At 48.6% G+C, this 144,179-nt stretch overlaps 2 protein-coding genes across 5 annotated transcripts; one reads left to right on the top strand and one right to left on the bottom strand.

Moving 5' to 3' along the window:
- Positions 1 to 34,896: 34,896 nt before the first annotated feature.
- PITRM1 (pitrilysin metallopeptidase 1) lies at positions 34,897 to 66,679 on the top strand. Of its 3 annotated transcripts, none has more exons than XM_033102163.1 (27): positions 34,897 to 35,018; positions 37,593 to 37,695; positions 39,464 to 39,570; positions 39,846 to 39,997; positions 40,578 to 40,692; positions 40,771 to 40,867; positions 42,015 to 42,175; positions 44,317 to 44,443; positions 46,592 to 46,680; positions 47,403 to 47,531; positions 48,153 to 48,266; positions 50,420 to 50,516; positions 51,014 to 51,148; positions 52,206 to 52,344; positions 56,020 to 56,136; positions 57,458 to 57,590; positions 58,574 to 58,694; positions 58,801 to 58,877; positions 59,105 to 59,270; positions 59,551 to 59,651; positions 61,907 to 62,027; positions 62,733 to 62,804; positions 63,320 to 63,432; positions 64,505 to 64,630; positions 65,534 to 65,679; positions 66,038 to 66,140; positions 66,221 to 66,679. In XM_033102163.1, the coding sequence occupies exons 1-27, from the start codon at positions 34,966 to 34,968 to the stop codon at positions 66,312 to 66,314; spliced, it is 3,108 nt and encodes a 1,035-aa protein (XP_032958054.1). In that variant the 5' UTR covers positions 34,897 to 34,965; the 3' UTR covers positions 66,315 to 66,679. The 3 variants fall into 3 exon arrangements, with proteins under 3 accessions (XP_032958054.1, XP_032958057.1, XP_032958056.1); XM_033102165.1 differs by having other exon boundaries at positions 34,992 to 35,014; positions 66,221 to 66,314; XM_033102166.1 differs by lacking the exon at positions 37,593 to 37,695 and having other exon boundaries at positions 34,912 to 35,018; positions 66,221 to 66,314.
- A 1,242-nt stretch (positions 66,680 to 67,921) lies between these two features.
- Positions 67,922 to 134,350, bottom strand: PFKP (phosphofructokinase, platelet). 2 transcript variants are annotated; one of them, XM_033102151.1, is made up of 23 exons: positions 134,149 to 134,350; positions 122,496 to 122,569; positions 98,463 to 98,540; positions 94,556 to 94,745; positions 93,473 to 93,638; positions 92,407 to 92,451; positions 92,118 to 92,226; positions 89,775 to 89,870; positions 88,529 to 88,621; positions 87,942 to 88,067; positions 87,059 to 87,123; positions 86,525 to 86,594; positions 86,222 to 86,368; positions 84,683 to 84,753; positions 83,471 to 83,558; positions 82,711 to 82,863; positions 78,906 to 79,058; positions 75,531 to 75,695; positions 73,869 to 73,930; positions 73,418 to 73,529; positions 72,366 to 72,465; positions 68,608 to 68,710; positions 67,922 to 68,323 (listed from the first exon to the last, which is right to left on the bottom strand). In XM_033102151.1, exons 1-23 carry the CDS (start codon positions 134,261 to 134,263, stop codon positions 68,176 to 68,178), a joined length of 2,529 nt encoding a protein of 842 aa, XP_032958042.1. In that variant the 5' UTR covers positions 134,264 to 134,350; the 3' UTR covers positions 67,922 to 68,175. The 2 variants fall into 2 exon arrangements, with proteins under 2 accessions (XP_032958042.1, XP_032958043.1); XM_033102152.1 differs by lacking the exon at positions 78,906 to 79,058 and having other exon boundaries at positions 68,176 to 68,323; positions 134,149 to 134,245.
- Positions 134,351 to 144,179: the final 9,829 nt, after the last annotated feature.

Raw genomic sequence — 144,179 nt, 5'->3', positions numbered from 1 at the left:
AGACCCTGGCCCTATCCTAATAAAACCTGTGGTGCCACCTGCCGCTCAGAGCTGCGTCCATGAAGAAATGGAGACTGGAGGAGAGCTCTTAGGGGAGCAGGTGTGCCCCCGCACATGACGCAGGCCCTCCCTTGCAGGGCCAGCTGTGAGCAGGGTGAGGCAAGTCAGGCACAAAAATCTGTCATCAAGGTAACAACATGTTAAGGCAACACGTTAAACAAATCAAAATTAATGCAAAACCCAAGCCAAAAAAAAATCAACATTTTAAATAAAGACAGGGTCACTAGTCCTGATTTTTTTTCCTTACCTCCAGCTCTCATATGGCTCACCAGCACTGTCTTTATGTCAAATGTTGATATCTTGTTCATGACTTTTTTGCGCTAATTTTGATGTTTTAACGTGTTGCATCGGGATAGCATTTATCTTGTTTCCTCGGGGGTTTTGGTCTGTTTGGTGCCTCCTTGTGCCTCACTCCTGACGTGGACTGCTCGCCCCCTGCTCAGGCTGCACCCCATCTCCAACCAGGAGATCTGAGGGCCATTTTGCTCGTTTCTCTTTTTTTCCTGAGCACTTGCATTTTGCCAGTTTTCATAAAATCTTGAATACTACAATATTAGGAAATGTTTAGTCCCTCTGCTTTCACCTTGCTCCAGCCTTGTGTTTGCACCCGCAGGTTATCTGTACCCAGCTGGATGTCCCGGGTAGCTCAAGGTCATCATGCCCAAACCGAATTCATTCATGGCCTCTCCTTGAAAACAGGCTTCTCTTCTTGCACTCCGCAAGCCCGTTCGCTGTGAATTTGCATGTACCTAGGCCCTTGGGGTTTTACCTCCAATACTCCCCTCCACACATACAAGGTGTGTGTAAGATGGTCTTTCTGACAGCCCAGACCCCGCACCCCTCCCCATAGAATGGCAGCCCTGTGGGCCCAGAGACCTGCTGGTCTTGTTTCCTGCTGTGCCTGTGACACAGTAGATGTTCAGTAGACGTCTGTGGCGTGATTATAGAGCACCAAGGTGAGCCCAGGGTTTGATAAATAAAACCTCATCCGCACTCCTACCCAGGCAGGAAGCTCTTTGTAAAAAACATGGCATATGTCACGCCCTCTGCAGGACATAAATTGGTACCTCTCTCCCTACACCTGTAAGCCAAACCCCATAACTCTCACAAGAGATAGTTTTAAACTTAGTGAAAGAATGACAGATCTTTACTTTCTGGAAACAATGTGCTGTTTTGAAAAACCACCCCGCACTATAAATCTCAAGATTCTCGAGCATCTCTGTGGAAGATGAGCCAGTGTCACCATGATGGTCACCGTGGTTTGAGGGGAGCTGGGGACTCTAAACCAGCAACACAAGTCATTTCATGAGGTGATTTGCTTGTGCCTTCTTGGGCAAAGGGCACATCTCTGGGATTTGCTTTTAAGTAATCCCACTGGACAGAGAGAGGAAAGGATATGTGCAGCATGGGTGACAGAAAATCATCCTTGAGCTGACGGTTCAGAGACCCAGCTGATAAGTTCCTGGAGCTTGTAATTCTGTCTGCATGTGCATATGTCTGAAATTTTCCATACAAAAGTTTGGTTTTTTTAATTCACATCTGTCTTTGGAGTAGTGCCAGCAACTCCCATCCTATGGCAGCAACAGATGGCATCTGTCCTGCTCACGACATTTCAGAGCCAACTTCAGGGCTGCTGTACGCCATCCAAATTCCAGAAGTACTCAAGGCACTACCTCGCAAGCACTGTACCTGAGATAGCTAGAAAGTGACATCTGTATCATGTGACCAAGATCATTAAAGAATTCAGAAAGCAAGCCAAAACAGAACATTTCTTTTTCCTTTTTCTAAAGTTAGCTGTATGTCGTTTATCCCAAATCCATGCTATTTTTATAAATGAACTTTCTGAAACTCATGATATTATATCCCATAGAAGAATGTCTTTTCTTAACCCAATGAAGAGAAGAAGAGAGGAAGCAGGATGGTTAGAAAGGAGAGGAGTGAGTCAAGAGGATTTTTCTGGTAGAATGACTTCTGAGCTACTCAGTAGCCTGACTCAGGCAGCCATCACGGCAGTGCTAAGAGTTAGAAAAGCCAAGCTTGCCGTAGGCTCCCAGAGAGATGGACTCACAGCTCCTCCCAGAGTCCTCCTGCCAGTGGGGTCGCTTGGACATGTTTAACAGATCCCTGTACCTACACAGACATCAGAACCACAAATCAATGCCACTGCCTTTGCAGGAAAAGAAATAAATGGTGAGGCAGAATGTGGCTCCGGGGAGATGAGGTGTGATGTGTTACATAACAGCATTTGCAGATGAAAGGGAGATGGGAACAAAACGTTTTGAGCAGGAATCATGCTGCTTCCAGCTTGTTCCTTTCTCTGCCTTTATTCTGGCACCAAATTTAGGTTTCATCCAGGTATTATTCACTTAGTCTTTGTCTTTTGCAAGAAGAGTTTAAAGATGCTTGTAAAAATACATGGACTTTTAAAAGAATGAAGCGAATGATGAAATCAGAGCTAGGGGAGAAGAAGCTGCAGCAGCAATGTCTTTAGCTCACAGAATGCACACAAAAGATCCTGCATACCCCTTAGAGAGGAGCTGCAGGTTGGGCTCTGAGCTGTCCACAGACACTCCAAAGAAGAAAGATACCAGTGACGGGCCATGAAGGCACACAACATAAATCTGACTGACCTTACTTCCTGGGAGACACATGGGTATTCCTGGGACAAGATCAAAGAGAAATGTCTCTTGAGAGTCTGTTCTCAGAGAGAGGACGAGGCCTTCCCATCTTCCAAGGAATGTGCTTCACAGTAGGAGGAGAGGGTATGAGAAGGCAGAGTTAATGACACAAAAGTACAAAATGCAAAGCAACTTTAAGTGATTAAAACTATTTTTTTGGAGAGTGGTGTTTACAAACAGTAGCACGTATAGGTAATCATTGAATCTGCCTTCCTTAGCAAACAAATCCATGTGCTAATCTTTAGACTCCTCTGGAATAAATGCCTTTGATGTGTGTGTGGGCACTGGCCTTCTCTGCTCCTGGGTGAGGTTCTGTGAAATGGCCTAGGCCAAAGGGCCTAGTATCAAGCCATCACCAGTGCCATCAATATCACCCACACCATCAATAATACCATCGCCAACACCATCACTGGCACTACCACCAACACAATCAATAGTAGTATCACCAACACCAACACCATCACCAACACCAACACCATCACCAACACCAACACCATCACCAACACCAACACCATCACCGTCACCAACACCATCACCAATACCACCACCATCTCCAATACCATCACCATCTCCAACACCAACACCATCACCAACACCAACACCAACACCATCACCAACACCATCACCAATACCATCACCATCACCAACACCATCACCAACACCAACACCATCACCATCACCAACACCAACACCATCACCAATACCATCACCATCACCAACACCATCACCATCACCAACACCAACACCAACACCATCACCAATACCATCACCATCACCAACACCAACACCATCACCAACACCATCACCATCACCAACACCAACATCATCACCAACACCAACACCATCACCAATACCATCACCGTCACCAATACCATCACCGTCACCAACACCATCACCAATACCAACACCATCACCAATACCACCACCATCACCAACACCAACACCATCACCAATACCATCATCAACACCATCATCAACACCATCACCAACACCATCAATAATACCATCGCCAACACCAACACTATTGTCACTGCCATTGATAGAATTGAGGTGGGGACTAAATATCTAAATAATCAAACATGAGAAGGAGTCAGGCATGAGCTTTGATTCTGTGACCCAAAATTCCACAGTACTTCATATGAAGACTACAATTGGAAAACATTAGTATTTTACTGGAAATTATGGTTTTTAATGTAAACTTTTAACTTTTTCTTAAAAAGATATTGAAGCAAGCAATGGAGTGAAAATAGAGATGCTGCCTCAGGGGAAGAGAAAACAACCAGTAAAGGCCAGGGGGAGTGGGACCAACAGGCAGACAGCTTGGAACTCAGGTAACGGGAGTGCAGTACCCAAGACAACCCATGCGTCTTATAATTGACAGACACCAAGTCTGCCCAGATCTTGCTTTTCTGAAGGTGAGTAAAAACAGAACAAATGACACAAGACCTAAAACAAAGGTTTTGTGTGCATGTGTGTGCACGTGTGTGCATTTGTGTACACACACACGTGTGCGGATATGTGGCGGGTGGGAGTGTGCATGGGTATGCACGTGTGTGTGTGTGTGTGTGTGTGTGTGTGTGTGTGACAAAATGATGGAGGGGAAGGAACTTGGAAGAGGAGTGAGGCCAGTCTGGCCATGAAGACCCAGCAGCAGTAGCTCCGTTGAGCGAAGGGGGCCCATTTGGCCAGCTGTGGAGACCAGTCTTACTGTTTTGACAAGCTCCTGTCTACCCTTTTATATTGAATAGCGGCCTCCCCCACACAGTGAGCCAGAGAGCATTTTCCAATCTTGTCTCCAAAGAGCAGGGTTTGTTAGCAGCGTCTGGCTTTGTTCAGAGTAAAAATGCCCAATGCAATTACAGTAGCACGAGAACTGACCCATTTTAAAGTTGATTTAATTTAAGTGATCTATTTTCTCCCAAATTATTGGTAGCTTAGCAAGAAATTTAGAAATAATAAACACTTCTGAAGCTACATTAAAAAGCTGAAAGAGAAACCATAATCTTGGCCCCAATTTCTAGACTCGGGGTTTACCTCAGTGATGACAACATCTGTGGGCTGAGAATAAGGGCAACATAAGGATGAGGAATAGCATGGACTGCCAAAAGCCCCAAGACAATGAATAAGGGAGAAATTTGCTCTCCAAATGGAGGACACATGACAACTTCAAGAATTTCATATTGTTCAAAACCAACCCAACTCTAAGTGACAAGAGGCCAGCATATCCCTCTTGGTGATTAAAGCAAAAGTTGTCCCAGGAGTGTGACATCTCTCTGGGGAGAGGAGGCATTTTCCTCAGCACAGTGGATGGTCAGGGCCATGGAGACAGAATGGGGGGAGCGGAAGCCCAGTGTCCCTTAGATTCAGGTGACAGGTTGCTGACCAGTCCCTGCCGTACGTACATGCTCCATGTGGCGCCAGAGTCAGGGGTCCCTGAGAAAATCACACTCCCCTTCTCTCTGCCTCTGGGCTCATCAGATGGAGAGCCCCCATTCTCACTGACACACTCAATAAGCTTTTCTGAATATCTTGGTCCAAGCGCTGTTTGAGGTGCTAAAGCCACAAGGGTATTCACCTGTGCACTTACCTCACTCCTGTCCTTCTCAACTCACACTGGCTGACGACAGAGTTCCACATGCAAGAAAACATGGCCAATAAAATGTCCCCAAGAGCCCCAGGGGACATTGTGCAAGTGTTGGCCTAAGTGACAGATGTCCCACACGTTTTTGCGCTTCCCTCGGCCTCCGGCTGCCGCAGCAGGGGCCTAACCAGCATGCCTGGCACCACCGAAGCTCTGGGTGGCACCTCCATGGGTGTATCTGTTAGTTATGCTCTTCCAAACACCCAGTTCATTGCTGGATCTTCTCAGGCACTTCTTTTACTCTCCAGGGGTATGAAGGGTACGTCCACGACAACCCCCAAGAACATAGACTCTTTCTTTTCCTTGTTTCTGAGAGATGCTGTCCTAGCTTGGGCTGCCAGACAGAACACAACAGACCAGGAACTTATAAACCACAGGATTCATTTCTCAGAGTCTGGAGGCTGGACATCCAAGATCAAGGCCCCGGCAGGTTCAGTGATGAGGACCTGCTTCCTGTTCACAGACGGTGTCTTCTCTCTGTGACCTCACATGGCAGAAGAGGTGAAGGAGCTCTCCTTTATAAGGACACTCATCCCATCATGGGGGCTCCACCCTCATGACCTCGTTAGCTCCCAGAAGTGCCATCTCCTACCAACATCACACTGGGGGTGGGGTGTCAGGGTATGAATTTGGGGACATAAATGTTCAGTACGTAGCAGATGCATGTTTAGGCTGCAGGGTCTCGAGTTCACGTGTCTTAATAGATGCTTCAACAAAATAGGTGATTAAGCAGTATTTTCTCTAATTCAACTGCTGATAAAATTCCAGCCCAATTGAGTCTCTCTTCAGCCACCACCCCTGAGGAGGCCCAAAGACCACACATGGCTGGGACGTCACCCTTCCCCGCCTGGGGTAACTCGAACGTCACTCCACCCCTCCTGGGAGAACCCGCTGGGCTCCTAAGAGGTGAGTGTGGGTCCAGTGCACTGTGAGACTGCGTGTGCCTCCCACACCTGCAGCTTACCTAACAGAGAGGGAGGTTCCAGGGAGACCAGCTGAGGCAGTGTCACAATTGTTCTGTCCTCCTTCAATGCAGGCATGCTGTGCTCAGCCATCGCCGTGTGACTTACTAACTACAGGGGAGAGGAAATGGCACAGGGTCACTATGGGCAGAAGTTTGAGGAGCCCTTTGGGGTTTACCCCATTCTTTGCTGCTGTCATCATGGCAACATGGGTTGAGACAGGTCAGTGGACGTGTGTTCACCAAGGACAGCACCACCATGCCAACTCCTGAGCACTGGCCATACACATGCGAAACACAGCAGGCTTCTTGTCCCACAGCAAAGCCCAGCCCACACTGTCGGGCACACCAGCTCACAGGCATGTGCTCTGTGTGGTAACACACAACTCCTGAAACTCCACACCCAGGAAAACCAGTGCAGTCATCTCTGCGTGTGGTCTACAGGGTCAGTACACATTCAGTACCACATAAAACAGTCAGCTGAAAAGGGGCAAGTCGGTAGCTTGCACAGAGAAAGCAAGCTAATGAAGTACGTCTGGCTAGGGAAGTGCGGTGTACTGCAATCCGCCAATGCATGCTGGATTTGCACAGGTGGGAGCTGCGCTTCAGGCCGGTGGTAACCTCATGTGCCCGTCTCACAGAAATCACACATTGGACGGAATACGATTTCTCCTTCCTTTGCTTTCATCTTTGGAGAGAGCCGCGTGGGGCACACGCTGTGTCCTCTCCACTCCGCCCCTCCCTATGTCCCCCAGTTAGGACCATCTCAGAGTCAGCTGCCTACACGGGGGCTCTCTCTGCTCAGGCATGGCTGGCCCACCCAGGTCCTCTCAGACATGAAACCCAGGGCCTGGAAGCCACCTCTTCTTTTGGCCTGTCCCTAGTCTCATTGCTGCACCGTCTTTGAAGCCCTTTATCTCACGTGCACTAAGTGTCTTTTCCCAGTCCTTCATCTCCACCCTTTTGGAGGAGGGCTCCCCTCACTGAGTGCAAGCGGGGAGGCCAGCTGGAAGCAGGTGCGGCCCTCGGCCGGACTCTCTCCTCGCTCGTACAGTGTCAGGGTGTGTGATGGCACTTACTGCTGAGGTCTGGACATGAGGCTCGCCTCTCTGGGAGGGGTAGTGGTGGCCCTGTCCTCCAGCAGATTCCTTGGAGGGCTCAGCATCCAGGGGTCGAGCCTGCACCCCTCCTGGCCAGACATGGCTTATCCTGAAGTCACAGCCCAATGGGCATGGGGGCACTGAGAGGGGGTCTTCTCTCTGAACTGCTGACCCTCCTTTTCTCTCTGCACGTCACCATCTATGTCCGTATTGCGCTGCATTTCTCTCCGATGGGTCAGCCTACAGTGGCCGTGACTGGGATGAGCGCCTCGAGGTCCCATGGTCAAAGGCAGCATGTCGCACCCCCTCAAGAAGCTCACACCTCCTACTGAGACTGAGCTACGTGACACTCAGTGTCTGAGTTGGAATCCATTAGTGACATTCCCAGAAGCGACTTGGCAGAGGAAGTTCCTCAACTCACCATTAAGTTCACTTCTTATCGTTTGCACTTCATTTCATGTGTCATTATTAATGGATGATGGAGTGTTAATGTGTTTGCAATCTGAATTCATGTCTTTTAATAATTTATTATTTTCATAAATCCAAGACAATAGGGTCCCACAGATGGACCTCGTGCCCTTGAACCAATGGAATTCAAAATGGAAAACCTGTTTTGTCACAACAGTAACTTTCCTTGGTGGTGACAGGTAGGCGCATTTTCTCGCTGCAGTCCAGGAAGCCCCGTTTTCATAAACCTGGACTATTGCAAGATGGTGCACGCAATTCAGAGGGCTGGTGAGGCTGTACTGGTCTCAGATTCGATTCAGACGTGTGAACCTCCCTGGCTCACGGCACCAGCAGACCCTCAGCTGACCACTGCAGCTCCCTGCCTACTTCTGCTGTGTAAATAGCACTGTGTGTGGTGTGTGGGGTCACTGCTGTTTGCTGTTGCTGGTCAATGAAGCATCTGTGTTGTTTTTCATTGTACACAGAGGGATGCACAAAAAGTGGAATTTGAATAGTCATCCTGGGTGAGTTGAATGGAGTTCGATGATCACTTCAGTAACACAGCGAGCACTGAAACATCCACATAAATTTCTTGAGTCCCACAAGCTGAAGTTAGTACATGAGCAGCTTTTTAAAATGTATAATATTTGGTTAAATGCCCCTTGTGTTTGGTACATATATTCTGCCAGTAAGCTATAGCTATTACCACAGCTATGGTCAAAATTCTTGGTAAAAATTCAGATGCTGTCTGATGTTTTTAATCTGCATTAACAGAAAAGAATAGGGACCAGCCAGAAGGACGGGTGGGCGGAACACTGAGGATTTGGGGAGCAGTGAAACTGCTCTGTGTGACACTAGAATGGTGGGTACGTGTCATTCCACATTTATCCACACCCACAGAATGGACACCAGCAGGAGTGACCCTCATGTCAGCTGTGGACTCTGGGGGAGAATGATGTGTCAGTGTGGGTTCATCCATTGTCACAAATGTACCATCTGGTGGGGGCATTAACCAGGGGAGAGGCTGTGTAGAGGGTGGCGGGGGCTGTACAGGAAATCTCTGTACGTTCTTCTCAATCTTGCTATAAACCTGAAGCTGCTCGGAGAGAGAGAGAGAGTGAGAGAGAGAGAGAGAGACTTTTAAAATCAAAATCGCTATGATATGGAATGAGAACCTAGAATGTCTCACTTTTGAGGATGGCATGGTTAAAATGTGCAAAGGGAAAAGCTGAAAATATTCTGTATAGCTCTGAATGATCTACAGATATCTATAAAATTACGCAGTCAGTGTTTCTTTCCTATAGAAAAAAAAAAAAGAAATAGGGTAGAACTCTTTAGTTGGAAAGAATTGCTTCAACCAACTTTCTTCAAAGCCAATCAGAACCTCTTACTAAAGTCCATCTTCCAAAATAGTGCCTTCCTTTCCTCCAGATGACTTGTGCTTTTGCAAGATGACTCTGCGTGACCACGGGCTGTGTCCAGCAGCAGGCTGCACTGTGATACGCAAGGCCCATGCCGCAGAGGTCGTACCATAAAAATGCTTACGTCCGTGTTATCCTAGGCACCCACGGACCACAAGGGCGGTGTACTGCTAATCCTGTCACAGCCGCTGTTTTTAATTGAGCGTCATCTGTGAGTCTGTTGACAATGAGAAAATTGGTGGAGTGAGCATATACTACTAGGTGGTTAATAAAACTGATTAATTAATTAATCACTTCATGTTAATTATGAGGATGATTCTGTACAGTTTCCATGATGTGGAGCTCTTGCTTTTCTGTATAGCCTTTTAAACAGATTATTTTGTCAAGTTCATTGGGCCATGGGCCCATTTCTATTTACTCCATGGCCTGCAGAGTTTTGTCTTTTCTTCTTCTTCTTCCTTTCCTCCTTTTCTCTTATATTACCTTTAATAGATCCCGTGATTGTTCCTTTCTTATTAAATCCATTTTTTAATAGAGTCTTTTCTGGACCAGCTATTTACACAAGATATAGATGGGGTCAGGTCACAGCTTCCCCTGGTTAAAAATGAAGGTCCTTATGACTCAAGGCTGGGCATGTAAGTGTGTGTGTCTGCATGTGTGCACACATGTGTATGTCTATGTGTGTGCATACTTATGTGTACATTGCGTACATGTGTGCATGTATGTGAATGTATGTGAATGTGTGTGAGTATATGTGCACGTGGATGTGTGTACATATGTATGCATCCGTGCATTGTGTACATGTGTGCATATGTACATGTAGGTGTGCACACATATGTGTTTGTGCACATGTGAATATGTGTACATTTGTGTGCGTATGTATGTATTTGCATGTGTCTGTGCATGCATGTGTGTTTGTGCATGTGTGTGTGCGTGCATGTGCTTATGCATGTGTGCATGTATGCATGTGTGTGTGTATGTGTATGTACACACATGTATATGTGTATGCGTGTGTGTGCATTATTTTAGTAGTCACTTCTCCCCAGCTAATAGAAAAATGAGGGTTGTGGCTGCTCCGTCTGGAGTATCTCTCCCTCAGACCACACTGCAGAGCTCACTTGTTAAAGTCCCACCCAAAGGACCTCGCATAATGCCTGACACATGGTGGCGTCTCCAAAGAGTGCAGTGATCACTTCTTGTCTTTGTGCAGCACCCTTGCTCCTCTGTGGCCCCAGGGGAATTTCTGCTGCTCGCTCACATCAGAGCCCGTTCTTCTGAGCAGGGGCCATCCTCTCTGCCATGAGGCAGCAGCATCACGTGGGAGAACTTGGGGGCCTGCTGGCTGTCTGGGACCTGGATAGAGGCCCTGCCTCTCAGGATCGTTCAGGTCCCCACGTGGTCTTTTCTGCATTTGGTGCCCTTGCACGTGCTCTGTGGTTCACGGTTATGATGTAAGCTCCATGAAAGACAGAGTTTGCTTCCTCAATTTTGTTCTTCTTATTCTCTGGGACAATAAGAAAATAGAGATGTCTGTACTCTGCTGTCTTAAATGGGACTCATTACTTTGTTTTTTGTTCTTAAGAAATTTTAAAAAGACCAGCTCTTACAGGACATTAATTGATTCATATATCAAGAAACAAAGTTGATTTGGTGTTTGTGTTGGTAACTTTGGTCAGTGTTAAGCATACAAAAATTAATAAGACCCCAAAGAAGCCAAAGCAGGGCCTTGAACAGATATTTGCACACCCGTGTCCACAGCAGCATAGTCTCAATCATCAAAAGGTGGAAGCAACCCAGGTGCCCATCCACAGCTGAGTGGATACACAAGTGTATAAACACACAATGGAATATAAGTCAGCCTTAAAAAGAAAGGAAATTGTAGGGGCGGCCAGATGCCTCAGTTGGCTAGAGCACGAGCTCTCAATAAGGTTGCTGGTTCGATTCCCGCATGGGATGGTGGGCTGTGCCCCCTGCAACTAAGATTGAAAACGGTGACTGGACTTGGAGCTGAGCTGCGCCCTCCACAACTAGATTGAAGGACAACGACTTGACTTGGAGCTGATGGACCCTGGAGAAACATACTATTCCCCAATTAAAAAAAAAGAAAAAGAAAAAGAAGAAAGGAAATTGTAACACACGCTACAACATGGATGGACCTGGAAGACGTTATGCTGAGTGAGATAAGCCCGTCATGACCTAACGGAGAAACACTGTGTGACTGTACTTCCATGAGGTCCCTAGAGCAGTCACATTCATAGCAAGGAAGTGTGGGTGCCAGGGCTGAGGGTTGGGGAGCATGAGGCGTTGTAATGGGTGCAGAGTTCCAGTATGAGATGATGGGAGAGTGGGTGGACAGTGGTGATGTTTGCACCACAGCGTGAATCTGCTCAACTGTACACTTCACGATGATTGAGAGGGTCAATTTTATGCTAAGTGGATTTTACCACCATTAGGAATAAGTAAGCACAAATAAGTAAGTCAGACACAGCCCAGTTCTCTGGGAGGAGACCCTCGCTCTCCAACCGACTTAAGCAGTTGGGGGACGTCATTTATGCCATCGGAGCCCCAGCTCCTCCGTCACTGAAACAAAGGACGGGACTGCACCCCAGCTTCTCCGATATTCTGTGATGTTATGACCGTCCTTATCGTGCACCCCTAGAGAGCCCATAAATATAGCGAGGTCGTTACCACGAAACTCAGCGTTTCTCACACGTAGTTCCCTGCCAGCGTGACGGCTCTGTGAATATGGATGCAGACTGAGGGGAGGAGGGAAGGGGGCTGGAAATCGACACGGGGAGCAGTCCCGAGGGGCCTGCTGTGCTTCACGGCCTGGCTGCCCCGTGACCGGCCAGCCGGCAGCCTTCACCTCGGCCATCAGGGCCGCCCCCGCCCCGCCGGCGACATCTCAAACAAGGGGCCGCCCGTGTTCAGGCTCTGGGAAGGCCTCAGCGCACAGCAGAGAGGGTTACATTGGTGTCGCTCCATTTTCAGAGGAATCCAGCCCTTGGCTGTGCTGTGAGGACAGCCGGGCAGGGCTTTAAAATACCCCAAAGGACAGCGCCCCGGGAGCACATAAACATGTCAGACGGAGACAGCCGCAACCCTGCTTTATGGCGCTGGAACCACAGCCTGGAGCTGGAATGAAGGATGAGTCTGGGAGTTGCTTTAAAATGACCAAACCCAGCCTAATTTACATCACTTTTTGGCCCATGCACTTGGCTCTTCATTAGATTTTAATTCTGTTCCACTTATCCATCCCCAAAAGGCTCTTTTCTCTGATCATAGATAGGTTTTTTTTCCTAGCATTTTTGAGAAGCAAAAAGAGGAGAGGAGAGGGGTCAGGTGGCCCACGTCAGTTTGGCTCTGCTCGAGGGAGCCATGACTCACTGAAATTTAAAATGGATGGTTAATCATTAGGAAAGTGAAGAAAATGAAAAACGCAGCACTAACTCAGTATCTCTTAGACAGCGACTCGGGTGCCGGCATACTCTGGGGAACCCTCCATAGCACGAAAGCTGTGATGTGCAGGACTGGAAGCCAGGCGATAGAGGACACCCCAGCCCAGCCTCCCACCCCCCAAGGGTGAGGCCTGCCAGCACGCAGACTCCCCTGTCTGTCTCCTACAGCTGAGGGAACACAAGGAACCGAACCTGTCTCATGGCCTCGGTTTGCCCCGTTGTAAAGTGGGGTCATTCACAGATATTCTGTGTATTGGTGTTTTGTGCAGGTTAAATGCAATAACACCTGAGAGAACCTAGAAAGACTAAAATGTCACACCTGACAAGACATGTGACAGGCGCCAGCACTTTTCATTGGGTAAAAGCATTGTTGTCACCTGGGAGCAACATTTTCCCAGAATTCCTGTGTCAAACTCCTCAACTGGCCTTAGGACTTAGATTCTAGCCTGAACTTACATTCTCGACCTCTTTGACTACCTTGGCCATCCCAGAATATTCTCTGACCACCCCCTCAGGGACCTGTGCCTTTCCGTGCTGTCCCAAAGCCTAGAATCCCCTCCCTCTGACTTTCCGATGTCCTTCTGACACATCAGGCCCTGAACATTTATTTTCAATTTCTGCAAAGCAAATCACCACAAACTTAATGACTTAAAAGAGACCCTTGATTCGCACCTGTCCTCCCAGCCAGAAGGCCAGGTGGGCTCGGCTGCTTCTCTGCTTAGGGTTTCACATGGCCAAAATCAGGGTTCTCCAGGCTGTGGGGAGATTCCACCCTCAAGCACAGTGGTTGTGGGCTTGACAGTTAAATTCATGTGGGAATTTGGCCAGGCCACAGTGTTCAGGCATCTGGCCAAACATTATTCTGGAGTGTCTGTGAGGCTGTTTTTAACATTTAAATTGGTGGATTCCGAATAAAGCAGATTGCTCTCCCTAACATGGGTGGGCCTCATCCAATCAGTTGAAGGCCTGAAGAAAACAGAGACTGACCTCCCCAAGCAAGAGAGAACCCTCCAGCAGATGCCTACAGACTTGAAATGCACCTTCACTCCTCTAGGTCTCCAGCTTGCCAGCCCACCCTGCAGATTGTACACTTGCCAGACTCCATAATTGCATGATCCAATCCTTTATCCCAAATCTCTTTCTATATGCACATATGAGGTATGACAATTAAGTTAGTGAACTCATCCTAGAATACTTCATTGCTGAGTATCAGTATTCCCCTTGGAAAGCTATACACCAATGCCAGTACCTAGTCCACCCTTCAAAGAAATTTTGGAACTCTTCTTTCTGCATGGGCCATTAGAGTTGTTGTCATAGTACCTTTGATGTCCTGAGTGTCATCTAAATGTCTTCATTTCAATATTTCCTTTATCTTTGGGTAAAAAAAAGAAGTCATTGGGGGGCCAGATCAGGTGAGTAGGGAGGGTGTTATAATATAGTTATTTGTTTTCTGGCTAAAAACTCCCTCACAGACAGTGCCATGTGAGCTGGTGCATTGTCGTGATGCAAGAGACATGAATTGTTGGCAAAAAGTTCAGGTCGTTTTCATCTAACTTTTTCATGCAGCCTTTTCAGCACTTCCAAATAGTGAACTTGGTTAACTGTTTGTCCGGTTGGTGAAAATTCATAATGAATAATCCTTCTGATATCAAAAAAGTTTAGCAACATTGTTTTGACTCTTGTTTTTCACTTATGGAACTTTTTTATTGTGGAGAATTGGCTGTCTTCCATTGTTGTGCACTTTGATGCTTTGTTTCAGGGTTGTATTGGTACATCCATGTTTCATCACCACTGATAACATGGCCCAAAACACCATCCTGCATCTCCAAAAGGTCTTGGCAAGCTTCATTCTCCTTTGCTTCTGTTCATCAGTGAGCTCCTTCAGGACCATTTTTATACACACCTTTCTCATGCCAAAATTTTCAGTTAAGATTTTCCTGTTTCTCTATTGATGTTTTCTTGCTCTGCTCTGCTTCTCACAGTCGGCCGATGATTTTGATGTGCAATATGATGAATTTTTGTAATGTTTTCATCAGTTCTGCTCATTACTGGACGCCCTGACCTCTCTTTATCAGTGAGGCGTTCTCTCCCCTCAGGAAAACATTTAATTCATTTGTACACTGCCGTTTTCTTCATGGCATCATCGCCATAAATTTGGACTAACGTGTCCCTGATTTCACTTCCACTCTTTTCAAGTTTAACAAGAAATTTAATGTTTGTTCATTGCTGTAATTCAAGCTCAGACATTCTAGTGATGGCACACAAAAACATGCAACAACAATAATGAACGCCACTCAGCCAGACACCACCACATGTCGACATGGACACAGCTGTGAGACACTGATATACCAAGGTTATGAAACCTTACCGAGCTGCTTGTACAGCGCTGCTAATGTAAGCGCACGGTGGTAAGTTCTCCAACTTAATTGTCAGACATCGTACACACCCTATTGGCTGTTCCTATGGAGACATAGCGAGAAGACGCCATCTATGAACCAGGAAGTGGCACCTTGATCTTGGACTTCTGGCCTCTAGAACTGAGAGAAATAAATGCTTGTTGTTGATAAGCCCCCCAGTCTGAGAAGTTCTGTTTAACAGCCCAAACAGACTAAGACACAGGATGTACACGTATTAAAGAGCCGTAAATGAGAGTGTGGTGAATTCACAACGAAAGCAGTGGGAGGTCTGCTTGCAACAGTCCTGCAAATGTGTGGCGCTAACAGACACTTCATTGGTGGCACTGGGTCACAAATAGGCATTTAAACGTTTATTAAGTATTTCACCGTATTGAAACAGTGGTGTTCTCAATTTTATTCTCACATACAAGACTTATATCTGAGTGTTTTCAGAGCATGGCACAGGTGGTCTGAAGTATGTTTTCATAATGATGCAACCACTGCACACATTTGTGGGGCTGGGATGTTTACCCCTCTTCATAAGCAAAGCTGAGGGTATTTCTTCCTAGTGCTTGCTTGAGGCAAGCTTGAAATACAAGGTAATGGGACCGAAGATGTGTCTATTTTATATTATTAAAGGTAATCTTCTTTCAAGAACAAACGAAACCCACGGTCAGCAGAAGAAAGGAAATAACATAAATCAGAGCAGAGCTAAATGAAATAGAGAACAAAAAGACAATAGAAAAAATTAATGTGACAAAGAACAGGTTCTTTGAAAAGATTAATAAAATTGACAAACCCTTGGCTAAAAAGAGAAAAGACACTAATATACAAAATCAGAAATGGAAGAGAAGTTATCACGGATGCCACATAAATACAAAGGATCATCCAAGAATACTATGAAGGACTATATGCCACCAAATTCAATAACCTAGAAGAAACTGTCAAGTTCTTAGAAACATACAGCCTTCCTAGGCTGAATCAAAAAGAACTGGAAAATTTAAATAGACTGATCACCAGTAAGGAAATTGAATCAGTCATCCGAAACCTTCCCAAAAGTCTGGGAACAGATAGCTTCACAAGTGAACTCTACCGAATCTTCAAAGAGGATCTAATACCTGTCCTACTCAAACTTCCAAAAAATTGAAGAAGAGACAGTACTCCCTGACTCATTTTATGAGGCCAACATTACCCTGATACCAAAACCTGGTAAGGACAACACAAAAAAAGAAAACTACAGACCAATATCTTGATGAATACAGATGCAAAAATCCTAAACAAAATTCTAGCAAATTGAATGCAACAATACATTAAAAAGATTACTCGTCATGACCAAGTGGGGTTCATCACAGGGGCACAAGGATGGTTCAACATATACAAATCCATCAATGTGACACATCACATAAACAAAATAAAGGACAAAAATCATATAATTATATCAATTGATGCCGAAAAAGCGTTTGACAAGATACAACATCCATTTATGATTAAAACACTTAATAAAATAGGTATAGAAGAAAAATACCTTAACATAATAAAGACCATATATGACAAGCCCTCAGCTAATCTCATAATTAATGGTGAAAAACCGAAGCCTTTGCTCTACGTTCAGGAACATGACAGGGCTGTCCCCTATCACCTCTTCTTTTCAACATAGTGTTGGAAGTCCTCGCCAGAGCAATCAGGCTAGAGAAATAAATAAAAGGCATCCAAATTGGGAATGAAGAAGTTAAATTGTCACTCTTTGCAGATGACATGATGCTATACATAGAAAACCCTAAAGACTCCACCAAAAAGCTATTAGAAACAATAAACAAGTACAGTAAAGTTGCCGGCTACTAAATCAATGTAGAAAAGTCTACTGCATTCCTATATACTAGCAATGAAATCTCAGAAAAAGAAATTTAAAAAAAAGAATTCCTTTTGCAATTGCAACAAAAAGAATAAAATACCTAGGAATAAACTTAACCAAGGATGTGAAAGACCTATATGCTGAAAACTATAGACATTTTTAAAAGAAATTGAAGAAGACACAAAGAAATGGAAAGACATTCCATGCTCATGAATTGGAAGAATCAACATAGTTAAAATGGCCATATTACCCAAAGCAATATACAGATTTAATGCAATCCCCATCAAAATCCCAATGGCATTTTTTAAATAGAACAAAAAATCATCAGATTTGTATAGAACCACAAAAGACCTCAAATAGCCAAAGCAATCTTAAGAAAAAAAGAACAATGCTGGAGATATCACACTCCCTGACTTTAGCTTGTACTACAGGGCAACAATAATCAAAACAACATGGTATTGGCAGGAAAACAGACACATAGACCAATGGAATAGAATTGAGAACTCAGAAATAAACCCACATAAATATGGACAGATAATTTTTGACAAAGAAGCAAAAACCGTACAATGGAGAAAAGACAGCCTCTTCAATAAATGGTGCTGGGAGAATTGGAAAGCCACGTGCAAAACAATGAAACTGGACTGCTGTCTGTCACCATGTACCAAAATTAATTCAAAATGGATCAAAGACCTAAGCGTACAACCTGAAACAATAAACTGCATAGAAGAAAACACAGGTACTAAACTTATGGACCTTGGGTTCAAAGAGCATTTTATGAATTTGACTCCAAAGGCAAGGGAAGTAAAAGCTAAAATAAATGAACGGGACTATATCAAACTTAAAAGCTTCTACACAGCAAAAGAAACCATCGACAAAATAAAGAGGCAACCAACTGAATGGGAGAAGATTTTTGCAAACAATGCCTCCGATAAGGGCCTAATATCCAAAATATACAAGGAACTTTTACAACTCAACAACGAAAAAACAAACAACCCAATTGAAAAACGGACAGAGGACCTGAAGAGACATTTCTGCAAAGAGGACATACAAATGGCAAATAGACGTATGAAAAAATGTTCAACATCACTAATCATCAGAGAAATGCAAATAAAAACCACAATGAGGTATCACCTCACCCCAGTCAGAATGGCTATCATCAACAAGACAAATAGTAAAAAGTGTTGGAGAGGCTGTGGAGAAAAAGGGACCCTCAACACTGTTGGTGGGAATGCAGACTGGTGCAGCGTTGTGGAAGGCAGTGTGGAGGTTCCTCAAAAAATTAAGAATAGAATTACCATATGACCCAGCAATCCCTCTCCTGGGTATGTACCCAAAAAATCTGAAAACATTTATCCATAAAGACACATGTGCTCCAATGTTCATTGCAGCTTTATTTACAGTGGCCAAGACATGGAAACAATCAAAATGTCCTTCGACAGATGAATGGATAAAGAAGTTGTGGTATATATACACAATGGAATACTATTCGGCAGTAAGAAAAGATGAAATAGTACCATTTGTGACAGCATGGATGGATCTTGAGATTATAATACTAAGTGAAATAAGTCAGACAGAAAAAGCAGAGAACCATAGGATTTCACTGATATGTGGTATATAAAACTGAACACAATAAAAGAACAAGACAAACAAATGAAACAACAAAAACTCATAGGCACAGACAATAGTTTAGGGGTTACCAGAGGGTAAGGGGGGAAGGAGGCTCTATAAGAGGGAAAACGGGGTCTAGTATACGTTACAGAAGGAGAACTGACTCTGGGTAGTGAACACACAATGTGAGATACAGATAATGTATTACAGAATTGTACACCTGAAATCTATGTAACTTTACTAACAATTGTCACCCTGATAAACCTTAATTAAAAAAGGTAATCTTCTTTAATTAACATAATCAGAGGAAAATAATGTACTTTGGAGGCCAAAAAGTGACACATCTGAGATCAAAGTTTTTTCCTCAATACTGTGTTTATCTTTTAAAAACATGCATCGTAGGGGTTTCTAGAATGCAGTCATTTGATTCTCAAGTTTATTTACCTGTATAACACTTGTTCTGACTTTTAAATCATCAGACAATGGAGGTATCTTTGTATAATGTTTATAACGTTGGTAAACCAGAGGACGGAACTCTATGTAGACTGTATATTTGCTCAATGTTTTATGAACAGCAATATTTGTGAAAGCGTCTTTACGTTTTACAAGCAGCTCATTGGGAAGACAGCCCCCACCCCCATGGTGTTCACCTATGTGTGCTTTGAAGACAGGAGACCCAGACATCGTTGTCAGGTGGCACGTCACACAGAAGGTCTGCTGGTGCGGCCCCTGCATTGTCTCCACCAGCCTTTCAGAGAACCTGACCTGCTCATCACTCCTGCCAGTGCAGTGGGTGCAAAGAAGGTCCTTGTAAATGAAAATCATGACGCACACCAAGAGCTTGGTGTGGGCCCGCCTTCAAGCACCCCGTAGGTCACCAAGATCACACCTGAACTAAGGCTCATGTTTCCATGGATGGATGTCTCAGAGGAGCCATCTGCCATCCACAAAAGAGCAGAGCTTGGGCAAAAGTAAGACAGGTGGGTTGAGAAGTGTTTGTGGGTTTGGGCATGGCTGAACAGATTGGGACTTATGGGACTTGTAAGGGTGGGGTTGCCTAGAAGACAAGCTTACTGATTAGTAAGTTCGCCGAGGCTGCCCCATATCCTGCAAGCCATCAGAGCAGGATATGGGGCAGCCAGTTACTTCTAAAAGATAAAGGTCAAGACCTGGAGGAAGCTTTTGGGTTTGGCCTCATCCTCAACCAGTCGACAGTGCAGGGGTCTCATTCACCATTCCTTGTGTGTTTTGTTGACTGACCTGGCCCCATGAGACTATACGGAAGGTTTTGTTAGGACATAGAAACCTGACCTGACTTGAGAATTCAGTCCTGTTACCTGGGGCACTGTGAACACTGAGAAGGTAAACACTGATTCAAGGAAGGGCATATTTTATACTAAAACACTAGACATCCCCATGTGCATTTACAGGACACCACTTGGGGTCAACTTGGGCACCACCAGTTGTCCATGGACACTTCACAATACTAGTGTTTCTCAATGCACCCTTAGAGAACTCATGAAAAGAGCAAGGTTTGGGCAAAATTATAATGGGGGAGGGAGGGGCATCTTGGCTTCTAAAGCCATGCCTGACCTGGACCATACATAGAGTTTGGTAGTGTTTTCTGCTGCGGGCTGAACTACAAGCTGCATTCTGCGATGACCCCTGGAGCTGGACGGTCCTTCCATAATAAACAAAGTCAACGATGTGACAGACTTAAAGCCTCAGGAAGCAGAAGTGACGACTGAGCATTACACGGTCTTGCTGTCCTGTGAGGACCAAGTGTGCTGCTGTTTGGAGGATTCCAGGTGACCCTGTGCACCCCGTCCCAGGACAAGTGGGGCAGACCTGCAGGAGCCAAGCTGTCCAAAGGAGAGGGGGAATTCCACACCAGTCTGGAAAGGAAACTGTTGGGAAAGCATTTGAATGAAAGCTCGGACTTGACCAGAGTGCAAACTTGGTGAAGAAAGGAATTTCAGATTTAAAAGGACGTTGGAAGAGTACCTTCCTATGTCATCAAAAATGGTGAAATTCATCATCCAGCTACATCACAAGCTAAAACTCCCAGTGTTCTGGAAGCGTGTTTGTGTAAGACAGTGAAACATGGGTCTACAACAGACTGCTATGATAAGAAGTGGGACTTGGGAATGGAAGAAGAGAAGCCTGACGAACACTGGGCTGGACGCTTGGTGGCCGGTTGCCATGACGTTGCTCACACTCCTTCAGAACACAGGGGAAAGCGGACCAGTTTGACTAGAGCTGTGTATTTAATGTCACAATTAGAGGTAGCCGAGTGTTCACAGCACAGCGCAGGATGTGACCTGCATACTCCCACGTGCAGTACGGGATGTAAAGTACCAGTTTCTAAGCCATGTCTGATGCACAGGGCAGTCGCACAGATGTGGTTTCGTGATGGATTTGGAATTTATGAAACGTTTCTTCTTCCAGTATCATTAATCTTTGGCTTGGACATGCCTGTTTTCTTTAAGAGGACTTCTAATACTCCCTCTCCCGTTTTCATCATATTTTCAGTAAACAAGAAAGCAGTAAAGAGCCAATCAACGTGTGTCTTGGGGCAGAATGACAGGACCTCCCTGCACTGGGATTGCCAATAGAAGTTCCACTTGGAGAAAATGCTTACCCTCTCAAACCATGGAAGTGCCTGGGGCCTCAGAACAGCTTTTCACTGGCCTCTCCAGCAAGGCAGCGAGGGTTCCAGGACAGTGGAATAGTGCTAACAAAACTCTTGTAATGCTCTCCTGGGACTTTAGCACCCAGGGGCTAACACCACTCAGCTGAGCTATTCTCGTCGTCTCCACCAGGGTTTGGATGGATGAGTTGCAATCTCCTTTGTCAGAAACTTAATTTTCCTATCACTGTCTGGAATTCACAACCAAGTTCCCTGTCTGCTGTTGGCTACACACCCTGGTGAGTCCTTAGAGCACTAATTTTTGATAACAGTGTGATTTAAGCTATTTGACCCTCTTCTTAGAAAAATGTGGATGTAGACACGTGGAAAAAAATATGCAGCTAATTTTGATTTTCACATTCTCAGATAAATATTTGACTGTACACACACACACACACACACACACACACACACACAGTGGGAACTGTATACCTAATATCGTTGGGGAAAGGTGACAACTGGTGACAACTTCGTGAGGTCCTTTGCCAGCCCCTGAGCAGATGGACAACACAGCCCTGATAGACTTGGGCTTTGCCCCAGTCACAGTGGCAGGGGAAGAGTGCCTTCTTTTCACCAGTGACACCAGACACAGACCTTCGTCCCTGATAAGCCTTATGAGTCATCATGACTCAACTCCAAGAAATCCCCAAGCAGGCAAATGCCTCTTAAATCACCTGGCTTTGGGGAAATTTCCAAGGGAGAGTGTGGGCATGTCCCCTCCAGCTGCTGCATGCAGGATTAATGACGGACTAACCTTCATCCTGAAGGAGGACCCAGCACAAGCTGCTCTTGTGGGACCGCAGATGTCCCACCTGTGATGTTCCCAGCAGGTCCCTGCAGTCATCATGGCCGGCAGCCCACTACCTGGGCCTCTGCTGCCACCTCGTGTCCCTTTGCTGGAAGGCCCCAAGACACCTGTCGGCTCCTGGACTCGGGACCACAGGCAGGGGTGTTGCCAGGAGGTCTGGGATGAAAGCAAGCCACTGTGCCCCCGACCTCTGGCTCTCCATTCTCCCACACTTCTCTTTCTTGGTGAAACCCAGATGAAATGAACAAGAAAAACAGAGAAAGGGGACAGGACATAGGGTGGAGCTATGTCCACGTTGGTTAGGGTTGCATTGCAGGCCAGTAAATGCTTGGTTGTCTGGGGAAGATTGTTCTGGGCAAGGGTGACAACAAGCAAAAAGCCCTGTGGTGGGCGCTTGGCATGATTTGAGCTACCTCTAAAGTTATTTTGAGGACCCTTGGCCATCACCAAGAAGTCAGAATGCAGATGGCGGCTTTCAGGTGCCAGTCAGATGACAAAATTGCAGGGTTAACGAGATAAGGACATGAGACTGAAGAAAGCAAGCTCCTCCAGATGCAGAGAACGTGTCCTCGGCTTCCCTACTCCCAGCTGTCTTGACTTCCCTCCACGTTTCATGGGATGTGGACTTCTCAGGGTGCTGACAGGGCAAGGCACAGACACACCTGAGTCAGACCCCACCCTGCAGATGGACACACTCAGCTGAGATGCTGGCCAAGCCACTGCGGTGACTGTACTATGAAATTGCCATCAGGACAAGTGGCTGTTCCCGTCCTGTTCCTCAGGACACACCAGGGGCCCAGAAGACACAAGGTGCATGGAGGTGAGCCGACAAGGGTTGACGTTTCCAACAATGGCAACAACACAAAGCCATTTGTTCCAAATATAGCGAGAAAGCAGTCAGAAAGTCAACACACAGATTGCGACTTTGTATCTGCAGGAGTCGGGGATGCCTGTGAAAGAAGACATTTGGCTTCAAATGGTAAAATTGCACAAAACCATGAGCAGAAGAAGCCCAGGCCTGGCTAACTGAGGGGTGCAAGGAACGCCAGGGGGGCTTCCCCAGGGGCCTCAGTGTGCCCTCTTCACCCAAGTGAAGACTGAAGTATCTTTCCTGAGAGTCCGCCAAAACAGTTTCAGAAAAATGAGTTTCTGCGGACTTGGCTCGAGACGTCTGTTGGTCTTAACCAGTTCTCTGGCCGGCCAGGCCCAGGGTGTGGGGAGACATTCATCGAACTACGGCATCATCAAACACGGGTTCTACGAGTTCGTTTATTACTGGAAAGGATCAAACAGCCAAGCCCAACACAAGTTCCCAGCGTTTTCAAGCTCCCTGTCACTTTTCATTTGTTCACAGGGACAATTGCTTTGTTTCACTCACCCTTTTTAAATGCCAGCCAAGCAGCAAGAAGTGGTTGTAAGTTTGAATAACTGTCATGAAAGCAATTTCAGTAAAAATAAATACACCACATAAAGGACATATTTACTCAAAAAGCAAGATCCTTGCCAAAGATGTCAAGGAAGTTACAGGGAAGGGCACCATCTAGTGGCTCATCCGCTCACATTGCTGCGGGAAATCAACCTACCGTAATTTGCAGTGTATAATGTGCACTTTTTTGCCCAAATCTGTGAGGGAAAAATAAGGATGTGCATTATACATTGGTAGTACTAATTCCGTATCTATATGTTTTTAATTCTTTTATTTATACTTCTGAGTTAAAAGTGTAACTCTAGAAATCAATAACGATATCTGCTTGCAAAATAATACCTTGGGAATACCATAATCGGTTTTGTTGAATTTATGAGGAACTTGCAATGACGAAGAGTTCTTGGCCTTCTGTGATGTGTAAATATCGTAAATTTGTTACCAGTCCATAAAATTTCTTGTACCTTGTATCTGTTCTTGTGTTTTGTAATTATTTGTTACATAAAATTTCTTGTATGTTAAAAAATGTTAAAAAATAAACGCTAAAATTCCTTTATAATACAAAACCAAGTACCTAAATGTAAACAAATAAATGTAAACAATAAACTTTGAATTAAACAACTAAAACGAAATATTTACAGATTAAAACTTGCCTCTGGCTTACTATGGGAGGATGAAATTTCCAATATATGACTGTAAAGGTCTCCAACTACGGTATTTCACTGATTCTAACAGGTGGGTTCCTCATTCACATTCATCTGACCCAATAAGGCCACTCCTGGTTGGATTTTGCCAGTCAACAACGTGAATACAAACGTGTAAGTCTTAGTAATGTAATAGTCAGCGCAAAGAACAAGTCCCCAAATTCATCTACCATGTGATATCATTTCATAAGGTTCAAATTGACTCAAATGAGAGAAACTTACGCTTTAGGACGGCATACAGATATAATAAAATTAAGTGAAAAGTAAAACAAGTACATCATTTTCTTAGGTCAGGGATACAGGGGATATTATCAGGAACAGAATTGTTATTGTCAGGATTTTAAAGTAACACGGAATACACAAACGTGCAAAATACATTTGTGCCATAGAGGTCTGTACATCAAGTTTGTTTCTTGAATTTGTGCTGTGTCTGATGTTAGACCAGGTTTGAGCTGCTTCAAGACAGACTCTGGGGCACAGAGGGACATAGGACCCTTTTCTGCTCAAGGTTGCAAAGGAAAGAGTGTGCATGTTTATCACTGGGGTTGTCCCCCAGCCCAACCAGGGCTGCCCAGCGAGTTCCTAGAGTAACAGAATGTTAGAACAGAGAGGGAGGGACCTTAGAGGCCTGCGTGAGCCCCTTTATTTTTTTAGGGAACTAAGTGGAATTGATGATGCAACAACAGTATTTTTCCCTATTAAGTTACAATATTTCTACTTACAGACCTGTTGGTGTTAGATGGCCTATATTAAATTTTGATATAAACTATTGCCTATCAACTATTCCATAATATGTTTAAATAGTCATCACTGAAACGTAACAAAAATATCTATCATGATAAATACTGGTGGAAAATAAAATGATATTGAATGTAAGGAGCCAGGTAATATAAGCTCTCTATCAATACAAACCTGCCATGTACATTTTTACAGAACATTAGGCTAAGCACTTTGTTCTTAAAAGCAGGCAAAGATTTCATAAAGGGGAAAGCATTCATGGTTTGCATTGCCTTTATTTTGAAAAACCTGCAACTTTTCATTCAAAACCAGGCTGACCTAAGCTCCTTGGCCCTAGACTGACTCAGCACTGACCTCTGCTAATGGGCTCAATTTGCTGATGTTGATCTCAAGGAATAGAGTCACTCGCGTTGGATCAAGGACGGAGGGTCCCCCGTGAGCGTGTGTGAGAGGGAATAAAGAAAGTGAGTCTCAGAGACAACTTTTTAAAACCATCTGAGGGCCAGCCTGTATGGACGTCAACTGTATTGTTAATCCAAGGCAGCTCCCAGGCCCCACAAGGAGGGACCCTGGTCCCCCACTCCACATTCACAGATTTCAGCTCCTCTGTCTGTTCTGACACACTTTTCCTCACTTCCTGCTGGCTTGGCCTCCCTGTGGTTTCCAGTATAATAATTAGGAGAGGGCTTCTGCTAGGCTCAGCTCATAACTGTCAATTAACAACATTTGGGTGGATCCTTTGACATCCAATCATATCACAGACCTGAGGCCAGCCTGTGAAGGGACGGTCATTGGTGCAGGAACCTGTTTCTAAATCAGAGGCCAGGCTTATTAAATGAAAATAAATCAAACTTTTGAAACCCAGTCTCATTCGAATAGTCAGAATGCCTCCTAAAATACACGATCTGTGTTTAAATAGTTTATATGTAATTTATGTGGAAGGAGACAAAGACCTAAGTGAGACATCAATTCCATGGGCAGGTTATCTGCCACAAATAAGTAAACAAAGGCACAACCATGAGCACGGTGAATCACTTAGTGGACATCAGTGGAGAGCATTCCTTGGGCTGCATATTTATTCCTAGTGGGAAACAGTGTATTGAATCTGGATAATTTTCTAAATCTACCCTTGCGTGTGTTAACATCATAACTAAATTGCCCTGGACACAGGCACTCTGGAGCGGACGCCTCTGCGGAAGCTAAAACACTAGAAGGAAGGGTGAATACAACAGTCTCTGACACAGCTTCACTCTTCTTATTGGGGTAACAAATGAAATACTAGTACTAGAGCTATTCCGGGGGCCCTTGGTTTGTCCTTCAGATACCTTCTCTCCTGAAATTCTGCAAAACCGATGAGGTGAATTCTATGGTGGTTGCAGAGGAGAGCAATTCCAGGTAAGGGAGGTTAAAGTGCTAAGCAAATTTCCTGAGAAGACTGTAGTAATCTATTCCTTTGGGTCAATTGAAACTACCTCTAAAATATCAAGTCCAAATTTATATCTTGCCAAAAGAAGAAAACTTTTTATCGTTTATCAAAATTGTGAAGAAACAACAGATTAGAAACTGCTTTGTTCCATTTATACGTATTTTAAAGTGACTTCTTTTCCAAGGAGTAGAGGCTGTAAGAAGTCTGTTTGGAGTAAGATTGTTACAATGATGACTGTCATCATAATGACAGCAGTTGGTAATATCAGCTTGAAAGTTTTCAAAGTACCATTTATTTGGTTCTTACTACATAAAAGACACTGTGCTAAATACTTCATATTTTCTATCAGTATCATGGAAAAAGGAGTAAGCTTAATGATTAGTATGTTGAGAGGTTGTTGAAATGAGCCTACTTTATGACGATATGTCCTCTGAATTTAGAAACAATGGATTGAGAAGTAACAAAACAGGTTTTCCTCCTTTGAGCTTCGTGCAGTATAAATACGCTGTTGCTTCTGTCTTGTTTCCACCATAAAGACATTTCATAATGAATATTTATTTCACTGCCACAAACAATAACACATTAAATGCTGTTTAAATGCTATCTTGGGCATTTCTTCCTTATTCTGTCCTCAGACCTGTACCCATGTATTCTTTCTCTAACTGACAGGTATTTGTTTTGTTCCAAAGGCTCCAAAAAGTGATGTCTGAACATTCAATTAATTTTTATTTCCTTCTGTTTCTGGCATGTTAAAATTCTTCCTTCATACACTTAAACTAGAATATTGTAGAATGTTATGCTGAAAAGACAAACAATTGGCAATAAAACTTCTCAATTATTCTGTGAAATAATGATTTTGACCAGTAAATAAAACTCAGGAAAGCAGCTCAGGGAAAAACACATATATGTCGTTATATATAACATATATAATGATATATGTAATATATATGCATAACAATAGGCTACCTATTTTTAGGAATAAAAATCTGACAGTTTTATGCTGTAATATCAACAACAGAGAAATGAGACATTAATTTTAATAAGTAAATATCTTACTTTCAAAGACCTTTGTGGCATGTCATAATACAGGAAGGAGATTTACTTTAACACTGGTAAACAGCACAGTAACCCCCAGATATGTTCATGTCTTAATTAATCCCTGGAACATGTGACTTTGTAAAGACGATGCAAGGCAAGGAGGAGGTAACGTTTTCACTGCGTTAACTGATTTCAAGTTTGTTCTCCAAAATGTGTCAAAAATCCACAGAAAATCATAACAGTATTTATATTTTTAAGTAAATACAGTTAAGGCGCTACATTTTATTAAAATAAATGATTACTTTAAAGTATAAAATTTTCCTATTGTCATTCATTCTTGAAAAATACAAAAATATAGAAAAGTGTACATCTGCTTTCCTAAACGTCTTTTCTGGAACACTGAGCTTGTGTGGGAAAGTTGAACGCCGTAGTCAGCAGCATGGAAACCTCATTCGACTGTAGACGAACTAGACGGAAGTCGCAGCAAAAATGTTAAAGTAGCAGGTGGAATTAAGCTTGCCTATCAGATGTCCTTGAAACGAAGAGATCATCTTGGGCTCCCTGGGTGGGCTTTTGTAAGCACCAGTGTCCTTCAGTAGAGAAGCAGAAGAAACACTGAAAAAAAGATGGAGGAAGGGCCAGGAGCCGAGGAACGTGCGTGTGTGGCCTCTCGAAGCAGGAAAAGGCAAGAAAACGAATTCTTCTTAGAGCTTTCTGGAGAAGCACATCCCAGCCCCGTGAGACCCCTGTCAGAGTTCTGACCTCCAGAACTGTAAGATAAGGAACTGTGTTGTTTTAAGCCACAAAATGTGTGGCGATTTGTTATAGCATCAACAGGAAACGAACACAGACACAGCAGACACTTACTAACTCACCATGTGGGAAGTCTCATTGTCTCCTGCTCCAGGACCGCTCCTCCCATCCATCATTTTGTGATGGAATCTGCCTTTGCCCTCCCTGAGCACACCGCCTTACGTGGCCCAGTAACTTCCCTTTTACTTTCCTGTAATCTATGCTAGACTACTGGTTCGGTGAACGTCAGGACCATGTCCTTCATCTCTGCCTGAAGAGCTCATTTCTAACTTTTTATCCAAAACTCAGCAGCGGCAAAAAATGTAGCTAGTCCTGGGATCTCAGCACTTATTTATCCAACCAAAGAGTGGTTCTGAGCACATTGCGCTCTCACCCTGGAAACCAATGACAAAAGTATTATAAAGTGTTACAAGTGTTATAAAATAACTTGTCAGTGAATCCCTGGCCACAGAGCAGATACAAGGTCAAACACAGTAGGTCTGTGTTGTAACCAACTGTGTGAAGGTGGATTAGTTACACCAGCTATCAACTCATTCACAAGGAAAAAGTAGCGTTTGAATTGCTGTTAAAAAGTCTGAACCACACAAAATTTGAGAAGGGGCTAGCCTTGGAAAAGAAATATTTGAAGCAAATAAATGTCTTTGGAAGTTTCCAGGTTTTATTTTTCTCTCTTCGTTTTATCCCTGATACTTATCTCTTTTCCCTGTCAATAATTTTCCTTACACCGTTATTCAATAAAACTCATTTGCTTTCAATGTGAATTTAAGAAAATGGATATTTGCAATTCAAGTGTTTCGCTCAGACACAATTCTGTCTCCTGCTAGAGTATTTTAGGCATCAGCGAATACCTGCTAAGGATGATGTGTGGATGCAGGTCCTTTCTCTGCCTCAACTCCAACCCTAAAACTGCACCATAAATTGGGGGTGCAACCTAGCGACTGATTCTGAGGTCATTTTAATCCTGAGGGCTTTTCTATTACAGGAAGCAGAAACAAAATTCCAACCATGTGTATTAAAAGCATAAGTGAGGAGAGTAAAACTTTCAGGCCCTTAGAAAGAAATATAGGCCTTGGGGTAGGTGCCGAAGTACGTAGCCATTTGAAGTAGCGATTCAATTATTTTCCCATAAAAATGACAAGATTTATTGTATCTGCCCTCCAGTGACCTACTTCTAGGTTTCTATTCCTGGCTTTCTCTGTATTCCTTCCGCCTCTTTGCCTCTCTCTCAATCTGAGTAGTACACACTGTCTTATTTGCTGTAGTTTTAAGACTTAATAAGTCTGAAAGTCCTTAATAATATGATTTGTCTTAATTTCTGCTAAAATAAGTTTCCCACACTGCCCTTCTTCAAAATTGTTTTGCCTGTTCTTGACTCTTTTCTTCTTCAGCTGTATTGTAGGATCCCTTTGTGATCCTACTGTGTTTCCCCGAAAATAAGTCCTATCCGGACCATCAGCTCTAATGTGTCTTTTGGAGCAAAAATTAACATAAGACCCGGTCTTATTTTACTATACTATAAGAGGGATATAATATAATATAATATAATGCCGGGTCATATCTAGAGAGAGAGAGAGAGAAAGAAAGAGAGCTAAAAAAATGAAACATTTTAAGAAAAGAAAAAAACTGTATTAAAATTGTAATACTCAATATATACTGATAACAAAAGATGAATACAAGTCATGTGTATACATTTTTTTTGGCACCCTGTATATAGACCAATATTTCACCACCCCAAAATGTTCCTTTTAAGATCTGATTTTAAGCTGGTTATTAAGAAACAAAAGACTCAGAACGAGCCTTTGCCCCTCCCCCTTCCTGCCTAAGAGATTCAGATGGAAGGACCTGCTTTAGCCTTTTGAATTGGGTATGGTGAGCAGGAAGGTCCTAGGCAGGGGTCGCTCAGGGATTGCCAGTGTCCCATTGTTTCTGGGTGGCTTAGCAGGAATTGTTTGCCGCGTCTCCCTTTGAAATCCCGTGTCCCTGCCCCCTTCTCCTTTGTCCAAAATGGCAAAATCTCTGGAGATTGATACAATGCTCCAGAGAATGGCAGTTTTGTAGCGTATTTTATACATTAGAATCAAAGAAGGAAGTGTAAGCGGGGTCATGTGAAATCCATTGCTGGTACATTAAGGGAGCAGGAGAAAGAAAAGTGGGGGGAGAATCGCTGGGGTAGGATAAAAAATAAAATGGAGACACACATAGTTCTTTTACACAGGTGGATATGGGATAGTGAGAAATTAACATTACAGCACGTAGAGATAGTACGCAGGGAACAAGATAACAATGAGGGGTTCTGTGGCTGTGCCCTGAGGAGTCCTACAAAAGGGATTACGCTGACATTCCAAGGGCATGTTATCTTAGATGCAAAAGGACAATAGACAGGCTCACTTCAGGTAAAGACCTTGGTCAAGGAAGCTACAGGGCCAGGATGTGACTGCCTGCTGTGACCAGCTTTTAGTTAAGAATTTTTTTGTTCCGACCACCCCATGTGGTTACTACTTGGTCTCTAAGTTTGTGGGGCCCACCAGGCTGACCTCCCCTGAGCTTGTCGGGTTGAGTGTGTGGCCCCTTTTCTGTCCACAGATTTCTGGTGAAAGAGCACATGCATTTAAAATTTGTATAAAAATGTCACATCTTTATATATAAATAAGTACCACAAACCAGGTAGCCTAGAACAGTAGAATTCACTATCTTATAGCTGCAGAGACCAGAAGTCCGAGGTCGAGCTGTTGGCAGATTGGTCCGTTCTGAGGCTCTGGGGGAAAACTGGTGTACTTTGGTGTGTAGCAGCATCACCCCGTCTTTGCCTCATCTTCACGAGTGTGTGGCAATAGGTATGTGTCATGCAGGGTGTCATGCGGGGTCTCTCCCCACATAAGAACGCAGGACATAGTGAGGCCAAAAAGGAACACCCACGGAGCCATAGGTAGGGGAGTCACACCACTATACTCTCACTGGGGGCTGGGTTGGAGACACAGGAAGCAGGAGCCACACAATTCTCAACCCTCACTGTGCCGCTTGCAGACTCAGCCACCATCTTCTTGCTAGCCCCCCATTTGCTGCTAGCGTAGCCACGGCAGTTATATTCGTGGCCAATGGCTCACTGGTTACAGCTGATGGCCATTTGATCACAGTCGATGGGTCGATGGCCATTTACTACCTGAGCCAGCACCTTTCGATGTGAGGCCGAGAGCCTGGAAACTGCTTTTTGGGGCTCTGTCCCCACACTCCACCCCTACAGGCTCTCGCCTCACAATCTACGCTACAAGCGTCTTCCACGAGGGGCCCTGTGTGAGGAGCCTGGAGGTGAATGCTATTTCCTGGACACAGCCAAGCTCTCTGGTCATAGCCAGGGTTTCTCAGGGCACCACCAGTACTTCTGGGCACAGCCAGACTTCCTGGACTTCTTAGGGTACCACCAGTCTCCCCGGGCACAGCCAGGGCTTCTCAGGGCACCACCAGTACTTCTGGGCACAGCCAGGCTTTCTGGACTTCTTAGGGTACCACTAGTCTCCCCGGGCACACGAGGGCCTCTCAGGGCACTGCCACTCTCTCTGGACACAGCCAGACTTCCTGGACTCAGCCAGGGCTTCTCAGGGCACTGCCACTCTCTCTGGACATAGCCAGACTTCCTGGACTCAGCCAGGGCTCTCAGGGCACTGCCACTCTCTCTGGACACAGCCAGACTTCCTGGACACAGCCAGGGCTCTCAGGGCACTGCCACTCTCTCTGGGCACAGCCAGACTTCCTGGACACAGCCAGGGCTCTCAGGGCACTGCCACTCTCTCTGGACCTCTCAGTGTACCGTGCAGGAACAACAGCAGCTCACAGTCAAGGTGCTTACATATTCTCGATGGCGGCTGGTCAAGACACAAAAGCAAACATCTGCCAGTTCGACTACATAGTGGTATGTTCCCAAACAAACAGTCAAGCTGTCCATTAAATTAGGGATGGAAGGCAATTCCCCATAGTCCATAGTCATTTGCCAGGGCTGTCCTGGGGGTGAGGGATGACCTTGACCTCACCCTCATCTCCCATGGAGGACTCAGCAAGTGTTTCCTCCTGGGACTACAAGTCCTGCATCCGGGCTGCCTCAGCAAGCACTTCCCAGCCCACCGGGCTGCAAGTACCGTAGCTTTCTCTGGCTTTGCTGGTTTGGGAACTATCCATGTCTTCCCAACCCCTCCACGGGGTCCAGCTCTCAGGTAGCTGCTCCTCCTAGTCTTCCTGCAACTGAGTGTTCATAGGCACAAACTGCTCCACCGTCCTTCGGAGAGCTTTGGCCGACACCTTACCCTGCTCGCTGCGCCATTTGTCGTGCAGGGGATCCTGCCGACTACGCCATGTGTCGTGCGGGGCGGCCTGCAGGGTGTCAGGCGGGGTCTCTGGTCCCGCTCCCCACATAAGAACGCAGGACATAGTGAGGCCAAAAAGGAACACCCACGGAGCCATAGGTAGGGGAGTCATACCACTGTACTCTCACTGGTGGCGGGGTTGGAGACACAGGAAGCAGGAGCCACACAATTCTCAACCCTCACTGCGCCACTTGCAGGCTCAGCCACCATCTTCTCACTAGCCCCCATTTGCTGCTAGCGTAGCCACGGCAGTTATATTCGTGGCCAATGGCTCACTGGTTACAGCTGACGGCCAACTAGCCACAGCTGATGGCCATTTGATCACAGTCGATGGCCATTTACTACCTGAGCGAGCACCTTTAGATGTGAGGCCGAGAGCCTGGAAACTGCTTTTTGGGGCTCTGTCCCCACAGTATGTCCAAAGATCCCTTTTGATAAAGACAGCAGTCATATTGGATTAGAGAGCTTCCTAATGACCTTATTTTACCTTCATCACCTCTGTAAAGATCCTATTTCCAAAAAGGTCACATTCAGAGGTCCTGGGGGTTAGGACTCCAAAATAGCTTCTTGGGGGACACAATTCAACCCATCATGCTTCAGTATTCACTTGATTGCCTTTCTAAGTCCCAGTTACCATCTATTCTGATCAGGACTCACTTGCTGGCCTTCCTAAGGCAGTGAGTTTCTTTATAACATCAGTTGTTTTGTAACACAGGACATTATTGCATTGACAATTTTTAATTTTTAATTTCACATTGCAATGATTTGTGTTAATATAAATCGACATTACATAGGAGTGGTAAAATTATGTTAGGTGCTGCTCAAAACATTTAATTATAAGTTCTTATTTTGTATGTGTGTGTAGGCCATCCATCAGTGATGTTGTTTCCTGTGGGGACATACAAGTAAGTGGCAGTTACCAGATTTATATAGCATTTATCCTCATAAACATCAAAACACTGGAACCTCCCACTGCCTCAGTTTCCGGCACAATTACAGTAGGGTTAATAATACCCAGCTGTCTTCCCCCAAGATCACAGAGCTGTGGGGGTGACTCAGGAGCATTATCACCCAAATTCTCACTAGAAGAAAGGTATGTTTGCAGAGTGTGTTTGTATCAATAGCTTCTCATCATCACCATTGTTTGTTCTGGGTCACTGGGGTTGTCCTCTGAATAAAGGGGTACTTGGTTAACTGCAGAATCTGCTGCACTGTGGAGAATGTTCTGTAGTCTTTTGGTCTCTTTCCCTCATGGTATTACCCTCTGCATTGCTGTCAAAACGTTTATATGTTCAGGACCATAACCCCTGGCCACTTAACCTTCTTTTTCTTTAGAGCCTGGAAAAAGGGGAAGGAAGATTTGAGTCTGTTTGCGTTCGTGGACGATTGGGAATGAGGCAGGCGGAGAAGGAGGATGTGAAAGCTCTGAGAACCCAGGTCAGACGTGGGTGCTACCTCTTCCAAGCCGCGCTCACGCAATGCCCGATGGGTGGTTAATCCCACATGATCCTCCCAACCCACAGCTCAGCGCGGGCCCTCGTGATCTACCCTCCTTAAGCCTCTCCCGCGGTTCAAGAAGGGCATGTGGTACTTTGGAAACCTTAGAAATCACACGTGTAGTCTTCCCAGACACGAAGTGCAGGTGGGGAGAGCAGTGTTTTATCACACACATGCCTGCGCTTTGAGCCGTCTTGAGGTTTGTCGGGGACATTCTGAGCGGGAGCTTTGGGAAAGGGCGTTACCCTGGAAATCACGTAGTGTCGTCCTCGGACGTTATCCAGAAGCCACCCAGCAGGGCTAAGGCACCTGCCGGAGTCCCCAGGCTGGACGTCCTTCACTCTGGACACCTACGGATGGAAGCATGAGCATTCAGAGACGCAGGCACACAACGTCCATCCAGGGGATTAACACCCACACCTGGCCAGACGACCACGCAGGTCACCCCGCCTAGCCTGAGCCCACCCCTCATCTGCGTAGTCCGGCCTCTCATCTGCACAAGCCCGCCCCTCGCCAGCGCAGGCACGCCTTTCGCGGTGTCCGTCCCGCCCCCCACGTCCGCTCCGGACTCCGCTCTCCGTCCCCCGCTCTCCGTCCCCGCCGCTCCTTGCGTGCTCCTCGGACTCCGCAATCAGCCCGCCCCCCGATGCCCCGCCTACCCCGTGCGCCGCTGCCCCACTCGGCCCTGGAGTCCCGCCCCGCCGCAGCGGGAGCCCGCCCTTCCCTCGCCAGCCTATTGGAGAGGACGTCGCCGTGCACTGACCAATGGCATAGCGGCAGGAGTGTCTCGCCCCCGCGCTGTGCGTCGGGATAAACGCGGTGCTTCCGCCGTCCCTGGGCTGGTCACACACCATGTGGCGTTGCAGTGGGCGGCTCACTGGCGTGCTCGGGAGGCTGAGCGGTCGGTGAGACAAGGACAGGCGGGTGGAGCCGGGCTGGTTCCAGGAGAAGGGGGCGGCGAGGTCGCTGGGGGGCGGCGGGGAGGCGACGGAAGGCTCAGGGTGTCGTCCTGGCGGGAGGCGCCGCAGCACAGCTCTCTGCTCTGGGTGCTCCTGCACCCCTAGGCCCTTCGCCAGGGGCTCCTGCACCCCGAGAGCCCTCGTCTCGCCTGGGCCTCCTGGACTTCAAGAGCCGGGAGCCCAGCCTGAGGACCCTTTCAGGGCCGTGGAGCGCCGTCCCGCTTCCATCGCCTCCCCCGGCCCCGTCCCCACACATCCAGGGAGTTCCTGCCCAGCACCCAGGTTGGGGTGATGCAACCGGATAAGTCTGTGGAGTAAAGCAGGACCAGGCCCCCGAAGCGGGAACTGCCGTGCGCTCGGCCGAGCTCGGACTGGGTGGCCCTGTGTGCAGTGTCAGGGCTGTGGAAGTGAAGACGGGTATTGCTGTAGGTTTCAATACGTGTGATGAAAGTAACTGGTGGTTTATGGGCCTCAATACGTTTGCCCCCCTTTTTTGTTGTGGGCGGTGGGTTCTTAAGAGACCCCAGGCTTCCACACGATGTACTTCAATTTCAATTTAAGCTGCTATGTTTTTAGTAAAATTATAGCTTAGAGGATTTGAACTTTTTAAACTGTTTGTGGGAAAAGATTACTTTTAGTTTTCAACCCTGAACGAGTGCCATGCCTTCAGTTTGGAACATGTAACATTTGACCTGTGTATTTTAAAAAGCGAGGTGGTTTGGTTTCATGCTAATTCACAAAACCTTGTTTAGTTTATAGTGCCCCGGAGCCCAGGTGAGGAGATGCAGGAGCTTGCGTTGTTGGGGTGCCCTAGTGGTGAGCCATGTTCATTTGTGGAGTTGCTGACCAGAAAGTATATGGGGCCGGGGGGCATGTTGCCTCAGGCTTTTCATGGGCTTGTTGTGGAAGCATCTGATTTTTGTAATTGGGTTCTTGACAAATAACTTCTTAAAATATCCCACCATTCTCGAATTTACTAAATCAATAAGGAAAATATTAGTTGATTATAGTAATCTGCATAATTAGTATGGACCGAGTTAGTGTTTTTCCTGTACATAGCTTCATTAAAAGAAATATTTTTGTGAGAAATATTAATGGAGAAATCCTATAAAACATACAATACAGTTGGGGAAAATTTTATTTAAAAATAAGTTGTGTCACTGTTACTCAGTTTAAGATTAGCCCTAACCGGTCATAATTCTCCATCCCTCTTAGATTTAATCTCTCTCCTGGTTTACAGAAATTATCTCCTTGCTTTTCTTTATAGTTTTACCATCTATACACATTCCTAGAATACAGTGTTACCTGTATTGAACAGTACCTGTTTAGAATAACACTGTGCCTGTCCTTTTTTTGGTTTGTTTTTGGTTCAGCATTTGTGACCCACATCTTTGTTACATGTAGTTGGAGTCCATTCTTACGGCTAACTTTATTGATTGAATAGTGCACGATTCATCCCTTCTCTGCTGGTGGACATCGCGGTTGATGGAGTTTGGGGCGTTTGGGGCTTTAGGAACGGTGCCCACACTTGTGCAAGCTGCTCTGCAGCTTCCCCCATATCCGAAAATAGAGCCATTCTGTAAACCTTCCTAAGCTGAAATGGCCTAAAGGGAAGAAACAATTACCATTAGTTCATATGGAAAAGTTTTTGAGTCTTCCCAGTCCTCAAAATAACCTACCAAATCATAACAAATAATGCATAAAATCTGAAATGCATTAATGTAGAATAAAAGCAGGAACGCACGAAACAAGCTGAGACGCAGCACAGCTGCCTGCAGCCAGCTCAACTTGGGGCCTTGGTGCCTAGTGTGGTTCCTGGGACGGAGCTGGGCTGGTCCCTCTCCCTGCTGGGGCACCCTTTCCCCTGTAGTGGCTCCTGCAGAACAAACGCTGAGCAGTGTTTACGCTTTTAACCCTTTTTTGTAAAAGCAAAAATCCCCGTGATGTGTCTTTCGGTTGGAGTGAAACAGGTACTAACATAGGTCTGAAAATGAAGTGGCGGAAAGCAGACATTTGAAAAGCAGGGTTACCTGCAATCTGGGTGAGTGAAGCGCTATCTAAGTCCTGCCAAATGCCGTGCGAGGGTCAGGGTCACTGTCACAGTGTGAGAGTTCCTGGTAGTGCTTAATTGTCACCAGTTTGCTGGGTGTGTGATAGGACTTCATTGTAGGTAAAGTTTATTGAGGTGCTGTGATGGAAGAAGCCGCGTGGACGTGGGAGTTGTTTTTCATGCAGTTAAGGGAAATTGGTGTCGTAATTTTGTTGTAGTTATTTACAAATAAAAGGTTTTTGGCATCTAACATTCGTTGATGTTATGAAGCTTTAGCTGAGTTGAGATAAAAGATGGTTCAAGTTGAAAGAAGTGTACCAGAAATGAGTTTACTGGAATTGTGTTTGGAAGATGCGAGGTTTAATTTTTCTTGGCATTACCTTGATCACACGGTGATGTGTTTTTTACGTTGTGGAATGTGAGGCCATTTTCCTGCAAACCATCTAACTGATTACTTTCTGTAAACGTAGCCGTGCTGCCCTCAGAGCCGGACGGTGGAGCAGCACCACAGCCTGTGAGAGGGCGCTGCAGTACGAAGTGGGGCAGAAGATCCACGGATTCACAGTCAACCAGGTACGCCCGCCAGGGGCACAGGGGACAGGGCTTCCTACATACACGTTCCCAGTCCTTTCCCTGAACCCCTTCAGATTTAGAGAGCGAATCAAACTGATGTTTCTGCCTCTGCATCTGGTCACCCCACGTCAGACTGAACATCGCACAGCCACTTGGGTCAGGTTTTGCTGTGAAACGAGTTTGCTGCAGATTTACATAAAGACTGGTTTGGAGCCGTTTGCGTTTCAGGGTTATGCAATAGAGGTTGCAGTCCTGCACTTAGTTAAGTTGATGTTAGAATGGATTTCATTTGGCTCTTGTTTTGCTTAAACTGTCACATTGGTTTTGTCTTTACTATGACAGTCGAGACGTATGTACTTCACATTGGCTCACTGGCAACGTCCTGCTGGGACTGACGCGCTCACAGGCAGGCAAGCCGCTCACGGGCCAGAGGACCAAGTGTCTGTAATACAGGAATAGTGGTGTGGGTGGGGGTCACGGTGGGAGTGCAGCCAGCGGCAGGGAGGCAGGAGGACAGGGTGGCGCTGGGTAGTGTGGTAGGGCGGGTTCCTGGACAGGGGGCCGTTGAGTTCAGAGGAAAGCAGCATGGGCAGGGCCCGGGGGGTTGGCTCGAGGCGGGGTCCTGGTGCTGAGTCCTGACAGGTGTCTCTCAGGTCCCAGCAGGCCATGCAGAGGGGTTGCTGTCTCCAGGACAGTTACAGTAAGGAGGGCCTTACTCGGGGTGGGGTGCTGTCCTGTAGTTTTCAAAGTTTGTTTCCAGTTGTAGTGAGAAATCGCTGACATGCATACGGTCTGAGTTTAAGGCGTACACAATGCCGGTTTGATTCACCTCCTGTGTGAAATGGTTCTGTTAATGTCCTGTGTGATAGGTTCTGTTAATGTCCATCTTCTCGTATTATTCATCTTGTATAGAAACTGATTTAATGGTAAACCACGACCGTCCTTATTTGAGAAATAGTTCCTGTGAAAGCTGTTAGGAGGCAGAGATCGCACTGTGTCTTCTGCGATCTCTCACAAAGCACAGTAAGCTCTGAGAGACCGGTCACTTCATAGCTGTAAATTGCACAGTGGTGGGCCACATTGGGCCCAGGGCGCGGGGTCAGGACACCCAGCTCTAAGCTCTGCCCCTCCAGTCAGCGCAGACGGGTTACTTTCACGGCCTCTGAAAAGCGGGGTGGTGGCGGTGTGCTTGGCCCAGTGACAGGTGTTGTGCTTAAAGGAGAGGGGCCCCGGCACAGGTGGACGTAGGGCCGCTCCTTCAGTGCCAAGGACTGGAGGTCTACGTCAGGCCTGACACAGAAAGAGACGACTGCCCTCGGGGAGGGTGCCTTCATTTTTATTGTCCCCTCCTGGGCCCTCCCACTGGGAACAAGTAACTAGTGAGAACCCCATGAACTAGACGAGGCCGCATGGGGTCCCCGAGCCGCCGCCCTGGGCTGAGGCCCATTGCAGCATTTAGCTCCGGGAGCGTTCCGGCATTCCAGTGACAGCTCTCATGCCTGCGGAAGGCTGGGGTAACAGAAGCGTTCTGAATCCACCTGCAACGGGCGGGAAATGGTTAGAAAACGTCTAGCAAATAGTACACTCTCTGGAAAGGAACGGTGTGTGCTGTCATCAGCCTAGCTCTTACCGTCCTCGTCCGTGAGGTCCGGGTTTGGACGAGGGGCACCCACGTCCCGGTGTGGTCCGAGTTGAAAGCAGATGACCTGACGTAGTCGTTCTGAACGCCTTTGCATCTGAGTAGCTGCTCCTGTTCTTGTTGCTTCAGGTAACATCTGTCCCTGAACTGCTCTTGACTGCCGTGAAGCTCAGCCATGACGGCACGGGAGCGAGGCACTTACACCTGGCCCGAGAGGACACAAATAACCTGTTCAGGTGTGTGGGCACCCTGAGAACCGTTTCTCCAGAGAGCATCCCCCATAGCTTAAAGTGACAGGGCTGACAGCACCCTGAAAAGGAGGAAAAGGTTAGGTGAATTTACATGCTTGGCTGCGCACAGTTAAAGGTGAAAGTCGTACATGATTTTGCACATTACAGTCAGCAGACATTTCTGTGGAAGGGGGTGAGGGTAAAATGAAGAATTCTGGTGGTTGGCTCTTCGGGAGCTGTGGCGTGAGCCTAACGCACCCGTCCTGTCTCTCTGGCCGTAGTGTGCAGTTCCGCACCACTCCCATGGACAGCACTGGGGTTCCCCATGTTCTCGAGCACACGGTCCTGTGTGGCTCACAGAAGTACCCGTGCAGGGATCCCTTCTTCAAGATGCTGAACCGGTCGCTGTCCACCTTCATGAACGCCTTCACAGGTAAGACCCACATCTGGGCTGGAACTGCGGTGGGTCTGTCTCTAAGGTGGGTAGGGCATACGGTTGGCGCTCTGGTGGGTGAGCATAAACTTGCCCTTCGCAGGTCTGCAGGGCAGACATTAGCACGGTGGGCCTTTGGGCATGCCACACTGGGTTGTAAAAACTGGGCTTTCGGGCAAAGGGTAACTGAGGGTTTTCTTTGGGGAGAAGGTCTTTGGGGAATAGTGCTGTGAGATCGGGCCTTTGCAGCACTGTGCTGGTGTTGACGGAGGTGCTGTTTGCATTTTAATTCTAGGAAACAGGAGAGTGAATAGGCTGATGGTGAGTGCATAGTGTGTTGGGAGCAGCTCAGGAGCAGTTATGGGGACACGCTGGCACACAGCTGTCCTTGTCGGCCTGAGAGGTCGCTGGTGCCAGGCCCGTTCCTCTGAACCCCGGGCTGGCAGGAGTGCAGCCTCTGTGCCCCTGACATTAGGATTTACTGTGATACTAGGGCTCATGGTGAGGGTGAGACGAGACTTGACAGGAGTGTTTCTGCAGGAATCTGGTGTTTTAAAATCTTCCTTTCTTTTGCACCCAGCTAGTGATTATACTCTGTACCCGTTTTCCACACAAAACCCCAAGGACTTCCAGAACCTCCTGTCTGTGTATTTGGATGCAACCTTTTTTCCGTGCTTGCGGGAACTTGATTTTTGGTACGTACTGAGTAGTTAATTGATGCAGACTGTGGTATTACAGGCACTATCGCCGTGTAATTATTTGTTCTTTTTTAGGCAGGAAGGATGGCGACTGGAACACGAGAATCCAAGTGACCCTCAGACAGCCTTGACTTTCAAAGGGGTCGTCTTCAATGAGATGAAGGGAGCGTTTGTGAGTCTTTTCCTTTTTATGTTGTGTGAAAATTATCTTTCTCTGTAAACTATTGAAGTATAAGTAGGTTTAGATCATTCGGTTATGTCATTTAATATTCTCGTCATATGGAATTTACCAGATGAGCTGAGCTGGGGGACAGTGTTGTGAGCAGAAACCGCAGGACCGTAGCAGGGCCAGGCTCCCCTTATCTTAGACCCATTCTTGTAGACCAACAGTTGCAACTGGCCTGGGGACCCCGTAGACGACCTGCAGGTCTGTGAGACAGGAACTGTTTTCATGACACAACTACGACGTCTTCCACCCTCGTTCCCGTCAAGCACACCACGGAGTCCCCTAGGCTGTCACGTGGTGTGTGAGGTCTCGACTTGTCAGCACAGAAGCTGGTAAAGAAGCCAGCTGCCTTGTGTGAAGCCAGATGTTAGAGATTTGCAAACTACTTGAAATAGCGCCACTCTTCTCAATAACTTTGTTTCGTTACGAAAAGTATCTTTCAAAAGATATTTAGTAACCTGTAATAACAGGTTAGTGAATACAAGTAAGTCCTTTGAGAGTGTTTCAGTTTTAATTTTTAATACAAAAAAATTATACACACACATCCCTGTATGATCCAGAAACCCACATCATCAAAAGCTCCTCAGGGACCTCAGTGTATTGGAGAGCGAAGGGTCAGAGAGCCGCTGTCCTGGCCGTGTTCCCCCAGCCCCTGCTGTGTGGGGCTGGTCCCTTGCCGGCCGCCTTCTGCCCCTGGAGGCTACTTCTTTCCTTTAGATTTTAGTACTCGGTTTGGGCAGCATTCCCCCCAAGCGTCTTCTTGAAACTCGAGTTAGGGTGACAGCCTTCCCTCTGGACTCCCTTGGGACCTGCCTGCAGCATCCTTTCCGTGGCCCTCGCCTGTGGGTGGTGTCACCCAGTGCGCCCTGCAAGGGGGTGGCCTTCTCTGGCAGCCAGGCCCTGCGTCCCGCACGCAGGTCCTGAGTGAATGGAATGCTGCTCACACAATGTCTGCATGGACATCCTGGTGTACGTTTGGGACGGTTTTAGTTGCAGGGTGTCCCAGGGTGCGCTCCCACTCCCACGGGTTAACCTACTGTGCTGCGCAGGGTGAGTGCCACGTTGCATGTGACCTGTCTCTTTTCATTTGAAGGCGGACAACGAGAGGGTATTCTCACAGCACCTTCAGAATCTTCTGCTTCCTGACCACACGTACGCCGTGGTCTCCGGTGGTGACCCCTTGTGCATCCCAGACCTCACGTGGAAGCAGCTTAGACACTTCCACGCTACACATTACCACCCCAGCAATGCCAGGTGGAGTTTCATTTTTAAAGTCTGATGGCCGTTTGATTGGGAGGTGACTTGTTGGCGCTTTTTATACTGTACGCTTCCGCCATTTGACAACCAAATGAATTTAGACAGGATTCTTCATAGGTTGCCTGTCTCATTTATTCGATGCTCAGTCTCAGTCTGCAGCCACCCCTCGTGCACCCAGCCTGGTGGTGCCAGCACCTCCTGGAGGAGGGCTCCACCCACAGGGGCGGGCGGCGTGGGTGCCCGTAAAGCTCTGTGGCCTTGGTCCTTCACAGTGGGGCTGCAGGTCGTGACACTGGATACTTTTTGGTAAATTGCCTGTTTCAGAGATCACTATGATGAAACGCTAATACTTGTGTTTATAAGTAAGTTAAATACTAATGTAAAGTCAGATTTGCAAGATTGAGTTAAGTATAAAAAAGGTAAATTTTAATTATGAAACTTCAAATATACAGAAAAGTGTAGACCCCAGAAGAGTGGTGCCCGTGCACTGACTACGCGGGTCTCTACTTTGCCGACAGGTGTAGTGGGGTACCCCTAACACTCTACTTGTAGCCATGTAATGTAAGGGTATTTTCTTACATAAGATAATACCATTTTTCACACTTAAATAAAAAAAAAAATAGTTGATTAAAACCATTTACCACTTACCCTAAATTGAGACTTGCTAGTTGTCCCCAAAATGTTTGACCCAAATGAGGCCCATAAATCGCATTTTGTCAGTGTGTCTCTTAAGTTCCTTTCCTGTAGGACAGTATCCCCGCCAACCCCTTGTTTTCATTGAAATTGAAGAAAGTAGGTGGGCTGCCCCTGAACTCGCACCTTCTGGGGCATCAGATTGCCCTTTGTGGCCTTGGTGGGCATGTCCTGTGTTTCCTGAGAGCTGGACTTGGCTGCGAAGACCCAGTTCTCCTGCATAGGTGCTGCCTGCACTGCATGCCTGCAGCGTCCCGTCAGACATCTCGGAGCTGCTGCCACAGTGGGGCTGCTGCAGCTGGTCTTCAGGTCCCAGGTGACTGTGGCCTCCCTCGCGGACCCAGGCTCCGAGCCGGCACCCTGGGAGCCCTTGTGGAGCCCCTTGTCAGCCTGTCCCGATCCTGTAATCACTGATGCTGCCGCCCGAGCAGCCCTTTAGGAGACTGAGCACAGTTTCCACAGAATTCTGTAACGTCTGAGGGCGCTGTCCGTCCGCGGGCTGTGGGTCCCCTGAGATGCGGTTCTGGTGGGAAAGGCGGGCTGCTGCTTTCCCTTCGCTGTCCAGTTTCCGGGGGCCATGGTGGCAGCCACTCCTGCATTGACGACAGAGACTTTTTTAGCCTTACTTAGTTTTATATTTACCATTAGGAACCTATACACCTATTTTTATAAGTGTATATATCTGAGGGTGTGATCAAGTGGAATTTTTAATTTATTTTTTATGCTCATGTCCCAACTCTGGCTGGAGGGAGCTCCTTCAGGCTCACTGTGTCCTTCTGACAGTTTTTAGTCTTCAGTCACCTCTTTGGTTTCTGCCAATCCGCCTCCCTGCCCCCGCCATGCCCCAGTCCAGGCTCCTGCCCCAGATGTGCAGCTGGTCATGTCCCAAGGCGTCTGACCCAATGGGGCAGGTGTTCACAGACCAGTGTCTGCACGGGAGCCAGGGGCTCACGCTCCTGGTTGTCACTTTCTAAACCTTTGAGTAGAAGTTTTTAAAGGATCTGTAAGATACTAGTTCCCAAAATTTTAATGTCGTATTGAAGAAAAAGATCAACACTGTCATTTTAACCTTTTTCCTTCTGGCTGAATAGGTCACAAAGTATTTTAACATAGCTCTTACCTGGTTTTTTTTAACACCTTTATAATAGATTTAAAGTAAAGAGCAATTATTGCCAAATGTACATTCAGTCGTTCTGTACAATGTGTGTTTTGTTTAAACCACCGATCTTCTAAAAAGAAAGAGGAAGAAAGAGTTTACCAATACCTCTGGTGTTGGTAAACTACTCGGAAATGGAAAAAATATGTACTCCTGAATAAAGTTCATTTAATTATGGAACTGGCTTGTTCCAGCTGTTGTATGCATACGTTCCTACAAAAAGCCGTATGGGTTGATTTCTAATTTTTTAAACTAAAAGAGACTAATAAGTACATTCCCGAAATTTCAGGTTCTTCACTTATGGCAGTTTTCCATTAGAACAGCACCTGAAACAAATACATGAAGAGGCACTGAGTAAATTCCAGAAAATCGAGCTGAGCACCGCGGTGCCGCCTCAGAAGCCTTGGGATAAGCCGGTGAGTGGCCGCGCAGAGCATGCTCAGTGTACTGTTACCCTGTCTGCCAAATACGCAGGGTGCAGACGCGCTGGCTAGTAATGATAGGATTGCCTTTCAAATGGGGTTGTGGGCTCTGCATGTATGTAAGATCTTCTCAAGCCTACAGAAGGTTATTTGTTATTTGTTTGAAAAGAAAGTTAATTAAGAAAAGTATCTCTTGGACCATTTTATTTTATTTTCCCATCCCCCAACCTCTCCCCTTTGGCGTACCTAACAGTCTGTTTCTGTTTGGTTTTGTTTATTCATTTTTTTGTTTTGTTTTTATTTTTCGATTCCACATGTAAGTGAGATCCTATGGTATTTGTCTTCGATTTATTTCACTTACCATAATACCCCCCCGCCCCCGCTATGGGTCCATTCATGTTATTGCAAATGGGAACGTTTCCTCATTTGTATAGCTGAGTGACATTCCACTGTATATACGTACCATCGCTTCTTTATCCAGCTGTCTCTTGATGGGCATTTGGGTTGCTTCCATATCTTGGCTGTTGTGAATAGCACTGCAGTAAACATAGGGGTGCATATATTTTTTTGAATTAGTGTTTTGGATTTTTTTGGGTAAATACCCAAGAGTGGAATTAGTGGAATTGCTGGATCATAGGGTAGTTCCATTTTCAGATTTTTGAGATACATTCCATACTGTTTTCCATAGTGGCTGCACCAATCTGCAGTCCCACCAGTAGCTCACGAGGGTTCCCTTTTCTCCACATCCTCGCCAGCACTTGTTGATTTATTGATGACAGCCATTCTGACAGGAGTGAGGTGGTATCTCATTGTGGTTTTGATTTGTATTTCTCTCAGCAGTGATACTGAGTGTCTTGTGTTTGTTCGCCATGTGTGGGTCTTCTTTGAAAAAGTGTCTATTTAGGTCCTCTGCCCATTTTGAATCAGATTTTTTTAGCGTTCACTTGTATGAGTTCCTTATATATTAGGTTGGTGCAAAAGTAATTGCGGTTTCTGCAATTATTTTTAACCTTTTAAACCATAATTACTTTTGCACCAATCTGATACTTTTGCACCAACCTAGTAGCTTAACCCCTTATGGGATGTATCACTGGCGAATATCTTCTCCCATTCAGGAGGCTATCTTTTCATTTCATTGACGGTTTTCTTTGCTGTGCAAAAACTTTTTAGTTCGATACAGTCCCATTTGTTTCTTCTTTTGTTTCCCTTGCCAGAGGAGACATATCCAGGAAGACATAGTTAAGAGCAATGTCAGAGAGTTTGCCGCCTATGTTTTCTGGGAGTTTTATAGTTTCAAGTCTTACAGTTTCAGGTCTTTATGCCATCTTGAGTTTATTTTTATGTATTTTGTAAGAAAGTGGTCCAGTTTCATTTTTTTGCATGTATCTGTTCCATATCCCCAACACCATTTATTAAAGAGACTGTCTTGACCTCACTGTATGTTCTTGCCTTCTTTGTCGTAGATTAAATGATCATATAGGCATGGATTTATTTCTGGGCTCTCTATTCTATTCCATTGATCTGTGTGTCTGTTTTTATGCCAGTACCACGCTGTTTTGATTACTTGCGGTATAGTTTGATATCAGGTAGTGTGATAACCTCCAACTTTGTTCCTCTTTCTCAAGATTGCTGTGGCTATTTGGGGTCTTTTGTGGTTCCATATAAATTGTAGGGTTATTAGTTCTAGATATGTGGAAAATGCCACTGGCATTTTAATAGGGATTGCTTTGAATCTATAGGGATTGCTTTGGGTAGCATGGACATTTTAATAATATTAATCCTTCCAATCCATGGGCGAGGAATACCCTTCCACTTACTTGTAACTTCAGTTTCTTTCTTCAGTATTTTGTAGTTTTCAGAGTACAGGTGTTTCACCTCTTTGGGTGAATTTGTTCCTAGGTATTTTATACTTTGGATGCAGCTGTAAATGGGATTTTTTTTCTTAATTTATCCCAATCATTCGTTATTGTTGTGTAGAAGCACAACTAATATGTGTTGATTCTGTATCCTGCAACTTTACTAACATCATTTATTCTAGTAGTTTTGGGGGAGTCTTTCTCAAACCATTTACACATCCAGATAACCTAATGTGAACCCGTTCATTCATGCTCTGCCTATTACACGTATCGCATGGTCTTACAGAGGGAATTCCAGATCACCTGTGCCCCGGACTCACTGGCCGCAGATTCCTCTAAACAGACAACCGTCAGTGTCAGCTTCCTCTTGCCAGAGTAAGTATCCGTGTGAAAGGTGAAGACATGCAGGTGAGCAGGGTCAGAGTGGGTTCTCCAGTCAGGTGTGGATGGTGGGTGGTTGGGATTCAGGGCTCCAGCAGGTGGTAGGTGTCAGGAGAGTTTTCAGCAATGTCTGGGTTGGTTTTGGGGGAAATGGCTTTGGATAGCCTTGCAGAAGAAAAGTCACTTCTTTCTCACTGCATTGTAAGTCTTACTCCTTGAGAAAGACTGACTCAGAGCAGCGGTGGTTAACATTTGGGGTCACAGGTGTCTGAGCATGAGAAGAGGGCCGTGCACGCTGCCTCAGCAGTTTGGAGGCACACACAACTCGAACTGTAAAGACTGGACGCCGGAAGGGTGTGCGAGCCGTGGACGCCCGTCGGCTTGTGTGCTCCCTGCTGCCCATCTCCGCTCGGCTCCTGTCTGCCGTGTAGTGCTCACAGTGCTGTTAGAGGCGAGCACACGCTCGGCCCCCTCCTGCAGCAGCATTCAATGTGCAGCCCAACTGTCTCACGGTTTGGGTCCAAAACAACCCCCAGTATGAGAAACACAGTTTCTCAACTTTGCCCGTACAGCTATTCAAATAAAGGTTGAAATTCAAGACCGTCTAGTAGAACATCCGCTTCTTTGGAAATGAGTGGCAGTGCGGTGGTGGTTTTAATGAGTTTGAAAACATAAGGGACAACACTTTGCTCTTTTTTCTCCCCTTTTAAATGAAGCATCACTGATACATTTGAAGCCTTCACATTGAACCTTTTGTCTTCCCTCTTGATCGGTGGACCCAATTCCCCCTTCTACAAAGCCTTAATCGAGTCTGGGCTCGGCACAGACTTCTCTCCTGATGTCGGGTAAGCTTCATCACGGGTCACATTAGTACCTCACCTTTGGGAGCAGTTTTGACATTTGACAATGTTTGGCCATGTTTTTGGTTGTCACACCTGGGATGGGTTTCCTGGCATACCAGGGATGTAGGCTGCTTCACATCCCAGTTATAGGACGGCCCCTACCATGCCAGCACACAGCTGTGCCTTAGCTTGTGGTTTCAGTAAGCTGCTTCCGTCCGCTGCAGGGGCGTTTGGGGGAAAATGAAGAAAGTAGAAAATTACACTTTTCCACGATCCCAGAATGGCATACTGCAGCCTTTTCTAAAAGTCAGCTCATTAAATATATTTTGAAATCTTAAGATTTTGTAACACTCAGCAGTTCTCTATTTCTACATTTATTTTGCCCTAACTCTTTTTAAGTTGTCATGATGTTTGGAAATGTTCAAAGGACACGAATGTAATGTGGCCAGTTATGTCTGAGAGCAGATGTCTGAGGACGACACTGCTTTCATTGGCTTGGTTGTGTGGGATTTGAGAGTTAACGCTCTTAGCTCCGTTCCTTGGCGTAGTTGCTCTAAACAGTGTGTGGTAAGCGAGTGGTGGGAGCCGCACGGGCTCTGTGCATGCTCTTCTCTCGGGTTCCAGGTACAACGGCCACACCAGGGAGGCCTACTTCAGCGTGGGCCTGCAGGGCATAGCCGACAAGGACGTTCAGACAGTCCGGGACATAATCGACAGGACGTTGGAGGACGTCATTGCGTACGTACAGCCCTCTGCTCTGATCCTCTGCCTTCTCCGTTGTTCGGCTGTCTACATTTAGTGGTAGACATGTTCTCCTTTCTGTTGCCTGCATCACGCAGGTGGAATTCTGGCTCATACGGTAACAGTATTTAACTTTTTGAGGAACTTCCAAATCACATTGTTCTGCAGAGTGACTGCACAGTGCTCACACCGCACCCAACGTGTGAAGGTCCAGTTGTCTCCTCTTCAGGGCGTTCCAGTCCTCACAGACCTTTTAATTTTTCTGGGTTTTATTTTTTGAACCACCCGGGTAGGCTTGAAGTGGTTTTAATTTGCATTTTTGGGGGGACTAATGACGTATGGCTTTTTTCATGTGCTTATTGGCCACTGTCTTTGGAGAAATATGCACTTCTTGATCCATTTTTTTATTTGGATTATGTGTCTTTTTAATTTATTTAGAGAGTTGTAAATGTTATTTAAATATTTTGGATTCAAGGCCCTTATCCGACACATGATTTGTGAATATTTTCTTCATTATACAACTTATTTTTTTGCTCTCCTGATTATGTCCTTCGAAGCACAAAAGGTTTTACTTTTGATGTCCACGTTACCTGTTTTTTTCCTTCAGATACTTGTGCTTTTGGTGTCACTTGAAACCATTGCCTAACAGAAGGTTACGAAGATTTACTCCTTTTTTCTATTCTGATAATTTTTTAGTTCCTCTTTTTAAATTAAATTTGCTGGGGTAGCATTGGTTAATAACACTGTGTGAGTTTCAGGTGTACACTTCTGTAATACAGCATCTGTATATGGCATTGTGTGCTCACCACCCAAAGACTAGTCTCCTTCATATATTTGACCACTTTACCTTCTTCATCCTCTCCCCACTCCCACTTCCCCTGTGGTAACCCCCACTGGTTGGGTCTATGAGTTTGTTTGTTTGTTTGTTGCTTTTGTTTTATATCCCACATCAGTGAAATCATACGGTTCTTGTCCTTTTCTGCCTGTCTTACATGATACTCAGGATGCATCCATGTTGTTGAAAATGGCAGTATTTCATCTTTTTATGGCTCAGTAACATTCTATTGTATGAATGTGCCACATCTTTATCCATTCATCTGTTGATGGACACTTAGGTTGCTTCCATATCTTGGCTATTGTAAATAATGCTGCGGTGAACATAGGGGGGCGTGTACCTTTTTTGAATTAGTGTTTTCGTTTTCTTCAGATAAAAACCCAGAAATGGAATTGCTGGGTCATAAAGTAGTTCTATTTCTAATTTTTCAAGAAACCTCCATACTGTTTTCCGTAGTGGCTGCACCAATCTGCAATTCCACCAACAGTGCACAAGGGTTCCTTTTCTCCACATCCTCCCAGCATTTGTTGTTTGTTGATTTATTGATGATGGCCTTTCTGACAGGAGTGAGGTGGTATCTCACTGTGGTTTTGATTTGCATTTCCCTGCTGATTACTAATGTTGAGCATCTTTTCACATGTCTACATATTGGTTGTCTGTTATGTCCTCTTTAGAAAAATGTCTCTTCATATCCTCTGTACATTTTTTAATTGGGTTGTTTGTTTTTTGTTGTTGAATTGTATGAGTTCTTTATATAATTTGGATATTAGCCCCTTATCAGAGGTGTCGTTTGCAAGTATCTTCTCCCATTCGGTTGGTTGCCTCTTTGTTTTATTGATGGCTTTTTTTTGCCATGCGGAAGCTTTTTAGTTTTATATAGTCCCATTCATTCATTTTTGCTTTTATTTCTTGTGCTTTGAGGTTAAACTCATAAAATCCTCTCTGAACCCAAGGTCCATAAGTTCAGTACCTATGTATCTATGCAGTTTATTGTTTCAGGTCTTATGTTTAAGTGTTTGATCCATTTTGAGTTAATTTCGGTACATGGTGACAGCACGCTAGTCTCATTCTTTTGCATTTAGCTTTCCAATTCTCCCAGCACCATTTAGTGAAGAGGCTTTCTTTTCAACATTGTATTTTTTGGCTCCTTTGTCAAAAATTTGTTGCTTATATATGTGTGGGTTATTTCTGGGCACTCAGTTCTGTTCTATTGGTCTGTTTGTTTTTTGTCAATACCATGCTGTTTTGATTATTGTAGCTTTGTAGTAAAAACATTTATCTCTTTTCAGTGTCTCCATGCTTAATATTTCTTTAGGAAAGGATTTGAAGGTGATCGAATTGAAGCTTTACTTCATAAAATTGAAATACAAATGAAGCATCAGTCTGTCAGCTTTGGACTCGCCCTGACGTCTGTGTGTAATTTCTCACCCACCTTGTCTTTTTTATGTTACTTTTATAATTAGTGGTTCTTAAAAATACAGGTTACTATTCATAGCATCTTTCATTTGAACCTTGAAAGTTAAGGTTGTTTTGGATCTGAGATAAATTTATTTTTAATTTAGTTTTATATTTTGTTTGTCTTTTTACTAGCTTACTTAAGTGTTTTTTGATAGCTATTTTTTTATGTAAAATAGATTTACATAGAACTCTTTAAATAGTGGGGATTTATGATAACTCTTGATCTGTTGGTAATTGTATTTTCTAAAAATAATTTTTAAACCTGAGCTTTTTTATTTTAATAGGAAAACAAGGTTTAAAATGAGTTTAGTTTTTCTTCTACTCAAAGAATGACTTATTTTTTAAATATACAAAAGCAGATTTAATCAAATGTCATAGCTTTGGTGTTTACTGACCTAAGGAAGAGTGTGTGGTGTAACGCGCTTTGTGGATTTCACACCCTCTGTTCCAGTACATAGCTTCCTGTTGGAACCACGATGGGGACCCTGTGGAGCTCCTGCAGCTGGGACGTCACGTGGCTCAGTTCAGGCAGTGCCTCAAGGAAAACCCCAAGTTTTTGCAAGAAAAAGTGAAACAGTATTTTAAGGTAAGAAAACAGAAGAATTTAAGTCTGTAATTTTGAAGTTGTGTTTTATAATAATGAGAAGAGCATTAGGAATATAATCTATATTTAAGTCAATTTCTGTTAATAGGTGATGTAATTTCTTATTAAAAATTTAAATGTTCATATTAACTTAAAAATGCAATTTTCCAGACTCAGATGTCAGTTGGTGTTTTTATATGAAAATATGCGTGTATGTATTAACAAATACCTGCATGTGTTTTTGGTCTAGTTTGTTAGTAGAACGTACAGGATAGGAGGCAAGTGGCCTACACGTGTGACTGTTCTGGTTCTTGGTGAAGCGCCCCTTGGAGCCTGGCTCCTTAGCTTCCATAGACTCCTGGGCCTCTTTTCTTGGTCGTGGTCCGCAGTCGATAGTCAGTATGACAGAACTTACAAGACCTGGCCATGGGGGTAGGACGGCTGAGTTATTGAGAGTTACTTTGCATAAAGTGTTTGTTGTACTAACACTCCCATCTCTCTGTGGGATTACACGTGAGCGTTGTGTATGTGTGTGTGTGTTTAGTTGTTGAAATGAATCAGGGAAGCACGTTATGTCACCTAACATGATTATGTTAGGTCAGCATCTGTTTTATACTCATAATTTATAACATAATGAAGAACTCACCTTTTGAGAGATTAACAGTATAATGAAGACCAGATAAAAATTATTTTCTTGTACGTTGTCTGCCATTCAGACTAAACTCAGAAATTTATAATATTGAAAAGTGCAAAGTTTCCTCGTACAACCAGGGTATAAAGACAGTGCTGACTGTTTGCATGTATGGTTCCGACATAGTAACTGTAATCACCATCCTAATAGCCTAGTAACAGCACACGTGGATTACGTAGTTACTGCATCGCAGGTAGGTTGGGAGAATTTTATCTGGCTCTTACTTTCCGGAAGACCACCATGAGGTGAGTTCTGTCGTGGTCACTAATGAAAATGGGGCAGTGGCACTCGGGACCAAGGGCACAGTGCTGTAGGCTGCGTTAGTAAGTCTCCTGTGACGTGGCTTTTTGGTTGCTGTGCTTGTTGCAGAATAATCAGCATAAGCTGACTTTGTCAATGACACCAGATGACCAGTATTCCGAGAAACAAACACAAATGGAAACAGAAAAACTGAAGCGAAAGGTCAGCTCTCTTTCCCTGGAAGACAAGCAGCAGATCTACGAAAAAGGTCAGACGCTTCCCTGGACACTTATTTGTGAGCTGGGAGGCCCCAGGAGGTGGGTCTCGTCTCGGTGAGGGGTACGGGCATGAGCCATGGTGGTCTCCGTTTGGGTCCGTGTGGTACAGGTGCAGTGAAGACAGAATGTTGTATAATTTCTTACAGCGTTGGACATGCACTTACCATAAAGCCTAGGGGTCCGACTCCTGAGTATTTACCCAAGAGAAGTGAAAGCTTATGTCCACACAAAACTTGAAACAACACACTACCACCAACCTGGTATGTCCACACAATGGAATAGTGCTAAGCCCCAAAGAGGAACAAAATACTGAACACTCAGATCAATGAATGTCAAAGACATCCTGCTGAGGGAAAGTAGCCAGGCACAGAACACCACGGAGGGAGTCCACTTACGTGAACCCTGGAAACGGCCAAAGCACTGGCAGGCTGGGAGGCAGGAGTGGGGCAGGGGGTGGTCTGCTGCCAGCCCAAGGGGACTTCCTGGGTGCTGGAGATATGCTGTGTCATGACCTGATGGTTGCATTATTCGTTTGTCAAAACTCATTGAATTCCAACTCTTCGACTGAATTGCATCATGTGGACATTATATATTAATAAGGCCTGTTAAATATGTGCATGGTGTGCACACAGATACACCCCCATTCTGGTCACGCTGACTTTGAGGTGATTCAGTCTGGTAAAGGCAAAGTAAAGGTCAGCATGTAACCTCTATCTCTGAGTTCTTCATTCACAAATAGCACGTTCTTGTGAATGAGAGTTCTTCATTCACAAATAGCACGTAAGATCCTGCGTAAACGTGCTATTTGTGAATGAAACTGAACACAAACTTGTGTTTTGTGGGTGCCAGGTGACAGGTTCCATCTCCATTTTTTGGTTTTTGTTTGGGGTATATTTGACACACTAGTTTCAGTGATCGTGAAGTGCTGTATGTGTGTCTTGTGAGCTGATCCCCACACGGCTTCTAGTTAACACATGTCACCAAAGAGTTGTAGTTGTTTTTCTCACGAGAACTCTTAAGATTTACTCTCTTAGTAACTTGGAAGCGTACAGTATCAACTATAGTCACCGTGCTGTGTATTCCATCCCCAGGACTTACTATTTTATAACTGGAAGTTGTCCCTTTGACCCCTTCACCCATTTTCCCACTCCAACCCCCTGTTTCTGGCAACCACCAGTCTGTTCTCTGTATCTGTGAGCTAGCTTTTCTTTTGTTTGTTTGTTTTTAAATTCTGCATACAAGTGAGACACTTGTTGTTTGTTGATTTATTGATAGTGGCCATTCTGACAGGAGGGAAGGGGTATCTCATTGTGGTTTTTATTTTCATTTCTCTGGTGATTAGTGACCTTAAGCATCTTTTCATATGTCTGTTGGGCATCTGTGTGTCCTCTTTGGAGAAATGTCTATTTAGGTCCTCTGCCCATTTTTTAATGGGATTGTTTTTTGTATTTCATTGTATGAAATCTGTATATATTTTAAATATTAAACCCTTATGTGATTTGCAAATATGTTCTCCCATTCTGTAGATTGCTTTTTTATTTTGTTGATGTTTTCTTTTGCTGTGCAGCTTTTTATTTTGATGGAATCCCACCCATCCATCTTCCATTGCTTTGTCTTGGAGATTGTTGTTGTTTTTTTTTTGTTTGTTTTTTTTTGCTATTGCTGTTGCTCTAGGAGATATTTTTGAATTAAATTTATTGGGGTAACATTGGTTAATGACATACTAATTTTCAGGTGTGCAGCATTACAATCCAACATCTGTGCACTCTGTGGTGTGCTCACCACCCAAGGTCTAGTTTCCATCCATTACTATATATTTGACCCCCTGTACCCTCTTTGCTGTCCCCTAAACCCGCCCCTCTTGTACCCACCAATCTGTTGTCTGTGTCTATGAACATCTTGTTACTTGTTGGTTACTTTTTTTGTTTTGTATCCCACATGAGTGAAATGATATGGTTCTTATCCTTTTCCACCTAACTTATTTCACTTAGCATAATAGTCTCAAGAGCCATCCATCTCGTCACAAATGGCAATTAAATGGATATGGCCACTATGAAAAGCAGTATGGAGGGTCCTTAAAATATTAAGACTAGAACGCTCATATGATCTAGCAATTCCACGTCTGCGTATTTGCCCAAAGAAAACGAAAACACTGCTTTGGAAAGACATGTGTACACTTATGTTCGGGTAGCATTATCTACAATAGCCAAGACGGGGAAACAACCGTCTCCCATTTTTAATTTGCGCAGGACATAATTCCACACCTCAGCAACAGAACGGACACTCCCTGAGTGACCAGATTCCTGGCCAGCTGTGTGGTGTTCTCTGTTTTAAAGGAAACCAGTTACTCTAGTCCACACCGTGTGTGAACGAATGCAGCCCCGGGGGTTGCATTCTTACAGATCGCATTTTACAGATGGTGGCAGAGTTCCGTGAAGGAGAACACTTGCCAGTGCGCTCAGTGGTCCCCTCCGGTCAGGAAGTCTTAGGTGTGGACTTCGTGGGAAGAACCCAAGGCCACTGTGGGTTAGCACCAAGGGAAAAATGGGAATGGTCTCTCATCTGACGTGTTAAACACTAATCTTGCAGTTTGGGGTGTCTGTGTAACATTATGTACTGGGAAGGGGTGTGGCCCTGCAGTTGGGAGCACGTGGCCTGGTGACGGGGCTCCGTGCATTCAGAGAGGGCCGGGGGTGTTTCAGAGGACGCAGGAGGTGGGCCTGTGAGCTGTCGCCAGGGCTGGGCAGGTGAAGAGGCAGGAGGCCTTGGCATTTTCAAGTCAAACACGCTGAGTTAGAGAACGTCTGAGGGACAAGGGCTTGGGACACTTGGATGACTGGGGCAGGGGTGACAGCAGGTGAGGAGGGCTGTGATCGTCCCAGAGGTTTGAGTGTAATGTGTGCAGGGACGAGCCGGAAGGGAGCGGGTGAGCCTGTGCTGGGACCTGGGCACAGCCCTGGCATGGCCTGTGACGAGCTGCCCTGACTCCCACCTCTCTCAGGCCAGTTCCATGGTCTGTGGCTCTTGGGGACCTTTGGGGAGCCGGACGTGGAGGTCAGACTCCAGGGCGCCGTTCCCGTGTGACGTGATGCACTTCTGTGTGTGACAGGACTTTAAACCAGGCCGTCTGTTCCCCTTGCTCCTGTCAGCTCTGCCGTGGGTCGCGTGACACAGGGCCGCGTGAATCCCCCACTGGCCGGGCCGGCGGTTCTGTGCAGACTCGGGGAATGGGGGGGCCTCTCGCATCCCATCAGACCATGCGAAGAGCAGACCCAGACCATGGGTCTTTAAGCATTTTTATAATTTGTGAAATGTATGGGACTATACAAGGACTTTGCTGAGGTTAGTAAACTTGAAGTAAGAAACAATACAAAAGTCACTAAACTTTAGTCCACTAAGAAATGGTCTGAAAACTCTAAAAATGAGTTTATCTAGTGTAAAACTTGGGGAGCGGGGAACCTGCTTCAGCCAAGCACCCAACCCCCAGCAAAACTGCCCCTTGCTTTCGTTGAGGATGAGCTTAGCAGAGCTGCCTGCGAGCAGGTACTCACGCCCCTGCACCTGTTGCTCTCGGGAGTGGCGGTGCAAGTGTTGTGGCTTAGTGACAGAGGGCAGGACGTCAGGCCTGGCAGTCGCTGCCGCCCTAATGCTCCCCCTTTTCCCAGGTTTGGAATTACAGACCCAGCAAAGTGAGGCCCACGATGCCTCGTGTCTGCCCGCGCTGAAGGTGTCGGACATCGAACGCAGCATCCCGTTCACCGAGCTGGCAGTGGTCCCGGCAGGTCAGTGAGCTCTGGCAGGCGTGGTGCGGGCTGTGGGAGCGTCACGGGGCCGTGGAGTCAGGTGTGCACGTCTGTCCTGAAGCGTGGGAGCGCCGCACGCTCCCTAGTCCTGCCCTTGGCGTCTCCTTAGGTGGCCTCACCACTCAGTGACGTGGACTTGTCTGCTCAGGCAGGCCTGCGTCCTTTCCTCTGAGTGGTGTGGCCGGGCACTGAGTCAGGGTCAGGGTGCCGCTGCCGCAGCATGACAGCAGCTCGTAAAGCACACAGGCCCCCTCTGAGCCCTTGCTGCATGTGCTCTCCAGCTCAGCCATCAGGCTAGGACAGGTGACAGCACCTGGAGAACCTGGAGATGCCTCACAGCGCCTGTCTGCCAGCGTGCAGAACGGGAGGGAGCTGCAGGCCGCTGGCATCCCATCTTGCATTTTGTCCCGCGGTTTCCTCCCTAGTCTGTCACTTCTGGTCAGAAGCACAGGAGGCCTCTGTCTGGAACAGCGTCCCCTGTGCGGGTGGACACTCAGCTTCCACATGGCGTGACTTGACCTCCCAGCCCTGTGCTGAGCGTATTCTGACCCGTCCCCTCCAGTGTACATTCAGAGCCTGTTGTGTTGGAGCTCCTCGCTGACGTCCGTGGGCGTCCCTTTCCTCCCTGTTGGTTGTAACAGGACTGTCGCGTTCACCACGTCTGCTCTGTTGGCGTGCGGTCCTTTCCCCTGGAAAGCAGGGTTAGCGTCCCACTGACCTTTAATCCCCCCACTTGGGTCACGAAGTGTTCATTACAGAACTAGGATAAGTCTGTCATCAGCGAGCGCCTGCATCCTTCTGCTGGTTGGGGCACTGTGCTTAGGGACATAAAGATGGAATGCACAGCCACCCCCACCCCCAGGGGCTGGGGACCATGGACAGCCTGTGCCGGGGGCTGCACGCTGGGCCGTCAGGGGCCTGGGGACTTGTTAGGGAGGATGCATGGCATTTGGGCTGGGTGGGAAGCGGGGACAGATGCTGCAGGAATGACTGTCAGTCCCCTCTGGGTAAAGGAGACAAGGACCAGCTTGTCTTGGGTGCTGGGTGGCTATGCAACCCGAAGGACACTTCCCAGTGCTGGTTGTCCAAAAGCAGGGCGTTCTTCAAGACTCAGCTGTTACCACAGTGGAAGATCAATAGGGAAATTTGTCTGAGTTACAGCAAATGACCAGTGTCTGTTCAGTAACATAAATGTTAAACTTCCACCCATGAAAAGCATTGGCATTTTTAAATACTGACCAAGGATCACATGATTAAAATTTTACTGCTGAAAATTGAAGTCGCGTGCCTCTGTCCGCAGCTGGGAACGTCCCGGTGCAGTACTGCGCGCAGCCCACCAACGGCGTGGTCTACTTCCGCGCCTTCTGCAGCCTGCACTCGCTGCCCCCCGAGCTGGGGCCCTACGTGCCGCTCTTCTGCAGCGTCCTCACCAAGTAAGGCCCGTCCGTGCGCCTCAGCCCTCGTGCTGCGTCGTCCCTGCTGCTTCCTTGTGTGTGTGTTTCCTTGCGTCCACGGTCACGTCTCCGTGAGTCACTTTCAAGACCCATAGCGTTGTTAGTGTGTAAAGGGGATGGTGTATTTGTGGGGTGGTTTTACTAACGCAGTTGTCAACCTCGATGTGAGGTAGTTCAGGTACATGTGCCTCGGGGACTGGGCTCTTTCTAAGATTGTGACAAGAATGATGGTTTCGCATCAGAAAATGAGTAAATCTGACATGTGGGCCTGGGCTGGCCGTGGCGTGGACCCTCTGCCACCACGTTGCTGTCGTGACCCCTCGTCCCTGGGTGAGCACCTGAGCAGACTGAGAATACAGGCGTGTGTCCCTGACCCTCTGCTGGGTCTCCGAGGCCAAGGGTGGCAGGCTGAGTGGTCGGCGAGGGGAGCTGTCAGCTGGGTCCCCTCCCGCGTCATGTCCACCCACGAGCAAGGTGCTGGGACCCATCAGGAGAGATGCCTTTGACGTCCCAGGGTCCTCTGCCCGTCCCTAAATACGGCTCATTCTCTCCTGGCTCCGGTGGTTTTAGAAAAACCCTACGGTGTTGTTGCTTCTCGCGTCAGGAGCAGCAGTTAGAGTGTTTCTCACGAAAGCCTCATCAATGTCCACATGACTTTCACTTTTCTTACAAGTGCAGGAAGGCTTATTGTTCACATTTGGCCCGAGGCTACCAAGTGTTTGAGCAGGGTGTCTGTCATAATGTTCTGGAGGACAGTGTAGGGAAGACCCATGGGGCGTTGGACAGCCGCAGTGGGGAGGCGGTCGGTGTCCACTGCAGGTGCTGCACCGGTGAGCCCCGAGCGGGCCTGGCTCCCCAGGAGAGGGCCTGCCATGTGCGCCATGGTCCCCGGGCGGCTTTGGGGCCAGCATGTGGGACACGGGCCGAGAAAGTTGTGATGTGACCCTCTCTGCTGTCCCCAGACTGGGCTGCGGCAGCCTGGACTACAGGCAGCAGGCTCAGCAGATAGAGCTGAAAACCGGCGGCATGAGCGCGGCTCCCCACGTGCTGCCAGATGACTCACAGCTGGACACCTACGAGCAGGTGGGGCCCGCTCGGCAGGGGGGCGGCCGGCAGCTGGGGCCTGCTCCCCTGTGTGGTTTTCTGTGGCTGGCGTCGCACCTCAGGCCTTCTGTCTTTGCTGCTATAGGGTGTGCTGTTTTCCTCTTTTTGCCTGGACCGGAACCTCCCGGACATGATGCATCTGTGGGCTGACATATTCAACAGGTGACCGCATTTGCGGAGACGTTATCCCTAGGGTGACCAGAGCTCTGCTGCGGCTGGCAAGGGGGGCTTTGCTCTGTGGGTTGTCGGCTTCAGAGCCCGTTTGGCAGCCGTTCCTGAAGGCCTGGAGGATGGGAGGATGTTTGCCCCGTGTGACGCTCACACTTGGGAATGTGCCGTGGTGTGGCGAGGGCCTGAGTGGGGACCGGGGCACCTTTCTGTGCCCATAGCCCGTGCTTTGAGGAGGAAGAGCACTTCAGGGTGTTGGTGAAAATGGCCGCCCAAGAGCTGTCCAACGGGGTCCCTGACTCGGGGCACCTCTACGCGTCCATCTGTGCCAGCAGGACCCTGACGCCCGCGGGGGACCTGCAGGAGACCTTCAGTGGGATGGAGCAGGTACCGAGCCGAGGGGAAGTGGAGTACTGTGCGTTAGCAGGTCGTTCAGAGTCGCTGCTATGCTCCGGGGCCCCGTTTATGTCCCAGAAAAGCTGACTCTAAGTGACCAGAGCTCATGGGGAAATAAATGGAGTACCTTCCTCCTGCCCGCACCCTGCCAGGCCCTCTCCCCAAGGCAGGCGAGTGCACCTCACGTGCAGGCCCACGGCCCCCGCGCCCGGCTTTCTGGCTTCCGGGCTGGGGCCGGGCGCCGCCTCCAGGTGCTGTCCCTTTGGCGTAGGTGAGGCTGATGAAGGGCGTCGCGGAAATGGCGGACATCGCACCTGTCCTGGAGAAGCTCCCGCGCATCCAGCAGTACTTACTGGACTGCGAGAACATGAGGTGGGGCTCGTGCGGGTTCCCGAGCACAGACGTGCGGTTCGTCCCCTTCCAGTCAGCATCGTGGGCGGATGCACGGGCTGGTCGTCCCACAAAGAATGCTCGTTTAGGTCACAGCGCCGGTTCCGGACCCCACGTGTGCTGGTAATAGAGAGCATTTATTTCATCTGGGGACAACACACTAAGCTGAATAAGGGCTGTGGGAGGTGGGGCAGAACTCCCCGCTCCCCCGAGTGGTGAGCTCACTTAGTCCTAGGCTGACTGCACGCATCTATCGTGTCGCTCCCAAAGTACACAGTGTACATCCTGTCAACGAGCCATCAGTGAGGCCACAGCAAAAACGTGAAGTTCTTGTAAATACTACACAACGGTTTGAGGACATGCATGTATAGATGGCCCTAGGCCCTCAGGCTGGTGAGCAGGGACGGAATTCAGCTGTGATGAGCAGTTGGTCCATTTTCAGCATCTCGCTCCCAGGACACAGGTTGTGGTTACCTTGTAGCTAGCTGCACGTGGAGCGTGCCAGTGCCTTCCCGTGCCAGTGCCTTCCCGCGTCGGTTCTTGGGGCTCACGGGCAGGTGCCCCCAGACCATCTGGGCGGCAGGAGGGACGCCCTGAGGTCAGCGCCAGGCCTTGGCCAGGGCCAAGCTGACTGCCAGTCCTTGGGCAGCACTGACCCTCCACCCACGGTGTCTTAGCCACTTAGCCACAGGGACCTTCTGTTTCTTCCTCCCTAAAACACAAGTTTGCAGGTTTATGGCAAGGCAGTTGGGACATGTTAATAATTATGGTACTTTAATGGTGCATACTGTCAATTCAAATAAATAAATTTAGGACAGGCCAAAAGAAGAAAAATGTCAGTGTACTGTATAGTTGGCGTAGCTGCTATGTGATAATGTTACACCTTCTGCAGAAGCTGCAGGAGTTACAACCAGCTGGTCCTCTGGTGACTGCTCCTGCCGCAGTGACCTGTTTGCTCCTTCAGGCTGATGTTGTCTCAGCCAGGCATTTAAGCTTTCGACTTGAAGTGTAAGTCTGAAGGTGTTGGCAGACAGTGTCCTTGAGTCTTCAGAAGAGGATTTAGTCAGAAGTTCTGTCTCTGCGTCTTGATGGCCGTTACCATCTGGGAAATATTTAAAGATGTGACAGGGCTTTCTAACACTTGAAAGACTGGTCAAGTAGCCTCTGGTTGTTTCCATATTTGGCTACTGTCTCTTGTTAACATTTTTGAGCATTATTTTATACAAAAACAATGTACAAGTTGCAATCAAACAATATAGTGAATGTTTAAATTAAAAAAAATTATTTTGGTAAAAGACACATTGTCATTAATCCCCCTCAAAATACTCTTTCTCCCTTTCAACACACTTATCCTATCCCGTCGTTCTTGCCACTTTATAAAACAAGTTCTGGAAGTCCTCTGTCATGAGTGTCTTTATTTGCGCTGTTGTGGCTGCCTCGATGTCCTGAATCATTTTCACTTTGGGGAAGAGCCAGAAGTCACATGGTGCCATATCTGGTGAGTAAGGTGGATGAGGACACACGATGATGTTTTCATTTAACAGAAATTGCCATATACCAGAAGCAATGTGTGACTTGGAGTCTTTCTGTTGTGATCAAACAATACAGTGAATGCTGCCACAGAATGTCATCCAATGGAAAGGCAGGGATCTTCAATATGGAAAGTGGCACGTGGAACTTAGGAACAGTGTGTGACAAGTGTCAACTTCTTCGGTGCAGTCAGTCGGGTGTGAGCTAAGGTTGAGAGAAGGTTGTTTTAAAGTGTGCGGTAAATCATCCTCCATCATGACAACGCTTCGTGTCACACATCGCTTCTGTTAAACAGCAATTTCTGTTAAATAAAAACATTACTGTGTGTCCTCATTCACCTTATTCACAGGATCTGACACTGTGCAACTTCTAGCTCTTCCCCAAAGTCAAAATGATTCAGGACATCGAGGCAGCCACGACAGCACAACTAAAGACACTCACAAAAGAGAACTTCTAGAACTGCCTCAGAAAGTGGCAAGAATGATGGGATGTGTGTTCAAAGCGAAGGGGAGTATTTTGAGGGGGATTAATGGCAATGTGTCCTTTACTGTAATATTTTTATTTAAACATTCGCCATATGTTTTTAATCACACCTCGTATTAATCTGTTATTTTGGTTTTGTTGTTTATACAAGATATAGTGAATTGGTGGAACAGTTTTATGTTCTGTAGTAAGGGTTTTCTGCACATATGTGATTGTTTAAACAGGTGTTCAGTGAACGCGACCCCCCAGCAGATGTCTCAGACGGAACAGGTGGTGGGCGACTTCCTCAGAAGCCTGGGGCGGAGGCGACTGGAGCAGGAGCCGGAGCCCCCACAGGTGGTGCAGGTGAGAGCCGGCCAGGCGCCAGGCCACACAGGACCTGTATGTGACATGGGTTCCCGACATCCCCACTGCCAATGAGGAGACAGGGAGGGTTCAGTCCAGTCCAGTTGGAAGTGACTTCACACCAGGTAGTTTGGCCTGTGATCCAGTGTTCCTATTGTCACTAATAGGGAACGACCCTGGGGACTGGGACACACTTCTGTAGAAACAGCCAAAATTGGTGGCCTGACAAAGCTGGTCTTTCTGCTGGCTGTGAGGCTTTTCCTTGACTCAGTGACACACCGTGTCTCTAGAATAATCACAGCTGGAACATTCTAGTCAATCATGATTCGCTTACAAAGTGGGTGTGAGCCAGTGCACCGGGCCCAGTAGAGGGGCAGGTTGACAAGTCTGCAGGTTTTGCAGAGGATGAACTTCTGCTGTCCGCTCGTACGTCCCTGGTTCCTCAACCCCCCGTGGGCCGCCCCGTCTTCCCAGAGCCCTCCCCGATGGGACCTGATGGAAGGGGCAGAGGGTGTGCTGCAGCTCCCCGGCATCCGAAAACCTGTCAGGAAGCTCCACACATAATGAAAACACTGTTACGTAAAACACCTAAGCAATGCACCCTAATACTTCTTATTGCCTCTGAATTTTCTGCAGTGTGCCTTGTTAGCTATTTCAAGTGAGTTGGGATTGTTCTCATTTCTCTTGGAAACATTTTATTTTCAGAAACCTGCACCTCCCGGATGGGGCAGCAGCTCTCACGTTAGTGGCTCCCAGGTCCTCAGGAAGCTGATCACAGTAAGTTAACCAAGTCCCGGTCACTTCAGAGCCACCTTGTCCGTGTCCCGCCGGCAGCGGGGGCCTGCCCTCCGTTGCCAGGTGCCTCCCTGGCTGGGGTGTAGGAGCCGCGGGGTCCTGGCTCCGGTCCCACTGCATGAAGACCTTGTCCCTTCCTGCGGCTTCATCACTGCAGCCCCGTTTTCACATAACTGCCTGACTCGTTCATTCACCTCCACGTTGGCCGTGTGATCCCTGCCACTCAGCGTGGCTCATTGGGGCATGCGGTTTGGTTCATCACAGAGAACGCTTCTTACCTTGTTCCCGGGAAAAAGGGAAAGATGAGATCGCTCAGTCCACAGGTGGTTCAGATGATGTGGGTGACATGTTTCTGACTGCCTGCTGATTACACTTGAAGCCTGTGGCAAGGTCGGAAGGTTCCCATGGGAAGTAGGACTTTCACAAGTCTAGGTGGCACCTCTGCGGGTAGCGCCTGTGAGCCCCTCACAGTGACACAGCCTGGCCTTCCCCCCCAGGACCCCACTTTCAGGCCTTGCCAGATGAAGACGCACTTCCTGTTCCCGTTCCCCGTGAACTACGTTGGCGAATGTGTCAGAACCGCCCCCTACACAGACCCAGACCACGCCAGGTACAGACAAGGGCATGAAAATGACACCGCACAAGGGGACAGGGCGGCCACATAGAAACCCAAAAACTCAGTGGGTTTGGGGGGTGTGGGGGACTGGAGCCACTGGGTTCCGGAACAGTTAATGTAGGAACTGTAAGCGTAATGTGATTTTCTCAGTTCATCTCCATTCCTGTAGGAAATAGACATGATGCTAGGCCATCAGGAAGAGTGGTTGGTGTATGTTTCTGCTATTGGATAGAATAGGGAGATTTAAAACACTGGAATGTTCCAAGCGGTACCCCTGGGTACTGGGGCTATCAATTTTGGGGGGTTTTTTTGCCTTTTTTGTATTTAGAATTTTCCAACAGTGAATGTGAGTCCCTTAGGAAACACAGAGGTAATAGAAATTTCCAGAGAAAAACACACGGAGGGTAAACCCCAGTCTATGGAGAGAGCAGAGCCCATGAGCTCAGACCCTGGGCGTGGGGTCCCCAGTGAGGGCGGCACTTCTTTCGGGACATGTGCTCACGCCTCCGTTTAGCTCTTCGTCGGGCCTGTGTTCCCTCGGGGACTGGACGCTATGCCTCCCACGACGGCGGTCGTGTCGGGGCGCGGCCCCGCCCACTCTGTCCTGGGAAGGCGTTTCCTAGGACCACCCTTTTCCCTCCGAGGATGTCAGCTGTTCGCATTCCTCGTGTAAGTTAGCGGAACGTACAGAATACATATTCCAGGGCCTCTCAAACCAGCCCCCACGCACACATACACGCACATGCTGGTGTGGGATTTAAGTAAATGATGCTCCCCACACACTGCGAAATGCCCCGAGTGTCAGAGCCGGAAGCGTGCGACAGGCCTGTCCCCCCAGCCCTTCTCCCCTCGACCCTGCCAACCCAAGCCGCTGTGTGAAATGTCGTCTTCCTCAGGCTTTCTCCTAGGGACCGGGGTGTATATATTACTTTACGAAGTGGTTTTCTTTTTGTTTTCACTGAATTATACCCTTGACGCCTTTTTGGATAACTTTGTATTATTATATATGACACTTTCCTGCCAACCGTGTTATTTTTAACTTGCATTTTCCAATCATTCATTTCAGTCTTAAGATCCTGGCAAGTTTGATGACTGCTAAATTCTTGCACACAGAAATTCGAGAAAAAGGTGGTGCTTATGGTGGAGGCGCTAAACTCAGTCATAATGGAATATTCACTTTTTACTCATATAGGTGAGTTTTTCTGACTGTTTCATACGTGTGGACACATCTCACGTCGCTGACAGTCACTCGCTCTAAAATCATCAGTGTCGTCATGTCGCACATTGGTGTGAACTTGAAAAAAAGATTGTTCCCCTTTTCCGACTCTTCAGCACTCAGCCACACCACCAGTGTCCTTTTGGCTGCTAGGTTCTGGGGACAGTGGGAGACAACAGGGAACACTGCTTTAGCTGGATCCTGGCATTGGGTGGGGAGTGCATTTCACTAGGAGGTGCCCTGAGCTTGCTGGGCTCCGGGACTCAGACAGAGGAGCCTGCCCTAGTTAGAGGAAGTCTTCCTTTTCTGTGGCTCTCTTCTGAACACGCGTGCTCTGACTCGGGAAGGGGCAGATTGCTTGTGTTGCTGACGCACTTCTCTCTGCTCCTGCCAACTGTGTGGCCCTTCCTGGTGTGGGTGCCGGGAGCTGGGCCCACCCTCAGCACGAGCCGGGCTGTGTGTGCCGTGTGGACAAAGGGCTCTGCAGCTGTCTCCCCTCAGACGGCAGCTCCGACTGGCCCACTTACGGCGACTCCTCGGGGTGCGTCTTGTGGAAGTGACGGTTGGCATTGAACCTTTCGTGGCGTTTCTCCTTGAGTCCTCCGCTCAGTTTGACGTTCCTCCGTCCACCCGACTTCCTCTTTTAATGACATTACAGAGGCCGGTGGTGACACGGGTAGGCGGACCACACCTCCAGGAGGAAGGGTGTCCCTGGCCCATGTGGCTGGGCGTGCATTCCCAGAGTGTTGGTTTGTCAGTGGGCCGTTGGACTAAGCACTGTGAACAACTAGGAAGTGTTGGAGCTGTGATGTCAGTCTGGGTTGTCGCTCACTTTTCCATTGGCAAACGTGTGAGTAGCTGACCTTTTGGGTCTCCTAGGGATCCACGTTCAACAGAAACGCTCCAGGCTTTTGCAGAGGCCGTTGACTGGGCCAGATCTGGGAGGTTCTCACAGCAGGACATTGACGAGGCCAAGCTGTCTGTGTTCTCCCAGGTGGACGCGCCGGTGGCTCCCTCAAGCAAAGGTATTGGGAGCAATAAGAGGCAGTTCCAGGCTGAGGTCCCCTACCCCCTCCTTGTGACACGCAAACGTCCACCTTGAGTTTGCCTCAAGTGTTGCCTCTTTGTTGCCACTTGAAAGGGGTCACGTCCTGTCATCTCAGAGCTTGAGTGAGTGCACTGTGAATGGCCCGGGCGGTGTGACCCACGTGGGGCAGAGACCGTCCCAGCGTGGCCCTCAGTCACTCATCTTCCTCCTTGTCCCAAATGGGAGTGGCTCCGTGGGAAAGTGAAGGCCCGCGGTTTGCCCTTGGCTGGAAATGTGTCCATTGGTACCCGTGGAGCAGGCTCAGCTCCGCCGTCACTCACCTGTGTCCCTTCCAGGCATGGACCACTTCCTGTACGGCCTCTCGGATGAGCTGAAGCAAGCGCACAGGGAGCAGCTCTTTGCTGTCCACCGCCAAGGCCTCATCGACGTGAGCGACAAGTGAGCATGAGCTTGTGGCCAGAGCCTGTGACCCTGACGCATCTGTCGGGGAAACAGCCCTGACCCCCTTTCCCTTTCAGGTACCTGGGCATCGGGAGGAGCCCTCACGGGCTGGCGCTGCTGGGGCCTGAGAACATGAAAATCGCCAGCGATCCATCCTGGATAATCAGATGACCAGCTGTGCTCGGGACTTAGCTGCCACAAGCTCACAGGCCCGGGAAGTAAGCCCAAGTCAAATGCACTTTGAACGGTCAGAAAAGTGATTGTTCTTCCCAAATACCGTCGTCATTTAGCATTCTGGCAATTTTGCCAAAGGTACGTCCTGCCTGGCAAGTCAGACCAAAACTGAGTTCTCTCTTAAAGCAGGTGGAAACTGTGTGATTATGAAGAAACTGAAATAATCTTGTATTAAATGCCAGAGATGCACATTACTACTGGAAGACTTCTTGATAGAAATGCTTATTTTACCTTATTTATCCTATGACACTTATTTAAAACATTTAAAAATAAAAGGCAACTCTGACCTACCTGTGCTTTAGTCATTGTTTTAAATGACATTTTGCTAAAGTAATTTTTATGGCCTTTACTAAAAAATCAATGAGTGACATGAATAAACGAACTAAGGTGTTCTAACATCTGCCTTGGTTTATAACAGTCACACCAAAGACGGGGGGAGGGGGTCAGTCTTTGAACAGACGCATGATAAACAGAGCAGCCTGCTGGGATCCCCTGCGAGAACTTGCTGTGTTCTGGGTTAATAATCATTAACTTGTCTCTACATTTTTTAAAAAATTGTTTCTGAGTTTATTTGAGCCAAAGTGCTACCCCACGCCCAGGAGAGAGATCTCAAATGCTCCCTCCCCACTCTGTCTGTACCGGAGGGCTCTGTCTCATGTTACTTCACATTTGTCAGACGAAGTCCTTTGTCGTTTGCTCCTCAGTTCCTACACAGCCTCCAGGCAGACCCCGCTTGGCTGCATTTGGCAGATGTGTGTTACAGACCAAAGGTTTGGGGCAGCCCTGCATCCGGCAGGTCTCTGGGCGCCATTTTGCCAACAGGCGCAAAAGATTGTCAGCATTTTTAAGCAATATAGTCTTTTTAATCAAGGTACGTGTATTGTTTTAGACATACTGCTATTGTACACTGGCTACAGGATAACGTAACAGTTACAGGACTTTGTGTGACGCGCTTTACTGTGATGGTCTGGCAGCACCCACCCCCACCCCGTCTCTGAGGTCCGCCTGTGTTTCTGCTCATCCACCTCTCCATACGAGTCCTTCCCCCATGGCGCGTGGACAGGCCGATCCTTTCTTGTCTCAGACTTGAGACCGGAGAAAAGAGGCAGAAAAGCTTTTCACTCCAGATACTAAATAACATGTTTTAGGCCCAATGTGCCACTGTCATCCGGAGGGTTCCACACGGGTCCCCCAGGAACGGTGCCTTCCGTGTGCAGCTGGGACGAAGGGTGTCAGCTCACCTTGCCCCTGAGGCACGAACGCGGGGTCTGATTTTAATGCTACACCTGGTCCCACTTTAGAAGGGACCATGCAGCCACAGTTGGGTCACCTCACCTGGTGTCCTGGTCCAGGGCTTGCTCTGCACACGTGACATGGCCTGCGTTTGCTGTGTGTTACAGCGTTGCCTTTCTCCTTTGTGCCTTTGTGCAGCTTAGTTCATGATCCCTCTAAAAATAAGTTGCCAGTACCTGCCCACAAAACTACCCACAGAGCCCGAGGTCTAAATGCCCAATTAAAAAAATGAAAGAAACTTAGTACTGTGGTTGGAGCTTTAGCCAAACGTTTAATTTCCACTGGGAGTGCACAGATTAAAGCAGGAGACAGTGGGAGGGACAGCAGACAAGTCCCTGGAGTCCCAGCGCCCCGGGGGTGTGAAGGGCACAGGACGGGTGCTCTGTGGTTAGGGATTAAAGTCGACAACACTCACGCACAATGCTCATAAATAACTTAAGTGTTACAAAAACGGGTGGTAAACAGGAAGTCCACGCGGCGCCAGACGCTGCAGGTCCGGTGGCGTCTAGATGGCTGCAGGTTCCCCGTGGCCGCGGCGCTGCACGTGCTCTATGTCGCCCGCGTCGGACACCTCCAGGCTGGCCTTGTACTTGGCCAGGATCTTCATGAGTGGCCGCAGCTTCAGCCACCACTGCTCTTTGGGAATTCTGTGCCTGCAAACGGGGGGCAGCGACGGTGAGTGCCCCGCCCAATGCCAGTGAAGGCGGAGGGCAAGGCGGTTTTCAGAGGTCCAGTGAAACCATTTTATTTCTATTTCTACAAACCCTCCCTGCCCTGTTTCTAAACGTATTAGCCAACTGTTTCCTTAAAATACTACCATGAGTGACTTCCAGTAGTTACAGATTAACTGACAGCGGCGTCCCCTGCCCTGGAGGACCCATGGTCCAGTCCTCCTAACGGCATTACGGTTTAGACCTGTGGCGTTCGGTTTACTTACTCGAAGTCCGTCTCCTTCTTCAGTTCTGCCACAGGTTGGAAAAGGAGGTTTCTTTTGCAGATTCCCAGCACACAGATGGAATCATCAGTTACAAACCTTTTTCCTGGAAAAGACAGACAACGATCTGACACTGAATATGTGGTCGTGTTGAACGGGCAGGTCAAAGGCTCACGAAGACAGGAAAGGTGGGAAAGAAGGCTCGCTGACGTTTTGAGCGGAGTCCTGTGGGGGGAGGAAGAAGTCAGACCCCTCACACCTCCGTGCATGGAAGCCATACACCCAGGCTCCCCAGGAGCTGCCACGAGGTGGGCAGAGGAACCCCGGGAGTCCCCTCGGGACTAGGGGAGGAGGGAGGCACAGATGGGTAAGTGCCAGGCCACCCTCACTCCACACTCACCGTGGGAGGGGCTGTTACCTGCTCTTGGCACTGAGATGCTTCACAGGGAGTAAGGTCCTGAATACATAGCAGCTCACTAACCACTGGAGTAGGAAAAGGGGCTCCAACTGCAGAAAGATGGACTTGAGCTAAATGCTAATAAGAAACTATGCTTAACTGGACATACTGTGAGCAGCCAGAAGGTACCACGATAAGCATCCTTAGATGAACTGGGAAAAGAAGAAAGTAAATCCAAAAAGTAGGGAGAAACAAGCATAAGTTAACGTAGAAAACAAACGAAGAAAGCATCCAAGTTCTCTGAAAAGTAAAGTTGATACTCTACATCGCTGTTTTTGTGGAAGTCAAACATCGGAAATTAAATGAATAAACATCCAGATCTGGTAAGACTGATCAAGAAAACTGAGGGGTGAGATGTAGATATCGGCACAGATAACCCAAATCTGGAAGGGATGGGGACCAGAAATGCTGCCGGCATTAAAAGGAGGCCATTATGAAAATTTTCATGCCAAATGTTTTGAAAATTTCCTAGGAAATACATCATGTTTCCCCAAAAATAAGACCTAGCCAGACTATCAACTCTAATGCATCTTTTGGAGCAAAAATTAATACAAGACACCCTGTCTTACTTTACTATGAGACCGGGTCTTATATAATACAGAAGTGATTCAAGGAAAAAACACCAGTAGTTGTATAAACAGTAAAGAAACTCAGCAGTCAGCTAGGTCTCTCTGCAAAGAAAATGGGCTTTGATGGGAGGTGTCGGGGGGAGTTTTATCAAACTTCCAGAAATCAAAACTCCTATCTTACAATTTATTTCCGAGGGAACCACCCCCCTTTTGTCCCCTCCCCAACCCCCCGACTTCTTAGAAAACGAACAAGCCTGACCCAGCACCTGATGGACAAGATGAGCAGGAAAAGGGCCAAAGTAAAAAGCCAGCGTAGGGAGTACAGAGAATACAGCCGGGGGGTGGACGGGTCCCCCAGGAAAGCAAAAGGGGCTTAACACTAGGAAAGCCATTAAGACTTAAACAACCACCTCAGTCATTGCAAAGAGTGTAAGATCCTTTCATGACTGAAAAATGATGTAATGAACGTCAGAGTAACAGACCAACAGGAATTTGTGGTCAGGAAGCATGGAAGGCATCCCTATTCCCACGAAGGTCAAGACTGAGACAGCAGTTCTGCCACCACCACATCCATTCAGGGTGTCTCTGGAGTAGGGCCAAGAAAAAACCAAAACTCATGCACAGATCATGTATGTGGACGTCAAATCCAAAAGAAAACAAAAGGAATCCATAAATAATTATTAGAATTAATTCCCAGAGATTGAAAAACCAACTTTTAAAAGTTAATTATATTTCTAAACACCACTAATAAGAAAAAATATTCACTGCTACTTACAATGTATTTTTTAAAAATCAAGTCAGGAATAAACTTACCAAAAGAGATGCAAGATCTTTCAGTACGACAATGCTTTAGTTAGAGAAAACAAAAGACCTAAATATATGGAGAGAGACGATGTTCACAAATTACAAATCCAGTGGATGTCAAGTCTTCCTACCCATGATTTATTGATTAAATGCACTCCCCGAGCACAACCACCAACGACAGAAAATCTCACGGAATCTGGGGTGGGTCTGGACAGGCTGCTTCTACTGTTGCTGTGACAGCAGGAGAGGCCAGAAGTGGCCAGGCCTGGAGGACGGCCCAGGTCGCGCTGCCCTGGCAGGTGTCACCAGTTGTTTGTAAAACTGGGATATGGGCAAGGATCAATAATTACATCCCTGAAACTGAACCAAATAGCCCTGTAAGTGGATCGATACTAGATACTGGGCTATGATAGAGATGACACTGCTGAGTGGCGAAAATGGCTTTTTCAATACGGGGACCCAAATAATCGATTACATGGAAGAAAATGAAATTAGATAGACCTTAAACTTCGTGTCAATTCAAGTGGCTTAAAGAACTAAATGTGAAAGAATATTGTAGTAACAAAAAGCTCAAACCGTAAAGGAAAAAGTAAATTGGCTACATTAGAGTTAAGAGCACTTCACTAAAAGACGCCTTGGAACAAGTATACGCAGGCGGAGGACAGATACCTGCAGCGCGACTGCCAGAATATAAAATAGAAACGTGCTATAACAAAGTACAAAAAAATGCTCTAAAATAATATCGAAATATTTTGGAGCAGGTTGGATCAAAAAACAAAACCTAACCATATGCTGCCGCCCAGAGACACAGCTCAGCTACAAGGACAAAGAGACTCAAAAGGTGGAAAGCGACACTCCAAGCAAGTGGTATCCAGAGAAAAGGGGGTGTAGCCATATGTGTATCAGATGAAACAGACTTCAGGAAAAACAACAACACATTAATCCTCTAAAATAATATAAACAAAGCAAAATATCAAACATAACCAACCAGTCTAGGAAAACAATCCCTGAGCCCACAGGAGAAACGACGTTACACAGGCAGGAAGAGCCGGCCTTTCCCTCGGGTGTGAAGTTGGCCTCAGCCACAGGGAGCCTGTCAGGCCCACATGACAGCAGTGGTCTAAGGGTGCCAGGTCAAGTGTCCCAGATGTAAGGGACTGGCTCGCCCCTCAGGGAAGCACGTGGTGCTGACACTAGTTGAGAACCAGCCTGGTGGCCGAGCGTCCGGCCTGGTTGGACACTGGGGGCGAGGGCAGCGGGGTCAGGGGAGGCGCTGTCATAGCGGATGCACATCAGCACAGGCCTGTCACAACTCTGCGCCCTGTCAGCTTGCCAGTCCCAGGAACACTCGCTGCTTCTGCTCACGGAGACCACGGAAGCAGCTGGACTGGGAAACAGCACCAAGGTTTAATGAGCCCGTAACCAGAGGAAGCGAGGGCTGGGTCTCACGGAGTCCCAGGTGCTTCTGGGGTGGCGTGACACATGGGACAAGCACACACGTAGGCGGTGGGGGAGGAAGCATCCTGGACACCTCCGGTCCTTGTTTTGTCTACAGTGAAGGTCTGAATGAGCAGAGTCTTACGTAAAAGCCACTCCACAGTGTCCATGGAGCACAGACTAAAACAGGGAGAAACGACATCTTGGGGTCTTGCTAAGGAGCCCCGTGTGTATGTGCACAGCAATGTTTTGGCTCTTAAGAGGCGTGTTACTAGATGACTCGGTGCCTCCCATCGCTAACAAGCAGGAATAAAGCATGTTATGAATTACACGTACACCTAGGTAGAACCTTGACTGTCGTATGGAGCAGCCTCAGTCTGAAAGGGGTAAAACCAACGTCAGTGCAGCTCCGGGCTGGGCTCAGGCAGAGGAGGAACCAGTCCCTCTTCCAGACAGACCCTCGTCCCCACAGGCCACCCAGTGTCACTCAGTACCTTTCCCCTGCGCCTCCTTCAGCTTCGTGGTGATCCACTGCATGGCTCGGGCAGAGATTTTGGTTCCAAAGTTTCTGTCAAACGGGGAAGGCGCCCCGCCCTGTTGCGGTAAGAGTTATCAGAAATGTTAGTCACGCAAAATATCTTACCGGTTGTTTATTTTTCAAAATGAAATGGGAATAAAATTACTATTTGACACAAATCACATTTTTAGGAGACTCAAATTTGTAAATACGGCTTTTGGGGTTTTTAGGGATTTGTTGTTTGTAAATTTTACCTCCTCATGTATAGTTGGGACCAGACAAAAGCCAGCCTGGTGACCCCTGCAGCCTCAGCTGAGCCCATGAGGCAAGCATCCTCATTACTTCAGAATCTTCTATCAACTTCTCAACCTTATTTTGGGGCAGCGAGTGGGGGGTCCCAGTTTCCTTTAAGAATCTGGTCAGTTCTGGGCTCACTTTTACAAAAATATTTCAGGAGATTCAGGGACCCTCTGAAATGAACGTTGGGCGAGGTGAAAAGTCCCTAAGTCACCCACAGGAGTGGTGGTGAGACGGATGTGTGGTCAGGAGTCTGGGCCCGACTCCAGCCCACCTCCTGCTTTGTCATGTGAGGCACGCGTGTAAACCAGACAGTGCACCCCAGCGTAGTTTCCACATGCTACTGCCTTTGTGCAAATAAACGTCACTTGTGTGCTACTCCATTCTCAATGGTGATGAAGGCCCAGTATGGAAAGAGGGGCTTAATTTGAATAAAGTTTTCATTAACTGGTATCACTGTATGAAAGCTGACCATTTCCCCTAAAATGCCCATCTACCCAAATATCACCAACAACAGAATTCCCAAAGCCAGTGCCATCTGGTAGGACTTCTAAGTGGAACCACAACAGAGTTCGCATGTTTTTAGTCATCTTGGGATTTACTTACAAACACACGTTTTCCTCCCCCGACATGGCTAACATAAGCTAAGACATCCGTCTATAAGGAAGCCGCGAGAGTGACAGCTTCCTGGCCTGCCGGGTGGCGCCCGAGGGCCGCGCGCAGCTTCCCCACCTGCTGCATGTGGCCCAGCACGTTCTTCCTGCAGTCGAACACGCCTTTGCCCTCCTCCGAGTACAGCTGGTAGATAAAGTCGGTGGTGTAGTTCTCACTGCAGCTCTCGTTCCTGAGACACAGGGAGCGTGGGCTCAGGGCCGTGCCCCCAGCGGCCACCCCAGCCTCATGCCACCGTCTTTTCTATAAAGGGCAGCGGACTCGTGAAAGAAATGACTTGGAAATCTCTTTTTAAAAAGACTGCAAGGAAAAGGGAATTTCAAGAAGCTACCCTTCAGTTATCCAAGTGCACGCGAGTTTTTCACACAAAACAGTCCCTCTGCTTCCTTGGCCCTGCATTACTCCGAGCGAGGGTCCTGGCGGACACGGGCGGCTGGCTGGGGTTAGACCGTGACACTGGTTCCTTCAGAGCAGCCAGGTCCCCCCTGAGGGCAGGCAAGGGGCTGCTTACCTGAGCACGAGCCCCCTCTGAATGGTGGTCTTCATCTTCTCCGTCAGGTGCTCCACGTTGGACTAGGAGAGAGGGCTCCGTCAGTCACACGGGAAATCCAGCGAGAGCCGGCTGCGTGCCAGGCCCTGCACCGGGTCCTGTGCCACCCTAAGTGATGAGCGGAGCAGCTGCCCTCCAGGTTTATATTATTGTGGCAAGGACAACAGTGCATCAGGTAGGGACAAGTGCAGTGGCGAAGGGGACAACATCATGTTGCTGCGCACGCTTGTTTAGTTGAGTGGAGCTCAGCTTTCATGGAAAACACTTTCCAAAATAAAAAGGTTTCCCTCTAAAAACATTAATTCATGTATTCTGTATGCTTGCCCTCTGTGTCCTTATCTATTTTCACGACAGTATTTTCAACTCAGAGGAAAGTATGAGTCACCTCACTTTATATGGAATCGGATACAGCTGCCGAACGAGCGTTTGGGGGTAGGCGGCAACAGAAATTTACAAGACTCAATTTTGCGCACAAAGACTCTAAGGAAGAAACTCTATCTTGAGAGAGAAAACACAAAACAGGTGGTATTTATGTATCAGCAAATCCCAGTCGTGATTACATTCATTAAGCCTCTGCTACATTCCCAGAGCTGTGGCATGTGCTGGCCAGGCGTCTTTACACAGGGGTTTGAAGTGGAGTAATTCAGTATTGTGGAGAAAGTCACAGCTCAAGGTGGCAAGTCACAGATACTAGTGAAAACATCCAGTGTCCCTCTCCTTGACAGAGTTGGTTCAGAAACAACAAAATTGTGACCTGCATGGAGCCGTGTGCATTGCAGTTGTGTTTTACTTGCCAATGCCTGTCCTGAACAGGCTGACTTCCAGTATGTGCCCGGGGGTCCCACCCCAGCCTATCCCTGTGCCACCATGGGGGCCCGGCCGCCCACCGACCCCACAAGCACTGGCCCAATTTGCCCTCCAGCCAAAGCTGGGCCCCGAGAAACCCTTGCTGATTTAGAACAGGAGGCACCTGCAACAGCAGTGTGAACCCTAGCGTCAGCTGTAGATTGGGGGGGCTGATGGTGTGTTCCTGGGGGTCCATCGGCTCTCACGGGCCCAGTCTGGAGGTCTTGTGGAGGGAAAGCTGTTTGTGTGGGGGTAGGGGCAGCGGGTATACAGGAAACCTCTGCCCTAAACCGAAAACCGCTCTTAAAATACCTGCTGCCAAAACCCACCATGTTTTAAAGGAAAGGAGCTGCAGGGAAGAGCAGGAGGCAGCGCGCTTCCCGTTGTGTTGAGCCTGCCGCTGTGTCTCCCGCAGTGTCCCTCACTATGTCCAGGACTAACAGTGGACAGGGCCACAGTTGCTCTGCCCACGCCCGGACCACAGGGCAGGGGAGGCCGTGGGGAGCCTGTGAGGTCGCCGGGAACGCTGGGTGTTCTCCTTAAGCAGCCAGTGGCCTACAAAAAGCACGGCGACTGCCTAGCGCATGACAGCATGGCAGACAAAACTGCGTGGGCTGTGGGACAGTGGGAGGTGCCCTGGGTCACATGCTCACACTGTCACCATAGACAGGGCACCGCCCAGGACCCCGACTCCGGGATGTGGGTCGTCCAACCTCTCAGAACACGCAGCACGAGGCAGTGGCCCCGGGAGGACCCGGTGACAAGCACGGCACGTACCTGCAGGTCCCTGATGTCAAAGGGCTCCTCGAAGATGTAGGCGGCGTCGGCGCCGGCAGCCAGGGCCCCCATGTTGGCCAGGTAGCCGCAGTACCCGCCCATGGTCTCGATGATGAACACACGGCGCTTGGTCCCGCTGGCTGACTGCTTGATGCGGTCACACGTCTGGCAGAGAGAAGGACATGGGTCACGCCGGAGCAGGGCCTGGCCCTGTGGCCACAGGTGCCACACCAGCGCCCACACAGCTGCAGAGGCCACCAGCCCCGGCCCCAGCCTCAGTCACTGCCAAGCTCTGGGGTTTGGTTTCATTCTGAAAAGCTCCCGTGACCTCTGGGTCCGGTCCCCTGCAACTGACAGGGAGAGTGGCTCCCACACAACGGCCCCACGCGCCTCCAGACACAGACAACAGGTCCCCTAAGGCCACCAGCCGCCAGCCTCCCTCAGGAACACAGAGACGCCTCACCCACTGTCCCGCTGCGGTGCCCCTCAGGCCCTGCATCCCGCCGGCTCTGTCTTTGGAGCCTGACATGCCTTCCTGGGTCCTCAGCAGCTCCTCCTTCTCCCAGCACCTCAAAGCCTTTCTGCAGACCCCAGCCTGCTGCCTCCGTGCCCTGCAGCCCTGCCCCAGACCCCGAGGGACGCCAGTGACCATGGAGCAAGGGCCAGGCTGCAGGCCTTGCAAGCGAGGAAGGGCCTGGGGCCAGGGCACACGGCAGCTGTAGCAGCCGAGCAAGACGTCGTGACCTCAACCCAGTGAAGTCACCTCGCACGCGCGGCCTCCAGAACCGTGACAGCACTGTGACAGCAGCGAGTGGTGAGGCGCCATGTGTGTGGACGTCTGTTACCGCGGCAGGGGACTCGCAGGCCCCTTCCTGCCTCTCGCGCCGACCCAGACAAGAGTCACTTCCTCAGGAAGCCATCTGCCTGCAGGGACCAGCGTTGCTGCTGGGACACCTCGCGGCCCTTCCTCACAGAAGCCATCGCCCCTCAGAGACCGCAAGTCCCATCAGGGCAGGACTCGCAGGCAGGCTCGGCCCGACCGGGAGCCCAGCGGCGCCCGGCAAATGCTGGGCAGCGGCAGCCAGTGGAGGAACAGGCGACCCGCCCGCACACCTGCCAGCCAGGGCCAGTCACACAGGCATCCCTAGGGGGTCTGAACAGCCCTTGGGGGGGGGGGGCGGTGGTGCAGGACCAGGCGGGAGGGTTTGCACAGGGAGGCACAACGCTGCTGGGAAGCCTGCTCGAGTGCTCTGGTCACGTGTGCGGGTCCCTCACACAGGCTCCGCCAAGGTCAGCCCTGTACCTGTTGGGTCAGTTTCCCTGCTGGAGCCCCATCTTCCCCAAATAACCCGATTCCCTCACAATTCGGCACGTGCTCCAGTAGGCAGCTGCTCTGCGGCCTCCAGGAGCCGAGACGTTAGAGCAATCGGGCACTGAGGCAGGTGGGGATGACGTCGCACAGCCTGAGGACCCGCGGCTGCCGCAGGGCGCACGCGGTGCTGGCAGTGGGTGGGGGGGGGAATTCTCAGAGGAACCCTGCGGGGGGTGGAGGTGGACGGAGCAAGGCTGCACACGCCGGTGGGATGCCCGGGCCCCCCAGAGCTGCAGTCACAGGTTCCCCCTAGCAGGCCACCTAAGGCAGAGATTACTGTCACCCAGGCAGAGAACAGCATTATAACAGCTTAGTGGCAAAAGGACACGCCGCAAAGCAGCTCTCCTGCAAGGCCATCTGAATACATGTCTCTTAGCAGCGACCCCTTGATAAAGAAACAGGAGTGACCCTGATGACCGAGCCAAGGTCTCTGTGAGCCACCAAGTGTCAGAACAGTGTCAGCTGGCTGGCACTGTCAGCCTGTGGAGCTTAGCCACGCCGTTCCTAACTTCTCTGTCCGTGTCATCTCACTATGTCTGAGAGACCAAATTCCTTTCTTCTAAAAACAGTGCGTCATCTCAGCCTCACCTCATTCAGTTACTAAAAACAGCCCTGCCAAGTGAGAGGCCGCAGCAGCAAAGGTGCCGCTGACCAGAGCTGGTGGACATGGTGGGGAGCAGGCTGTGATGCTGGGTGAGAGGAAGGGGTCTGGGAGGGCAGTGCCCCTGCCTGGCCCACATGCCGCCTGCCAGGTTCATGGCGGGGATGACCCCTCCCGCTGAACGCTGACGCTCTCCAGTGGTCCACGGACAACTGAGAAAAATCTCTGGGCATCGTCCCAGTGGAGGGAAAACCTCAAGTGACAGTTCCAATGCTGCCACAGTGGAGGTCAGAGCGGTGCTAAAACAGAAAAAAAAAACCCCATGGACTTGGCTGTGGGGACACAGCCAGTCCTGCCTCCTTAACAGGCTAGGAGCTTGGCCTCCCATGACTGGTGCTCCCAGGAGGTGCAGCTCCTTGGGGACTCAGCTGGACAGGGCCAGGAGGGGACCCTTGCAAAGCACAGACGGCTGACAAAGCCGGGGTCCCGTGCCAGGTGTAGGGCCAGGCGGACCTGGGGCGAGCAGTGGGGGAGATGCTGGATGTGCCCGTGGGGCTGCTGTATGTGTCTGTCCGTGACCGTGTTTCACGTGCCAAGAAACAGAACTCCAAAGACACACAGGGCAGGGCCCCTGGGAGCTTCCAACTTGGGATGGAGGCCATCACCCTCCTGGGAGGGTGAGAGCAAGCCCACCTCCGCCAGCAGCGTCACTGAGAAAATGAGCGAGGGGCTCAGATGTGCCCATCAGTTTAAGAGCGAGAGATGCGGGAGGGCAGGCCCCGCCAAAGCCTTCTCCTGCTCTCCCCACACGGCCATTCAGCTCCGGACAACGGACCTGGACCGAAACGGCCGGCTCCTGAGGGGCTCTGCAGTCATGGCGGGACCGTCTAAAGGAGGCGGTCACTGTCACGGCCCCCTGCTTGGCCACCTTCCCTTTCCCTGTGGGGGAAGGACCACGTCCCACAGCAGAGGCCTCATGTCCACTCGCTGACCAGCCAGACCTCACGCCCACCCGACTGGCTGAGATCCCCTAACAGGCGCACGCCTCGCATCACCTCAGCCCCAGCACTGGCCTGCAGACATCCCAGGCCCTCGTCCAGGTGGGACACAAGTGACCACCCCCAGGGCACTGACAGAGCATCTCGTTTCTAGAGAACAAGGTGGACTCCCCCTCAGATGGAGAAGCTGGGAAAGAGTACCCTGCCATGGAAAGTGGGATACAAACTCCGCGAACGGGGAGAAAAGTAGTAGTAAGAAATTTGGCTGCTTCATTCGGGGCGATCAGCCGGCTTTCCCCTTCCAGCTCCCACTTGAGGGGAAACAGAAAGACCCTCCAGGCTCATCCTGGGCAGTCAGGAACACAGGGTGAGAGCAAGCACACGACGGGGGACAGCGTCCTTACCTGTACGACCGCGTTTATGGCGGTGTCACTGCCCAAGCTCAGCTCTGTGCCGGGGACTCTGTTGCTAATGGTAGCAGGCAGGACACAGATGGGGACACAGAGCTCCTGGTGGCTGCCACGTGCCTCGGCGAACATGACCGAGCTCTCGAAAGCCTGAAGCAGGTGTGGGTGATCAGCAGGCACCCGGCCCCTCACCTGCCGTCACCAGGTGGGGCCGAGAGCCTCCGTGTGTGTGTCAGTGGGACAGGAGGCTGTGAGCTTGTGCTACGTGAGAGCCCAGGTGTCCCGAGGGGACTCGGGGTGCAGACCTCAGCAGGAGACCTGCCAGTGCAGGGCACAGTGTGGAGGCCTCGGCCGGGGCGCTCCCCGCCCAGCACGAGGGGACGTAAGCAGGAGGCAGCAAAGCAGGGCCGGAGGCAGATTCGGGGTTAGTGGTGGATGAACAGCTGGGCCTTTCTTGGCACCTCGGAGGTGAAGGGAGCCAACTGGGGCGGAGTCTCAGGGCCAGGCCAACCTGGTGACGCCCTGCACTGAGCGGGGCGCGGGACTCCACCGAATAACCCCTCGGGGAGACGTCCGGGTGCCTCGGCTGTGCATCAGAAGGGGCCACTCCCTGCATGTCCCTTTGCAATTCTCACACAAGACAGCCCCGAGGACCGTGGCCCTAGTTCCTTGGGAACCCCAAGGTGAAATTGTTCATCTCCAATGTCAAAAAAGTCAGCTGCTCGGAGGCACATGGCAGGGAGGGGACTGGCCATCTGCCTCAAGTGTTAATCAAATGCTCATTAGTGCCACAGGCCCACCGTCTACCACCCCCGAGTCCACAAAGATCCGGACACAGCCGGCGTTTGGCAGACATTTGTGGGCAAACGGGCCCATGTGTGGTCTCTATTTATCCCCCAAGGGGACCACCGCATATCCTGCTGCAGGAAGGGTCACGTGGGAGGCAGCCTGGGACCCAGGCCCCTGGACGGGCACGTGGCCCCTGCTGCCCCAAGGATCCCCAAAACACATTGGCTTCGTGCCTGGAGGGTGCCTGTGGCCTGGGGACGTGTGGACAGTGGGCCTGGGGGGGTTAGTCCAAGACGCCGGGAGGAAGGTGAGGCGCGGGGTCACTCATCTGCCCCACGGCCCCTAAACCGTCACCCCTCCACCCACCCAACTACTGCCTTGGGCTCCAAGTGGACATGTCTCACAGCGTCACGAAGCCGCCCTGGACACTGGAGCTGTCCACACTGAGAAGAGACTGGACGGCGGTTTAGGGAAGCAGCCCTGGTCTCCAATCTGTTTACCATCACAATTCCGGCCGTCCGGCCGCAGGGCTGTGGCCTCGCCAGCTGGCGGCAGTCACAGCCGCTCCGCACTCAGTGCACTCCACTGCTGTGACTGGAAGGGCAGTGTGCGCTCTGGGGCGTGAAAGCACCCACCTGGAAGCACGCGCGAGGGGCCCCTGGGCGCCCTCATCTTTCTGATGCGCTAAGTGCACTGGGACCTGTGTTCCGAGAGGCACCTGTGAGCTAAGCGCAGTGTTACAAGGACCAAGTGGTGGTGAGGACAACTAGACATGCAGACGCAACAGCCGAGGACACGAAACCATCTCGGTCTCCCGCCCTCAGCACCTTTGACCTTCTGGTCCAACAGCTCCCTGTTGGTGGTATCCAACACCTGGGGGGTCAACAACATCTTCATGCCAATGGCGCCCCCAGCCGAGTGCTGACAAAAAAAAATGTCCCTAAACATTGCAGATGTCCCCCGGGGGCAAAATCCCCACCCAGCTCTCTGCACTAGATGGGCTGCTGGTACTGGAGATGACCAGGTCTATACCCTGAGTGCAGCAGGGCCAAGCAGGTGCCACTACTGTCACCACAACATCCGCTGGTGGCCTGCCTGCTCAGAGCAACAGAGTGAGGGGGTCGGACAAACACAGCACTCGCTGGGGTCCTGGGTCCTCCGGGCGGATCAGGAGGGATGCAGGGCCCCCGTCCCATGGCTTGGCCCCTGGCCCAGCACGTCCCCCTTCCTACTCGCGGCCAGCCCAGCTGAGTTCTGACCCGAAAGCACACCTCTGAGAAGCAGTCTACTTCCCTTTGGCGGAAACAAACACGAGTCTGGGAGGAACAGCAGGTTCCACACGCCCGCTGGGCCCATGCCTGTCCCCGTAGTTTCGGGGCATGCTGAGTGCCCACTCATCCCCAATCACCACCAAGACCAGCGGACCGGCACCAATGGAAAACCGCCTCCTTCATCACCCCAGTTTTGAGAAACCAAGTGAATACAGCACCAGACCTGAAAGGTATGAAATAAATCCCAAGAGCCCGCTGAGGGAAGCCGGTGGGTAATCTGGAGTTTTTCCCTGGATATTTTGGTTTTCAAATTCTCGACAACACACATACAAGTATTAGATCTTTATAATCCAGAAAAACGTTCTCTGTAACAGAGGAGCCTGGAATTGCCAAGTGGGAGACTCTTGTCCTCGTGCCTGAAAGTGAAGATCAAATACCACAAGGAATAAACGCCAACCTGGGTAGGACCTGCAGATGACACCTTTCAAAGTCCCCCACTCCTATCCCCCACCCCGAATCCAGCCGGTTCTGAGGAGGTGACAGGTAGGAAAAATGAACTTCCAGTTGCTTCTACTGCAAGCTCAGTGGAAGCAGATTCAACATCCAGCACAGGCAGGGAGAAGAGAGGTCAAAACAAAGACGAAGTTCATTTGGGGACAGACAGGACCTTTCAATGCACAGCTCGAAGATCCATCGGGAGTGGAATTAGTCCAGTCGCAGCGAAAGCAGGAGTGAGTCACCAGGAAAGCAGGAGCAGTGGCGCAGCAAGCAGTTAGGGGTGCACATAGGATGGGTGCTCCAGCACGGGGACACAGGTGACACAGGGCAAGGCTTTTTAGTAAAAAAATCGCAGAAAATTTAGGAAGCAGAGGAGAGCAACGAACAAGCAGTAAGCGTTACTTATCACCGGAATTTTACTTTAAAAGCATTGTTTATATTTGTTTTTATTTACCAGCACTAGAAACAAACAGGATGCCACGGGTTTAAAAAAAAACAATCTTAGAAAAACATTCGCAAGATCTAGGTTTGCAAGGAAAATAAAACTTGAGAACTTATTGAAAAAATTTAGACACCAAATTAAAAAAAAAAATGCATCTTTTGGATACTGATCTTCAAACTCCCATGCGATTTCCCAAGTGTGACTTACAAATATAATAACAAGGATGTATTTGTATGTTTATTGCCTTTCAATAAAAAGCGCCTTAAAATAGCACCAATATTGTTTTAGAGGTAATTTAATATCCCCAATCTGCAAAGGGGAGAATGACGCCGGGGGCCTCAGCCGAAAGTATAACTAATGCTAAAGGTAGATTCAAGTCAATGAATAAAATTACAAATACCTGGCTCAGATTCTGGCCTCAAACAGGGCCATCGGACCAGGCATTCAGCGCAGTAAGGCGACAGAGGCTACAAGTAAGTTTGGCTCAACCAAAAAAAAAAAAATCACAAAACTAATTTTAATGATTATCCAAATCACAAAACACCATGACTCATGACGGCCTGAGCTGTGGATGCTCACTGTCACACAGGGACACGTCGTCGTGGCCATGGCATGAAAAAAGAGTGGTACGAATCTTTGGGAGCTGGATCAGAGATGGTCAGACTTTTTTTCATACTTTTCTGGCAGCAAACCAACAACGCAGACCTGGCGCTCGTTTCTGGTGCACTGGTAGATAAAAGCGGGCTGAGTGCCCTTGGTTAGCGAGCGTCCATGCCACCTGCTTTGCTGGACACACACTTACGTCGGTGATGGTGTTCAGGGCCGTGTCGGCACCGATGCTGAAATCAGACCCCGGCACATTGTTGGAGACGGTGGCAGGGACCATAACCATAGGGACACAGAACTCGTCGTGTTTCTGCCGGGCGGCTAACAGTTCCAGCAGTCCCAGGTAGGCCTGTTGGACAAGCATGTGCACTTGGGGGACAGGAAGGGGAGGGGGCAGCAGGCACTGACAACCGCCAGAAAGTGAACGTGGAAACGGGGGTAACGTCATCATGGGGACAAGCAGCTCTTTAAGCACAAAGGGGCCCACAGGACATCATCATGTAGACGTGAGACTACGTCCCTTATTGGCAAGGGTCTGAGTATCCAAGGCTTGCATTTGCTTTCTCTGAAACGAGACATCAGCATGGGGCTGACCTTGGTGGAACAGACATAAATTAAGGTGGCACAGACACAGAGCAATGACTTGGCCACATGACTACCTTCCTCTCTGAAGAGCCCAAGGGCTCCAAGTTCAAGAGAATCATTTCTATTGACTTGAAGGACGTGGGAACTCACTGAGCAGATGAACCCCTGCCAAGGAGCCAGCGTCACTTCCCGCTGGGCGAGTCCTGGCCCCCGCCACGCTGTGTGTCACAGTCGTCCAGCGGCAGTCGGGGCCTGGCTGGACGACCCCAGCTCCCGAGGATTCTGGCGGAGCCGGGACTGGCCACGCCGTGGCAGCGCGCAGCGCACAGCGCGGACGAGCCAGCCGGCGAGCACAGGTGGGACGGACGTACCTCGAAGCCCCCGATGATGAGCAGTGCGTTGATGCTGTGCGCTTGCATCTGGGCAGCGATCTGCTCCAGGTACTTCCCGGGGAGCGTCCTGCAACGGTCAGACAGCGCAGGTCAGACGGCCGCACACGGCGGCCGCCTGGCCCCATCCGCGCGGCCGGCTGCGTGGCACTGAGCACGGAAGGTCTGCTCTCTCCTCCCTGTGGCTGGTGGCGAGCAGCCTGGGGGGCCACACACAGCAGGAGTGGCCAGGGATCACGTCTCAGAAGGTGTATTTTCAAAAGAAAACGGGAAATTTTTTCTTTCGGAAGAAGCTTTACAGCTGTCCAAAAGAATTGTACAGCCTCATTAGGTTGAACAAAAACACAGTAACTTGTAAATACTCGTAACAAGTATCGTTTGAAAGGAAACCGCCAGCTCTGTGCCTTATCCAATCTAATCTTTAAAGTCACACCCACTCATATTTGTTGCTCCCGTTTTATCACCTATCTCAAACACGCCAACAAACAGGATACTTGGCCACGCCCAGTCCCACGAGCCCACCCAACTGTTCCAGTCGTTTCAAATTCAAGAGAGAATCATTTCTACTGCCTTGAAAGCCAGGAAATGCAGTGTTTGTACTGCTGGTAGATTTATAAGAAGCCTCAGGGCACACACACAGGCCTGGGGGGCAGGGCACACGACTGGGCATCACATCAGCAGAAGATCCTTCCCAGGGTCTAGAGAGAATCAGCAGGATGGGCTGTCAGCTCACCCAGAGCTACAAGGACGGCTCATAAAGCAAACAGCGCCTGGGGTGTCGCCGACAGGCTGCAGTGGCACAGCCTGCTTCCACCGTGGGCGCTCCTCTGGGGTCTGGACAGCAAGCTGATGGGGAGAAACGGCCACGGCCGTTCCCAGGGACAGTAAGCCAGTACCAACAATGCTGATTCTAGTTTACGTGGTACAGTCTCCGCAGCTCAGTGACATCATTTATCTTTGTCACCTCAAATGAGATGCAGGATTTCTACCCAGCATTTGATTCTTCAAGTAAGAGGATAGGAGGAATTTGGGGAGGAAACGGTTCCCAAGTTTTCTGCCTCCTGGGGCAGGGCAGGATGTGGACTAGGGCCCCCTCCTGCGGGATCCTTTTCCAGCTTCTGTACCACTGCTGTCCTCTAGGAGACGGCTGTTTCTTCCCCCTAAGAGCAGGCTGGAATCGAGGCAGGAGATTACCGTTTTGTCCCAAGAATGGAGCCACCTTGTCCGGTCCAACCTCCGACATCTGACCAGCCGATTTCTTTTATCTAACACGCAAACAGAGTGATACAGCTGAAGTGAGAAAGCAAGGGAATTAGAAGCTTTGTAATAGCCCAGCGGGCTGGGCGTCTGCAAGGATCCGCGAAGGGTTAGCAGACAGCTTCCATCACGGTGCTGCAGGAGTTAAGACTTGAACCAGAGACCAAGGTCCAACCACTGGTGAGGCCAGGCCCTGCTGTCTACACTGTATCTCTGCATCTTAGTCCTGGGTCAGAAGGGTACTTGTGCTGGCCAAATCCTACCTTTGGGAAGTAAAAGAAAAATTAAGATTATCACTTTTTTCTATGGATGTAAGACGCCGGCGAGGTATGTGCACCCTGTCCTCGGCATGCCTCAGCCTCCGGAGCTGGGCCTCCTGGCTCTCCTCACCTCCACCCTCGCGGACCTGTGTCACGATTTTAAACACCACCTGTAAGCCGACGCCCCACCCCCACCCCCCCCCCCCCGCCAAACGTGCATCTTTTGCCCACGTCTCTTGAGCCCCCAGAAACCACCTCTCTCTGCTCCCCGACGGCCCCCTTCAGACGCCCCCAGACTCCACTTAACACCTCCTAACCTCAGTGCCTCTCACATTGCCCTGTGTCCATCCACTGCAACTCAGGCCAGAAATGGACTCATTCTCGCCTCCATTTCCACCCCTGTGCATATTTACTGAGCAAATCGTATTGGCCCTGCCTTCAAAACACACACAGACCCTAGAAGACGTGTCATGGACTCAGTTACCAGGAATGAACCAAATCCCCGCATCCCTGGCCTAAGTTACAACAGAAGCCCCGCCCCTCTTAGTCCCCCTATAGGTCAGCATGGGCCACGTCCCTGCTCAGATCAGGCTTCTCAGGATATGGGCCAGAGTCCTTACATTACCCACCAAGGACCCACCAGCCTGTCTCTGGGACACTCGCTCAGCCCTTCGACCCTGAGTCTGAGACGACCACCGCCCACACCAGCCCCTCTGGGTGTTCTTCTCTAGCACTGGCCACTTCCTGCGTGCTATTCAGTTACTCCATCTGTTTGTGCTTAGCTTCCTCTCCCTCCCTAAGATGCAAACTCACGGGGGCTGCAGTCCTGTCTGCCCTCTTAGCTAACAGGACTCCGCCACGTGAGGGCTCGGTACGAGGATGCCCAGCAACCAGGGGAGTGAACACTGTGGACCAGGACGCCCTTGGTCTAGCGTGCAGCCCCACCACGGTGTTTGAGACGCTGCCCTGCCACCTGGGTCAAGTTAACGTCTCCGCACCCATTTCTCACGTAAGGAAAATGGGGACAACAGCTCATATTCACTGTGCAATGTAAACAGGTTAACACACATCAATCCCGTGGGTGCACCGAGAGCCTTCCCTAGGACGGACGGGACCCTAAAGCAAAAGCTGTGCTCCCTACCCAGTGGAGTCCCAGGTCCCCCATTTCCCTACGGCGTCACGTGCCCCTGTGCCGGGCGCCTCCTGAGGAACCCACCTGGCCTTTGGCGAAGCCCTCAAAGCCGTCGTACACTGCGAGCATCCTGTGTCCAGAGGAGATGCCCGCACGCACGGCCGAGCGCACGGCTGCGTTCATCCCGGCAGCCGGCGCACCCACGTTGATGATGCCCACATTGCAGCCACTCTGCAAGACAGGGGGCGTGTGGCACTTGTCACAGGTGTGTCCCCACTCGTACTCATGTACACTCAGGAAGTGGCCCGCCTGCCACCAGCTGCCAGCCACCAGACATCCATGGCAGGAAGGCAGCAAGGGACGGGGACATGCAGCACCACCACCCACCTTCTGGATCTGGGAGTCTGGCTTCTTGATGGCAAGCAGCTTGTAGGTGTTGAGGTTCCCCTCGAAGCTCCTGGAAGAAAAGAGGCTGCTGGACCAGTGTGGAATATGGATGGCGCAGCAGGGAGCTCACCCGGGCAGCCGGAGTGCACAGTCAGCAAACGGCCCCACCCCTCAGAGGAAGGGAACCAAATGTGACCCTGAGTCCCACCAGCCCTCATGGGGACACAGCACCATGTGTTTCCAGTCACCTGGACACACACAGTGTCAGCGGGCTAGGGAACAAAGAAATCCATACGCTCAGGTCTCTTACCCAACACACTAGACACTTGTCACTTATCATAATGCTGTTAGGTTCTGACACCCACCCCAGCCCCGCCACCCCGAAGAGACAGACAAACCATTTCCCCTCACTGTCACCCGGGCCCGCCACCTGCAGACTTCTCACAGACATGGGCCGAGCACAGCCTCCCGGGCCTTGCGAGTGGCCCGGCTGCCAGCACACGTCCCCACGACAGTGTCCTTCAGGACAGTCACCTTCCGCGTAGCTGCACGGCCTCTTTGAACCTCCCTTCATCCATCGCCTTCTGTACGTCCTGGGTCTTTGAGGAGACGACGAGAGGAAGAAGGCAGTATCAGAGGCAGCGGTGCGTCCTCGCACCCAGGAGAGAGGCGGGCCCACTGGTGCCTTCACCCCGGCCCCTCACACCCAACCCTCCAGGCTGGCGGCCTGGGGTCAGCACATCTACACCAGGCTGTGGCCAGCCTATCACTGCCAGGCTCAGGATACTTGGTGGAAAAGAACTTCCCTTCCACAGGCTTTTGGAAATGATGCATCTAAGGTCACGTCCAATAAACCCTGTGACTTAATTAATCACCTCTCTATATGTTATAAAATGTGTATACTTCAGAGCCCCTGGAAAGACCCAGTGGGGCGACAGTGACAAAGGGACTCTGAGAAATAACCAACAAGAACAACTTCCACTGTGAGTTCCTGAAGTGGGACATCGTACCCGGGGCCAGGAGGTGGCAGGTGCATGTGGGGATGCCACCTGAATTAGCAATGCCAGTGTCCATCACAGATTTGGACGCCCTTGGGGACAGGACGGCAGGACATGCTGAAATCTGAGGACAGGACATCCTGGCCCGCTCCTCAGTCTCCTTGGAGCCCTTTTCCTGCATTTCGCCTTTGACTTGTTGACAGAAACCCTCACGAGTGCTTCCAGCACAAGCTTTCCTCACAGACGGGGCTCCCTTTCAGGGGACGGTTATACTAAGTGTCACAGAATCATGGAAGGGCCCACGCGCTAGAAAGCCTGCTGCTGCACCCACGAGGCAGTGTCTTGTATCTGGGGACGATCACTTAACTCCCTGTGCCTCCCGCCAGCACCGGGCACGGGACCGAGGCGCCTGCTCTCACCATCTGCACGCACTCCACCAGGGGCACGCGCACCGCCTGGTTCCCGCTCAGTGACACCACGCAGGCCGGGGTCTCTGGGGTGGCCTGCAGAAGGGCAACCACGGCTTCCACCCCCATGCGGCTGGCCTGCAAATGACATTGACGAGGTCAGTGAGCCCACGGCCCGGCCAAGGCAGCCTTCCCCCTGGAGACCCCCAGGCAGGTGTGTCCACGGGCTCCTACCCCCAGTGCCTGGGTGTTTACACAGCCCCATGTGTTCTAATCATGCCCATCAACCTCCCCGCTGTCCCCCGGATGTGTCCCAGCCAGGTACCACAGTCCTTCCCACGGCGTCTACCTCCCACTAAGAGATCCCAACTCCACTAAGAACTGGCGGGGAGGGGAAGGCAGGGGACCGTTGGGAGCTGAGTAGTCTCCCAGCGACAGTGGGGCCAGAGCATCCGGGGACTGGCCACCCCAGGCTGCAGGCTGATGCTCTCTGGTGGCGCTACTGAACGTTAGTCAGTCTCTGCAGCGAGCTGGTTCTCTGTACTCCCAGATATGTCCCTGTCCTTGTGAATTTGCCGGACAGTTCCCGCTGCACTTACCAAAATCCTGTCAAAGGCCGAAGGCGTGCCGCCCCTCTGCACGTGTCCAAGTATGGTCACACGCGTGTCGTAGCCTAGCTGTGTCACCACCAGCTGCGGGAAACACAGATGGGCAGATCAGCTCCCACCAGGGGACAGGGGGTGGGGGCTGAGAACGGATTTTCTACTTTTTCTTCAGGTATGCATGGTACAAGCAGTTCACTTCCCAAAGGAATGCTCAGTTTAATGGCTAGATGAACTTTTTAAAAATCAACGGTTTTATCAAATAAAATCTTTATTTTTTTCCTACCTCTCAAATGGACATAAATATGATTGAAAACAACACTGTTTCTATAGCTTGTGTTGAAAGTATGATTAACACTTTATAAAATGCGAACGTTCCCCTGAATCGCCCTACATTTGTACAACTGTATTTGACAAGCACAACCCAGTCAGTCAAGGTGCCCCCCCACCCCCACACCCGGCCGGGAACCCCATCAACACAACCGTGTCCCCGAGACCTCACTGACTCCTCTACAAAAACAATGGGGTTGGCTCCTGGGAATTCCTTCTGGCTCTCATGGTCCGCTCTCTCTCAATATGTTAAGACTCAGATGCACAGCTGGCCCGGGAACAAAGGCGGCGGAACAGAGAAACCAACTTGCAAAGCCAAGTGGTAACACCCTTTGCCCGGAGAGGTGGCTTCAACCACAGCCTGTCCGTCTGTGTCCCAGATGTTTTGTCCAGAACGAGCCCAGTTGACTCCGTAACTGGGGAGCCCGGGCGATCCCATCACAGGCCTGACAGGCCAGCACCCGTGCCTGAGCCTTGTGGCAACAGGACGTGGTGTGGGCCTGTCTGCAGGGAAGGGCCGTGACTCACGTGCAACAACTGGGCTTTCTTTGTGAGGACATGCTCAGCGCATGCTCCCCGGGGTGGGGGTGGCGGTGGGAGGGGACTGGCCGGGACAGGACTCGTGGTCGGGGGTGGACCCTCCTGGCTCTCAGGGCAGCTGGTGCCCAGAGCAGAACCCGCCCCGTCCCGCCATGCCCCATTTCCTCTCTCTGCCGGGGGAGCTCTGGCCCTTTGGGAATATTTCTCCAGAAGCCGGGAGCGGTATGATTCTCATGTCACTAAAATTATGAGTCAACGTGAAAATATTTTTAACTGTCAGGAAGAACACAAATTGTTTTCAAAATAATAATGGCAAGTGCCAAACCCAAGCCCTGCCAGTCGTGTTATGGTGACCCGGTCCAGGCACACTCACCTCCTTGATTTGCTCTGAGGTAATCGGCTTATTCTGGGTATCGATTGCTCCTTCGGCCACAATGATGATATTTAGTCTTTTTTTTCGGGCTCGGTTCTAAGGAGACAGAAAATGAAGATCCTAAAATGCTTAAACTGTTCTTAACAACAACAAAACCGTGGCAGGGCCCCACCTCCGCCCCTTGAACTGGCCTCTTGCCAGGTAGAACCGTCACCTAATTTCACAAGCTGTTTCCTAATGACACCGAAAGAAGGTGAAGGAGCTCTGGGTGAGCGGGCGCAGGGAGGGGCCTTTGAGACCTGGTGATGTCACGGCACGTGAGGTGGCCCCAGACAAGCACCCCAGATGGAGGTGAGCCCAAAGGCCGGCTCCCCCACCCGTCTCCCTGCAAACCAGCTTCTCATCTCTTTCAAAAACCAGACTTCCTGCCACCTCCTGTGATCCCAGCCCCTACCCAGGAATTCTCTGCCATTGGGACCAGAAGATACTGCCCCCAGGCCTGGGCAGGAGGCAGGTGGGCACAGAAGGGAGGGGAGGAGAACGGCGAGCCCAGCCGGGCCAGGCAGCCACCCTGCCACCCTCCTGGCAGGGCAGCCATGCGGATGCTGCCCTCCTGGGCTCAGGGCAGTCACCCGGGGGCCCTGAAATCACTCTTGGCCAGTTTGCTCTCGCTAACGCCCCGAAGGAAGGAGTATTGGCGGCAGGTGTGAGCGGCGTGGGGCAGTGAGGCCCAGGCGGGCAGTGTCGGAGCTGCCCCTGCCAGGAGCCCAGAGGATGTCCCCTGCTGTGCTGTCCTCACGGGCTGCCCCATCTGTGCTGCGGTCACAAATACATGTGCTGCTTGGTTTGGGGGAGCTTTCATTATAGACATTGACAGGTGTGCTATACCTTGAAGAATGCATTAATCAGAAACATTTTCAAAAAGGTGTAAAGATGAAGACTACGAGAGTGTGTATTTTAGCATCATCTGAAAATGCAAAAACGGAAGTAATAACACATCCAGAAATAGAGGCTCGGCCCGACAGCCACGCTTCAACCACAGCACACGACACCGCCGAGCGGTCAGAAGCAACGGAAGGCAGCCTTGTCTGTGCACCTGGGGCCCCCGCCTGGAACAGTGCGTCCCCTCCCTGACCCGTCACACCATTGCTAAGGAGCCCCACATCCCCACCGTGCAGCTGAGGAGCGTCAGACCCAAAAGGTGAGGCCCTGTGCCCAAAGTTACCCTGGGGGTGGCAGAGCCAGTACCCAACGCCTTTCCAGTCCCATACTGAAATGCCTGTGAGACTGGGGCCGCCTGGGGCTTGCTTCCTGGGCCAATTTATCCAGTGAGATCCTTAGAAAAGCCCCCACAGTGCCACATTAAGGACCAACAAAAACCAGTGACAGGTACAAGATTACAGCTATTATCCCATAGGAAGCAATTAAGTGGACGTCCTCTGCGGCACACAGGACAGGCATGCCACCCTGACCCTACACACTCAGCCGCGTGTCTCCCAGCACCAGCTGTTGGCAGAGAATGCCACCAGGTACCCAGGTCAGACCGGGAACAGTGAGCTCCCTGTCACGCCTGTGGTCCTGTCCATACTTTGGACACTCCCCAAGTCACCGGTCTGGTTACAGCTAAGAGCTCCAACTTCAGACGGGGGTGATTCTTCCTGGGAGAAGGACAGTTCTAAGCAAGTTTCTTACACGGGGTTTTAGGTCAGCAAAGCTTATCTGGTACTCCTCCCACATCGGAGTTTCTGTCCTGAAAGCTGAACGCTGTTCTAAAGGGACACCTCACCTTACAGGACATTCACCTTACAGGAACAATCCACTATGACACGACCATGCCACAAATGATGGACAGGAGGGAAAAGACTGCTTCAAAGTAATTCGCCCACAGTTGGACCTGATGGTGAGCCCCGTGGTGGGGACACAAGGACAGAGTTGTCATGAGGTATTCCGCAGCGCTGTGGGGAACTGTGATTAAACTCAGGTTTGCTCACGCCGCTTTGTGGAGACAGAGTGGGGAACAGCTTTCTCCCTAGCGCTGATTTCGTTCAGTGGCCGCAGTGACAAGTTCCCTCCTCTACTTAGAATGTCAACATCTGCTTTGCGCAGAGAATGCAGCTGCCGTTTGTGTACTACTTTGGGAAGTGGGTGCCCGCGTGAACAACCAATGTATGTGGGTCCCCCCACCCACCCAGGCGAGGCGACCAGCGTGTATTTACGTCAGAACCCTAAGTCTCCACCGGTGGAAGCCTCTATCCAAACTGAGACCCGTGACGGTACTCACCAGCCGCGGCCGGCACAGCGTGACCCACATGGGGGCAGCCGAGGGGGCAGCGTCCCACTCACCTCTGACAGCTTGATGCACATTGTCTCCTGCCAGCCTTCCTCTGGCGGAGATTCTGGGAGGAACACCCAGTCTGCCCCGCAGGCCAAGCCGCTCACTAGAGCCAGGTACCTAGGTGGGGACAGCAGGATCTTGTGAGGCTGCCCCCGGCACGTGGCACTCAGGACGGCTTGGGCGTGCCAAGCACTGCCGGCTGCCCCACCCCTCCAGGGGGCATTTGCTATGGGTGCAGGGCTCTCCAGGGGCTGAGGGAGGGACCTTTCCACTTGAGTGCGATCTGCCTGCACGTACCCGCAGTGTCTCCCCATAACTTCCAGAACGAAGGTCCTCTGGTGACTGCAAAAGAGACAGGAAACGTCCACTTACCACCACTGGGGGCAGCAGAGTCAAGCACTCACAGCCAACCTGGACCAAAAGACCGCTTCATAATCACGGCAGGGACCCAAGCCTCCAACAGGGGGCCCACTTCCTACAGAAGTAAATGCTGCCACAAGAGCGGCTCAAACTCTTGTGAGTAACAGGGATTGGGCAGCGAGCACACTTTCTGGTTCCCAATTTTATAACATACAGTCACTGGTCCCTAGACACACTAACACTCCAGGACACTGCCATGCTCTGTCCAAGACCGTGGCCACCTAGGCACACACAGCCACTCCTCCGGTCCGGCACCACGACTGGACACAGCCCACAGCAAACCCGAGACAGAAAGCTTGATTGGTGCCCAGTGACTCCGGAAACTAACTGCTGTGGGTGGCCCTTCGGAACCCTGGAGAGATGACATGGCTTTCCCAGGCACTGAGGTGAGCTAGTCTCAAAGTCCTCATGCAGGAAATGGGATACGCGTGTTCTGCTGACTCTCTCACATTGTGATGACAGCTTCAGAAACTCTAACGCCATCTAAGGAGTTAGTACTTGTATAATGATTCTGCCAGAAGTCTGTGTCACCGTGGACAAAACATCACCACTTCATCCGCTTTGGCACGTGGCAGGTTAGAAATGTCACCGTGAGGAGACATATGGTAACACACACACTCTTACTCTCCGCTATTCCTGCAGGAGACCTGCGGGGCTCTACATAATGATGGCTTCGTCCTCTGTTTTCTAAAGTCTCTCCAATTAACACATTTTTCTTCTATAATTGGGGCAAGGGGGTGACTAACTTCATAAAACTGAAAATAAAAAGAAAACCAGAGAACAGTTTTCTTGCACTGGTTTCTAACACTCAAGTGACAAGTCTTGCACCAGGACACCCTCTGTGGAACCTTCCGGAGCCAACATTAGCACCCACGTCATGGCTCACCGGGCCGCATGCTACCTGCCCGCCCACCCGCCCCCTGGTCCCTCCGGGCGGTCCTACCTCTGGGCAGTTGTCATGATGGCGTCCACGACTTCGATTATCCGGTGCAGGGCAGAGTCCGTGCCGATGGTCATGTCAGTGCCGCAGAAGTCGTTGTCGATGGAGCCCACCATCCCCACCACGTTGAGGTGCGCATGCTTCTCTACGTCCCGCTTGTCAATCTTGCCTGCGGCAGACACAAGCCACACCGTCCATCACAGCGAGCAGCCCGCCCATCCCCCGGGGTGGGACACAGGATGGCCGTAAGTAGAGGGACCTGCCATTCTGGACACATCTTCTACCTATCGCTTTGTTTTCTCACAGCTCTGCACAACCGAATTCTGTACACTCATGGAATTAAAAGCCAGATAACGGTGGGTGTGATGAAGGGACAGGAGCTGTCACAGATGACAGCATGGGTACAAAATAGGGGGAAGGGAAGGGTTTACACCATGCCATCGGTGGATCAAATCTGAGTTGTCCAGTAACGGCCCGGGAGAACGGTGTGGCTCTAAATGTGGACACGTGACAATCACAGAATTAAGAAAATTAGGTACTTGAGAATAGCACATAACCATCACGGGGACTTCTCACAGGTCCATGGTGGTGTCTGCTTAACGCTGTCAGGAAAGCCCGACGGGGCGGGCAGACTGCGGTGGGTGTAGCTCAACCTAGGACCTAGGTGGCTAGTTTTCCTCTGTCACCACCAAGCCCACGTCAGACAGAGGCCCTTGCTGCTCGGGTCTGCTGGCCACTCATCGGTGGAGTTTACAGGACTCAGGGCACATGCCCCAGTGCGCTTTCAGCCTTTCTCACAGTGTCTATCAGCTCAGGCATACACCTCCGCTGGTCATATTTTGCGTTCACCTGGAATTATGTGCCAGCATCTACCATAGCACAGCAAAGTAAATATTCTTATTATCGTTATTATCTGAGGGCCAATTTAAGTCCTGAGGTGGTGACTATAAGATCTGACATACCACGAACACCTCTGGGACAGTGAAGCTGGTGGTATGCATGAGGTCAAAGGTCTCTGAAGGGAAGGGGGACCAGAGCGGGGGACAGAAACCCTTGGAGACGATGCACGCAGACGCAGCAACAGACCATTTTGGGCCAGCTCGCCCAGCAGCCCGCTCCACTCCTCCCGGAAGATATTGGCCCCGGTGAGGCTTCCGTCGCCGCCGATCACACAGAGGTTGGTGATGCCCAGCTTGACCAGGTTGTAAGCGGCACTCAAGCGGCCTTCCCGAGTGCGAAAGGCCTTGCAACGGGCGCTGCCGATGATGGTCCCTCCCTGGGAAAGAAATGAAATCCTGTCATCTGTCTCCTTCCAACTGGACACGAAGCTGGAGAGACAGGCACATGTGAGGACTGATGTACAAGTGGGACTTTGCAATTGGGTTTCCCTCCTCTTGATCTTTTGAGTGGGTGCACCATCAAAGCTTGTAGTTTTCCCATTTTTAGCTCCATCCTGGAATTCAATGGACAGAGACATGGGCAGCATGCCTGGGGGGAGTCAAGTAGGGCATCGAAACAAGGACAAATGGCAGCCATCAGTGAAGCATGCAGAGTAGAGTCTGCAAGGTGACGACAGCCAGCTGGGAAGCCGGTGGTAAGGCTGTGCAGCGGGGTGGGCTGGGCACCGTGCTCCCTGAGCCTAAGACCAGCCAGAGACGCGTGTGCCCAGCAGCCCAGGTAACAAGGCTCCCCCTCCATCTGCCAGAGCTCAGCACGACTGCAGGCACAATGGACAGGAACCTGTGAGCCAGCGGGATTTACTTTCCCACTACACCTCCCCCGCCTTAAAGGCCAACTCTTAAGAAAACTTAAGTTCAGTCATCCAAACGTCTGGGAGCGACAACTCATGATCTCTCCCACTCAGTATTTCTAAAATGAAGTTGTATTTCTAGTTGTATTTAGAAAAATGAAGGGCTGCCTTACAGACATCACGGGTCACTTATAAAACCGGGATTTGCACGCAATCCTTTAAGCACTTGCTCAGTTCAGAGAGCTCAGTCATCATCAGCAGGGACCCCATGCTAATAATATTGGGCAGTATGACAGGGACAGTGGTGTGACGTGGCACAGCACAGGCGAGCCTGGGGCGGCAGGTGCAAGGCGCAGAGCAGGGGTGAGCTGGTTCTCTGGACTTTCATTTGACCACGAGCAATTGAGGGTCACGTAATTCCTGACGACTGGAAGTTAAGCCAGCAGCACATAAACAGGGAGGAGACAGCACAGACAGGGCCTCAGGGGGAAAGAGGGTTCACTGAGATGCAGTCAGAAGGCGACATGCACCCACACGCACACACACAAACACACACGCACACACACACATGCACACACACACATGCACACACACAAACATGCACACACACAAACATGCACACACACAAACATGCACACACCCACACGCACACACACACACACGCACACACACACACATGCACACACACAAACATGCACACACACACACACGCACACACACACACGCACACACACACACATGCACACACACACACATGCACACACACACACACGCACACACACACACATGCACACACACAAACATGCACACCCGCATGCATACACCTGCACACACACATATGCACACCCGCATGCATACACCTGCACACACACATATGCACACCCGCATGCATACACCTGCACACACACATATGCACACCCGCATGCATACACCTGCACACACACATATGCACACCCGCATGCATACACCTGCACACACACATATGCACACCCGCATGCATACACCTGCACACACACATATGCACACCCGCATGCATACACCTGCACACATGCACACCCGCATGCATACACCTGCACACACACATATGCACACCCGCATGCATACACCTGCACACACACATATGCACACCCGCATGCATACACCTGCACACACACATATGCACACCTGCATGCATACACCTGCATACACACGTGCACACGTGTGCACACCCACATGCATACATATGCACACCCACATGCATACACCTGCATGCACACACGCAAATTCACACCCGCATGCATACACCTGCATACACACGTGCACACGTGTGCACACCCACATGCATACATATGCACACCCACATGCATACACCTGCATGCACACACGCAAATTCACACCCGCATGCATACACCTGCATACATGCATGTGCGCACACCCACATGCACACACACACACACATGCATGCACATGCACACCAGCATGCATACACCTGCACACACACACATGCACACACACACGTGTGCACATCCACATGCACGTACATGGGTGCATGCACACACACCACAACCACACTTGTATCTCCCATCTTCTGCACAATCACAATAGCAGAACGGAAATGCTCTTTTCATACACAGTGTGCTTTCTGGAATTTAGATGATACCACCCTGATTTTCTGCAAATATTTCCGTCCCTAAGCATGTATGTGTGTAATACTCTCCTTCAGTCTCTTTCCAGGAGAAACAGAGCAAAGAAGGTCCACGTGCAGACTTACGGATCTGTGGCCAGCATTACAACATGCACCCCACTAGCACCCCCAGCTTTACTGAGATGTAGTTGAGATGCAACACTGGGTAAGTTTAAGGGGTACAGCGATGAGTTGATACATGTGTAGACTGTAAAATGATGAGCACATCTATCGATGAGTATAAATTACCTGCCTTTTTTGTGTGAGAACTTTCAAGATTTACTCTCTTAGCAACTCTCGAGTATTTAATACAGCTTTGTTAACCTTTTTAAGGTATATGACATGATGACGTAATATATATGTGGACACTGTGAAACGATCACCACCACCAAATTCATGAACACATCCAGCACCTCAGTTACCTTCTGTGTGTGTAGTGAGAACAGTTAAGATCTACTGCCTTAAACTTCAAGCATACAACATGGCACCGTTAACTGCAGTCCCCACACTACGCATTAGATCCCCAGGACTCCTTCATCTTACAACTGCAAATCTGTACCCTCTACCCACCATCTGCCCATTTCCCCCTCCCCCAGCCCGTCTCTGTGTCTATGACTACAGTGTTTTAGGTCCACATGGAGGTGATGTCATGCAGTATTTGTCTTTCTCCATCTGACTTATTTCAGTTAGCATAATGCCCACAAGGTCCATCCATGTTGTCCCATATTGCATGATTTTCTTCTTTTTAAAAGGCTGAATACTATTTTATTTATTTTTCATATATTGTCCCATATTTTTTCCATCCATCCATCCATTGCACTAGCACCTCCAGGAAGGATGAACCAATTTGGTTCTTTCTATTAAAAAGCACCCAATAGGAGTCACAGGTGAATGAATACCTGTTTCAAAGATCAAATTTCACAATCCATGAAATCTGCCCTCTCTACGTAACCTCTATTTCTCAACGGTTTGGAGCCTTCACTAAGCTAGTGTTCCAGGAATTTATCAGGCATAGTAAAATATAAAACATTCAGGCAGGGTTCTTTTAAATTCAAAGGAAGCAACTGCTTTTCCTCTTCAGGTGGTAATTGCCATCCTTTGGGCACTGCAGTCTGGAGCTGGCCAGGACAAGGTACTGTGTCCCTCTAAACCCACAGCCCTTGGAGGCCACGGCCGGTCACTTCCAGGCTTTGTTACCTGATGCCAAAGGACTCGAGGAAACCCAAGTGCACAGAGCTTGGCCACCAAACACACAGCTCCAACAAACCAAAGCTGGCTCAACATTGATCTGGTGTAAAAAACAACCCCCCCCAGAAAAAAAATCTGCTGCAAGTACCACAATGAACTCTATCCACGATGCACAACTTTACTGCAAGGATAATTCCTCCATTGTCACGATGTAATGCTTCCTAAAAAATGTAATGAAATGACACTGAAGGTGAGGAGGCAGCCAGGCAGCACCCTGATTTGTGTGACGTCCGACTAGAGCGTAAGTGTAACAGGCCGCAGACCGTGCCTTCCTCATAGGCAGACAGACAGACCGACAGACGGCCAGAAGACAGCACTGCACCGGCACGTACCACCTGCAGGATGCTGGACACACTTTCCCAGTCCGCTTCCACAATGTTGCTGCCGCCATCGACCAGGCCTTGGTAGCCCTGTGGGGAGAGAATGGAGACCCTTTCAACCAGTGTAAACTTTGTCGCAGCATTGCTTGATCCTAAATGACATGAGGTGGAAATACAGGTGACAATGAAGCTCAGTGCCCAGGAGCCCCACAGTCAGCAGACACGCACCCTACGCGTGTGGCCCAGCGCAGTCAGAGCTGGGGACGCCCCTGGCACTGAGCCCCGATAGCGGGACCGTGCACCAGCCTCACCCAGAGCCCTGTTGCCCAACGGTGCCTGAGAGACTGAAAAGGGACACACCCACCCTAAGACTGTGTGTAACACAGACGCACATGAAAACAGTGGTGTCGGTCGCATCCCTGTCGTGCCTCCATTGGCCCAGGCAAATCCACGCTGCTTTCCATAAAAAGGAATGCTTTTCAAAAGCGCAGCGCAGTGCTACCGCAGGCATTCAGTGTACCTGAGTGCAATCCTCCGACTGCTGACATCACACTGCACTGTGCGTGAATCAGGACGGCAGTACACACGTTTGTCTGAAACCCCAAAACCATTACCTTCCAACTCTAAACGCATCTCACTTTTCCCCACAGAACATACAAAATCGAGACATACAGAAATGCTCACCAGACTTTTATCTCCTGACACACTTTCCAGGGCATTTGCCCTTAAAAGGGTATAGGCCTTAACTCTTTAGAGAAGTTTAACAGAATCTAAAACACCTTGAGGGGTCCAAGATGGCGGATTAGGGGGGTGCTGTACCTCCTGCCTCCCAGGATCACACCAAAATTACAAGTAATTTATAGAACATTCAACTGCAGGATTCATCTGAACACTAGCTGAGCAGAACCACTAAACTAAGGAGTTAAAAAAGAAGCCATGTCAAGACTGGTAGGAGGGGTGGAGACACGAGGCAGACTGACCCAAAGCCCACAGAGAAGGTGAACACTGGGAGGGACGTTGGTGGCAGGGTCCCCCCTGAAGAGGGAGCCCCCCCAACCGGCCCCACACCAGGCTCCCCAGCCCAGGGATCCTGTACCAGGAAGAGTTGTTCGCACATTTGGTAGTGGAAATCAGTGAGGATTCTGTCTGCCTGTCCCAGTGGGACAAATGGCAGCTGAAGGCCAGACGACCTCTTGTGGAACCAGCACACAGACTTGCTCGCTGATCGGCACTCACCTGGTCTCTGCTGGAGGGAGTGGCAGCTCGGGGGCCCCAGGAGCCTAAGGGGAAGGACTGAATTGAGTGCCTTTGGAGCAGGAGCTGGAGGGACAGGAGCCACTGTTGTCCCTGGGTGGAGCCTGCACACGTGCGGCTCACAGGAGGGCGCCATCTTTTCAGGGTTAAGCCCTCCCCACAGGGCCAGGTCTGGGACCACATTGGTCTAGTAGAATAGATGCCTGTGTCTGTGTGGGGGCATACTACCTTGCTGTCGCCCTGGGCCCCCACACAGCGTGTGCTACATTGTCTAGGAAATGCCTGACATCCAGGCTGCTGGCCCCACCCCACAGGCTGCAGATTAGGGAGGGTGGAGGGACTGCAGCCTTGAAATAACGTTTGCTGGAGGGCACTGGTCAGGAGTGGTGGCTGGCAGTGAGTTCTCAGTGCATTTTTGCGGGCTGGTTGCTGGTATAGGAGCAGAAACTGCATTGATGTGGAGCCACCCACCACACTCCATGGCTCCCTGGGGGCCTGTCCGGCCCATCTAAAGCTACATTTCCAGAGGCACTCTGGGCGCCTGGTGGCCGGCCCCACCTCCACAGGCCATGGAGGTTTCTTACAGCAAAGGACAGCCCTAAGCAGCCTGGGGAGATTTTGGTGATGAACAGTATTCCAGAGGGCACCACAGCTGCTTGCCAGCAGCTCCTGGGAGACTGCGAGCCTCAGGTGGAGGCTGGCAGAAGTGTCGCTTGTGGGGTGGGGGGGATTTTTTCCAGGTACGGCCCTCCCCCAGGGGGCCAGGTCTGGGACTTCATTGGTCTGGTGGAACAACCCCCTCTCACTCCACCACCCCCAGCTCCCCCCAACCCAAGCACACACTGCCCTCTGATGCACTGGGACCATGCCCTTTGCACAGCTGGTTGTGTTTCCTGGGAAAGACTCTTGACTGCTGGGAAGCTGGCCCCGCTCCACAATCTGCATGCAGATTAAAGCAGGGGAAGAACCTATTTCCTTTTTTTCCCCCTTCTTTTTTGGTTTTTCTTTTTTGTTGCTGTTGTTTTTTTATTTGTTTTTTTTTGTTTTGTTTTGTTGTTTCTGTGTTTTGTCTGTTTATCATTTGTTTTCTTTGTATGTGTATTTGGTTTTTTGTTGTTGTTGGATTGTTTTTTGTTTTGCAAGGTGGTTGCAAGCCCACCACTGGTCCAGGAGTCAAGACTACACTGAATTTGTAGAAACCACAGACCATACTCTTTAACCCCCTGTAACACCGCCCTGCCCATCTAGAACTGCATTCCCAGGGGCACTCTGAGCACCTGGGTGACCAGCCCCACCCCACAAACCACGGAGGAGGTTTTTTACAGCAGTGGATGGTCCACAGCAGCTTGGGGAGATTTTGTAGTGAACAGTGACCTAAAACTTGTAATGCAGCCACTTGGGAGCAATTCTTGGGAATTTGTGAGCCTGAGGTGGAGGCTGGCTACAGTGCCCTCGGGGCGCTGTACAGGGGGTCACAGGCCAAGTACTGGCATAAGATCTGAATCTGCACAAGTGGCACCAGAAACAAAACACCCAGAGGCCAGTTTCAGACCACACCAAGCACTACCTGCTTTGATCCACAGGTGGTACACCCAAAGGGGGTTCTCAACAGGCACAAGAGCCTGCAGGGGTGAATCAGCTGAGGGGTCAGCCATCACACAGCAGGTCATATACGGTAGGCATTACCAATTCTCATAGCTCCTCAGACTGGTGTCAATCCCACCCACTGACAAGCCAAAAGCAATCAAGGTTCAACTACAACAGGAGAACACTCACAACACGAGGGACACTCCTGGAGCACATGTACAGGAGATTAGGGAGACTGAGCAATTTGACTACAAAGGACACATACTACATGAGATCACCCAGCAAAGACTGAAAAACTTAGTTGATCTACCTAATACATAGAAGCAAACGAAGAGCGACAGGCAGAAAGAGGAGGGAAAGAAACATGTCCCAAATAAAAGAACAGAAAAAACCTCCAGAAATGGAACGAAATGAAATGGAGGCAGTCAACCTACCAGAGATAGAGTTTAAAATACCGATGATAAGAATGATGAAGGAACTTAGTGACGATTTCAACAAAGGGACAGCAAGCATAAAGAAGGATATAGAAACCATGAAAAATAACCAGTCAGAAATAAAGAATACAATAACTGAAGTAAAGAATATACTAGAAGGAATCACCAGCAGATTAGATGAAGCACAGGACACAATCAGCGATTTAGAAGACAAAATAGTAGAATTAACCCAATCAGAACAACAAAAAGAAAAAAAGAATAAAAAACAATGAAAATAGTTTAACAGACCTGTAGGATAACATCAAGCACAACAAAATTCGCATCATAGGAATACCAGAAGGAAAAGAGAGGAAGCAAGGGATCGAGAACATATTTGAAGAAATAATGACTGAAAACTTCCCTAACCTGGTAAAGGAAATCGATATATAAGCCCAGGAAGCACAAAGAGTTCCAAACAAGATGAACCCAAACAGGCCAACACCAAGAAATATAATTAAAATGCTAAAGGCTAAAAACAAAGAGAGAATCCTAAAAGCAGTTGGAGAAAGACAGCTAGTGACTTACAAGGTTGCTCCTATAAGACTATCAGTTGACTTTTGTACAGAATCTTTTCTGGCCAGAAGGGAGTGGCAGGAAATATTCAAAGTGATGAAAAACCAAGACCTACAACCCACATTGCTCTACCCAGCAAGACTATCATTTAAAATTGAAGGCGAGATAAAGAGTTGCCCAGAAAATAAGCTTAATGAATTCATTACCACCAAGCCAGTATTGCAGGTACTGTTATTATAAAAGGGCTTTTTTAACCAGAAGGTGAAAACAAACTATCTAACATGGACCAGACATATGAATAATAAAATGGCAATAACTAAGTACCTGTCAATAATCACTTTAAATGTAAATGGACTAAATGCTCCAATCAAAGGACATAGGGTAGGTGAGTGGATAAGAAAACAAGACCATGCATATGCTGTTTACAAGAGACTTGCCTCAGATTGAAAGACACACACAGACTGAATAAAAGGGATGGAATAAGATATTTCACACAAATGGACACAAGAAAAAAGCTGGGGTAACTATTTATATTGGACAAAATAGACTTTAAAACAAAGACTATAATAAAAGACAAAGAATAACAAAGAGATAGATCCAATAAGAGGTCATAATTCTAGTAAACATCTATGCACCCAACATAGGAGCAGCTAAATATATAAAACAGATATTAACCGACATAAAGACAGAGATCAACAGTAACACAATCATAGTTGGGGACTTCAATGCCCCACTGACACCAATGGACAGATCCTCCAGACAGAAAAATCAATACTATAAACAGTGGCCTTAAATGACACATTAGACCAGTTGGATTTAATAGATATTTTTAGAGAATTTCACCCTAAAGCAGCAGAATATACATTCTTTTTCAGTGCATATGAAACATTTTCCAAGATAGAGCACATGCTAGGCCACAAGACAAGTCTCTATAAATTTAAGAAAACTGAAATCTTCTCTGACCATAGTGCTATGAAACTAGAAATCAATTACAAGAAGAAAATTGGAAAACACACAAACACATGGAGGCTGAATAACATGCCACTAAATAATGAATGGGTCAACAATGAGATCAAGGAAGAAATCAAAAGATACCTTGAGAGAAGCAAAAATGAAAACACAATGATCCAAAATCTATGGGATGCAGCAAAAGCAGCCCTAAGAGGGAAATTCATAGCAATGCAGGCATACCCAAAGAAACAAAAAAGTCTCAAATCAACAGTCTATCCTTAATACCTAAGGGAACTGGAAAAAGAACAGCAAAATAAGCCCAAAGGGAGTACAAGGAAGGAAATAATAAAGATCAGAGCAGAAATAAATGAAATAGAGACCAAGAAAACAATGCATAAGATCAATGAAACCAAGAGCTGATTCTTTGAAAAGATAAACAAAATTGACAAACCTTTAGCCAAACTCATCAAGAAAAAAAGAGGACCCAAATTAATAAAATCAGAAATGAAAGAGGAGAAGTGATAACAGACACAACAGAAATACAAAACTTCTTAAGAAAATACTACAAGCATCTATACACCAACAAATTAGATAATCTGGAGGAAATGGCTAAATTCCTAGAAGCATACAATTTTCCAAAGCTGAATCAAGAATAAACAAAATCTGAACAGACCAACTATTACCAACAAAATTGAATCAATAATCAACAAGCTCCGAACAAACAAAAGTCCTGGACCAGATGGCTTCACTGGTGAATTTTACCAAACAGTCAAAACAGAATTGTCACCTATTTTCCTCAAACTATTCCAAAAAATCAGGAGGGAAGGCTCCCAAGTTCATTTTACGAGGCCACTATTGCTCTGATACCAAAACCAGACAAAGACATTACAAAAAACGAAAATTATAGGCTGATATCCCTAATGAACATAGATGCAAAAATCCTCAAAAAGATAGCAAACAGAATTCAGCAGTACATTAAAAAGATCACACACCATGATTAAGTGGGATTCATTCCTGGTATGCAAAGTTGGTTCAATATTCGCAAATCAATTAACATGTTATACAATATTAACAAAATGAAGAATAAAAATCATATGGTCATATCAGTAGATGCAGAAAAAGCATTTGACAAAACTCAACATTGATTTACGATAAAAACTTTTAGCAAAGTGGAAATAGAGGAATCATACCTCAACATAATAAAGGCCCTATATGATAAACCCACAGCTAACATCATACACAAAGAGGAAAAGCTAAAACCCTTATTCCCCTTAAGATCAGGAACAAGACAAGGATGCCCACTCTCACCACTTTTATTCAAAATAGTACTGGAAGTTCAGGACACAGAAATCAGACAAGAAAAAGAAATAAAAGGCACCCAAATTGGAAAGGAAGAAGTAAACTTGTCATTATACGCAGATAATATGATACTATATATAGAGAACCCTAAAGATTTCACTAAAAAACTATTAGAACTGATAAAGGAATTTAGTAAAGTAGCAGGATACAAGACTAATATTCAGAAATCATTGCATTTGTATACATCAATAAAAAACTATCAGAAGGAAAAATCAAGAAAACAATCCCATTTACAATTGCTTCAAAAACAATCAAGTATTTAGGAATAAATTTAACCAAGGAAGTAAAACACCTATACTTAGAAAATTATAAGACACTGAAGAGAGAAATTAAAGAAGATACAAATAAATGGAAACATAGTTAAAATGTCCATACCACCGAAGGCAACACATAGATTCAACGCAATTTCTATCAAACTACCAATGACGTATTTCACAGAACTAGAACAAATAATCCTAAACTTTATATGGAACCATAAAAGACCCTGAATAGCCACGGCAATCCTGAGAAATAAGAACAAAGCAAAAGGTATCACGCTACCTGACATCAAATCGTACCACAAGGCTACAGTAATCAAAACAGCATGGTACTGGCATAAAAACAGATACATAGATCAATGGGACAGAATAGAGAGCCCAGAAATAAATCCACGCCTATATGGTCACTTAATCTCTGAATTTACATTGGGGTAAAGACAGTCTATTTAATAAATGGTGCTGGGAAAACTGGAGAGAAATATGCAAAAAAATGAAACTGGACCACCTTCTTACGCTACATACAAGAATAAATTCAAAATGGATTAAAGACTTAAACGTAAGACCCGAAACTATAAAACTCCTAGAAGAAAATATAGGAAGTAAATTTGCAGACATTACCCTGAGTAATATTTTTACTGATATATCCCCTCGGGCAAGGAAAGCAAAATAAAAAATAAACATGTGGGATTATACCAAACTAAAATGCTTTTTAATGCAAAGGAAACGATCATAAAACAAAAAGCATCCTACTGAATAGGAGAAGATATTTACCAATCATACATCTGATAAGGGATTAATATCCAAAATACATATATATATATATATATATATATATATATATATATATATATATCATACAATTCAAGACCAAAAAAACAAGCACCCAGTAAAACATGGGCAGAGGACATGAAGAGACATTTCTCTAAAGAGGACATACAGATGGCCAACAGACATATGAAAAAATGCTCAACATCATTAATTATTAGAGAAATGGAAATAAAAACCACAATGAGATACCACCTCACTCCTGTCAAAATGGCCATCATCAATAAATCATCAAACAACAAGTGCTGGTGAGGATGTGAAGAAAAGGGAACCCTTGGCACTGTTGGTGGGATTGCAGATTGGTGCAGCCACTATGGAAAATAGTATGGAGATATCTCAAAAAATTGAAAATGAAACTACCTTATGACCCAGCAATTCCACTCCTGGGTATTCATTCAAAGAGATCCAAAACACTACTTCAAAAAAATATATGCACCCTATGTTTATTGCAACACTATTCACAACAGCCAAGATATGGAAACAACCGAAATGCCCATTGATAGACGACTGGATGAAGAAACTGTGGTACATTTATACAATGGAGTGTTATTCGGCCATAAAAAAGAATGAAATCTTACCATTTGCAACAACATGGATGGACCTAGAGAACATTATGCTAAGTGAGATAAGTCAGACTGAGGAAAACAAATACCATATGATTGCACTTATATGTAAAATCTAAAGAACAGAATACATGAGCAAACTAAACAGAAATAGACTCAGAGATACAAAAAAAAACCTGATGGTTGTTAGATGGGGAGAGGAGTAAGGATGGGGAGAAGGGGAGGGGGTTAGAAATTGCACATCGGCAGTCACAAAACAGTCATGGGGATGCGAAATACAGTACGGGGACTATAATCAATAATGTATAGATTATGTAGGGTGCCAGATGGGCACTGGACTTATCAGAGGGATCTCTTCATAGACTGTGTAGATGCCTGACCGCTGCGCTGTACACCTGAAGCTGAAGTAGAATAACATTGAATGTCAGCTATAATTGTATGGTCACAGGATGTGGAGTACAGCATAGGGAAGATAGTCAATAGTATTGTAACAGCTGTATACGATGTCAGAGGGGTAGTAGACTTGGGGGGGTTATCACTTTGTGAGGGGTGTAAATGTGTAAGTATTGCATTGCTTTGTACACCTGCAACTAATAAAAATTTTTTCTTAAAAGAAAGAAAGAAAGAAAGAAAGAAAGAAAGAAAGAAAGAAAAGCTTAACAGAGTACTATAGTGGTTCCATGTCCCTACCTAGTGATCGCCAAGAAGAAAGAAGACAGGAATGAAGATTTTTAATAATGAAAAGCCCATTGAGTATGGAGCCTTGTGCATAAATTAATCAATAAGTGCAGGCACCTTTACCATTGATCAGCTCGTATATTTATATTTATAAATGTAAAATTTCCATCAATATAATAAATGTATTGTCATATAACACCATAGATTAATATATTCTATATTATTACCTACATAATAAATACTATATAGTATATATAACATTATTTATACATATATTAATACATAGTTAGGCTTAATTAAGCATGTACCATATATAATTATGTCTAATTATTAATGTATATAATTATGCATTATAGTATAGTACATGAATAACAATGTTATAATCTATATAATATGAATATATTTGACATGTGAATGCACATACATGCATAGCCGTGTTATACATACACATATGTCATATGTGACAAACAGGAAAGGGACCTAGGAATGTAGTGACACAGAACAAAGAGCAGTTGGGAGCCGGTTCGCCTTAGAGTGACAGGGGCCTCTGCTGTGGTTACTGAGTCCCCGACCGCAGCCCTGACACGTCCTGCTGCCCTCAGCTCCCGGAACAGTCTGGTCCAGGAACGGCCTACCCTCCGCCCACTGTCTTCACGGGGATGCCATGGAGCTCCTCCCAACCACACCGTGGTCCACCTGTAAGGACGCCGTCTGTCCTTCTGTTCCCATCTCCTTTCCCTGTGTAATCCTCAGCCTATTCCATTCAAAGCACAGAGCCTGGTGTCGCTTCACTGTGAGGAGATAAACAAGAAAGGGGCTGGAACAGGCTCCCTCTGGGAGGGGGGGCTCAGCCCATGCTGTGTATGCTGGGAACTCAGGGACAGAGGCTGCACCAGGGACAAATCAGCCGGCTGCTCCAGGACCCCCTGCAAAACCAAGCCCTTCCTCCTGCTAAGTGACCCGAGGGACCTTATTTCAACAGATTAAAAATAGATAGGTAGATATATAGATAGGTAGGTAGATAATAGATGATTGATAGATGGATGATAGATAGGTGATCAGTAGCTAGGTGACAGAGAGACAGAGGATGCATGGATAGATAATAGATGATGGAATGAAAATAGAGAGAGAAAGAATCTGATCTTAGGGTGCCCTTCCAATGACCTCTGCCACCCCTAAACTGCCAGGTTCAGTTAAGAATGACCTCGTCACGGCAGGCACAGCACAGCACGCCTATCTTAGGACAGGAGACCATAAGGAACAGTGTGCCATCAGGTGCAGTGCTGGCTTTCTAGCTTCGTTGCTATGAAGCTTGGGAGGCTTGGAGGCACATGAGCAGGCTTGTGGCCGGGGCGCAAATGTGGACCCCTGTGCTGAAACAGACCCCACACAGAGGGCTCCTGAGAATGAGGGAGCCTTTATTAGGCCGGACGGCAGGCATCACCCAGGACCGTCCTGGGCAGGCTGGGTGGACAATAGCATTAACCACGGGCTTTGACAAAAGGAAAGTGAAAACCTTCCAGCCACGCCCACAGACACTGGGGTAAATTCTGCACCTTCAGTCTAGGTAACTAAAGAGATGAGGAGGGAAGGGAGATGTCCAGCCACGGTGTCACCCGCACGGAGGGCACTGAGGATGCTGATGGGTGCTCAGACTGTGCTGGAGCTCTCAGCAACGCAGGCTGCGGCCACCAACTTCCAGATTATTGCCGCGGCGCGGCCCCCATCAGACACCACACACGACCGGCCGCTTCCTCCATGCCGCGCTGGGTAGGGGAGGAGTTCTTTTCCCTTTATTAGTTCTCAGAATTTGAACACTGATTTCACAAGAACATTTATAAATCCTTTTTGTTTCGAAACTGTTTTAACATGGCAGACAGTCCCACAAACAGAACGCACATTCTGAAAAGCAGAATGCTCTCCAGACGTGATTTGATGATTTTGTGTGGCACGGGCACGTATGGCAAAGCAGGCGGTAAGGGTGCCAAGGACAGTCGGGTGAGGGCTGTGCACAGCACCCTCCTCCTGCCCCCGGGGCCAGGTCGTAGGAAATGACTCATTCTCAACGGGCAGAGTCGTCAAACTCATAGAACATTTGGAAAATAACTACCAAGTGTAGTTTGGGGCTGTGTTTTCAGAGGAAGATGTGACAAAATCAGGAAGAGGGATTTTACACAGACATACCATCATGCATGCGCGTTTTTCCAGGGAAGACTCCCGGGAAAGCTCAGTTTTTATTTCAACAACGACAGAGCCCCAACTTTTTCTAAAATAACTCCTGTGGAATTTGCCCCAGTTCTGTGACTCATGTAAGAAAAACGAACTGTACAAATGTTAAAGCCAGGCTTAGGCCTTGAGCCCAAGGAGCACTGTGGGTCTTGCAGGTCCCACCTCAGAGGACGACCCTCACAGCCCTCTCGCCGGACACATCAAACCCATCATCCCACAGAATTCATGTGGAGTCATTGGAGCACATTAAGAGTTCGTTTTTTTTTTTTACCCCAATTTTTAGGCATTTGTTAAATCCATTCTAAAAAGAAAATGAGCTCATCCTTCTGTGGGTGACGTTCTTTCTAAGAGATCTGTGTTTTTAAAAATTAAAGACCCAGAGGGAGATGGTTGCCTGTGCTCACAGTAGGCTTTTTCTTCAGGACACTTCTGTTCAATGTGTGTATGTGTCTTGCCAACTAGACCGTGCTTTTTCTAAATCGGATCCCTGCTTTCTTCAGGCAGCAACTCACTGAATGGCCAACACCAACCCCCAGATGAAACAATCCGCTGAAGAGAACACGCTTCACAGGTGTTTTCTAGATATTTCGTCAGCGGTGTTCAGACTTCTCCAGGGCTTTCACTGCTTCCGAGTACATACCTATTTTTGTTTCCTATAGGATTAAGGTTTTTCTGGTTTATTCCTGAATGAACTGCAGCATTTCGCCTACAGAACTTGAGAGCAAGAGCAAGCAGGTGGAGAGGTCGGCTCTGAACCACTCCAGTGTGAGAGTCAGTAAACAGCACAGTGCAAACCAGGTGTATGCAGGAGACGCAGGCCGGGCTGTCCATGTCAGTGGTGTTCGAAGGTTAGGAATCAGGAGCTTCTGTCCCTTCAGGAAACGCATATGCAGAACCTCCCCCCACCAGGTCCTCAGGGCAGGGATGCTCAGGTCTGGGACTACGTCAGCCCTGCTCATTGATTTCCCGACTTCAGGAGAAACGCCCGGTGGAGCATTCACGTGTCCTTGGCGAGTCGGTCAACTCCAGAATTCTCAGATAGGTTACAACACGACATGTCGTTGTACAGCCCTAGACCCTGTGCTTGTGGAAACCCGGAAATAGGCCAGCCTCATTTATTTACCCCACTGGTATTATTCAATTATTTCTTTAAGCCATAGCTAGAAATACACAATTCCAACCGAAAGTCATAAAACCGAAAGCCACAGCAGGACGAAGCCAGTCCCCAACCTCCACGCCAGAGAGAGCCTGTCACCTCACAGTAAAATTATTTAATCAGCCCCATGGTGATAAAAGTGGGGGGGGGGGGCAAAGGCAGGGGACAGAGACGATCACTTCTACAATTTGAACACTAAAATGGGGACTGTCATGGGATTGTCTGTTGTTGGTGTGAGGACCAAGTCACAGGTCCCCCAGGAAGCCTTCAGCTGGGAGCTCAGTGCTGTCACCGTGACTGATCATTGCTCCCCGTGTGCAGCAGCCAACCTTCCCGTGGAAAGGGAAGGGATACAGGGACCTAGGTCACCTGCTTTTTGTGAATTAACTTAAGGAACTTACCCAACCTTGTCGTGTGCGTGCAGAGCAGGGGACAGGCCAGGCCTGGCTGACTTTGCATAAACATCCACAGGCCAGGTGCATAGAGAGACATTTCATTGTATACTCGAGAGAGGCATTTAGTGGTTAAGTAGCTTTGCCTTTAAGGAAGTTAAAATGCAGAAACAGTTAACTGCAAAACCTCCAGGAGATGCGACAGTGCGATTCCGGTCACCTCACTTGGCCTTCAGGGAACTGCTGGGGGACAGTGGAGATGGTGACAGCAGGTGTGAGAACAGGATGACAAAATCAGACCCGTCCCCAAAATCCAGCTCCGACATTCTAACCTGTTCTCGGTCCGGTGGGGGAACGCCCGCATCCATCACAGGCCACAGCACCCAAGACCACAGGCAGCTCCCAGACCCCAAACACCCAGGGAGAAGGGACCCACGTGGGCCTCCCTGCTGTGACCTCGCTGGAAAAGGCAGGGGTTTGCTGTTGTTTGTTTGGACAACATGACGCTCCTCACTTTAAAAACTGTGGCAGCAGGTGGTTCACCATCTCTGAGAAGAAACATAAGGAGCTCCATGGCAAAGAGAAGGTTTGTGTTAGGGAAGGGAAATGATACCCAATCTATGAACTGACAGTTAAAGCCTGTGTATCAGTGAGTTAAGTCAGGCCATAATGTGCAGAGTCCCAGCCAAGTCCAGCTTGGGATAGGTGCTGGTCATTCAAGTTCAGAAAAAAAAAGAAGAAAGGAAACCAGTCTGCAGGGAGCCCGGGGACCCAAGGACCCAGGGACAAAGCTGCTCACTGGACCTCCAGGAACAGTGAGGCCCACGGCACCTGGAGGGTCCAGCCTCTGAAACCAGAATATTAGCCCATGGTGCCGGTCTGATGGCCCTTATTCTTTTGCAACAGGAAGTGCTGCCTCCCCCTTCCTCCTGCATTCCCAATGCCTTGTTTGGACAATAAAAAAACAGTCCGCTAAAAGTGAAGGGCACTGTTCCCAGCCTCTCTCCAGTGTGCAGACCACAGTTGAGCCCTGCTGACACTTAGCAGCTCTGTGCTTGAGCGGAGCCAAACTGTCAAGAGTTATTTTACACAGGAAAGTCTTTTGAGTTAGTCATATTTAAAGAGCCATAATAATAATGATTTTCTGAAGTCTGCAGAAAAACCTTCAGCTAGTAGGATTCTGAACCCAGACATTACACTGAATTACAGCCTGTTCTGCAGCCAAGGCTGCAAACAGCAGGTAATTTATGGCTTCTCACACCCGGCGCCTGTCTGATCCACCTAAACCCAGGGGCAGGCCACCCCCAGCACCGTCTTTTGCAAAAACATGTCCTTGCCCTTACCATCTCCAAGAAGCTAAAGGCAGCTGTAAGCTTCTAAGGGAATTAAAACAACAGCAACAACAAAAAAAAAACACCTTGCCTAAAAGGAAAAAAAATGAACAGTTGGCTCAGTTAGTGGAAACAGCAGCTTAATGGCCCCCGCCCGGCTGCTCCCCGAGGCGCCCACGGGCTCAGCAGGCAGGACACGCAGCACTGCCCCAGATTCACAGCGGGCCTGGGCCCGGCACAGCCAGGCAGGATGAACCCGGTGCCAGACGTCCAGCAGAAACAGTGTTTTCTGAGCAGTACACTCCCCAAACACCTTCTGCCCAAGAAGAAACCCCAAACCCCTTCATTTCAATAACAAGTACAAAGATGTTGCACTGTTTTGTTGTGTTGGTCACCCTGAAAGCTCTCGGTGGACTTAGAAACTGCACTATAAAGGGACAGACATGTGAGATAAGCCACTGAGTGCTGCTTCAAAATTTGACCCCAAATAGGTCTGGGACAGTGGTCCACACGAGGGAGTTTGCTCACCAGGGGACACCCGCCGGCGTCTGGATACATTCCTGTCACTGCTTTGGGAGAATTGTCCTTGGCTTCTGGGGGGCAGAGGCAGGGATGCTCTCAGCATCCTGCACTGCACAGGACACCCCCACACTTCCCTGCAAATGCCAGTGGTGCTACAGTTAAGAAGGAAACCTGTCCGTCAGGGCAGCATCCAGGCAGCAGACCAGGAACATGGAGACACAGCTCCAGTTCTGAGAAGGTCTGCAGAGAAGTAAATTCAGTCTGGGGCCCCCTCCTCCCGACTCTGTGCCTGGAGAAAACCAACTGAGTCCGAGGCACACACATCATCGCCCCCCCCACACGGCCCCACATCCCCCCTTCCCTACAGCCCCCATGTCCGGCTTATGCTCAGAGCTTTCCAAGTTCAGGAAGGGAAAACAGGGTTTTCACCAGACCGATGAGGAAACGACCAGAAAGCGTCCCCGACTTACTCATCCCATCACTCAGCTACATACGCAGGCCCACAGTCGCTTCCCCCAACCCTTGGGGTCGGAGATGCGCCACAATTCATGAGGTTCTGGATCGTAAGAAGCAACACAGATGGGACAGCGTATGTGAACTGGTACTGTCAGGAGTGTGACCTGCTTCCTACCGTCTGAGGGACGGTCACCCAGGGCGGGTGAGAAAGGATTGCACACAGCTCACCGAGGGGTGTTACCCAAGTGACTCAGGAAAAAGCAGGCAGATTTTGGAGATTTTGGGATGTCAGAATTCCAGATAGAGTGTCATTATATCTGTCAAAGAGAGATGATGATGCTCCAAGTGATTTCAATTCAATTAGATAATATCGATCACCACAGCGAAGTCTCGCGGGTGTGACGGGAGACGGGGTGAACCCTGAGGTAGGGGGAATGCCAAGGACCCCCTTCCACTCACAATTTCTCTTTTTGGGGGTGACAGAAAAGGTGCCATGAGAAACGTGTCATCCTCAGACAGGCAATTTCAGTTCAAACGCCTCCATCTTGAGGCGGTCCCCTTTTCCCTCCAGATCTAAGAACATCATAGGCCTAATCACTCCTACCGTGTTTCCCCAAAAATAAGACCTAGACGGACGATCAGCTCTAACACGTCTTTTGGAGCAAAAATTAATATAAGACCCGATCTTATATAAGACCCGGTATTTATTATATTATATTATATTATATTATATTATATTATATTATATTTATTATATTATATTATATTATATTTATTATATTATACCTGGTGTTACATTGTGTTGTATTATAGTATATTTTATATTATATTACCCAGCCTTATAATAAAACAAGACCAGGTCTTATATTAATTTTTTCTCCAAAGGACGCATTAGAGCTGATTGTCCGGCTAGGTCTTATTTTCAGGGAAACATGGTAGTGCCAAGTCACAAAGGCTGCACTCAGCTATACACACCAAGACGCCCTCCATCAAAGGTGCCAATGACCAATAAACCACTTAATACAAAAATTAGAATCATCCCAACACCGCTCCACATAAGAATTCTCCGTGACATCTTCCTGACGGAGGGTTTGTAGAAATTTCCTGTATATTTCCCTGAAGGAGATGGGATTGGTTCAGACTTAGGCCTCCTCGCTGCCCATATGCCAAAGGGGGCTGAAAGTAGAGCTCACCCGCTTCAGAGAGGACGTGAAGAAGGAAGAGCCCGTTGCATGTGAGGGAAGTGGGCCCTGGAGCCCACCTTTCTTACTTGACAATGGAGAGAGTAACCTGCTTTTCTATGCCAAGACTCCTCTGAAGACCAAAGGTTTGTAGTTGTAGGCAGAACTGATGGTTCCATGTCAATTCCTTCATTTTGAAATGTGCGAAGTCTGGTAGGTATAGTTTGGAATAAACCTAGATATCCTCAGAACACAGACAACCATAGGGCACAGTGCCAATAAAAAGACAAAAACAGACTTCCAGTCACGATGGCAGAGCAGGTAAACGCTCTGCTGGCCTCCTCCCGTAACCACATCAAAATGACAACTAAACTACAGAACAACCATCACGGAGAATCGCCTGAAGTCCAGCTGAAACGAAGTCCTACAATGAAGCAAATAAAGCAGCAGCCACGTTGAGACTGGCAGGAGGGGTGGAAACGCAGAACAGGCTGGTCCCACACCCGTGAGTAGCGGTTAAGAGTCAGGAGGGATGTCTTGGCTGTGGAGGTCCCCCCTGAGGAGGGAGGGGTCCTAGCTCCACATCAGGCTCCCCAGCCCAGGACTCCAGTGCTGGGAAGAGGAGACCCCATAACATCTGGCTGTGAAAACAAGCAGGGACTCCGTCCAGGTGAGATGGAGAGCTGCAGGTGACCGAGGTGCTCCTCTTGAGGGGCCTGCACACAGACTCACTCGCCCTGGGCTCCAATGCCAGGGTGGCAGCTTGAAGAGTGCCAGGGACATACCCGGAACTGAACTGACTGGCTTTAGGGTGAGCGATAGAGGGGATGGAGTCAGGGCAGCTCTCTCCGAGGACGGAAGTGCTGGCAGGTGTCATTGCGCCTTTGTTGAGCCCTCCTCCCACCCAACCTGCAGGCCCCAAATCTGAGTTCTCCATTAACCTGGGTATCACCTCTCACCCTGCCTTGGTGAATCCCTAAGACCCTGTCCCGCTCAATTCACATGCCCAACCCAAGCCACTTTCAGGGGCTTTTCCACACAAGCGGCCTACCTCAGCTCAAGCTGCGGACTTTCCTAAAATCTCTCAAAGGTCCACAAACCCCAAACAAGCAGTGCCTCACCTTGGCGTGCCCTGTATCTCTTGCTAAGTAGCTCAAAGCCCAGTACAAGTGGCGACTGGTTTCAACTTGCATGGTAACACCCATCAGGTGGCCCCAAGGCCGGCATAAGCTGCAGCCATTACAAACTTGAAGTATAGTTAAAACTAAGTGGCCACAAGCCTGGGACAAGGGATGGCTGGCCTCAGCTTACATTGTGGTGCCTACCAAAGTGTCCCAAGCATGACAATAGTGACAGCCAGCCTCGGTTCACAGTGTATTTCTCCCAAGCAACTCCAAACCCAACACGAACAACCAACTGCAGATAATTTTGTAGCTCCTACCGGAGGGCCTGAGCTGGGCACAAATGGTGGCCAACCCTGGTCTGCACCAGAGCCCATCTCAGGAAGCTCCAGAACCAACACACCTGGGGACTGGCTTCAGATGACACCAGAGCACCACCCAACCAGCTGCACAAATGACACAAGCGTAGACTCACCTGCACCAGAACCCTGCTAAAGTGACTACTACTCCATGGGATCAGCCTCCACACAACAGCGTGTCTGCTGTAGATACAACCAACCCTCACAGACAGCCTAAGACTCAATCCTACCCACTGACATGCCAGCAATAATCAAGGCCGAACTGTAACAGTCGGGCACACACAACCCACACAAAGGACACACCTGAAGCACCCTGCCCAGGTGATCAGAGAGACTGTGCCACTGGGCCCCCAGGACACCTACTGTATAAGGACACTCTGCCAAGACTGGGAGATGTAGCAGGCCTCCTTAATACATAGAAATAAACACAAGGGGACAGCCAAAATGGGGAGACAAAGAACCATGTCGCAAATGAAAGAATAGAACAAAGCTCCAGAATAAGAACTAAACAAAATGGAGACAAACAATCTACCAGATGCAGAGTTCAAAACACTGGTTATAAGGATGCTCAATGAACTCAGGGGAAGAATACATGAACTGAGTGAGAACTTAAACAAATAGATAGAAACCATAAAAAAAAAAAACAGAAATAAATACAATGACTGAAATGAAGAATACATTAGAGGAAATCAATAGATCAAAAGCAGATTAGATGAAGCAGAGGATCCAATCAGCAATTTGGAAGATAAGGTAGCAAAAAACATCCAATCAGAACAGCAAAAAGAAAAAAATAACTAAAAAAAAAAAATGAGGATAGTTTAGGGACCTTTGGGACAATATCAAGCGTACCAACATTCACATCATAGGGGTACAGAAAGGAAAAGAGAAAGAGCAAGGGATTGAAAACTTATTTGAAGAAATAGTGATGGAAAACTTCCCTAACCTAGTGAAGTAAACAGACATACAAACCCAGGAAGTGCAGAGTCCCAAAAAAGATGCACCCAAAGAGGCCCACACCAAGACACACCACACTTAAAATGCCAAAGGTTAAAGACAAAGAGAGAATCTTAAAAGTAGCAAGAGAATGGCAGTTAGTTACCAACAAGGGAGCTTCCATGAGATTGTCAGCTGATTTCTCAACAGAAACTTTGCAGGCCAGAGGAATTGGCACAAAATAGTCAAAATGATGAAAAGCAAGGACCTACAACCAAGAGTACTCTACCCACCAAGGCTATCATTTAGAACCAAAGGAGAGATACAGTTTCCCAGACAAGCAAAAGCTAAAGGAGTTCATCACCACTAAACCAGTATTACAAGAAACGTTAAAAGGACTTATTTAAGTAAAAAAAAGATAAAAAAAATAAGAAAATATAGAAAATAAAAATTCTGACTGGCAAAGGCAAATACTTAGTAAAAGCAGCGGATCAACCAACTATAAAGCTCTTACAAAGGTTAAAAGACAATAGTAGGAAGATCATGTGTAATTTCAGCAATAAATTAAGGGATACACACACCACTTGCACAAAAGAAGTAAACAATAATGACAAAGCATAAACATGGACGGGGTTAAGTAAACATTGTAGTGATTTTAGAATGTGTTTGAACTGAAGTGATAATCCGATTCAAGTAGGCTGCTATAAACATAGCTGTGTACAGGCAGCACATAGTCACCACAGGGCACAAACCTATAAGAGATATACAAGAAATAGAGAAAATAATTCAAACACAAACTACAGAAAGTTATCAACATACACAAGAGACCAAAAGAGTAGGAAAGCAACAGAGTATAAAAACAATTAGAAAATAATAAAATAGCAATAACTACATAATTATTAATAATTACTTCAAATATAAATGGATTAGGTGTTCTAATTAAGGCACAGGGTGGCTGAGGAATAAAAAAAAGAAGACCCATACAAATGCTGCCTACAAGAGTCACTTCAGATTGAAAGATACCCACAGACTGACAGTAAAGGGACAGAAAAAGATATTTCATGCAAATAGAAATGATAGAATGCTGGGATAGCAATACTTGTATCAGACAAAATAGCCTTTAAACAAAGGCTGTAACAAGAAACAAAGGAGGGTATGCCCCTTTTAAACATCTATGTATCCAACCTAGGAGCACCTAAAAATATAAAGCAAATATTGACAGACATAAAGGGAGAGATTGACAGTAACACAATCATAGTGGGGGGGACTTGAACACTTCATTGCCACCAATTGACAGATCATCCAGACAGAAAATCAACAAGGAAACAGCGGCCTTGAATGACACATGAGATCAGATGGACTTAATATTTTTAGAAGATTTCACCCAAAACTGACAGAATATACATTCTTTTCAAGTCTACATAGAACAATTTATAAGAGAGACCACATGTTAGGTCATAAAACAAGTCTTAATAAATTTAAGAAAATTGAAGTCATATCAAGCATCTTCTCTGATCACAGTGCTATGAAACTGGAAGTCAACTACAAGAAGAAAATTGAAAAAACACACAAACACATGGAGGCTAAATAGCATACTACTGAACAACGACTGGGTTAACAACGAGCTCAGGGAAAAAATCAAAAGATACACTGAGACAAATAAAAATGAAAACACAACGTCCCCAAATCTATGGGATACAGTCAAAGCAGTTCTACGAAGGAAATTTATAGCAATACAGGCCTACCTCTAGAAACAAGAAAAATCTCAATCTAACCTTATACCTAAATGTACTAGAAAAATAAGAACAAAGCACAAAGTGAGTAGAAGGAAGAAAATAATAAAGATCAGAACTAAATTAAACAAAATAGAGATCAATGAAACCAAGGGCTGCTTCATTGAAAAGATAAACAAAATTGATAAAATTTTAGCCAGACACATCAAGAAAAAAAGAGAGAGGGCCCAAATATATAAAATCAAAAATGAAATAGGAAAAGTGACAACCAACACCACAGAAATACAAAGGATTATCAGGAAATACTATGAAGACTTATATGCCATCAAATTGTATGACCTAAAAGCAATGGATAAATACCTAAAAACACAGAATCTTCTTCCAAGGCTGAATCGGGAAGAAACAGAAAATCTGAACAGATTGATAACTACTAACAAAATTGAATCAGTAATAAAAAAAAAAAAACTCCAAACAATCAAAAGTCCTGGACCAGAAAGCTTCAAAGGGGAATTTTACCAATATTCAAAAGAATGAACACCTATCATTCTCAAACTATCCAAAAAATTGAAGAGGAGGGAAGGCTCCCAAACTCATTCTACAAGGCCAGCATTTCCCTGATTCCAAAACCAGACAAAGACATTGCAAAAAAAGAAAACTATAGGCTGACATCCCTGATGAACATAGATGCAAAAATACTCAACAAAATATTAGCAAACCAAATTCAGCAACATATTTAAAAAAATCAGACATCATAAATCAAATGGGATTTATTCCTGGGATGCAAGTTAGTTCACTATCAACAAATCAATTAACATGGGACACCACATAAACAAAATGAAGGATAAAAATCATATGATCACATCAAAGATGCAGAAAAATCATTTGAGAAAATCCAACATCCATTTATGACAAAAACTCTCAGCAAAGTGGAGAGGGAAGATATCTCAACATAATAAAGGCCAAATATGACAAACCCACAGTTAATGTCACACTCAACAGTGAAAAGCTGAAAGCTTTTTCTTTAAGATGAAGAACAATACAAGGATGTCCACTTTCACCCCTTCTATTCAACATAATACTGGAAGTTCCAGCCACAGTAACCAGACAAGAAAAAGAAATAAAAGGCATCTGAAGTAAAAAGAAGCAAAACTGTCATTATTTGCAGATGACGTGATACTATATATAGAGAACACTAAAGAGTATATGTCTCCTTGTGCAAGGGAAACACCCTCTGTATATAAAGTGGAATATTACTCAGACATAAAAGAATGAAATCTTACCATTTGTGACAACATGGATGCACCTAGAGGGTATTATGCCAAGTGAAATAAATCAGACTGAGAAAGACAAATGCCATATGATTTCACTTATATGTCAAATCTAAAAAACAAAACAAACAAAGAAACAAAACAGAAACAGACTCATAGGTACAGAGAACAAATTAATAGTTGCTAGATGGGAGGGGTTGGGGGACTTGGTGAAAAACATGAAGGGATTAGGAAGTACAAATTGACAGTTATGAAAACGGGAATGTAAAGTATAACATAGGGAATATGGTCAGTAATATTGTAATAATTATGTAATAATTATGTAATAACTAATAATTATGTAAGTGACTTATTGGGGTAATTACCTTATAAGGTAAATTAAGTGTCTAACCACTATGCAATACACCTGAAACTAATATAATACTGTATGTCAACTGTAATTGAAAAAGTGAAGGAAAAAAAAATTTAAAGAAACACAACAAAACTCTTAAATCTGAGGAGGACTTAATGTTGACCAGTCACTATGTCAGTTTCAATACCAGACATGTGACAGGCACACAGCCACCAGCCCCATCCCCATCGCCAGCAGACGACCTCCCATCACAGCAAGTACAGATTTGGTTCTTGGTTTAACGCTGGGTGTCTTGATATTTGGGGCCAGACAGTTCCTTGTTGGGGGCCATGCTGTGCACTGTGGGAGTTGAGCAGTGTCACTGCCCCCCACCCACTAGATGCCAGTAGGAGCCCCCGACCCCAATAATGGGACAATGCAAATGTCTCCAGACATTAATGTCCCTGGGGCTGAAACCCAACTCCCTCACTGGTTTGATGTGGTCTTAGGGCTCTCCTCCCGGCCTTGCCAGTGACAAACAGTGACACAGAGAATGGGAACTGTCCACGAGGACCAGTCAGTTCCTTTAGCTACAAAGTAACTGAAACGACTTCCTTCCCTTCCCTCCCCACACTGCAAAGTCATCGTGGACGCCAAGTACATCTGTGTATTGGGGGCCTTCAGCTCAGTGAGGGTGCAGCCTCACCTGGGACGGTACCAGGACCGGCGAAGCCAGCAGCTAGCAAAACCCAGAGTTTCCGGGGGAAACGTGTTGGATACCAGAAGTCTACATGGATCCACCTTCAGCGAAGCTAAAAACGTTTCTTTAATTATAACAGAAGCAGCTGACATGAGGGGGCTCCAACCCCTAAGAGATTTATAAAACCACGTTCACGTATCAGGAAGTGCCATTAGGCCGGGTGTGTGGTGTCTTCTCTCAAGTTCTAAGGCAGGATGCAACCCCTTCTCTTCCCCCAAATAAAATACAATAAAAGAAAAAGGCAGAGGAAGCCGTGTGCATGCATGCACACTCTTTAGCAGCAACAGGAAAAGTCATCATATCCACACTCAACGTTGTAACTTGTAGAAGTGGGGGAGGGGTGAGCGTGGCCCGTGCCTAATGTGCTTACTCCACATCAGTGAACAGACAGCGCCCGCCAGGGAAGGCCTACGATGGATTCCACAAGGGCAAGCTGGCCCTAAAAACATCCGAAGAGAAAACGACAGAACAATGGTCTGGAAATGCTTTGATTGGCTTCATCGTGTTACCATTGCCCAAAGCAGACAGGTACAAACCCGAAGCCTCAGAACCACAGTTTAAAAAAGCAACCAAAGCACCTGAGGAAACATCTTTGCAAAAAACAATAAACAAATGGTTACTCAGACCAATGAGCAAAGACTTTCAGCCACCTCGTCACAAAAGGAGAAAATGACTACAGTAAACAGCCCAGGAACCCATTTCAGCTCTGGGGAGTGAGACGGGGGCCACACACCCAGAAACATGGATGTGGCTGGCACCACTTCTGGGCACAGTGTGGGCAGGGGGGTGGGTAAGCTGGAATAGAAATCACTTTGGTGAGACACATCAGAGCCGTTATAGGGTCTCATCCCTTCTAAGTCAGTGCCACATCCTGGGGTCCCCAGAGTGACACAAAGCATAGAATAGCCTCACATATTAGTGTTAAGGTAGTTGAAAAACAGGCAGTGACCTAAATAATCCAGTGGTGTGGGAATGGAGTGATCCAGTAAATAAACAGTCAGCTAAAGGATGAGACATCAATTTGATGGAATGTTACACAGACACTTTAAGCAATAGTTGTGGAATGCATATACCACACAGAAAATCATCACCACAATGGTAGGTAGAAACATACTACAACACTGGGAGGAATGCAAATAAAACAGAGTGGCCTTGAAGAAATTAAGCCATTTAAAAAGTATTCTCTTCCTCACATTTTTAAAGCTTTATTATGTGTATAAATTTAAAACTAGATATGTTGTTTTTTTCCTTAGTAGTTTTGTGGTCCAAACTACACTGGTGCCTCCCCCCAGACACTGCTCACTTCTAAGTTGCCAGGACCTCAAAAGCAGGAGATAATGGGCCATGGCCTTTCAGACTCTGTTTTAAAATTAACAGATAAACAGATATTAAGAAGTTAACAGATAAACAGATACATTAATGGTGCAAAGCTCAAAGTGGGCGCTTTTCCGTTTATTCTAATGTTTGTTCAAAGTCAGCCTCATTTCCAGTGACTTTGTCACCTCTACAAAGAATGCGAGCCACAACACAGGTGGCTTGCCATCAGCGATCCTGGGAGGCGAGGTCAGAATGACACTTTGTGCCCATGTCACGTCCCTCCTCCCCTCGCTCCCACAGACCTCCCACAAGTGCATCAGGACCGGGGAGCACACCCTCCCCGGGAGGCTGCCCGGGACCTCCCTGGGCCCTGCGCTCCCTGCTGGCCACCTGCGTGTGCTGTCAGCGCCCACCCGGCTGCGGCCAGCAGCGCCCAAGGCAGGCAGGCGGGAGAGCTGCGGGCGAGCAGCGGCGGCGGGGCACCGGCGACACTGACCTCGTAGATGAAGTACACCTTGGCCCCCACGTAGATGCCCATGCGCACGACAGCGCGGACCGCGGCGTTCATACCTGTGGGGGACAGGACAGCGGTGAGTGAGGGAGGGCCTGGGCAACTGCGGGCAGCGCTGAGCTCCAGCATCTCTCCTCACAGGCTCGGACGGGCACCAGCCGCCCCCACCCTGGACCAAGTCGCAGCAACTCTGTCCCGTGGCGACACAACGCAGGCGGCCCGCGTCCGTCTGCAGTTAGCCAAGTTCAAAGACAATGGCACTGACGAGGACCACGGGTCTGTGATGTGAGGAGGAGATGAAAACTGATTCCATCACTAGCTGCTGTGTGAAAAAAAACGGAGTCAACTGCCTTAAATGCAAAGTCAGTGATGCATTTTATAAAAAGTGAATTAAACCTACATGCCATAAACAATACCCAACCAAAGGAAAGCTGGGACGCTCCCACACTTTCTGAGGACCTAAGAGAAAAAAATAAAAGCCCTCTGTGTGACGATTCGAGCCCACACACTCCGTCTTGCTTCCCGCTGAAGCCATCGCGCTGGAACCCCTGCCTAGAGCCAAGTGAACAGTCTAATTTTCCACGTCCTGAATCCTGTATCGCCTTCTTAGCTGAGGGGCTAGTGCCACGGCGAGAGAAGTGACAAGGAATGAGGGCCGCTCCCTTCAGAGATGACACGTCCTGTGCCCCTACAGGAGCAGCAAAGCTTATTCCAGCCAAGCCGCCTTTGGACACCCACTGCTTCCAATCTGCCTCCTTCTAAAAACTTAAATTTTGGAATCACAAGTCAGGAATAAGGATGTTGGAGAGCGTGGACCACCACTTAAGGGATACTTTCAGTGAACTAAAAAAAAAAAAAATGAAAGCTTCTGTGGCTCCAGAATGACACTCAATGGACACGGACACTGACGTTGTATATATTTATATGCAAACCTGCTCAGAAGATGGTCAAACAGTTTCCAAATTATGTTGAGCCGGGTCTGAAATGCTAGAATAAGACCTCTGCAATGTGATAATGTTGAAAGGTTACAATATTTATGTCACTGAAAAAGCTTGGGGGGAGGCGTACATATCTTGGAAATAAATCCACATTGAATGTCTGTCTAATATCTACATTCATGTGGACATATTTAAATATATTTGGTGGTCTCATTACTTCATGTTCAAACCTAGTGTATTACACGGAGAATTTGACCAACCTACTAATTGACTGGTGGTGGCCTCTCATCCATCCAGAAGGTCAAGCTCAGCATTTTGAGCCTCAGTCATTTATTTTACCTTCGTCCTTTCCTCCTGCTCCCGTCTCTCTCTCTTGCTGCTTCTCAGTCGAGTGAGCTGGGTTTCATTAATGCCCTCGATAGCTCCTGCCCATAGAGCTGACGTGTTCTCCCAGCACTGCTCCCCGGACCAGCACCTCCTTCTAACACTGTCCTCACTACGGTCAGAATCCAGCTTGCTTCTCTTTTGTTTATTGTACAAGTAATGTATAAGTACATTCTTCTGCTTGAAAACTATTACAGAATCTGGAAAAGGCACAGCTATGGGGACAGGAAAAGATCAGAGGTTGTCAGGAGTTGGGGGGAGGGATGAACGGGGGAGCACCGAGGGTTTCAGGGCAGTGACACTGCTCTGTGTGACACTAGAATGAGGGTACGTGTCATTACACACTTGTCCACACCCACAGAATGGACACCACCAAGAGTGACCCTCATGTCAACACGGATGATGTGCCACTGTAGGTTCATGGACTGTAACAAATGTGCCAACTGTTGGGGGCGCTGACGACGGGTGAGGCTGTGTGTGTGATGACGGGGGCAGTTACGGAAAATCTCTGTACCTTCCCTCAGTTTTGCTGTGACCCTAAAGCTGCTCTCAACAATAAGGTCTTAAAACAACAAGTACAGACCAGCTAGAAAGTGAGTGTCCTTCTGCCCCCTCGCCCACCCTTTGGGACACAGCACACAAGTCCCACAGAAAACTTGCCATGACACCATTGTGCTATCACTGTACAGTCTGTACTTTCACTTTCTTTTAGATGTTTCTGTGTCATCTTTGATGTGTATTTTCTAAAACACCAACATGCCCATGTCCCTCCCTGGAGTCCCCAGGGCCTGGGCATGTAAAAACCAGACTCCTGGTTGGGGGGGGAGACCCTCCCCCCACAGGCTCTTCCGACCTGCTGGGCCCACCTGGATCCAGGCTTGTCCTTGAACCTCATGCTCTGTCTACACTGCACGACCCACAGCACCCCAGGACTGCCCCAGGTCCCAGCATCAGGGCCTCCTGGCCCCATCTGTGCTCCCTGGGGAGGTTTCCTGGCCCTCCCCTGCTCCACTCCTTGTTCTGGGAAGGACAGAGCTGGCCCGCCCCTCATGCTCACACCTGGGTGGATTTATCGCACCCACCTGCTGATGCCCACATCTCCTGCCTGCAGGGCCAGGTGTGCATGGAGCCTCCTAGTCCCTCAGACCTTCACTTAACTGGTAAACAAGGTCCTCATGGTCCCTCCAATAGACTCCACGAGTCCAGGACTTTATGCAACACCACTGAAACTGGCAAGTTAGCCACCAAATGCTGAACTACACCAATGCTTTCTCACGGGAGAGTCACACAGCTAACATCCCACTTCCCGTCTTCCTGAAGCTCCCATTCCCAGGGGCCCTTCATAAGGCACGATAAAAGGAGACAAACTGGGGGATTTTAGAAGGGGGTAAGAAATGGCAGGAGTGACACTGTGACAAGGGGGACACGATGCAGAGGTGAGCAGGAGACCCCCGTGGAATAAAAGCCTGCCCCAGGAGGTCTGCACACATCTTCACACCAGCCCCTCCACTTCAATTCAACCCTGCCTCCCGGGATGAACCCGGGGCGAACACAGGTACTCACCTGGGAAATGGCCTGTCACCCCTCAGCTTGCAGCGGCTGCAGGTAAGGGCTCCAGGGCCCCCAGGTTTCCCAGGCGGGGGAGGACCCCGAGCACCACCTGTCCGCCCAGCTCCCAGGGGTGAGCCACGTTCTAAGAACCAGGCCTAACCGCACAGCCTTTATCCGCTTGCCAGTTTATGAAACTTGGTGAAGCCAGCTGGCCTTTCCCCCCGCTGGGAGTTAGCAGCCTCCTGCTTGGTCTGAGGGAGCCATGCTCACAGCACTCATAACCCGGGTCAGTGCCCCAGCACCTGGGAACACCGGGCAGCTGGGCGCTGAGTGGATAAACTGAGAGCCAAGGGAACAAAATTGATAAACGGAGAAGCTGCAGTGTAAGCTGTCCTGGGTTTTATGTATTTTACCTTGAAACATGTCCTAATTCCCTCTAGCACAAGGGCTGCACCTTAGAATCACTAAAGGGGCTTTAATTTAAAAAAAAGGCCTGCTGGGTGCCTATTCCTGTTTGGTTATGTGGGGTGGGGCCTGTTCCCTTAGCCAGTTCTCCTTTTCAACTTGGTGCACAGTGAGGACCCAAACTGCTGCCTGGGATGCTGGAGGGCAAACACCAAGGAACACAGAATAAGCCAATTTTCACCAATGGCCTCTTACACACATGGCCGGGACCAAGACAAGGGTCCCTGGTATTGGGGTCTGACAGTCTCCTGGGTGGGCAGGGCCGGTTTTAGTTTTTCGCCTAGCACTGTCCTGGGGCTCACCTGCCGTCCATACAGAATACAGGCTGTTTGGGGGTCTTGCACTCTGCACTCAAACTGCTGTTTTTAGTAACCGCTCAGGCACAGACGAGTCCATTCGTTTTGCCTTTGTTTTGATCTTGGCAGCCAAACCTGGGAACTAAAACAACTTTCATTCTTAGTTCCGTGGGAAAATGTAACCCTGCTCCTAAGCACAAATCTTAATATTTTGAAAATAATCTTTATCATTTGCAAAAATTCAAACCTCAGTCCTCAGGGGATGTACCGTCTTGTAATGGGAACCAAAAAAAACCTTGAAAAAACTAGGGAGGAGCTAAGTGAGAAGTGTGTGATCATTACTCTAGATATGAGAGAAAGAATAGATTTTTAAATTGTTTCCTTGATGTTACATATTAAAGGCTTCTGGTTGGACCATCATGCAGGTAAGCCAGTCACTAAGATACTCTCTTCCTTGAGGTCAGGGAGTGAGGTGGATGGTTTCCAAATGCCTCCTGAGATTCTGTTCTGATAAAACTTAAACTTTGAGTAATTTGTAAGAGACAAGAAATACAGTGATTGTAATAAAATAATCAGGGTTCATTCTTTCCTGTCCTGTGTGAGCTGAAGAGTGTGACAAACCTCCCTACTGAGCCCTCTAGGGCAGCCTCGAGCCATGTTCCCGCACATGTCTCAGTACTTATAACCATTGCCTTACAGATTTCAACATTTAAACTCCTTTTTGAAAAATAGTCAGGTTGCCCAGTCCTCTTACTGGTCTCTCACTGAGTTTTCGGAGTTTCCATCTTTGTGCCAAAGCAAAGATGTGGAACATGACAGAAAATAAACCTAAAATGCACCCTATCTTGCTCTTGCTACTCAAGTTCTCCGTAAAGCTTCCCCTTTTAACAACTTAGGAAGGGGCAGGAAAAAGCACCCTAAGGAGAAGTGTGTCAGGACGCTGGCGCCGTGAATCAGTTGCCAAGTGGGAGCATCCCGCCTCGAGCAAGGTCCCAGTCACCAGGTCTTGTGCTCAGTCAGTGGAAAGCTTGAGATAAATCAGCCAAGGGTTGTCATTCATCCACTCATCATCCCTCCCTCACGCCTCCCTCTCCCATCCATCCATCATCCATCCACAGGCCATCCATCTGTCCATCAGCCATCCGTCCATCCACCCCAGATGCACAGACTGAGTAAGCACTGCTGGCTGCGTCACCGAGAAACCAGGAGACAGTGCAGTGCCTGCTGGGCTTATCCCAGTGGTTACCATTAACATGACAAGCACGTGACACCCAGGGGTGGAAGGTGCTGGGGGAAGAACAAAACGCAGAGCGGGGGAGAGGGGCAGGAGTGTGGTGCCGTGGCGAGGGGCTGCAACTGTCCTTCAGAAGCCAGCGTCGGCCTCCTGGAGAAGCGTTCACTGAGGGACAAAGGAAGAAGGTGACAGAGGCCAGCCAAGAGGACATCTGGAAAAGAGCACTACAGGCCGACCAAGGCCACAGCGGGAGCGTGCTTGCCACGTGCTGGGTCCCCGTCTCCACAGCAGACGTGAGAGCAGGGCCAGCAGCCCGCTGCGTGTCATTCCAACCTCAACATAAACACTGGGTAGGGACCCACTAAACAGGAGCAGCATTGTACCAGAGCCCCACTGTCATGGGGACAGCCGCTGGCCATGACGAGGTGCCGAGTCAGAGACAGTGCATTTCAAAGGCTCAGTATCAAAAAAGTGGACTATCTTACTACTCTTTATATTGAAGATGGGTTGAAATACTGGGTTGAATGAGATATACGTTTAAAGTTAATTCCACCTGTTTCTTCTACTTTTCTTTTGTTATCGTGGCGACCAGTTTAAAGTCACATGTAGAATGGGGTCTCTGTGCACAGGCCTCATTACACCATACAGTGCCTCCTAAATCTCGCCACGCCCACCAGCGCAAAGCTCCTGAAAGGTGGTGAATATTCCATCCCAGGTGCCAAATGTGGCCTGTCTCCTCTAGGTCACTGGGATAAGCACGGCTGTAAAGAATGCCCTTTGACCAACGTACCTGCCTCCACCCTGCTGGCTCCACACTCTGCCTTCCTTCCTGCTGCACAGACCAGCTCCTCTCAGAGGTCAGACCCTCTACTTACACAATCCATCCCACACCCGTGGGTCCTGCCAGGTGCCCACTCCACCCCAGCACCTCCCCCTATAGCCCAATCCTGCTCCTCACAAGACCCTGAACTTGGCCGCTGGTCTCCTCCCCCTCCCTCCACAAAACCGCCCCTATCAGGCGCAGCCCGTGAGCGCCTCCAGGTGGTTCCTGGCCAGTATCACACAGGTGGTGCAAAGTCCTCAGTGCCTGCCGCACGCAGGAGCCTTGCCCACCTGGCCCTGACCGCTTCCTCGCAGCCCCTGCAGACACCCCTTCTGCCGGCCCAAGCTGCTTCCCATCAGTGCCCCCCCCACCCCACCCCAGGAGCAGCTGGAGGGTCCTGCGTGGCACAGGGCTGTTCCCAGCCCACTTCCTTCTCCTGTTCATCTGCCCCCAGGTCACTCCCTGAGAGGCGGCCCCATGGTGTACCTTCACCTAGGAGGTCACCGTCAGTTTGTGGAACAGTCACATGCCCAGGGAAACGAAACCTGTCATGCTGAAGCAGAGCTGAAAAGACGAGGAGGAACGGCTGCAAGCGTCACCCTGCCGCACCCTTTTTCCACCCTCTTCGGAGCAAAGAAACTTCTGACCAGGTCACTTATTTCTACCGTATTGTAGAAAGGATCCTAAGTCACAATTCAGTCAAAATCTTTGTCAGGGTCAGAGAACCATCACAGGAAACCGCGGGGAGGGTCGGAACTGCCTGGGTTTCAAAATGCCCAGGGGATGCAGGCCTCAAGCGTGGTCCGCAGCCAACCAGAGGGGCCAGCAGCTCTGGTGGATTCCCAGGCCTGCCCTGGACCTTCAAGACCGGTCTGCATCTCCACGAGGCCCGTAGGGGGCTCAGGGCATCAAGGATGGACGGGAAGCTGTGAGCCCTCGCAGCAGGGCCTGCAGGGTCCCCAGCAGTGTCCTGTACCGTTCCTCCCTGTCCTCCTGCGGCCTGAAGCCTTTCGCTGAGGAGAAGGAGAGAGGGAGGAGGAGGGAAGGAGGGCGACAGGAATTAGGTGATTCCACTTCCTTCACTTTGCAAACGAAAACTCCCAGGCCCCATCCCACCCCAGGTAGCGAGGGCCCTGAGTAAGGCTGGGGCCCAGGCCGCCGGTCTCTGGGGGGTGCTCCTCGTCCCTCCTGACAGGCCGTGACTGTCATCTCCACTGAGCTAAGTGTACGGTGGGGAAGACGGTGGGCTGAGGGCTGCTCGCGGACACTTGGGAAAACACAGTAGCCTAGGAAGCCCATTAAAAAGAGTAACAGGAAACATGACTCAACCACTTTCTTAACATAAGGCCATCTGCTTTTCATCCGGAGATAGCTTTCCAGCACAAGCACAGTCGTAATGGATAGACAATTGTGTGTTCCAGCGTCTGCCGCTGCCCTTTCCTCACGGTTCTAGTTGTAATTGCTTCTGACAGCCCACCAGATGGGGACGGCTTTTTCAAATGGCCCCATTTTTCCCTGAAAAGAGGTTTCAGGTCTATATTAAAGCTTCTAGTTTTCTGTCACCAATGGGGAAAACATTCTTTCTTTGAAAGATGACAGGATGTCTAGCTTCTAAGGGCCATCTGAGTAGGTCACACAATGTTGTCTGCATTTTTAGACAGCTACGCAATTGCACAGACTTCCCGTGGCACACATGGGGTTAACACTGTAATTCTAACACACTGCCTCCTACAGCCAACAACTTTTGCTAAATTATTACATTGTAAACACAGAAGATCCCATGACAGAACGTGTTTGTGCAGAATTACAGGATGGTAAGGAGCCCAGAGCTGTGTGAGGCGAGGTGGTCACTGTTCCCAGTTGCCCTTTGCATCTAACCGGGCTCTAAAGCCAGCAGAACTTTGGGCGGGTGCAGAAGGAGCCCACCCAAGCAGGGCCCCAAGGTGGAGTTCAAGAAAAACAGGTTCAGTGAAGGACCCCCTTGGCACCTGGGCGCCACCCACAGGACCTCCCATTGCTGACTAGGGCTTCTAACCTCCAGAGGTTGATGGTGCCCAGAAATTGCTCTGCAGGTAAGAGTGCTTTGTTTTAGCTCAGCGGAGGTTTCATGCATCCACACGACTTGATGAGAAAAGAAGACAGCTAGAACTCCCAGTAGAAGGAAGCACTCCTTGGCGAGATGCCTGGATGGAGATAGTCACCAAACATTTGAGTGCCTGCAAGAGCCACGTGCTCTGCTGGGTGCCAGAGCTGCCCTGGGGAACGACACTTGTGTCCCAGTCCCCCATTCCCACTGCAGCTATACTACTTAACAGAACTCAGCTCCAAGTTCTGAGATGCACCAGGCGTGTGAGGTTCTTCTCAAAGCTGCCATGCTCATGTGTCACATGAGGATGAGTTAATACCTGAAACTCCCCCATCACACTGGTCCCTAAATGTTAGTCACTCTTCCTATCAATGGAAAGACTTACACAGACTCGATTCAATGAACTCCCTGGAAAGCTTGTATTCAGGTTAACTTTGTCCTGGGCAGAACAGGGCTCAGCTGCCATTCTCTGTGCCCTGATGGCCGTCCACTGCTCTACACCGGCAGCTGTACCAGGCCTCCTGAAGCCCAGTCACTGTCTAAGACAGTGAGTCACTCTTGGTGCCGACACAATCTGGCTGAGTGTGGGCCCTTAGTCATGGCTAAGTCTGTCTGTTTGGCAATGTGGAACCTATTTTAGGTAAAAGTGAAAATCAGTTTAAATTTGAAGATTCCTTGTGATAACAGAAGAAACCCAAAGAATGAGACAATTAGCCTTAGAAATACTCTTCCTTAACGGGCGTGGCTAGAGGAGTCAGGAATATAGATGGGGAATTTAAAAAATAATAAATAAATACACAACATACATTTCATTGGGGAAAAAAAGCATTTCATCATTCTGGAATCAAGTGTTACATGACTTTAGCCACTACCACTGTATTGTAAAGTGACTGCTAGCACTGTAAAAAGGCATTTTCTGTTCCACGAACAAAGTTGCCTGTAAGTCATCTGTATAAATTCTGAGCAAGTCAGGCTTTGCGCAGCTTGGAGCTGTAACTAGACTTTACGACCTCGCTTGCGAGGGGCCCCTTAAGAGCATGGCCGACTGGAAAGAACCTGAATTGAGATAATGTAAAACTTGGCTTAAATACCGCCACTATGCGCTGCGTGACCTTACCTAAGTCACTTATCTCACTGTGGGTCTTTGTCCCCACCTCTAAAATGAAGACACACATGTCTTGGAGCCATGTAATTAGACCTGGATATAAGACCTGTGAAACTCCTCGCACATAAAATGTGCCGAGACACAGCAGCTACGGTCACCTCGACATGACTCTTTACCATAATCGCACATCTGATTAGAAAACTACCCAGAAATGAAGACATGGCATGCTCACCCTGGTCTATAGCCAGGAGCAAATTCTTCTAGGGGAAACCGAACACTGACACATCCGAATCCAGAAAAAGCGACACAAGCGTGCTGGGAACAGACAACGTCTCTGGGAACAACTACTCCAAGGGTCCGTGTCTGCCAAGGCCAGACCTCTGAGTACGTCTCAGGGTGACAAGTGCATCCAAATGCTCAGACATCACATCTAAACAGGAGGTCTGGCGCTTTGCACGAAGACCAAGAAAACACGGCCAACAGCCTCAGCTCTGCCTGAGGGAAATGCCCAGACAACCGGCGTGGTGGGTTGTCAGAAATGTAGGACAGCCCAGATATGCCAGTGGAGAGCAAGGCCATCAAACGTGATGTTACCCTGAGGCGAGAACTGCCATGTCCCATTAACCTGACAGGACACCGACCCAGCAACCTTCTCTTAGATTTTTGATTCTCAAAGTACCCTTCTCCACTGAGGAGACCAGCTGTGGACTTAGTGAACTCTTTTACAACTGCTCACAGGTGGCACAGCCAGGATAAGTACTAGTGAACATACGGCTCCTGTCTGTTGCAACATCACCTGAGTGCCTGTACACCAAGTACAGGTAGCTGGGCAAACTTTGGGATAGAATTCAAAAGAATGACAAATAAATAAATATATATACATATATATATATATATATATTTTTTTTTCTTTTTTCCCTTTTTTTTTCTACAGGCATAGCACTTTAATTGTAAAATAACCTTGAAACTCTGACCTTGAAGTATGGAAACCTAAGACCAGTTCCTCTTCCTGTGCCAAAGATTTATTCTCTTTGGAGGCGCAGGATGCGATTCACTTAACATGCTTCCTCATTTGTATGCACGTGCTTTTAAAGCTTCTGACAGGGGGAGCCACTGTAGCCCCACTGCAACCCCACCGGACCCTACCAAGCATGCCTTCTGGTGTTTATTTAAGTAAAGTGGGCAATGTCATCTATTTCATTCCGCCATTTCCCCAACCCCGACCTCTGCTATGTCACATTTTCTTCCTCTGGAATGTTTATACCTGGGGTCACTTTGTTAGAAATACCAAATCAGAATAGCCCTGCTTCCCTCGGGCGCAAAGGCGGGCCTGTGGGGCCAGGGCGGTGACTGGCGCTGCGATAGCTGCCTTCAATAGGTCGCGGGAGGAGTAGGGCGGTGGGGGCGGGGTGTCTCGCCGGGGACCATCGCTCCGGGGACCCACGCTACCGGCACGCCGCAAGCCAGGTGCCCAGGGCTGAAGGCACGCAGGCAGCGACGGACCGGGAATCACGTAGGCGCGCGCCACAGGCGGTCACAGCACCCCAACTTGCCGCGCCCGCGCCAGCCCCTCCCCGCTCAAGGGCGAAGGGAAGGTCACCGGCAAGGTGGAAGCGGGCGAGGGCGCCGGGCCCATCACCCGAGCATCCCTCCACCGTGTGTGGCCTGGAAACAGGTGAAAATGAGGCATCAGGGCCTTTGAACTCATCTGGGGGGCACAGGGGAAAATAAAAACTAAATGCCAGCTCCGGGACGCGTCTCCAGCCTGTGTGATCCTTCAGGCTCCAAGGACGCATTCGCCTGGGAAGCGCAGATCCAATCCACCTTCTAGCAGTTGGCTCGCGCCACCCAGGGATTTGCCTGGATCGGAAAACCAACACCTGGGAACCCCTGCGACCCCACGTGCACCCAGCGCGACTGCTGGGCGTGGCCGTGTCACCCCTCACTCCTTTAAATTGAAACATTCTCTTGGTGCGTCCGCTGACTGGGTTCGGATCCCCATCTCCCCCGGAAATCCGCCTCCATGTTTGGGGTGGGGAGCCTGGAGTCCGCGACCAGTGCTGGTGACGTCCTGGGTCCCCGCTTCCTGGTCCTTCCCTTCCAGAGAGGCTGGCGGGGAGGCCTAATGACCCATTTTAGTTTTCGGTTTGGTCAAGAGCCGTAAGGGAACAGGAAATTAGAACGGCGGAAAACCTTTTTTAAAAATTTCCCTGCGGAAAGACAAGGCGGTGCCGGGCGCCAGGCAACAGCGGCCGGGGACCCCCGCGCCCCAAGTAGTGCCCCGCAGTCAGCAGCAGGAACCTCCCCAGCGCTGCTCGGGGGTGGGGGGGCGGGCACGAGTCCTCCGGACGCGCTACAGGGACCCGGCCGTTTCTCCTACCACGTTGGGCGGGAGAAGGGGCGTGGCATCGGAGGTGGCCGCGCTGTCACCCAGCTTCTGAGGGGCGTCCGGCCCCTTCCCAAGACTTGCGTAAGGGCGGTCCAGGCGACCCCATCGCAAGTCTCAATTTTAAAAACAAACGTGGAGGTGGAAAACTGGTCTTCCGGATAAAGAATCCTGCTGCCATACTCCTCTCCCCCGCCCCGCAGAGACTGGGGGGTTGTACGGCCCGATCCTCCCCCTGAAGGTACCTCTGCGGTTCCTGGGCGCCCGGCTGCTCCCACACCCTTCTCTTCCACCCCATTCCTTCTCCCTGGTTCCCCCATTCCTTCCCGTCGGTTACCCCTCCGCCCCAGCCCGGGGAGGGAGTGCGCACCTTGTGCATCCCCGCCGCTGGTCAGCACGCCGATGGCTTTGCCGGCCCCGGAGAGTTGTTCCAGAAACTGTCGCAGGGAACCCCTGGGGGTCGAGGGGATACCGTCTTGATCCATGGCTAGCAGGCCGAAGACAGCAGTGAACAGGGTGCGAGGCAGCCAGTGCGCCCCACCCGCTCCTCCGCGGCTCAGAACCGCTCGCCCCGCCCGCTCTGGGCGCGCCAATCCGCGGCCAGGGGCGGGCGCGCGGGACGTGGGCTGAGGGCGGGGCGCCGCGGGCTGGGGAGCGTCACGTACGGGGGCGCGCGGCTGGTGGCGGGCATCGCAGGTGCCGGAGCATCACACTCCGGAAAGGCAGCAAGGGAGGGCCATTACGAGGGGGGAGCATCGCCGGGGCAAGGAAACACCGCAGGTGGGCGGAGCACCGTACGTGGGGGCGAACATCACCGGGAGGGGGGTGAATCGCTGCAGGTGGATGAGGAGCACCGTATTCCAGGAGAGCGCTGCAGGTGGGCACGCCAGGCCCGCGGCGGTTGGGGGACCGAACCCCAGCAGTGGCGCGCGCCCAGCTTCCACCTCCCCGGGTGACACTCGGAGCTGCGGGCGCCCCAGCAGTTCCTCCCGCCGCCCCAGGTTTCCCCTTAGGCCTGAGGCCCAGAGGAAGGACGCGAAGTGGCTGCTGGAGTTAATGGGCAAACGTGGGCGTCGTCGCTGTTGGCGACGTCGAAGCCCAGTCTCCTGTCCCCAGAGAGGCCCTGGCACGCCCTGGCCCCGCCCGCACGGGGACACGTGAAGAAACGTGACCTTAGAGGGGAGTCTAGTGACACCCTGGGCACCGAACGTGGGATGGGGTTGAGGAGGGCAGGAAAGGCTGGTTGGGGAGATAAGATCCAAGTTCTTACCTAAGGAAGCCGAGTTCCTGCGCTGTCCTGCTGGCAGGTGCAGACAGGAAACATGTAGTGTCGGGGTAATTGACAAATATACGAATATAAGCTCTGTATGGAGCTTAACCCCATGCCAGTTACCTACTGCAGACACGCAGACGGACGCCTCAGGGCGTGGTCTCAGGAGGCACTGCTGGGGGTGCAGTTACCCCCAAAAAAGAGTTTCATACACGGGCCCATCCAACAGCAGTTCACTGTAGGGATGGTACAGCGCCGGACATGCGCAATAAAGGTTTGTCAAGTGGATACAAGGGGGTACAGAGTCTAAGAAAGTCTCCTTCTGTCAACCCAGAGAAGCCTGTGATAGCAACACAAACACGCTATTCGCTGTAGGGCCACCCCAGACAGAAGGTGGGGGTGCACAGACGGGTTGAGTGCTGGCAGCATACACGCTCTGTCATCCTCCCGCTCATCTCGGAGCATCAACAATTTATTGTAAAAGAGCAAAAAGTGCCTACTGTGGGCAAGGCCGGAGTTCTGATCTCTGCTGTTAGCAGAATTAGTGGAGAAATGCCTGAGATCCCCATGATCCAGCTTCTGGGAGTCCTGCCAGGGAATATGTATTTTAAACCAGCTTCCAGCTGTCCTGATGACTGCAAAGCCTGAGAACAACTGCGTGGATGGACTGAGCCCCAGCAGGTCCCGCGGTGCTGAAAAGGACACTGGGCGGTTTTACCACAGCAGTTGGGTGGCCTTCACTCTCCCGGGACAGGAGAGAAGCCAGGCTCTATCCACCTCTGCCCAGAGGTGTCTCTGGCGCCCCCAGCCCAGGCTTTGGGCTCTAGAATCACCCATCCTTTTATAGAACATCCTTTTATAGAACATAAGAAGATAAGATAGCTTCTTATCAAATTGACGTTTTTGTAATTTGGAGGATTTGTCCTTTCTCATCAAATTATGTGTAATGTAGAAAATGATAGCTGCAAGCTGAGTGCAAATAGGGCAGTGGGTTATGTAAAGTATGATAAAAATATACAGTTTTCAATTACTGTTACAGCTATGAAGGTAAATATCTATGTTCAGAAAATATTAATAAGAAGCAAGGTTAGAAATCACATGGGCCTGTGTATGCACGTGTGTGAGCACGTGTGCGTGTGTGTGCGTGTGTGCATATATATGTAAATAAATCTAGTCAGTTTCCTCCAATGAATTAGTATTGTTGGGAATGAAAATGTCACAGTTAAATAAAAACAATAATAGAGTTGTCAGACCATCAAGGCTGTGTCTGGTTTGCAAACGGTTAAAAAACAATGTTATTTACACAGAGCTGTAGTTCTTGTGGGATATGCCCCAGCTAAGCTCATGAGCTCTGACCGTGGCTCAGCTGCTCAGGGAATAATATGCAGAGATCTCAGCCAACACCGTAGCACGGAGCCATGTCTCTTTTTCTTCTGGGATACATGTATTTCAATCGTTGGACTGGCCCTATCTTCTTTTAACTCTGGCCTGAGAGAGCTCTCTGACAGCAGAGGGCAGCACAGCCTGCTCTACCCACTGCCAGGCTCCCTTCGGACAGGACCTGGCAGGACCTGGCAGGAACCTTGATTGTCCTTTGCCACCTCCCAAATTCCCCTGACTTCTGCAGCTCCGGCCACGCCACACCTGTGTCACAGGCACAATTACTCCAGGGCTCAGGAGGCTTCCCTGGGCCCTCTGTCAGTGTCCCCAGGTGTGGTCCCAGGGTCTGGGGGCAGGGGCAGGGGCAGGATTCATCTCTGGAGGACTGTTGGACAGAGGGCCGGAGTCCGTCACCTTCAGGCTTTGACGCTGTCCCTCATCTTGGTATTTTCCCTAGCTTCCAAACAGGGGCCAACTTTGAGCTAATGTGCAACCCCAACTACTTACCCATCGTCCTTTTCCTCATGCCATTAAAATACTTGAGTTGAAGCCCAGCAAGAGGGCAGGGCACAGACTGAAAAAGTATTGCTCTTAGCGAGGGAGATGGGATTATTCTGGAGACAATGTACTTGGTCACTAGGAACACGAAGACGATTTGTCTCGCTGTGGGAGCTGTTGAGAGGGTTCAGTTAGGGTCCGGTATTCAACATTGTTAACAGCTTGAGGACGCCGGGCTCTCAATGGCCCCAGTCCTGCCGACCATGGGTGGGGGGGGAGGCTCTGCTCTGGGGATACTGAGGCTCGATTCTCCTGGGAAGAGGGTCTGATGGATTCCAGTCCCCACCCATGGGTCTCAAACCCAGTCCCAGAGGCTGGGGAGGAAGAAGCCTCTTCTAGGCCATGGCCTCGCTTGACTTCTGCCTCTTTGGCTAAGTCACACTGCTTTCCCAGGCCCTGGCCAGTGGAGCCACACACAGAAACCTTTGTCCCCCCTGGACGCCTGGTTCTGGCGCGCGAGGTGCCCCGTCTTGTTAGGCCACTTGGCTACTGGTCTTCACCTCCAGGCCAAGACTTTGACATCAGTGGAGGTTCAGAAACTTATTCTCAGATTTTTTTTAAAACTCAGACAACAGATAAATAAATAAATAAATAAAAGAAAGGACACATCTGAAGGATGGTGAATCAAGGTTAGATGATGAGACAGAATATACACATCTAGGAGCAGTCAGCATGGCTTTCCCACATGGGTCAGGTTTGGCTCGGAGCTTCCTGGCACCCAGACCAAAAAAGGGGGTGAAAAAGAAGGAAAGGCTAAGATTCTCAGTCAGGTCCCACTTTTTAGCGAATGAGTTGCGCAGACTTTCTTCTTAACTTCTAGTGGTTTGGAATCATAGAAATAACAGCAGGATCTCTTTGGGGGAGTGAGGACTTTTCCAGGTGGGTAGAATGACAGGGAACCCATGTGTGGCTCAGGGTCCCTGTGGTGTAGATGGGGAGCAATGCAAAGGGGTGCATTATCTTAAGGGAGTTTTCTGCCAAACTGTTAAATGGGGAGAGAGGGAGGGAGGGAGGGAAAAAGGGGGAGGGAGAGAGAGAGAGAGAGAGAGCGCGGTGCAAGCCGGAGGGAGACGGGATGACTCAGACTTTTGCCCAGAGGTCCTGGCACACTGTCCAGAGCCCTCCCTGGAACACTTTGGTGTGGCAGCGGCTCTTTTTCTAGAACATGACCCTCTCTGGATGATCTGGTTCTGTTGTTTACATCCATTTTAAAAATGAAGCTCTTATGATCGGAACTTGTTTTCCCATCTTGTTATCTGTGTCCTGGTGACATTTCAGAAATGGCTTCAATTTTATTAGCAAATGGGTCCTCATTTCTTTCTGTGAAACATGCTTTCGGAATCCTCTCTGGAGGTGGCTAATTTCAGGTAGTGTCGATGAATTCCTGAATCTCGTTCAGGTAAATTATCTTCTCTGATTCTTCTTGTCCTCTGTGTCACTATACACATGTGTAAACACACGCACACATGCGCACACTATAGGACATGAAACCAGCTTCGTTTGTATTCCCAGCATTCATGAGGCCGGGCAGTGGGAGCTCCGCCCACATTCTGTTCTAGTGAACGCCAGGCTCCAGGCCACAGACCACCAGTGTCCCAGGATCTGGGACATTCTTTAAGGACTCCCAACACCTCGGGCCTGGGCCCTGGTCCCCTCCCTGTCACAAACTCCCTTGTTGTATATTTGATATGACATCTCCCTGCTAGCAGTCCTGGGCCAGCACATGGTCTACAAAGGTCTAATGCACTCGGGGGTGGGGGGTGACCCCAGTGTGGTAGGGTGTTTGAGGGGTCGTCCTAAGTCTCCTGGGGCTTAAAGCCCAATTCTAGAAATGGTGATGTGACCTGTGACAAGAGGGACAGGTAAGGGTTGGAAAGTTCTGAGCAGAGGCCTCGAGAGAGAAGGATCTATGTGGGAAGAAAGCGAGGTGTCTGTGGGCCCTGTGCTGGGGAGCAGCCAGGAAGGCTGTCCTGTCAGGGGAGCGGGGGAGAAGCTGCAGTGGGGGAGAGAACAGGGGAGAGAGGGAGAAGAGGGGAGACGAAGCAGGGGGAGAGAGCAGCGCGGGGAGCTGGCGGACAGCCCGCAGGTGCTGGGTGCGGAGGGGCCCTGTGTATTCACTGTGAGTCCTCAGGACTTGGGGCCCTGGCGCAGCACCCTGGGGTCCGGGCTTCTGCACTGAGGCTGGAGTTCTCCCCATGTGCTGCTGGGGGTCCCCGGGCCTGGACAGACCTGGACTCTTAACTCCTCTGTGCCCAGGGTCAGGTGCTGAACTGAATGCACAGCCCCACTACCTGTCCTAGACCATGGGGCCCACTTCACTAGTTCCAGGGAGGATAAATATCAGAGGGCACTGAGAGGACCAGCGCCTCCACCAAAGGATGCGCAAAGCAAGCGGCGGCTTGTGCTGAACGGAGGCAGTCTTCCCTCCCCTCTCCCTGGTCCCCATGAGTCAGGGTTAGTCATCCTGGCTGGAGGGCACTTCCTGGTATGGATGCGCCCTGGAGCCTGAGGTGTGAGCTCAGAGGCTATGAGCCAGCCCTGGACTTCTTAGGCATCTGCCTGGGGCTGTTGGGCAGATCTCAAGTGGGGTTGCAGGGAGGGGCAAGAGCCTTCCATAGGCCGCTCCAGTCCCTGGCTCACATAGCAGGAACTCTGGGGCCTCTTACCAGACTGGGGGGGCGGGGGGTTGACAAGTGCAGCGCCTGTTGGAAGAACCGTGGGGCCCTGGTGGTGACATCAGCTTGGTATCCAGTGACCAGCACGTTCCGTTAATGCAGTGAGGATAGGAATATCCAAATGCCTCACATTTAGTGACAGCAGCTGTACCTTTGTGAGTCTGCTTCTGGGGTTGTGTCTTGTTGGAATAGTTTGAGTAAATAATAGTTTGAGTGAATTATAGTTCAGCAAAGCTGTTAAAATGTTATTTGCTCTGTTCCCTCCCTAGCCAGCTAACATTAGAATTTAGAAAATACGAGGTCTGACAAGTATGTTCGCAAACTCATCCTCCAAAAAGTGCTACACACCTCATTGCTGAATATCACTACGGTCACCTTCGAAGCACTCCCCTTGGGAAGCAATGCACCGACCCCAGTGCCTAGTCCACCCTTCAAAGCAATTTTGGAACTCTTTTTCTGGAATGGCCATCAGAACTGTTGTCGTATTACCCTTGATGTCCTGAATGTCATCAAAATGTCTTCCTTTCAATATTTCCTTTATTTTCTGGTAAAGAAAGAAGTCATTGGGGTCCAGATCAGATGAGTAGGGAGGGTGTTCCAATTATTTGTTTACTGGCTAAAACTCCCTCACAGACAGTGCCGTGTGAGCTGGTGCATTGTCATGATGCAAGAGCCATGAATTGTTGGCGAAAAGCTCAAGTCGTCCAACTTTTTCACCCAGCCTTTCATCACTTCCACATAGTAAACTTGGATAACTATTTGTCCAGTTGGTACAAATTCATACTGAATAATCCTTCTGATATCAAAAAAGGTTAGCAACATTGTTGCAACAAGTTCATGAACTTAATTGTCAGATCTTGTACATACATATAGGAAGAGTGATTTCAAATAAATAAGTGTTATCATGACTGCACCTTGAGAAAAGCAAAATCCTGCCCAAACATACTTGGGATTTCATTAATTTCTGTATAATTGATAAGTCACAGACAGAGACTAAACAGCCGTCTCAACAATTGGATTCATTCCCATATTGAAAACCTAGGCGAACCCTTCAAATCTACTCGTGGCCATTTTCACGTGTACGGTACAGCATTTTAAATACAGTCATCATCCCAGACTCAGACCATCAGAAGTTACTCAACTTGTAAGTTGAGTTTGTGCCCTTTGACCAACATCTCTGTCAATTACACCTCAACAAAGAAATGAGCAGAAGATAGTGAACAATTTCCCTAAAGAGTAGATTTGGATGTCTCCCCAGGAAGGTTCTTGTCCACTTGTCTAATAATGTGTAGGCCCCATTAAGTGACATGGCTTTCCTCCCTTTCAATACAATGCACTTTCTCAAAGTTGTATTGACTTAACATAAATAGTAACCAACTCTGAGAATCCGTTCCTTTTTTAGGACCCCAAGCTTTGCTGAACACCGCCCCCCCCCCCCCGGTTCAGATGGTGTTGTCCTGTTACAAGTCCTTGCCTGTCATGGTGGGGGTGGAAGTGGAACCAGTGGTACACAGAGTCCTCTGCTGAATGGGTCTCATTAGACATCTGGTCAACCACTACATCAATATAACCATCAAGTCCACGATGTTGTATAGTCGTGTTTAATGCACATGACATCAAGCTTGAAATAATGAAACAGTGATGTTCTCAAGTGGTGCTGGTGTGTGTGTCTGCTCGCACGTGCACATGTATGTTATAGAGAGAGTCTAATATTATCCCATAGGACATGTCAACCAATGATTCATTTTCAATTCCTCTTTTAGGTAGGACGTGGTTTCCTAAAAAAGGACCCTAAAACCTCACCCTTATTGCCACAGCAGAAAGAAGAAAACAGATTCCCCAAGGGGAACAAAGGGACTACGCCCAGAGAACAGATGTGTCATTCCTCTAAGTCCCAAGTCTTCTAGAACATACAGAAGAGAAGAACCATTGAGCATAAGTCAACTGGATGTAGACTAGTCTTGGAACAAATTTATAAGCAAAGCCTAAACTTTGGAATAAAAACTTTGAAGGGAGAAGGGGATGTCTATGTGTGGATAAGGTCCGAGGGTGAAGTGGGACCCAGACCAAACGTGGTCTTGACCAGCAGACAGTGTTCCTGGAGGAACAGTAGACCATGGTGATCACCGGTTCCTTCCTGAAAAGGAGCTAGTGACCATAATCGAAGTCTACTGAATGTGTCTTATGGCTCAGAGTCTACTGAGGACTCTGAATAATTTATTGATTTTCATCTTCATGAAGCTGCACTTAAATGAATTGCTTTAGATGTAATGGGTTGATATTGCCCAACAGTGAAGAATCTGGTACCAAAGAATATATAGCATTGGGTTAAAACCCTCTAATTCGAAAAGACATATGCACCCGTTTGTTCATTGCTGTGTTATTTACAGTAGCCAAGATATGGAAGCAACATAAGTGTCCATCAACAGATGAATGGATAAAGAAGATGTGGTATATTTATACAGTTGAATATTGCTAAGTGAATTAAGTCAGACAAAGACAAATATCATGTGGTTTCAAATATATGTGGAATCTAAACAAAACAAAACAAATGAATAAACAGAACTAAACAAAAACAGACACAAAGAAACAGAGACCAAAGGATGGTTGTAGGAGGGGCAGAGGTGGAGGAATGGGTGAAAAGGGGAAGGGGACTATAGTTAATTATATTGCGATTGCACAGTGACAGACAGATGAGTATTAGAATTAGTGGGGTGATCACATTGTAAGGCATAAAAATGTTGAATCACAATATTTTACACCTGGAACTAATATAGCCAATATTATATTGCATACCAACTATACTTAAATTTAAAAAAAAAAAGAATTTAAAAAAAGAGTGTGTTCGTTAGGAAGATGCTTTCTGATTGAGGGCACTGTGTCACATAAGTGTGCTGCATTATTTTTCAAACCTAAGTGTGTCACTAGACCTCATGAGGGCCATATTCACTCTAGAGCGCTGGGAATTCATTGCTACTCTGAGCCCTTTGAATGGTCTCTTTGAGATGATGCTGAACCACAGTCAATGGTTTTTGATGCGGAGTGTTCCATCTGGACAGGAAGTTCCCATGTTTACAGAAAAATTTGGCCCGTTAAATATTAAAATGGAGGAAGGGAAAAATTTCTAAAGATTCACAAGAGAATGACTTGTTTAAAAGTAAACACATACGCCAAATGTCCAAAGTCTTAGGAACAATCAGTGTAATGGCTAAAGGAGTGATTAGCTCCCAGGTCACCACTAAGAACCCTGGGGATTTGGCTATTTATTAATTTTAGGTTATATTATTTTTTTCAGAAAGGGAAGTTAAGAAAGTTAACATCCAAAGCTCACGTCTGAGCTTTACCTATTTTAGTCGCGGTGAGAAAATGGAATTCAGTGTTGAACAAAGAGGATCGGAGAATAGTATCTGTAGTCTTTTTCCTAATCCTCAGAGTAAGGGGTCATTTTGACTCACTCGGCTCCTCCTGGTTCCTCAAAGTCTCTTACTAAAACAAAGCGATTTTAGAAATGATAGAGTAACGAAGAGGAACTTCCAAACACCACTCTCAACAGTATCTCAGCTTCCGCTTTGTTGCACAAAGATGCCTCATATTTGACCTTGAGATAATGGACATTCTTTCCTAACCATCTGCCATACTTACTTGATCCAGGAAAGAATTTAGATCCTTAAGGAATCTTTTCACCAGGGATCACGGGTGCGCTCAGAAGCATGGGGCTTTATCTATTACAGATGGTAAAAAACAAATTCATGCGTTTGCTCTCTTTTGCAATCTTTTTCTTCCCTCCCACAATGGTTATATGTATAAATCACAGCCAACAAATACTATGCAGATCCTGATATGATATAATTCAGAATAACACTGGTCAGTGTGGGGTCTTGTATTACAGATGCCTGGCTCCTGCCAGCCCCGGGTCTCAGTAGCAGCCTCTGGGTTTGAGTGCGGTCTTTCCTGGTGAAATCCATCCATCCATCCATCCATCCTGCTGACGAGGCCTTCAGTGAGAATTGTGCTATGTACTGGGTACTATTCTAAGTCCTTCAAGCATTATTAACTCACGTGCTCACCCCGATAACCTCATTAGGAGAGTTGTATTAGTGTTCCCAGTAACTGGACGGGGACACTGAGTGACAGGCCATTTGGCTACTTGCCCACAATCACACACTGGAAGGGCAGGTCCAGGCAATCTGGCCTGCGCACTAGGCCACACCCTCTGCTGCTGTCCTGCCACACAACCAGCCACTTAGTAGCTGGGTGAACTTTTGAAACAATTTAACTGCCTTTGTCCCCATGTCTTCTTATCTAGGAAGTAAAAATAAGCCAACCTGTGGGGCCATGTAGAAAACTAGAAAAAAATACACCGACCGTGCAGCACAGCCCCTGGTGTTCATAGCACTGTGGATATAGCTATAAATAAAAATTGATTAAATGTTCACAATAAGGCAAAAAAAAAAAGGGGGGGTAGAAAAAGTGTGGCTACACACAAGGAATTTTTGAAACGACTGCCCTGCACACAAA

This window comes from Rhinolophus ferrumequinum, unplaced genomic scaffold, assembly GCF_004115265.2.
Source record: "Rhinolophus ferrumequinum isolate MPI-CBG mRhiFer1 unplaced genomic scaffold, mRhiFer1_v1.p scaffold_109_arrow_ctg1, whole genome shotgun sequence".
Taxonomy (NCBI): domain Eukaryota; kingdom Metazoa; phylum Chordata; class Mammalia; order Chiroptera; family Rhinolophidae; genus Rhinolophus; species Rhinolophus ferrumequinum.
This window is presented reverse-complemented; position numbering and strand designations above follow the sequence as displayed.

Coding starts and splice junctions, on each gene's coding strand:
- PITRM1 (XM_033102163.1), top strand. CDS start 34,966: ATGTGGCGTTGCAGTGGGCGGCTCACTGGCGTGCTCGGGAGGCTGAGC. Junction 47,532..48,152: donor GACTTCTCTCCTGATGTCGG/GTAAGCTTCATC, acceptor CTCGGGTTCCAG/GTACAACGGCCACACCAGGG. Junction 58,878..59,104: donor TGGGCTGACATATTCAACAG/GTGACCGCATTT, acceptor CTGTGCCCATAG/CCCGTGCTTTGAGGAGGAAG.
- PFKP (XM_033102151.1), bottom strand. CDS start 134,263: ATGGATCAAGACGGTATCCCCTCGACCCCCAGGGGTTCCCTGCGACAG. Junction 84,754..86,221: donor AGGGCTTCGCCAAAGGCCAG/GTGGGTTCCTCA, acceptor TTTGCGTGTTAG/ATAAAAGAAATCGGCTGGTC. Junction 75,696..78,905: donor CCATAAACGCGGTCGTACAG/GTAAGGACGCTG, acceptor TCTCTCTGCCAG/ACGTGTGACCGCATCAAGCA.